The 144179-nt window shown below is 47.6% G+C and overlaps 1 protein-coding gene across 1 annotated transcript; it reads right to left on the minus strand.

Annotated features, from left to right (window-relative positions):
• Positions 1 to 27024: 27024 nt before the first annotated feature.
• LOC119443984 (monocarboxylate transporter 12-B-like) lies at positions 27025 to 117787 on the minus strand. The gene is made up of 5 exons (XM_037708530.2): positions 117761 to 117787; positions 56658 to 56891; positions 53234 to 53377; positions 29141 to 30016; positions 27025 to 27908 (listed from the first exon to the last, which is right to left on the minus strand). Exons 2-5 carry the CDS (start codon positions 56851 to 56853, stop codon positions 27715 to 27717), a joined length of 1410 nt encoding a protein of 469 aa, XP_037564458.2. The 5' UTR covers positions 56854 to 56891; positions 117761 to 117787; the 3' UTR covers positions 27025 to 27714.
• Positions 117788 to 144179: the final 26392 nt, after the last annotated feature.

Genomic DNA, 144179 nt, shown 5'->3' on the forward strand with positions numbered 1-144179 from the left:
AAGGTGTTTCATCGCCTTCTTCACCAGCTACGTTACCCCACGTCCCCAACATGATTTCTCCTGATCTCGCGCTTCAGCATGCCGACCAGTCACGTAGTTTGCTCGCCTCATTCAGTGACATTTTTTACTTGGATGGTGGAGCTTTAGGTCAGACTTCCATTGCGAAACACATCATTGACACTGGTACGGCCGCTGGATACAAAAAGGTCACATTTTTTGTATCGAGCGGCCGTGTATCCAGCGGCCGTGACACTGGTGACGCCCATCCGATTCAACGGAGCCCATATCGCAGGTCCTTGCATGAGGGACTAGTTATCCAAACTGAAGTCGAAAAGGTGCTGCCTCGGGGAATAATTGAGACGTCTTCGAGCCCGTGGGCGTACCCTGTAGTCCTAGTTATAAAGAAGGACAACGCCTGGCATTTCTGCGTGGACTACCGGCACTTGAACAATATAACTAAAAAAGATATTCATCCTCTCCCACGCATCGATGACGCGCTGGACGGCCTTCATGGTGCGAAATATTTTTCTTCCATCGACCGGCTACTGGCAGATTGCTGTAGACGACATGGACCACGAGAAGACCGCGTTTGTAACACCGGATGGCCTATACCAGTTCAGTCATGCCTTTCGGCTAGTGTAATGCCCCAGCCACGTTCGAACGTATGATGGACGCGCTTCTGCAAAGACTCAAGTGGTCCATCTGCCTTTGTTAGCTAGATGACGTTATCGTTTTTCCTCCTACATTTGCCACAAACCTCGAGCGCATTTCGTTAGTTATTTCTGTATTTCGAAATCCCGGCCTCCAGCTTAATTCGTCTAAGTGTCACTTCAGTAACCGCCAAATCACTATCCTTGGCCATCTTGTTGACTCACCTGGTGTACGCCCAGACCCAGATAAAGTGCGGGCTGTACAGAATTTTCCCGTACCAACCAGCGCCAAGGATGCACGGAGCTTTGTGGGCCTGTGTTCTTACTTCCGCTGCTTTGTTCACAACTTTGCGGAAGTCGCCCGACCTCTTACTGCTCTTCTGAAAGCTGATGCTTCATTTTCCTGGGGCCCTGAGCAAGTGACCGCCTTCTCGAAGCTCATCTCCCTGTTGACATCTGCACCTATTTTGGCGCACTTCGACTCGTCTGCGCCTACGGAAGTCCGCACTGACGCCAGTGGTCATGGAATCGGCACCATTTTATCTCAGCGTCAGCGAGGCAATGACCGTGTGATTGCATACGCAAGCTGTTTCCTTTCTGCTGCTGAACGCAACTATTCTATCACCTGCGCTGCCTGTCTTTTGTAATATCAGCTGTAAATAGATTGCACTCTTAGGCTTTAATCCCTGTGTCACAATATATATAATAGAAGGGGCACACCAAGCCTGCACCGGATGTAAATACATGTATATATATATATATTGTGGGCGTTTATTACGCACATCTTCCTCATCTGTATGTTATCATCATCATCCTCGCACTTTTACCTATCCTCCTCTTCGCCTGTATATGTGTTCATCATCATCGCCTGTGTGCTGCGCTGGTTCGCTGACGAGCTCCCGGGCCTAATAAACGTCGTTCCAACCGAGACGTCACAAGTGGTGGAGTGTGCTCTGCGGTCCTACGTCCTCTGGCCGTCCGGTCTGCCTCCTGGAGCTTCGTTCAGGTCGCCGCTTGCGCCCACCGTCAGCTAGCATGCCGCAGGACGTGCAGCCTGGCGCCCCTATTGCCTCCATTCCGACTTCGCAAGTGCCTCCTTCCTTTATCGTCAACAGCGCCCAGCGTGACCCCCATCTCTTCGCTGGTCTTCGCGGAGAGGATGTCGAAGACTGGCTGGACGATTATGAGCGAGTCAGTTCCGCCAATCACTGGGATGATGTTAATAAACTACGCCATGTCTCCTTCTATCTGTCTGGCGTGGCGAAGACGTGGTTCTTTAACCACGAGCCCGAATTGACAGACTGGACTCTCTTCAAGCACCAGCTTCGTGAAGTGTTCGGCACACCGGCTGTTCGGTCCACTCTAGCCAAGAAAAGCCTCGATGCTCGCAAACAACACCTGGGTGAGTCGTACACCTCCTACATCGAGGACGTCCTTGCACTCTGCCGACGTGTGAATTCTTCAATGTCGGAGTCGGACAGGGTACGCCACATTCTCAAAGGCATTGCAACTCTTGCCTTCAATGCACTCGCCACTAAGAATCCGGCTACCGTCGCTGACGTCGTAATCACTTGTCAGCGCCTCGATGAGCTCGAGTCTGTCCGCCTACAGCCCGACATTGACGATGCCCATTCTACGGGGGACCATGACCTACGTACACTGATACGCACGCTCATACGCGAAGAGTTACAATCGATGGGGTTAACCTCACCTTCGACGTATCCCAGCCAACCTTTTGGTGCGTCATTGCGTGACGTTATCAGGGAAGAACTGGCGTCCTTGACCTGCGCTGTGCCAGCACAAGCTCCTGTCCCTCAAGCGTTACCAACTACCGCACGACCGACTTACGCGCAAGTTGCTGCCAAGCCTGTCGGCCACGTCACTTCTCCGTTGCCACTACCAACTTACGCGTCGGTTGCTACTGCGCCCACGGTTCACTTCCCGTCATCACCGCCAGAGCCTTCATCGGCCCATCTGACCTCCCTGTCACACGGTACACCGAACACCCCCTACTACCCCCCTTGGCGTCCGTCTCGTCCTACGTGCTATTATTGTGGCTATCGCGGCCACATATCACGCTTTTGCCGCAAGCGCCAGCAAGACGAGCGTCGGGGCTACGATATGTGTGAGCGCGATTTTTACAGTGGGGCCTCTTACCAAGGGCGGCGTTACTCTTCACCTTCGCAGCGCTCTCCATCTCCGCCTGCATCACCTGATGCACGAGGCGCTTACCGTTCGGCCAGACGCCGTTCTCCATCACCCTACCGCCGCTCATCGTCACCACTTACACTCTAAAAACTAAGAGAGTTCCGGGAACTCTCTTTGAGGGAGTATCTGCTTGTCCCATATTTCACTCCCTTTTCAGGAGTAAAACGCCTCCATCTCGGAGAGAGTACAGCAACTCCCCCGGAAAGAGTATTAGTACTCCTCCTCCACAGAGTGCTAGAACTCCTTCCAGAGTACAAATACTCCACCCCACAAGAGTATTAGTACTCCCTCGAACCGAGTGCTTCTACTCCCCCAAACAGAGTGCTTGTACTCCTCCTAATAGAGTGTTTGTACTCCTTCAGACAGAGTGCTGGTACTCCTCCCAGTTGTGTGAAAGCACTCGCTATGCAGTGCCATGGTCACATCAGAGGCGATTCACAACACTTACATTCGGGGATATTTGATTCCTTCATAAGGAGCTCCTGCACTTATGCTTGGTGAATTGGATTTGATGTTTAGTCGCCGAGTCACTCGAATGAAACATATTTTTCTTAAAAGGTCAACATTTTTATTGATCAAACAGTCACAAGGCAAACAGTAAAATTTCGAAAAACAGATACACATCATGCCATTTAGTTACACGGTATACCCAGTATACCCACGTTTTAGGTTTCTCGTCCAAATTGCATGGCAACACATTTTGATGCTTTGGAGTGCGCTCCTCTGCACCATGTGGAGTCGTGCCGAGCTGGCTCCTTGACACCATTTTATCCTTGCAGCTGCCTTGAGTTTTATAAAACGGGTGCCTGAAAAACATTGTGCGCGCAAATGAACACGAGGAAATATTGTGAAACCATCTAAAACAGTCAAGGAAAGTCATGGCACTAAGAAGCCTTAGCACTAAGTATTTGTACTGTAATGCAAGTATTTGTACATCTAAATGACTGTAATAGTCCACTTCCAAACCAATTTACATTTTTTGACTTAAGGAAAGAAAAAATAAAACTGGCCATTAGGCCTCAGTCCAGAACCAGTGTTACAAGGTTTCTGAAAAATAAAATATTGGTCATTGTTGGCACACTTCGTAAACGCATCCCCTCCTCTAGGGGAGAGAGCAGTGGTGGTATTGTCTGCATCTTATTTCTGACATTATGAACAAATATAATTCCTGAAGAGAACTTGGGCTCTTTGGCTTATCTAAAACAAAAGAAATCAGCCGCCTAAGTAAAGGGAACATAGCTAGTGGAGTTAATAAAAGTAAATGCACAGGCATATCGAAAACACTAAACGTGGACACCGAGCCAATAGCAATAATGTAGAAAGTCCCTGTCACTGTAATCCTACAACAGTAGCCATTGTATTCGATTCCAGTGCATAACTCGCCGCTTGACCAGACACCGAGTCCATACACTGGTCACATTCGCACCGTGCTCGGAAACCGCAACACGAGACACAAAATCAGACATAAATTCAAATCAATTTATTACATTGGCAAAAAATGTGTCTTATTCAGCCCAAAACAACAATTCCCAATGCCTATTCGGGCAGTTTAACATTACGCGCCAAACTGACCTCACGCAGCGTGCAGCTGTATGCCTGCGGCAACTTTCTAACAGGCGCTAGCGCTGCACGTAACTTCACTGGCCGCAGATTACCCATGGGCGAAACACACTGTCAAGCGCGCGCCTTAATATAATGAAAGCATGCCGCCAACAAGCTGACGCCTTTTGTTATGTAACTCCTCAGTTAAACAGCACTCCGCACGCCTTAGACTGCGAAACTGAATAAATTCAAACACATAAAACACACGCTTACCACGCTCGGCATTGGCACGGAATCATGGGCTGGTGAAGAAACCTTTTTATGCGACGCCGCGCCTCACGTATTATTGAACACACCGTGCATCACTGAGCGTTTGCGATTTTGAAAGCTCTTACGGATTGCGGCAACTGATAAAATCACATGCAGTCATCGTGACGACTGCTTTTTCTATTGACATCGAATGACACAGCACGCATACATAGTCCGTTGGCAATCGCGGCGGCTTAACAGGCTTAACTCCGCGATCACTGCCTGACGATAACATATCATATACGCAGAATGTGCCACGTAAGTTAGAAATCACTTACCGTGGAGTATTTGTTGTTCAATCCAACGAACGATGAACGACTGTCCTCTTTTCGCGGCGTTGAAACGTGGCTGACACAAGAGTTTTCTTGGATGGCCTTGGCGCGCACCGCCTGCCCGGGCCTGCCCGCTGAACGCATCGCCTTTCTCCGGCGCTGTGCTCTTCCGCGATGTTGTGCGGGCGCGCGGTGGGGCGACTCCGAAACAAAAAGTAGTGCGCTGATCTCTGCACCAGTTTGCGCGCTGGCTGCTTCTCTTACAAGAAAAACGTTGCGCTCTTTGCTCTGCCTGCGTGAGCGATACATCGCCATGTTCCCGACCAGCCTCATGCAGTTTAAGATGCAGTATATGCCAGTGGCGCACCGACGGGGGGGGATTCGGGGGTTGGAACCCCCCCCCCTGAGGCCGACTTAACCCCGCCTTTTGTTTAACCCCTTTTCTTTCCTTACGCATTTGAGTACTGCAATTAAGATGTAAGACGCGCAATCGTCTGCACACTCGCAAGAAGCGCATTTTTTTGACAATTTCCCGTGAAGAAATCGAAATTAGTGCTGTTTAGATGGTATTGTCCAACTGTCAACCCCCCCCCCCCCCCCTGGCAGAGATCCTGGGTGCGCTACTGGTATATGCTACGTTTTGCTCTCAGTTGCCGCGAGAGTGGAACGGGCATTCTACTCTCTCTCAGATGGGTGGAGTAGAAATAACATTTCACTCTCTCGATGCGGATAGAGTGAACAATGCATTTCACTCTCCCCGAGATTTTGCGAGAGTAAAACAATGCCTTGAAGAGTGAATCGGCCCCTTCACTCCTGCGATACTCTCCCTAGTTTTTAGAGTGTAGGCCTGCCTCCCTTATCTCTACCGTTCGCGCGGAAAACTAAGCGATGCAGTTTCCGGAGGAAAAACTGCATACACACACAAGACTGAAATTCCTCCAGCGCGCCCATCCAATATGATTCGTGTGTACGTTGAAGGGGTGCCCGTGGATGCTTTAGTGGATACTGGTGCGGCTTTGTCTGTTATGAATGTTCATTTGTGTTCCCGTCTGAAGAAAGTTAGGACGCCTTACGATGGTCCCACGCTGGTTGCAGCCGAAGGGAACACTATTCGACCTGCTGCCTTCTGTACTGCGCTTGTACTTATCGATGACATTCTCCATCACATACAGTTTGCTGTGCTACACCCGTGCTCTCACCAGCTGATTTTGGGATGGGATTTTCTATCTTCTGCCTCTGCTGCTATTTGTTGTGGGCAGCGTGTGATACACCTTACCGACACCGAACACTTGCTTGGCGAAGAAACTCACACGCCACTTCACCTGACCGCTGCGGAAGATACGGAACTACTCCCAGGACAAATCCATCTAGTTACTCTCCTATCCGACAACATTGACCATGGTGACGTCTTGGTGTTCCCTTCTTCACGTTGCCTTACTAAAGGCATAACATTTACATCAGGAGTTGTTCGATTCCACAATGGATCTGCACTGGTCACTGCCACGAACGCAACTCCAGAAAAAATCCTCCTTCCGCAAGGCACAACCGTTGCATCCGTTGGCGATCTGGAGCCTGTCTGCGTCTTGCCACTTACATCAGTCTCTTCTGGGGACCCATCTTCTGGTGATTCTTCTTCGGCCGCCGCCCTTACAGCAGTCATCAGCAATGACTTGAAACCCGCGCAGACGCAACAGCTGCTGGCTTTGTTGAAAAAGCACGCCAATTCTTTCGACGTGTATTCGTCAACGTTGGGCCAAACAACCGTTGCAGAGCACCGCATTCTGACAGACAAAACATCTATCGTACGGCGCCGCCCATACCGTGTGTCTCTAGCCGAGCGGAAAATCATCGAAGACAACGTCGCAGACATGCTGGAACGCAAGGTAATTCGCCCCTCGGCTAGTTCTTGGTCGTCTCCTGTTGTCTTGGTCCGCAAAAAAGATGGCTCCGTGCGCTTTTGCGTCGATTACCGGGCGCTCAACAAGATAACTCGAAAAGACGTCTACCCTATGCCGCGCATTGATGACGCCCTTGATTGCCTCCAAGGTGCGGAATACTTTTCCAGCCTGGATCTGCGTTCCGGCTATTGGCAAATCCCCATGCACGAAGACGATAAAGAAAAAACGGCGTTCGCAACCCCCGATGGACTGTACGAGTTCAACGTAATGCCTTTCGGGCTCTGCAACGCGCCTGCGACTTTTGAGCGCATGATTGACACCGTGTTGCGTGGCCTGAAGTGGAAGACCTGCCTGTGTTATCTGGACGACATTGTCATTTTTTCATCCACATTTAATCAGCACCTACAACGCTTGGATGAAGTTTTGACGTGCCTCGCCCGCGCTGGTCTTCAGCTGAACACCAAGAAATGCCGTTTCGCCAGCAAAGCCATTAAGATCCTGGGTCATGTCGTGAGCAGGGATGGCATTCAGCCGGACCCTGATAAGACTGCTGCAGTTCTTCGCTTTCCTCGTCCTGACAGACCCAAAGACTTGCGCAGTTTCCTTGGCCTCGCCTCTTATTTCCGTCGCTTTATCCAGAACTTTGCCTCCATCGCAGCTCCATTACACAAGCTACTAGCTTCCGGTGTACCCTTTCTGTGGTCCCAGGAATGCGAATTGGCATTTGCACGCTTGAAGGACGCCCTCACCTCTGCACCTGTGCTTTGCCATTTTGATGAGGCCGCACCGACTCTCCTACACACAGACGCTAGCGGCCGCGGTATAGGTGCTGTTCTTCTGCAACGCGACAACTCTTCGCGAGAGAGAGTCATTGCATACGCCAGCCGTGTACTCAGCGCTTCCGAAAAGAACTATACGATCACTGAGCAAGAGTGCCTGGCTATTGTTTGGTCGATACAGAAGTTTCGCCCTTATCTCCACGGCTGCCATTTCACCATCGTTACGGACCACCACGCTTTATGCTGGCTTTCCACGCTCAAGAACTTGTCTGGACGCCTGGGTCGCTGGATTTTACGCCTCCAAGAGTATGATTTCGAAATCATATTCAAGTCCGGGAAGAAACACCAAGACGCCGACGCTCTTTCTCGCTGCCCGCTTCCTACGGCCCCGCTCGACGCCTCTGTAATCGCTTCGCACGTCACCAGTTCGACCGACACTGCTACGGTTTCCTCCCTGGCCTCTATGTACGAACTGCCTTTCGACGATGATCAGCCACTCGCCTCTCGTCAGCTGGCTGACCCGTACTGTCAACGCTTCATTGATCACCTCTCTGGGGCTTCTCGTCCACCTAACGCGCGCCTCCGTCGCCAGCTCGCGCACTTTAAGCTGGACGATGGCCTGCTGTATCGCCGTATTTACCATCCTGACGGGCAACGCTGGGTGCCAGTTCTACCACGCTCTCTCCGACTTCGTGTCCTCAACGCCTTTCACGATGATTTGACAGCTGGCCACCTTGGGTTCCATAAAACCTATGACCGCATTCGAAGTCGTTTCTATTGGCCTGGCCTTTCTGCTAGCGTCGCCAGATACGTCGGTTCCTGCTCTCCCTGCCAGCGTCGCAAGCTCCCAACATCTGCTCCTGTCGGCCAATTACAGCCGCTTCCGTGCCCTGCAGCCCCGTTCGAGGTTGTTGGGATCGACCTTTACGGGCCCCTTCCGGTCACTACTGCTGGCAATCGATGGATAGTGACTGCCGTCGACCATCTGACGCGCTACGCTGAGACAGCTTCTGTGCTTACTGGCTCTGCTTCGGAAGTTGCTCACTTCGTTCTTGAAGCCATTATTCTACGCCATGGTGCTCCTCGTGTACTGCTCAGTGACCGTGGAAAGGCGTTCCTTTCCCAACTGCTAAACGAAGTTCTTCAAGCCTCCGGCACAGCCCACAAGACAGCTTCTAGCTATCACCCCCAGACTAACGGCCTGACCGAGCGGTTTCATCGCACCCTTGCCGACATGATCGCCGCTTATATTCAACCAGACCACAAAAACTGAGATGTTCTTTTACCATTCGTCACTTTCGCCTATAACACGGCCGTGCAGCGCACAACTGGCTGCTCGCCATTTTACCTCGTTTATGGACGCTCCCCTACTTTCTTTCTGGACGTTTCATTCTTCAACTCCAAGCTAATACATCTCTATCATCGTGCGAAGAGTACATTTCCCGACTCGACCACTGTCGCCAGCTTGCTCGCCTGAACACAGAGGCCAGACAACAAGACCGGAAAAATATTTACGACGAATGCCATCGCGTTGTATCTTTTCGACCTGGTGACGAGGTCCTGCTCCTGACTCCTGTTCGCACCCCTGGTTTATGCGACAAATTCCAGCCACGGTTTATCGGGCCGTACATAGTCCTTGGACAGACTTCGCCTGTCAACTATCGCGTCACTCCTCTTGACGCCCCCGCAGACCGCCGTTGCCGTAATACCGAGGTTGTCCACGTCTCCCGCATGAAGCCCTTCACGCGGCGTGCCTCGACACCTTGACGGCCGGCCAGGATGGCCGCTTTCACGTCGGGGGGAAATTAGTGTGGGCGTTTATTACGCACATCTTCCTCATCTGTATGTTATCATCATCATCCTCGCACTTTTACCTATCCTCCTCTTCGCCTGTATATGTGTTCATCATCATCGCCTGTGTGCTGCGCTGGTTCGCTGACGAGCTCCCGGGCCTAATAAACGTCGTTCCAACCGAGACGTCACAATATATATATATATATACATAGTGCCATGAGTTGCCCAGGATGTAGCTGCACATTCTCTCTCTCTCTCTCTCTCTCTATATATATATATATATATATATATATATATACATATATGGATCTCCGGTGCAGGCTCAGTGTGCCAGTTCTGTATTTTGGCAGGGTATCATTCGAGACAACAATGAAAGTAAGTAAATAAGGCACTGCATCCATAGAAAAACGCACACAGAGACGTTTGGACAAGCACGTAGAGTTTGGACGTGCAAGCCTCTACATAATAATCTACTTTGACGGTAGTGAACAAGCGTAAATAGTCTTTACTCAGAATGGTGAAGTAGTAAACGAGTGCATTATTTAGCACATGCAGTCGGGGGCGAGCACTGTAGAACTCAAAGTTAGGCTCGAGTGCGCTTGATTAGTATCCCCTAATCAATAGGCAAAAGCTGCGGCGTATTTTTGAATGGTGTAGGTATAACTACGGTGCCTGAGGGGAGGGAACTGGACATAGCAACAAAGCAGGACATTGAGGGTAAGCAAGAAATTTAAAAATTCAGCCAGGAGCGACACCACGAAATGAAACACAATCGGTACAGCGAGAAAAGGGCGGGCAACAAACTATAAGCAGGAGCGCAAAACAAGAGTGGCTTACCAAGAGGAAGATTTTTAGATCGGATAGACGACGTAACGCGTAGAAAGGGAAACAGATATTGCTGCGAACTTCATGGCACAACAAAGTTTTGAAATATTCAAATGTTGGTTGGGTTCTGCTTCATTAGAATGTGGGGCATTTAACATGTGCGCAAAGGAAGTTGAAGTTTCCATGTATATTTGATTTTATACGTCGTTGGGTATTGTCATTTGTATTAGTTTGGTTCCCAGGGTTTTATCATTGTTTTACTGGCATTGTGCTGTGGAGCTTGAGGTGGCTGATTTAATCCCGGCAGCGGTGGTCGAATGAGGACGAAATGCAAAGACGCTAGTGTACAGATATTTAGGTGCAGAATTATAAAATGTAGGTGGCCAAACTTCTCCGGAGTCTACCACTATATGGCATGCGTCACAATCATATCGTGGTTCTCGCACGCAAGGCCCCAGAATTTAATTTTTATTTTGTTTTAAGGCTAGTTCGAGGATGCGGCTTCATTCCCACACTGTGTGCATAAAGTCTGTGTCCAGCGAGAGATGAAAGCGAGCAAACCCACCCGGTAAAATGCACAAGAATTCAAATGGAATTCACGAGCTCCGTCTATAGATACCGATCGCAGTGACCCGTTATATGGCGCCAGAAGTAGATGACTAATGCGGAACTTACTGACACGTGTAGTTTCTTGCTCACGTGTTTGTAGCATCGGGACGATGCTTTTTAAGAGGGGGGGGGGGGGGGGGAAGACATTGACACATGTACTTGTTTACCCTTTTCTCGGGGGCTGCATTTCGCCCGCTAACAACTTAAGGTTATTGCTCTGCGCAAGATTCGCCTGCATGTTTTCGAACTTACTCGAATAGTTGCCGCTGATTCCATCTGTAGTTTATGATGTTCTCGCCAAACCTTTTATAATCAGATTGCCAGCGCCACACGAATTGTGTCGTAGTTTCTGTTCGTAGGCACCCGCGATTGCTCTGTATCAGGAGCCTTCCATTCCGGCGTGCCTCATATCAGTGCTGGTTTTGGCACGTAAAACACCAGAAAGAAGAAGAAGGTTACTCTAACTTTCGACGATTTATGTATAAAATTTGACATGCCACTTGACCCGCAGATCAGATCTGGACGATCGCCGACTGTGTTCGCCGCTATCGTTGTGCTTTGAGTGTAACTTGTTTTTGTGGGCATATGTTCGCCAAATAAACAGTTAAGTTATTCACAGTTTTGCTGCTGCGTTCTTCCGTGTCACTACGGCGTGAAAATATGGCGCTGGTAGAACCACACTAGAACAACCGAGTCCATCGCATACAGCAAGGCAGTATCACCACAATGTCCCTGTTTTCTTTTATGTTGCCTCAGTTGGGCGTTAAGCAATTTCATTCTGTGGCCACAAGCCTTATGAACGTCAGAATGGGAAGTAAACTTTTTGGTGAACATATTATTAAGTGGGTGCGAGTATTAGAATTTTTCGAATAAAGAATTTGATATAGCCCTATGTGACTGTTTAGAATCGAACAGTCACAATTTGTGTGAACATTTTTGAATACTTCAAAGGGCCCAACTGTGTTCTAATTTTCTCCCCCACACGCAAAGACATAAAACACGGAGAACATGGTATATGTCACTCAAGGAACCGCACATTTTTCGCTAAACTATTATCATTCGCAATCACCAATAAGTCCTTATTATGCGAGCAATCTGCTTGTGGCTGATAAATTCTCCATTTATGGAACATTTCTTCGTAACCTGCAGTGCGATGACTTCATGACGTGCAGTGTGATGACAAAAAATTGCTATTGTCGTTCATATACTAGGATGTGAAGAAAAATGGCGAGGAAGGCTGTCCATTATTTGAGAGATATTCGATATTTATTCAATTGGATCGCTTGTGGCACTATTCAATTCGTATTCGATTCGGCTTCGAATGTTCCTATCCGCACATTCCTACATATTTTCCCCACCACTTGTAGAAAATAGCGCTGACAACAGCGCACTTCCGGTGTCGCGGCATTTGGTAGCAGTTGCACGAGAGAGATAGGGAAAAAAAACGAGAAATAAACGTATGAACTACGGAACTTAGATAGGAATAACTTTTATATCCCCTACCATCCCAAGATAACGCTTATTTCATTTCATTTCATTTTATTTGGGCCCATTTACAAGCAAATGGAGGGGGCCAAGGTAAAAGCTGCTTATCGGCAGCTTGAGTGGTCCCTGGCCCCCTTTACATATTGGCAGAACGGTGGCAAAGAACACTTTCAGAAATGAAAAAAACAAATAACAGTGGGTTACATCGATTAAAGGGAATAATTACATTTCTTTCACTGTGAGCACACGTGGTTTCACTGCAGCATGGTGATTTAAATTATAGTTTTCGCAAGACAGATGAGTTTATAGTTTAAAAGGGGTCACGTGTGTGAGTTATTTTTGACGATTTGGAATTCTTTATTAATGTACACCCCAAGCACGCCGCCCGAGTGTTTCGACACTCTGAGACATCGTCGTAAACAGTAGAAACCAACAGTTACTAAGCCACTTCGGCAGCTGGAACTGAGATAAGGTGTCCAAATCACACAGATCAACCCACCTTTTTTCTACAATTTAGTACACTATTTTCCAGACGCAGGAATCGCAGCTCGAAGTGGAGGGCCTGGCGACGGGTAGCGGAGGCCCCGACAATGCGTCGGTGAACTGGAACACTTACAGCCAGCTCCAAGATTCAACGAGCACCACGCTCGACTCGTCCACGGAAGTGAACTGCTCCTCCACAGTGGCCTCTCAATGAAACTGTCACTGTGATGACGTAATGACACTTCGTATGCGCTTTACAAGCTAATAACGATTACTGAAAAAAAATGTGACAAAAGAATAGGAGACTAACCTGACAAAATAAGGTATGAGTAAATGCGGGTATACAGTGAATAATAAGTGTTCTGGCGAACGCAAGTACCCAGTTTTTTTTGGTGCGCGGTTTGAAACGATACGAATAGACGAGCGTCTTCGTTAAATGTGGCATATCTTTGCTCGCCGTCGCGTTGAGCGTGCGTCATGTAAATCGCAGAATGCTCGTGCTGTCATTTTTCTTTGTGTTACATTACGAACGAAAACTGTCGTATGCAACGAAATCATTGTAGGCAGCATTTTGCCTTTCTATAACTTAAACTATTCAATAAATATTTACGGGTGTTCCGTAAAACAATACAATTTTGCTGAACGAGTGACATATGTTTGCTTTTATCAAACATAAGAGGAAATTGCATTCGCGTCTATGTAGGCAGCAGGGTCGATATCTGGCACTTTGTTTCATCACTGTGTTCGAAATGAATCTACGCTACAAAATGCTTTGCTGATAGGTGCCACCACTTTGAGAGAGAAAAATCGACTTTCTGATAAAAACAGCCCATGGTCCGATAGTAGCATATTAGGTGGTGTTTTGATGTAGGTAAATTGACTATTGTACAAACAGCTCATTGTCCGATAGTAGCACATTAGGTGGGCTTATCAGGTAGCGAAATTGGCTTAACTATACAAACAGCTCATTGTTCAATAGTAGCACATTATTTGGTGCTTTAAGGTAGGGAAATTGACTTTATTATAAATTGTGCACAGCTGGAGAAAAAGCGCAGCTGGTGATCACCTAACCCATAGCGAGCTCATAGGTGACCGAGCTCATAGTAGAGGTTGGTGTCGAACCAAAGCCGGTCACAAACGAGGCAGCTGTGGTAAAACTCGACGCCGAGGAATTCCCGCTGGAATTAAAGTTACTGTATATGCAGGAGCCACATATAGTAGCTCTAACTGGAATCGGCCATCGGCGCCACTTGTTGCTTGACGGACTCGACGCTGTAAATTCTCTATGACTCGGTAGCCTGAATCACTTGCCCGACGTCGCTGGTCGTTAAGTCGCCTACGCTCGCTTTCCCGGGCTCGGAACTCAGGATCCCCGGACCTTCGTCGCTGTTTAGCAGCAGCGGCTTCAGCGCGATACTCCGGATTAGCACGCAAGCGCCGCACTAGTTCTCGGCTTGCGGCATGACACGCTTCTAGTTGAGCGCGTTCTCATCCCGGAGTGTTGTACTTATTCGGACGTCCTATGTTACATTGTGCGAAGTATACGAGAGTTGTGTCTGTCACCGTCGCGGCGACATGATCTTTATAATCACTGTGTCGTCCTGGCCAAGCTTCGCAAAGTGTTGTCATGACTAAGCAAAGCAAGAATTACGGCACGAAGCAATGACATTGCTAGGCGAAGCTGGGCAAGTGATTGCTAGGCGACCGCATCGACGGAGCGGGTCTGCTGGAACGCGTTGTCGGCATTGCAACGCGATGGAACGCGGTGTCGGCATTCGAACGCGGTGTCGGTATTGCAAGCTGCGCTATGCAACGCGCAGTGAGGTCATCGCTGTAGCGGCGGTGGAGGAGCGCTGCCGGAGCTAGGAGAAGCGAGGCGCAGTTGTGGCAGGTGGTTGCTAGGCAACGCACAGTGACGTCTTCGCTAGGCGAGTTTTTGTGAACGCTACGCGGGGAAACGAAAAGCTTGAACAGCTCCGCTGTTAAAAAGCTCCATAAAGTCGGGGTAACTTGGCCTAGTGGCGCAACGCAAAAGACACAGTGGAGCTGATCGGTTCCTCGCTGGTCCTGGCTATACGAAGTGATGCTAAGTAATACAAAGTAATGCCAAGTGATGCTAAGTTATACGAAGTGTATAAGAATTTCCTCGTGGTCCGCGGCATCAGGGAACGCCTCGCGAAGCACTTGCAGTCCGAGCACAGCTAACGACATGCCGGGATGATGTCACGGCGCATGCGCAGTAGCATGCAGCTGGTGGGAGCTCGGCCGAGCCGCCGCCAGAGGTGCCTGCTGCAGTCACGGACACCGCGAACGTTCGGCACTATTTCGGGGAAACGGAGAAGCGCGGATGGCGTCGGCAGCACCTCTGCGCGTTGCCTCGTTGGTGCTGCTACAATTTGTTTCTCTCTCTCGCTGTCATTTTCTCTTTTTCACTCCCTAGCATAGCACGCGACGCTCCGCGAGGTGGTTGCTAGGCAACACAGTGGCAGGCGGCACACATTGTTTAACAGCGTCACACCGCTGATATAACAGTTCTTGTCCGATTGTAGCCCATTAGGTGGTGCATTTAGGTAGGGAATTATCTGAATGGGCAAGATGTGATGCAGCACGTGCCGCCAGAGTTTAGGCCAAGGTGTTCCGGTGGAGTGGTTCAGTTCACCAACGAGTGAGGAAGGTGAAAGAGGTAGAACAAATGAGTGGAGGAATTACGGCGACGGTTTAGTGCGAGGCATGTCCAGTAGGTGCGGTGGTCGTTCGGGTAGACCCACCCACCTGACAGGACAGGTGGTTCCGTCGGCGCTGTATTAGGGTTGTCACGGCATCGTAGGCCAGTGTGAGCGTTACACCGTGGCGGATGAGGGAAGCGTTGTGGTGGTTGAGGAGACAAGGGAAGGGTGGTTGAGTGTGGTTCGCCGCATGCGTTCAATCTAGGTTGACGCTGCTTTCTGTGTTCGGTGCAACAATTCCTTGGGCATCTAGTTTCCCAGCAACCCCTGGTGCCCCGATACCCGCTCCAGGATGACATGTAGCTCGGTGTGTAGCTTCACGTGTGATGCATGCATTGCTTGGACGTGATGTCGCGAAGGGCCGTGATGTCGCGAAGCGCGAAGGGCCGTTTGGATGTGTGAGAAAGAGAGAGATTAAACATTTTTATTAGGTAAATGCAGCTTTGGAGAGGCGTCCTCATTCCAGAATGCCTTGATCTCGGGCCGCGTCCTGGGCCCTCGCAATCAGCCGTTGCTGATCGTCGAAGTCGGAGCTGGCCAAGGCTCTCTCCCGAAGTTCGTTGGTGTGGTAAGGGTTCGGAGGATTGAGTGGTGCCTCTCTGCAGCCTCCTACTATGTGCCTGAGGGACCCGGGCTCTGCGCAGAAGCGGCATTGCGGAGAGAATTGTGTAGGGGCTATGAGGTGATTTTTGGTTGGGCGGGTGAATGTATTAACCTATAGAGCTCGGATGAATCGCTCCTGCTCTCTAGGTAGTGACTTGTGTGGGGGTGCATATGTTCTGCGGGTTAGCTTGTAGTGTTGCGTAATGGCTTGTTACGAGAGTAGAGGGTGAGTGTGGTATGCGAGGAGAAGGTGATGGCTTCCGAAATAGCCAGCATCTCCTCATTAGTAGGTTCAGGCACAGCCTCGTGTCTTCGGGCAATGCTTTCTTGAGAACCAATCACCGCTGTGGTGTGAGGCGTGTGAGCTGGCGTCGGTGTAGTAAGTGTCGGGCCGTGGAATAGGAAATTGCACGCCCATGCGTTTCCTGTCCTTAAGATGTGCCGACTCACTCAGCAACAAGTTCTGGTTTACTAAGTCATGAATCAGCCACTACAAGAGGCGTCAGTTATGACATAAAACACTCACCATGGTTTTGTTTCAAAGGAAAGAATTCAAATGTCCAATTTAATGAAGTTCTATGTTGTCCTTTCACGCTAAGTTGAATATCTGTGGTAATGGCAGCATTTGTCAAACATGAGAGTTTGACCCGCCGCGCTTGCTCATTGGCTATGTCGTTCTTCTTCTTTTTCTTCTTTCTCGGGTTTTACGTGCCAAAACCTGGTCTGATTATGATGCACGCCGTAGTGGGGGCTCCGGATTAATTGTGACCACGTGGGGTTCTTTAACGTGCACTACAACGCAAGCACACGGGGGTTTTTCATTTCGCCTCCATCGAAATGCGGCCGCCACTGCGGGATTCGATCCCGCGACCTCTGTCTCAGCAGCGCAACGCCTTAGCTAAGTGAGCCACCACTGCGTGTATTCGCTATGTCGTTGCGCTGCTAAGCACGAGGTCACGTTGTATATTTCCAGGCCATTGCGGTGATTTTTCGATGGGGCGAAATGCAGAAATTCCTGTTTTTAGATAGGTAAAGTAGCCCAGGTCGTCCAAAATTATTGGAGAGTCTCCCACCATGGCGTACTTTATAATCAGATCATGGTTTGATCATGACTCATAATCAGATCATGACTCCTGGGAGGACAGGTCGTCTACACCTGCACCTGTCTCGTCGGGCACCCAGACCCAGTACGTTGCCCTTCCACATCCGCATGACGCCGGCAGATTATCCGGCCTCGATGGTATGGACGTAGGAGAATCGCTCAGCATGTACGAACGTGTCAAAGAGGGGAACCAAGTAGACCCGATCATATTGCTAGCCAATATAATTTTCTACGTGGACGGAACTCCGCGCGTTTGGTTCCAAACCAATGAAGAACTCACTAGCTGGGCGCTGTTCAAGCAGAAGTTGCCCAACCTTTGTTTTTTTGGTAATCCATCTGGTTGGCAGCTAACCGCCAAAAATCGGCGTGCTACCCACGCCCGAAGTGCTACAGGAATCATATACGTCTCCTTCATTCAAGACATCCTCGCGGTTTGTCCCAAATTAATCCTGAGTCATACATTATCATGTGGTGTGCTTGGCGCCTAATATTTTTGAATTTATTTTTACAGATATGTTTATTTTTCATATAAGCCCATCTCTTGCTGGCAGGGACACGGTCTCGTGACTCAGTCATAAAACATTGCTCCGAGCTAGTAAATGAGAATCGTCACAGCTTTGTTATTGAAGGACGATCACAGCGCTCAGGCACAACATAATATTTGTTTTGACAAAGCTGCCATGTATTGGAATGCGAATTTCACATTTCGCTAGTAATTCCACTAACTTGGTGTTCCAAATGCAAAACTTTTTCTGACAACAAAAGTCTCGTTATTTTACTGAGAAGCGGTTTACCTTGAACATTAGTGCTGCATCACGCGCTATGTTTCCCAATTGCCAAGCATGCTTTGCACTATTTTCTTGCAAAAAAATCTAATTACCACTTTCTAATGCAGAAAAAAATTTTTTGGTTAGGTTAGCATAATACTATTGCCGTTCAACGCACTTTCCGACTACCGCAAGCCACTCGGAAAACATTATTTTATCAGCTTAATAATAAAATATGTTATAAAAATGCAGAAATGCTTGTAAACATTTCCCCTTTATTCGCCTGCCTTCCCCTCTTCCCTCCTGCTTTTTCCTTGTATGTTTAGAGCTCCAGCAACTTATTCGGTACAGTTCCCAGAAAACCTAAAGTTATCAATTTTCTTGTTTTACTTTCGAATGGATATGACCCGCTTAGAGGGCAAGATATTGTGACAGAGCGATGAAGAAGACGTTTTGAGAGAACTTGAAGAAGACGAAGCTCGGGACTTCATGTGCTTACTATGATCTTGTCAGCCGCTGCCAGTCTTGTAAATACACTGTAAATACATTTCTTATTCCTTTTCCCCGTAACATTTTTGGTGGAGTTTGCGGGCTCAAGTTCAAGACGGATTTACGCAGCGGGCGCTCCTTGGCTGCATCTACCATGCCAGCTCAAGGCGAGGATGCTTCGGGCTCGTCGGCCCCCACGCCAACCGTCATTCTGGCACAACCGCGCGACCCCGGCACCTTTTCCGGCACTGACAACACGGATGTTGAAGACTGGCTTCAACTATATGAGCGGGTGAGCAAGAGCAACCATTGGAACCAGACCGCCATGCTGGCTAATTTGATCTTCTATCTCGTGTGAGTGTCGCCGATCATCATACTTCTGTTTTATTCTATGTCCTAGAACACTGCCCTCACGACCTAATCCTGGGACTTGACTTTCTCTCAGCCCATTCCGCCTTGATAGACTGTTGTGCTGGTGTTGTGCAACTCGCTCTACCTGTTGCTATTGATCCCCCCGATAGTGCTCCGATCCGGCTATGTTCCACAGAGCATATTCGCCTCCCTCACCTTGCCGTTACCTACATAGGTGTTTCACCCGTTCCGCCCATTCCAGATGGTGACTACATCGTATCTCCTAATCCGGATGTCCTGCTCTCGCATAACGTCGCATTTCCTCACACCGTCATTACCATTACGGACAACACGTCCTGTCTTCCGCTAGTGAACTTTGGACTTAGTGCACAAGTTCTCCCGCGCGGCATATCACTTGCGCAAATCACGCCGGCCGAAGACTACCAGATTTCGGGTTTAAATGCTGACGACTCCTCGTGTGCAACTCTTGCTGTGCCTCCTGCCCCTTCAGACTTGAATGCCCTAACGAAAATGATCGCGCCCGACCTTCCGCCCCAGTGTGCCAATGAACTACGTTGCCTCCTTGCCTCGTTCTGGGACTTATTCGACCTTGGAGACCGTCCTCTCGGACAAACATCTGTTGTGAAACATCGCATTAACACCGGGGATGCGAGACCAATCCATCGGCGACCCTACCGCGTCTCTGCTACCGAGCGAGACATCATCCAACACGAAGTTGATAAGATGCTTTCTCGTAACATCATTGAACCTTCTTGTAGCCCATGGGCATCCCCTGTTGTCCTAGTTAAGAAAAAGGACAACAGTTGGCGATTTTGCGTAGATTATCGGCACCTAAACAAGGTAACCAAGAAGGACGTCTATCCGCTACCACGCATTGACGATGCCCTTGATTGCCTCCATGGAGCACAATATTTTTCGTCATAGACCTTCGCTCCGGGTACTGGCAAATTGCCGTCGATGACATGGACCGTGAGAAAACGGCTTTTATTACTCCCGACGGCCTCTATCAGTTCAAAGTCATGCCTTTCGGGTTATGTAATGCCCCAGCCGCATTTGAAAGAATGATGGACGCCATCCTACACGGTTTCAAGTGGTCCATCTGCCTCTGTTACTTGGACGATGTGATCGTTTTTTCTCCCACTTTTGCGACGCACCTCGACCGCCTATCGACGGTCCTATCTGTTTTTCGTCGGGCGGGGCTACAACTCAATTCGTCCAAATGCCACTTCGGTCGTCGGGAAATTTCTGTGCTCGGACATCTCGTCGATTCTTCGGGTGTCCGTCCTGATCAAGATAAAATCCGGGCAGTGAAAGACTTTCCCGTGCCCACGTGCGCCAAGGACGTTCGCAGCTTCTTGGGCCTCTGCTCCTACTTTCGTCGGTTTGTCCGCAATTTTGCGGACGTTGCACGCCCTCTTACTCAGCTCCTCAAGAAAGACGCTGCCTTCATTTGGGGCTGTGAGCAAGCTCGTGCTTTCACTGAGCTGATCCGGCTGCTTACTTCCCCTCCCATTCTCGCTCACTTTGACGCGTCAGCTCCAACAGAAGTCCGTACCGATGCCAGCGGCCATGGTATTGGAGCTATCCTGGCCCAGAAACAACAAGGAGAAGACCGTGTTATTGCTTACGCCAGCCGCCTTCTTTCCCCTGCTGAGCGCAACTATTCCATCACTGAGCGCGAGTGTCTGGCTCTCGTTTGGGCAGTGGGAAAATTCCGCCCCTATTTGTACGGCCGGCAATTCACAGTCATTACTGACCACCATGCTCTGTGTTGGCTTTCATCTCTGAAAGATCCTTCTGGGCGCCTTAGCCGATGGGCTCTGCGCCTTCAAGAATACAACTACTCAGTTGTATACAAGACAGGCCGGTTACACCAAGATGCGGACTGCTTGTCGCGCCATCCTGTCGACCCACCTGAGGTTTCTATGGCCGGCATTCCTGTCACTGTTCTCTCTTTGAGTGCTTTTGACGATATCGGAGCGGAACAACGCCGGGACGACTTCTTAAAAGACCTTATTCAACGGCTGACTTCAACGACGCCCGACCCTTCCCTTCGAATGTTTGAACTCCACGATGGCATCTTGTACCGCTGTAACATGCGCCCTGACGGCCCTGACCGACTCTTAGTTGTCCCTTCGCATCTGCGCCGGACTGTTCTCGCCCAGCTTCATGATGTGCCGACTGCCGGTCACCTTGGCGTGTCACGGACTTACGACCGCGTTCGTCGGCGCTTTTTTGGCCTGGTCTTTACCGTGACGTCTGCCGTTATGTCGCTGCGTGTGACCTTTGTCAACGACGAAAAAAGCCGACCTCACTCCCTGCTGGCCGCCTTCAACCACTTGACGTGCCTTCAGAACCATTCTTTCGTGTAGGCGTTGATCTTTTAGGCCATTTTCCTACGTCTGTTTCGGGAAATAAGTGGATTGCTGTAGCAACAGATTACGCAACCCGATACGCAATCACACGGGCTATTCCGACAAGCTGTGCAACCGATGTCGCCGATTTTCTACTAGAAAACGTCATCCTTCACCACGGTGCCCCTCGACAGCTCCTTACCGACCGAGGCCGCTACTTTCTTTCGAAAGTTGTTAATGGCATTCTACACTCGTGCGCGACTAAACACAAACTTGCTACTGCTTACCATCCACAAACGAATGGTCTAACCGAGCGTCTCAACCGGACCCTCACTGAGATGCTATCCATGTATGTCTCCGCTGACCATCGCGACTGGGACGTTGCATTACCATTCGTTACCTTTGCCTACAATTCTTCTCGCCACGATACCGCAGGCTTCTCTCCATTCTTCCTCTTGTTTGGCCGCGACCCTACGCTACCTTTCGACACCCTCCTGCCTGATAGCCTGTATTTCACATCAGAGTACGCCCGGGACGCCATAATCCAGGCACAAGAGGCACGCCATATTGCCCGACGTCGACTTGTGGACTCGCAGGAAAATCAGCGGCGCTTATATGACACCCGCCATCGTGACGCCCACTACACACCGGGCGCCCTGGTTCTCCTTTGGTCTCCGTCGCGACGCGTTGGCCTCTCGGAGAAGTTGCTTTCACGCTACTCTGGTCCTTACCGCGTCTTGCGTCAAGTAACCGACGTCACCTACGAAATCGCCCCTCTTGACCCCACCGTGGCTCAGCCTCGTTCCGACGTAGTCCACGTCGCGCGTCTTAAGCCGTATCACTCGAACGCCTCATAACCAGCACCGGGTCGGTGCTTCAGCCGCCGGGGGTCATGTGACAGAGCGATGAAGAAGACGTTTTGAGAGAACTTGAAGAAGACGAAGCTCGGGACTTCGTGTGCTTACTATGATCTTGTCAGCCGCTGCCAGTCTTGTAAATACACTGTAAATACATTTCTTATTCCTTTTCCCCGTAACAATATATTGGAAACGGTGATCTAGGAAAAGGTTGTCGCCTTTTTTGTCACGCGATAGCACTAATTAACATCGCTAAAGAAATCTAGCCCTGGGAATGTGCGCGCTACCTATGGTAGGAGCAACGAAAGGAAGGGTTACGCTGAGCCGGCTAATATGCAGTGCATGCATTAATGTACCGCAGTGATCACCTAGTTTCCTGAAAATGGCATCAAACGCGTTGGGCTGCAACAAAATCGGAACCTCTGTGGCAAATGGAGTAGGTGACCGAACACGCAGCACGCGCTGAACAGACAAACACGCTTTTACAGCGCAGGCACCGTAGCTGAAGGCCGAGTCCTGTAGTCCATTGTCAAGAAAGGACCGACAAATAGTTGTGAGAGCGTCATGAAAACGGAACAGTGATGGCAAGAAGCCAACGCCGTACACGCACGTACACACATGATGAATAGCAGACGACGCCAGAAGCAGTCCACGGCCGCGGCGGCCGCAATTTGATAGAGGCGAAATGCAAAAACACCCGTGTGCTTGCGTTTTAGACCACGTTAAAGAACCCCAGGTTACCAAATTAATCCACAGCCCTCTACCACGGCGTACCTAACAATCAGAACTGGTTTTGGCACCTAACCCCCCAGAAAGAAAGAAGGAGCAATCGACACTGAGCGTGGTGACGACTACTCGGCTAGATTTCGCAAGGAATAGTGTCCTCGAAGATTCCGTATATAAACATACTGGTCAAAAAACCTGCAGACTCGCTTCTCAAAAACTCGAGCAGAGCAGGACGGCCGGCAGCTTCGAGCTGCCTTCATGTAGCGGGCGCGCGCGCGGCGCAGCAGCGCCGTGAGGTTCCCTATAGATAAAATCTTCGCCGCGCGCCGTATGCCCGAGCGGAAGCGTGCGGGGACGCGCGCTATCACGGAGAGCGAACGCACTCAATCACCCACGCGCAAGCAAGAAAGCGGGAAGCCAGCGCCGGAGGGAGCGCGGGAGGGGGGGGGGGGGGGGGCGCAATTCTACTCTGCCAACAACCGCGCTCGTCGCTCGCTCGTCCGCACCGTCTCTTATCTCCCCACGGCTCTGACCTTTATGCGCCGTGCATTCGCCGCTCAGTTTCTGTTGAAGCGATAGGCCGCACGTACCTTCGCCCGCTGCGGCGTATATGCGCTTGCTGCCAGCGTTTTGACAGTCGTTGTCTGCAGTCATTCAGTGTGATCTGTTCATGTTTGTTTGTGCGCGCTCACACCACGCTTGTTCATTCAGTTAGTAATGGTCGGGCCACATTTTCCAACGCACGCTACACATGCAGTGCTGCCCGGATAGGCAGTGCAGCCCTACAGGTGTGTCCCTTCGCACGCGCTGCCCACGGGAAGCGCTTCTCATCAACACCACCGTTTCATACGCGCCTTCTCGTGGTCATCGAGTCTCTCTTCATGTCGGTCTACTTACGCCGCAGCACACCTGCTTACTTAATCAGCTCATGTTTACTACAATTCATATTGCTACCAAAGCCGGTCACCTTACTTCGTAAGACATTGCTGTGTTTGCTATCGCATTCATTGCTTCGCCCTTAGGGCGAAACTGTGACATTTTTTACAGCGTAAGCTGTTATGGGCTCATCAGCCGTTTTGGTTAGCGATAGTTTCCGCCGCCGACGGCGTCCGGCGAACGTAACCACTATCGCTCGAAATGCGAAAAAAGGTGCCTGGTTCCAGCTAGGATCGAGCCATCGCCCACTGCGTGGGAGCCAGATACTCTACCACTGAGCCACGAAAGCACGGGCTACCACGCGTCGGAAAAAACCCTTTAAAGCAGGCGCAGACGATCGGAGCCTCCGCCAGTATGGTGGCGCCATCTAGTTAAGGCGCCTGCAAATGCATTGAGAGCAGGCACAGACGACGAGATGCCATTCAGACGAGGTGAGCTATCAAAAAACAAAACGCGATCCCCACCCTACGCCAGTATGGTGGCGCCATCTAGTTAAGATGCCTGCAAACGCAGCGTGCCCGACATGTAAGTTGCAGTTGTAAGGCTTGATAGGGCTCAGCAGACTGCTGTGGAGAGAGCATTACTAGCCGCAGTTCGCCGTCGACGCTGGGCGGACAGTTCAGATCGCTCTAGTCAAATCGAGGCGAACAGACTGCCGCGAAGACCCTGTTATGCGTGGTGCCCAAATTGGAGCTACTCTTGAGCCGCTCCACCAGCTTACGCTGTGACTGTGCTACGTGTGCCGCACAGGCCTGTGACCTTTTATCAAGCGGCAGTAATAGAGTTAATATAGCCTACTCTAGAGGAAAAGCATCCCATAGTGTCAATGCCCTGAAATCGGCAACTGCAACTGAAAAAAGGCACGCAGGCCCAGACGAGAAGGTCGCATTCGGATGACACGCGCGATCAACGCGACTCCAAGTCTCCCTCGACATGGTGGCGCCATCTAGCTCAGGCGCAGACAAATGCATTTTCCATATGACGTTCTACGTTTAAATGCTTGTTATTGCGTAGAATTCTGAATATTTTTAGCATTACAAAAATGAGTCGTAGCAATATGGCGGCGCCTTTGCGATTCCCACTTCCTTCGCCCAGCTTTTTCTGTAGAGTTGGTATACTAACTCTATGCCCAGGGCCCACCCAGCCGGAAAGCTGTACGATGCAGTACCTAGAGGATCTGATGCAATGCCCTATCTGCTGCAAAATCCTCCACTGACGCTATCAACAACTCACAACCTTCTAGATATTTAAGTCGATGACACACCTGTCACATCACTCATTGATACCGGCGCGCACATTGCTGGTCGCCATACTGTCGTCCTTTTCACCGTGCTTCCCCACTACCCCTATGACCTGATACTTCGCGTGACGTTCTCTCTCATCATTCGGCGCTCATTAGCTGTTCCGCAAGTACTGTCTGCCTTGACCTGCATTTCCTCTCCGATTCTCCTGCTCCGCCCGAGATTCGCCGAAGCCCGGCTGATTGTGTTCATGTGCCACCGCAGGTCCTGGCGTTGTACAGCGAACTGTTGTCGCCTTCGGCACCAGTTCCAGATGGTGATTACATAGCTGTACCAATTACTGCCGTTGTTTTCACGCACAACGTCACCGTCCCTCATACAGCACTGACTCTCACCGACAAGCTTGCGTGCCTTCCCGTGGGGAATTTTGGCCTCACAGAGCAAGTGCTAGCACAGGGAATATCCATGGCCACAATCATGAGGGGGGGGGGGTGTATTCTGCAAGTGGCTACCTGGTGGACATGTTCATTTCATCTGCTGCTGACGTGTTGATTGGCTGGAGTGCCTGTTTCCTTCTGACGCGTACCCCGGGCCAGCCGGGGTACGCGTTAGAACTTCAGCAGCGGACGAAACGGACATGCCCACTAGGTGGGCACTCACAGAATACCCCCCTCCTGATTTTAACAGATCGCTGCGTTGAGACCTTTGCAGTCCGACGACTCCTGTGAACCTTTCAAGCCTGCCAGTTGTTCTGACGATGATATTGCAAAAATGATTGCCCCGGGCCTCTGCCTGGCGAAGCTGAAGCTCTCCGTAACTTATTGTTTTTAAACATATACTTTTGACCTTAATGACCACCCCTTCGGCCAGAAATCCCTTGTCAAACGCCGTATCCACACCAGAGATGCCCAGTCATCGACAACCCTGCCGAGTTTCAGCTTTGGAGCGCCAAGTCATCAAGGCAAAAGTGGACAAGAGGCTAGCAAAAGGCATCACTGAGCCATCGTCAAGTCCCTGGGAACCACCCTGTCGTGTGCTGGTGATAAAGAAAGACGGCATGTGGACATTCTCCATTAACTATCGCCACCTCAATCGCATCAAAAAGAAGAATGTCTACCCACTACCCGCATAGATGATGGCTTCATTGTCTCTATAGTGCCCAGTACTTTTCGTCCACTGGACCTTCGCTCCGGGTATTGGCAAATTGCTGTGGATGATCTCTACTAAGGAAAGACAGGCTTTATAGCGCTTATGTTACTACCCGCCGACTTGTCTTTGCTACCAGGATGACCGCATAGTGTTCTCGCTTACATTCGGCGCACGCCTTGAGTGATTCTCAGTCATTCTTGGTATTTTTCGCAAGGGTGGCCTGCAGCTCAACCCCAAAAAATACCATTTTGGCCACCGTCAATAACTGTGCTTGAACATCTGGTTGATGCTTCAAGAATCCGGCTTAACCCGGGAAAAATTCCCGCCGTCAATTATTTTCCTATGCCGCACTCAGCAAAAGATGTCCGCAGCTCCGTAGGCCTTTGCTCTTACTTCCGCCGCTTTGTTAAAGATTTTTCCGCTATAGCACGACCTCTCAAAGACTTCTTCAAAAAAGATGTGCCTCTTGAAATGGGGCTCCTCCCAAGCTGCCGCCTTCTGTTGTCTCGCGTCCTTACACAGCACCTCCACCAAATATAGGTCTGCCTGGAGTACAGGTAGACCCCCGACCTTGACTTGACCAGACGGTGACTCACAATAGGCTAAAAGGCCGCAATATAAGATTAGGGGCAACTTCAGGGTTTCTTTTCTTTTTCATGAAAATACATCGACCTCTATTGCGGCTTACACAGCACATTCATTGTGGTAGCTCGACCTCACTGAAACTCTTCCCACTTCTGAGCGCTCTTCGCCCCTTGTCAGCCAATTGGATAAAAAAAAAAACAGAGGAAGGTGGGCAATGCTATTTGCTTTGAAAACAAAGAAACATAAACTCATAGAAACGCTGAGAGCGTTTTATTGGGCTGTTGAAACAAGGGTGTAGGTCAACCTCCATTATTGCGTCGGTTGTCACAGAAATTGGACGTCAGAAGATTGAAATAAAATAATAAAGGGATAGTTTTACTTTAAAGGAGATATGAATACCGTCTCTAGAAACCAGAACTGTTTCAGGCTTGGTACACTTCTCCAAGCATACCAGTTGCCCACTATCTACCACAAGCTGACGTGCTAATGTTTTCAACCTTTGCATGAGTTCAGCATTTATGTTAGAGTGCAGGCGAAGATGCGTATACCTAGAAGCGCTAAATCATTGGATGTGGCCCAATGATTTAGGCCACAACGGAATTCAACAGACGGTCATGGGCGTTGAATTAAATTGGTTTGCTTTTCAAGTTTAATTTCACATTCTGGAAACATTGCGTCTGCAGTTTAGAGGACATCGCGCCGCTCAAATGCGATAGCGGTGAGAAGCAAGAGCGGTTGGTTGCCGAAAAAGAGTTGCTGTGAACGAACGCTCTTGTAAATTTGGTGCCTTGTTCGCATGACGTACTTTGTCTACGAGGCGCGACTTTCTCGCTTTGGTTCCTTTAAACAAGTTACCTGTCGCATTTTCATCAGCTTGCAATTTCTCTGGTGGCTGATCTGTCTTTCAATTACAAGCAGACACACAGACCAGCACAGCACTACGATCTTAACCATCAAACCGCGCAGAGTTCTTTTGTGGGCTGTAACTCTTGCGCGACACTGTCATAGAATCGCTGCTCCAGTTGCTGTCTTCTCTGCATTGCTTCGCGCCACGTCAGCAACCCCAAAAGTACAGCGTGTACCAGACACAAGATGGCTAGCATGACGTAAAGATAATCGTACGATCCGTTCTTTTCTCGGAAGAAACCTGCAAAGAAGAAAGAGGCATGAACTAGGCACTGCGAAAATCCGCATGATGGCACAAATTTGATTAGAAGAATATTACCGTCTACCTGTACTAGTTCATCAGAAAAAAAGCTTGACAGTTCAGGACTTTGTTTTCATCTGGGTATGGAGCCAAGGATCCCCCCGGGGTAGTTGTTCCGTCGTTTGAACTAATTCTATTTTTCTTTGTTGCCTGTTTAACTAAAAGTCAGCAAAAATGTAGGGATCACCAATCACACTCGTTTTGTATGTCTTGGAACATCATATAATGACAAAATCTTCGTCGCAATCAATTATCTTTTAAAAAACAGGCAGTTTGACAACATCCGAGCTAGCTGTAGGTTAAAGGACAACAGAAAAAGCTGAATTTATGAATAACTCAAAGAGTAAGAACACAAAATATAGCAAATACCTTGACAAGGTTTTCCGCGCGACATATTTCTTCGTGATTTAGTTTGCCCCTGTATCGAGTTGCCTACAAATTCCGCCTTTCGAAATCGTCTTCTAGGCCCTTCGTGAACAAAATTGGTGTATAACCATGACCTTGACATGGCGGTGATGCCTGGTTTTATGACCAGCCGTGGAGAAATTAGACAACCGGGAAGCTTTGTTTCTGAGAAGACCCGCCGCGGTGGCTAAGTCAGCTAACGCGTTGCGCTGCCGAGCACGAGGTCGCGGGATGGAATCCCGGCCGCGGCGGGCACATTTCGATGGAGGCGAAATGTAAAAATTCCCGTGTGCTTGCGTTGTAGCACACGTTAAAGAACCCCAGGTGGTCAAAATTAATTCGGAGCCCTTCACTACGGCATGCCGCATAATCATAACTGGTTTTGGCACGTAAAACCCCAGACAGAAGGAAGATGTTCCTGAGAAACTCGTTACATACTGTTGCAGGATTGCGCTACTATAGTACCAATGAGTGGGCACCAATATTTATGTTTCCTGAAGGAGTGAGATCATACCCTTTTTGTATACAGTATTTTACCAACACACAAGAAATTATGCGTGACAGTCGGTGCAATTAAGGGTTGGGATAACAAGCCACGTCATGCACTGAGTCACAAGCTCGTGGATGCTGACTAAAACAGAAGGTACACGCCGCTTTCAGGGCCTAGTAAGCAAGAGACATTCTGTGCGGAAACAGCTACCGCGCCCCTGAGTGCGAAATATCCTACTTTACAGAGACACTCGAGACTTTGGGATAAAATGACTCACCAATAATTGAAGGTCCCGAAAGCCACAGTGGTAATGACAACAGCCCTCCCACGCCGCAGCAGAAAGTGAAGCATTCCAAGCCCACATGGTCTGAGACGATCACGGACTTGATGCACAGCACGTAGCCCTGCGCGACTCCCAGGACGGAGGCCGCTAACACCAGGCCAGTGTACGTCGAGACGCATGTTATCAAGAAAAAGCATATGGCAGCTACTAAAAAGCTCCCCACGGCCGCAGGGGAACGAGATGAGCTAATTTTGTCAGTTGCGAATGGAATGATCACCCGGCCAACGAGAAGTCCCATGGAGTTGTAAACTACAACCTGTTTGCTGTCTTCGAGTGTGCAACCCTTGTCGACACCATACGCGACCACCGTCGCGTTAAAGGTCACGAACAAGTACTCACACATGGCATTGTAGAATACAGTCACGTAGAAAGACCAGGTTCGCATGCTGGCCATTGCACGTGCGAATGAACTGGTAGTTCCGCACAGGCGCTCAGGCGGAGGAAGCACCTGTGGTATATTATGTGATTGTGGTGATGGCATTTTCTTAGTTTTGCTTAATGAATTTTGCGCACATGGGTTGTATAGTTTTTCTCTTCGCCTTTTGGTACATCCACAGGAACTGATTCTAGTTGGGCTGGGCGACTTGATGAACATTGTGAATGGCACTACGTTCAACAGTAGGCCGCCGGTTATAAGAAGGCAGCCTTCAACTCCATACGTGTTCGCCAGGTGCCATAGTAGTTGTGTGCCTGCCATTCCGGAAAAAGCCCTTGTTGTCCACATTATTGCAAATGCAGTACCGCTATATTTCTTGAAGTAGAGAAGGATATACAGTGTGTAACCCAGCAGGGCTGTGCCAAGTCCAGCTCCTGCAATGAGACAGAAATCGGGCATTGGTCTGGGCGTCTACCAGAAATGGGTTTCTACAAATAATATATGCCTGCCAAACTAGGGTAATCGTTAAAAAGCTAACGTGTTAGGAGTTCCTATGATTACAGATGTTTGACAGTGCTGCTGTGCAAAATGAAAGACGATCACATCATACGAGTCTTTCCGGTGTCATACTGTGAACAGTAGAGCTTTACTGCTGAGCTACAGACCTTCGGCTAGTTAAAAAAAAAGAAAAAAAAAAGGTGAGATGCCTGTGGCTGGAGAAGCGAAAGCTATCGGGGCAGCTATCAATTCCAGCGGTAAGGTTATGCAACAGTGTTTATAAGTTACGCATGTGGTAAATGCATAGTGGACAGTAAGCAAAATGATAATCTAATTTATATTTTTTATTGCCCAGTAGCCTGCATTGAAGTGCGCTCCATAGAGTGTGCATTTTAATTTTGTTTCTTGGTATTAACCAATAGAACAAGCTAGTGTCCCCTAAGATCAACCTGTAGGTGGCAGCACTGTCGCCGCCTTAGTGTAAATATGCAGTCGGCGGCGTGCATGATTTCGGCTGCACAATGCGGTGCTTCTCTGAGTGCAATTTGGGTCCATTTTCTACTCATGAAACGCACTGATGGCCACTTCACTGATAACAGATACCGCTCCAGCACCAAAGTTTTTCACAAAACCGTCAGAACATTTCAATTATGCGTAAGATAATTCCAGGAGAACACATCTCACGATGACTGCGGACGTCATTACGATTAGCATTCAAGCAACGCAGCTACAGACCATATTGTCGAAGACACCTTTCGAACTCGCACCGTCTCCAAACGCCCCATGTTCGAGTAGGTTATCACGATTGGCGTGGATGCGCTGTTCAGCCTGTCGCTTCTGCTCTATAGGTTTTGTAGGCCATCAATTTGTTTGGCAACCTATCGATAGCGTTCTGCTTGAGTGCGTTGTTGTGCGATAGATTATCTTGCGTGACTCTTTTGCGCTTAAGGTATCGCATGTGTTGCACGCGTCGTTGCTTAGCTCGGCAGCTGATATGGCGCTCTTAGCTATTGGACATGTTATAACTGCAAGGACCCGCCGTGTATGCTCAGTGGCTATGGTGTTCGGCTGCTCAGCACGAGGTCGCGGGATCGAATCCCGGCCACGGCGGCCGCATTTCGATGGGGGCGAAATGCGAAAACACCCGTGTACTTGGATTTAGGTGCACGTTAAATAACCCTAGGTGGTCCAAGTTTCCGGAGTCCCCCACTACGGCGTGCCTCATTATTAGATCGTGGTTTTGGCACGTAAAGCCCCATATTTAAATTTTATAACTGCAAGGGCGGCTCCGTAACTGGTTATATACAGGGTGTTCAAAATGAAGCTTTACCAAATTTTTAGAAATCGCCTGTGGCAGGTAGCACAATTCTTATCGTTGAGCTGGTTTATTCGACGAGGCGGACATTAGCAGCACGAGAAATCGAAACACGTATTCAACTAATTAACAGAAATTGACTAATGAACTTCTTAGTTAATTACATTACGACACATATTGCATTGTACGAATTGTAGCCGGTGAGCTTGCAAGGCGTATCCACTTGAAATGAATTTCCAGGATGACACCACTTTGGAGATATTATTTCCCAAAGTGTGCGATGAAATTCATGGGCGTTCCAGTTACCTTCGTGCTTGAGTGTATAAAAGAGCATTTTGGTAAAAAAGTAAGTGGAACAACAATGCATTTTCACGGTGAGTTTGATGGCGAATATCTCCAAACTGGTGTCATTCTGGAAATTTATTCCAAGTGGATACGCCTGACAAGCTCACCGGCTACAATTCGTAAATTGCAATATGTGTCGTAAAGTAATTAACTAAGTTATTTGTCAATTTTTCGTAATTACTTCAATATGCGCTTCGATTTATCGTGCTACTAATGTCAGCCTCGTTCAATAAGCCAGTTAAATGATAAGGATTATTTTACCTACCACATGCGATTTACAAAAATTTCATACGGCTTAATTTTGAACAACCGGTATATAGTCGTAATTGACGTCACAGAGGCTGCAATGTTCACCTGTTTTTTATTGTAGTGGTTATTTTGAATTCAGTTTCTAGTGTGGTGTATTTTGTATTGAGCTAATGTTTTACGAGTGCAAGTGCTGTTTCAGAGGCTAATAACAAGCACCAGCTGCACATCACAGTTGGGGAAGTGGGCTTGCAATGCAAATGTAAACTTGCAATGAAAAGTGTAAACTGTGAATCAACGGGACAACACTCAGCGTACTCGTCTTGCGTACTTGTCTCAGAGTGCTCGTCTTGCGTTCTACTTACTGTGATGACATTGGCGTTGTGAAATTAAACTAACAAACACAGCTTTTTCCGGTAATCGTGCACTGGTTACAAAACAGGCCTGAATTACAAGCTCTAAATCAAGGTTAAAACAGCAGCCCCATGTGGGCTGTACTGCACCACTTGTACGCAAAAATATGTGCTCTTCTCTTTTTCAATTATCTGCCAAGTGTAACATAGGTGTTGAGTTGAGTTTAAAAAAATTGTGTAGCTTGCACTAGTGGCGCAAGGCTAAAGAAACAGTGGAACTGATCGGCACCTAGCTGGTCCGGGCCTTACGGGTTATGCTTTTCCAGAATTTATAGATTTTTTATTGATAATTGATTACCTAGTGATTGGCTATCGCAAGTTATTGACCACGTATTTGGGCTAGGCCAAGCACTATCAATTCATCCCCAGCATTTCTTCCGGAATTTATTTATAATTGATCGATTATCAATTAGCTATTGATTGGCTATTAATTACCTTTAGATAACTGACTAAGCTTAAGTAGTCCCAACCATACTTAGCTATATTTAGCCAGGCTCCGCTTCGCCAGTTCAAAGGAGTATGTACCATTGCGCTTGGACCCTTTCTGCACTGCCGCCAGGATCGGCCCACATTTTTGGATTCAGCAGACACATTAGGCTCGGCTTAAAGAGCTCCGCTGTTAAAGTGGGAGCCCTTTCACCCTGTGAAGAGGGACGTCCAGCGAAGCTAGCGCTCTGCTGGGATTTGCTATGTTGGGGTTTAGATATATTGGGGATTTGCTATGTTGAATTTGGCTACAAAATGGTAAACCGAACCCTTCGCTACGTACTCGGGAAAGAGGCTTCGGTACCGCCTCCGAGTAGCACAATGGGCTATTTTTTAACACTTGGCCGACGGCTATTCAATGCCCCGCTCTGAAAGAACTGGCTCGGCGTCCACGGGCAACAGCGTTCCTAGCGCATTCCTCGCGCTTTTGTACGACGTTTCCAGACAAGAGTCCTTGACCAAAGCTCCGTATAGGCTCAATCACACTAGGCCGACACGACACCGAGTTTGGTCTGCCGATGGTTGGCGACAGCGTTTGCCTTCCTTTAAACCGTTGGCCACAGCATTTGCCGTCCTGTAAACCGCTGTTGTCAACATTCGGAATACTAAAATGGTGCTGTGTCGGCCCTAGTGTCAATGACTCTTAAATACAACCAACGGAACTCCTCTCACACCTAACTCCTCCTTTGAACTACTTTTTTCGTAGACAGGCGGGAGCACGGAGAGAGCCGGCGGCACAGGCGGCTGAGGCCGGGAGGGCTGCGCGCATATGCCGCAGTCGGAGAGCGGGCACACACACGCACCACGCACAGTCATGCGTGGCAGCCGTGGTGCAAAGAGAGCAGGGGCTAGCACGGCTGGAAGGGAGGAGGGGCCGTGCACTCAAGAAGAGGACGACGCTCGAGCCAATGCTGATAATGATAGTTTTTTTCTACACGCGGACATGAGCCTCGGGGACCTAGGCCTTAAGAGCTTCGCTGTAAAAATTCGCGCAGAAACTCCACTGGGAGTTGTCTAAGTATGCCTAAGCATTCTGATACTTGCTCATGGTCATGCAGTCCTATATCAGAGTAACTAAACTTTATCCGATTAGCATAAATGACCGCGCTGCTGCTGCACGAACTGCTGTGGACGGCAGCGGAATGTGAATTGATCACGTAAGCAAAATACTGCATGGGGCGGCTCTGGGTGCCCTGATGAAGTTCCGATTATAAGCCGTTATCGCTCTTTAGCGCCTTATAAATCCGCGTCGAACCATTTTCAACCGTGATCGACAAAATTGGGAGGACGCTTAAGCTTAGCTTGTAAGAGTGGAACGCGATAGCATTCAAAGATCCCTCACTGCTACTCATGATTCCCGACGACTACAGCTTATGCAACCGTAATGGTTACCGAGAAGCAGTGGCGGCGAACGCTATATATATGCACGTAGGCGAGCTTTCTGGTGGAAACGCGGCCTCTTGTGTGGGCTGATTCCGGAGATAGTGCACAACCGCGCCAAAGAAATTACATCATTTTCAGGTTTCCGTATTTGTTCCGCACTTTTATTATTTCAGTCTCAGAATATTTAACGTGAAACGCATGCGCTGTGGGTGTTTTGTTTCATGACATTTGTTTGTGGATTGTCATTCTCAAACTTCCGAGGAGTACCTTTGCCAAGAATGCAAGACAAGGTATGAGCAACATTAATGACAGAATCGTGTGGCATACCTAAACGTGGTTGGGGATGATTTTCTCGGCCGCTGGCGCCAATGCCGACGCCGGATTTTCTGCGAGACGGGGGGCCCTAAACGCTATCGCGTTAATACTCCGGCGGCGGCTGCGTATGACCCTATCTGGAAAACTATTTGCGATGGGGACAGAGTGCGTCGAGTGCTGATAGCTCCATGTGCGCTGTGTACTCGCCACTGGGTCGCGTTGACGCGAGATGTAGCACTAAGGTCAATTCGCTCGCTACTCTGGGCCCTATCATGAAGCTGATCATCTTCCGTGAAGGATGGACGGACGGATGGATTGGTTCCTTCGTTGAGTAGACATAGAAGTGCTTACGCATCTAATAAAAGGCTGTGCACATTTATGAACTTGTATTTGTAGCTTTTAACTGGTACTGCTTCTTAGAATAAACGTTTCTCTTTCGTGTTATGACCAATTCCCCTGGAAAGGGGAGAAACCATTTTTTTATTTAAAATGCTGAGTGATCTTCACGCCACCTAGTTAATGTTTCGTGGTGTCACAAATAGAGCGGAATTATCAACACTTCGTCAGAAGGATTCGCTAAAGAGCTGTACTGACGTCTTGCTGCGAGAACTTCATATTTGTAAAACGACGCCAAACTCATTTATGCGCAAGCGTACATACTCCTTCGGTAAAATCAGCGAAATTAGGTTTATGGCCGCGAGGCAAGCGAGCGCCCGAGGAGGAAGGCGCCTGGAGGTGCAGAGAATCGCGCGCCGTTGAAAGTACGGAGGAGCGCGCTACAGTTACTGCATGTGCTCCCTACGGGAGCAGGGTTGCTCACAGGTTTGCCATCTTGCCGCCGACGCATCCGTGTTAAGCAGAAAATAGAGTTTACTAAATGCGGTGTAGTGGGACGAGCGGCTGCAGGGCGGTGCATGCTTTCCAGTGAGGCGCCCGACGTGGAACTGTGGCGGCGCTGCGATCGAAGTGGATTGGACCGCATCAAGGTCGCGCCGTTGGAAACTGCTGGGCCGCGTTTTTGTAGCGAGACATTGTGACCTATTCTACTCTAGTGTTATCATCCACCGCTCACGGCCGACTGATGCCGTTGATAACGCGAGCGGACGGTCGCTCTGACCATTGACAAAGCGCGATAAGCTCGAATAGACGTCAGACTCTGGCCTTTTGCAAGACGCGTAGCGCCACCTGCCGGTGCGAAGAGGTAATAATTGAGTAGTGCAAAGTCCGACTCCCTTGCTAAGTTTCCTAAGCAGCTAGCGAGTGCGAAACAACGATTTAACTTAATTTTGGTTCATATTGCGAATGTTTTGCCCCTTTAACACCCAGAATGAGAGCTATGAATTTCTCCGCTAGTCGGAGGCGCCGCCGAACTGCCATGCCGAACTACCGAACTGCCGCCGAACTGCGCCGCCGAACTGTTGACGATGGCGAGCACGACGGCAACCGCGACAGCTCCGCGCGCTACGAAGAAACGCCGCAATCGACGTTACTGTGGCGTTGTAAATTGCCATGAACGTGAAGGACTGAACAACAACGTTCAGTTTTACCGAATTCCATCCCGGTCGTATGAAGGAGAAAGGCGAGAGCGCTTGACACGGGCCGTTCACGTGTTGGGTAAGCGAATTACTCGCATTCTCCACAACACAGCCGCTCACATGAGAAAGTGTAATAATGTTGGTCTGATGTAATTGTGCTGCGTAGCCCTGACGAGGGACTATGGCAACCTAGCGAAAACTAAAGAATCTGCAGCCGCCCCTTCGTTGGCAACAGAATAAACAAAGTTGTGAACCATCCTGCGTATGTGTCATCGATATTTCTACCTGTTTACACACGTCCGCCTCCACTTGACTCAGCAAGTGGACGGAGAGATTTGGCAGGTCAGTTTAACCAAACATTTTGGTTCCTTTATGAATTCAAAATCGTGTTCTAGGGCATTGTGGTATCGCGAGCTCATTTCTAGTTTCGGCTTTTCCGATACAACACGCACGTTACGCAATGCACTGAGCCCTCTTGACTGCGTTTTTTTTAATCTGAGCAATAAAGTTGCTGTGGGAGCACTGGATGAGTAATTGCGAAGGAACGCACGTGTGTAGAAAAAAAATGTCGCGTTTATTTACATTCATTTGTGCGCGTGTGTTGTTTTAAGCGTCTGCTAAAAATTCAAGGGTACTGAGCAGTGCTGTAGCTCCCGCGAGACAGGAATATGCTTCGCGCATGCACTGTAGGAAGCTTACTTTCGTTATGTTCGCAGGCTGTTTGCTGCCTTGGAAAACTGAAATCTCCATTTGCAGTAAATACAAACGGAAGACAACCGTGAAGAAAACATTCGAAGATGCGCGATAACACTCTCAAACGCCCAGGAAGCGAAAGCTGAAGCGAGAACGCAACTGAAAAGGCGAAGGTCGCCAGGGCCGTTAGCCATTGATAAAGCGAGCTTTGTACGACTGACCGTAAGCTACATAGTTAACTGACTTAATCATGTATGTACTTCATCGCTTTGACATTATGTACGTACCCAAATTTAACACATTTAGGCGCTAGAGAACAGACATCGGAGTGCTTGCCTCGAACTCGACGTCGTACGATGCTCGCTGTACTTGCGAGTTGCAGCGCGCCGAAATAACACTAGAAACTTCTTTTACATTGTACACGTACTTCGCTCTGCTCCCATTTCGAAGCGTGGATGGGCGGAAGAAGCTTTCCAGGTCCTCGATTTTTAGGAAACCGTGGCTCAACACAAACGACAGACGGGGCTCCATTGTGGCCTATGCAGCTTCGTTTTGCGGACAGCTCTCTTTGCACTACTCAGTTTGCGCCAAAGCTGCGATCGGGGCGCTGGTGGCGGGTTTTTCCGCAGCGCCGCCTGGCCAGAGTCTGAAGTCTATAGGCATTATTACCGGAAAGGCATCACCACAAAATACCGGCCCTGGAGATACTGCTCGGCAGGGTCATTCGTACTACTTCGCGCGCTGGTATTTGCTTTCAGACCACTCAAATGCTGTTCATAATTGCATGTGACGTGTATTTATGCCGTAAGAATAACTTACTTTCTTTCTCTTTGTTTTACTTTTCAATGCCGCTCAGTGACCGGGCGTGCATTGCGCCCGCAGAGTCGGCTTTCATTCTACTATGTTATTGTACGGTTCCCTTTGGAAGAACGAATACTTTTCTCGTTCTTCAAGCAGCATGTATCTCTCCTGTGTATTGTTGCGCATATAGTTTTCTATCAGTAGGTCTTGCGAAACGCAGACGAAGCAACATATGTAACCTTCCTGCTTGCCGCTTCAAACAAGTAAAGCATCTCAGTACAAGGCCCCTTCCGGCGCCTTGTACTGAGATTTACGGGAAGCATTGGTATAGATTAAAAAAAAAAGAGTAAACTGCAGTGCAACACTCCATTCATGTTTCCGCCTTCCTCGCGTAACAGAATGCGGAGTAATTGGTACGAGTTCATTTATTGCGGTCGGACCTCGAGCACCGAAAACGGTTTTAGTTAGTCAGTCTATATGCTAATCTTTGGCCGTAAGCTGTACGTGCAAATATTTTTACAGTCGATACTTCAAAAAAGAAAAGAAAAGAAAAGAAAGAAAGCCAGCGCGGTAGCCTAATTAGTGGCTATATAGTGGATACGGCGTTGCGCTGCTTAACTGAAGCTCGCGCTTTCAATCTAGGTCGCGGAATTCGACGGGAGCGAAATGGAAAAACACTCGTGTACTTCTATTTAGGTGCACCTTAACGAACCCTAGGTGGTGAAAACTAAACAGGGTGCCTCATAATCATATCGTGGTTTTGCCACGTAAAACCGAAAAATTTGTTTACATTAAAAGAAAAAAAAGCAAGTGGCTGCGTTCTTCGGTTTTTTTCTAAGGGTGTAAACAAAATAAATTATTCTCGAGTCTGATTTCCCAGAAAAACATGTTACGCTTATCCTGCATTTCTTACATAAATGTAATGCCGTTCCGAAGTGTATGACCACTCAACTCAGCAGCTTGTATATATTATGAACGGCTGCTTTCAGTTGCCCGGTGTACTATCATAACGACCATAATAAAACGAGTAAAGGAACCGCAGGTCTCACATACATGTAGAGATATGTGCAGATCTGTTGCGTTTGTTAGCGAAGATAAGCGTGGTACCACATGGGGCACCCAGTTTTAATGGGTTGCAAACATGTTGAGACTCAAAAAAAGTTTTCCTTGTCGGAATCAAGTTATCAGATTTACAGGCTGCCCTAAAACGAGGCGTTTATATTGAATGACAGCTAGAAAATTGTTAAGCCGGACTTATTAACAACCGTGCGGTAATTCTATCAGGAACTGCGCCTCTGCGCAAAAGCCACGACTCTCCGGCAGCACAATCATTCGGAACAACAGTCCTCACTTGCATCGGTCACTCAGCTTCGAGACTTTAATGGTGCTGTTATGCATTACATTCGAACGGAAACGGCTATCCGGCGTCGTACAGTACAGCAGTACATCAACAGCACACACACACACACACACACACACACACACACACACACACACACACACACACACACACACACACACACACACACACACACACACACACACACACACACACACACACACACACACACACACACATATATATATATATATATATATAGATAAGACGGTTTTGCCTGCTATGAATATTATTTCTACGACTGACAGTTTAATGTGCAGTATTCACTAATAGTTGCGTTTGTTACTGCAAACACGTGCGCTTATTCCAGTCCGGAGTTCTCACTTTCATTTAGTGCATTTCGAATGTTTGGTATTTTCCCCCTTACATCATGAATATATATGTCTATGTACCCTTTGATTTATTTATCTAGAAATACATTTGGCATTCTTCGCGCCACGCACTTAATAAATCTGCTTTATTTCACTCTAATATTGTTTTCTTCGATCATTGTCCCTGATCAATATCCACCAACAAGAAGCGCGCATGAAATGACCCGATATCAATAATAAAATTTTCTTACGTAGCTTCATGTTGCAGAGAAAGCAGTTACTTTTAGAAGATAGTGGTGAACACAGCAGTTCACCTGGCTAAAACTACACTTGGTACTGGCTGTCAGGAGTCATGGGTGCACCAAAGCAACTAAAGCAAAAAAAAAAAATGTACTGCACAGACGTTCTGCGAGAAAAACTGGGCGTCCGCCAGCGTTCGCGTATCGAACGCGCGCTCGCTAGGAGACGACGCGCTTGACAACGACAGCAAAATTGAAGACGTCGAGTTGTATAATCCATGCCTGAAATATATATCTTTGACAAAATGGTGTAAACGTAAATTTGCGGTTGAAATAAAGCACTATTTTAAGAGAGTACTATGCGCAATGGGCCTCGGCACGCGCAGGGAAAGTACGTTGAATATGCTGCGGAGCGCGTCTCCGCCCCAATCCAGTTATCTCCCAGCGCCCTCGCGCAATTTTTCCACACGCGGCTCCTCAGCGGGAGAGCGCCGTTCGGCGGGTGCGACTGTTTTCACAACAAATCCGTGCAGGGGCGGGGCGGGGCGTCGACTGGATGACGTATGATCATTTTATTGCGATAGCAATTATATGGACACTCCAAAGCAGATTTCTGCCGTCGGCGTCGCCGTCGCCGTTGCCGTCGCCGTCGCCGTCGCCGTGAGGTTCCGTATGACGTCAATGGAGATGAAATCGGCGCCGCGCGCCGCCGAACGCTGTATGTGCGAGTGAAAGGGCGCGAGGGACGCGCGCTTTCACGGGGAGTGAACGCACGGCGGAGAACAAACGCGCGTTCTGTGCCGTGCTCCCTTAAGGGCTGCAGAAGTAGGCGTCTCTTTCCTCCTTTACAATCACCATATATGTAGAGCAAACGCGCCTTCTTCTGACGCACGAAAGGCCGTGGGGGGAGGGAAGGGAGGCGACGTTTAGCTGCGGCACCAGGTGCCTATTTATATGAGAGGCTCCGGCAACAGTCACCAACGCCGCACGCATTTTGTGCGAACGCGGGCAAAACGCCGACGGCGTCGACAACAGTGCTGTGTGTTGCCGGTGCTGCTGCATGTCAAAGTTTGTACAGCGGATAAAACTACTATCCTTACTCCGTATAAAAAATTATGGGGTTTTACGTGCCAAAACCAGTTCTGATTATGAGGCACGCCGTAGTGGGGGACTCCGGAAATTTGGACCACCTGGGGTTCTTTAACGTGCACCTAAATCTAAGTACACGGGTGTTTTCGCATTTCGCCCCCATCGAAATGCGGCCGCCGTGGCCGGGATTCGATCCCGCGACCTCGTGCTCAGCAGCCCAACACCATAGCCACTGAGCAACCACGGCGGGTTTACTCCGTATAGCTCTCTACTAAGTTGCTATCGCAATTGATGCTTCGCCTTTCGGGTGAAACTGCGACAACTTTTTCTTTTTTCTCGACGAAGACGACGACGCTCGAACGCAATCATGTGGCTCGCATGAATGCATACTCCGAAAGCGTGGCTTTAGGGCCTATTATTTTCATGCCATAAAAGAAAAAAAATAAGTGGCTGTGGTTACGACGCTCGCTTTGGGAGCGAGGGTACGCTGGCTCGAATCCCGCCTCGTCAAGAATTTCATCTTCCTTCTTAATATCACCATTTTCTGTATTTTCCTCTCTGTTTGGCGGCGCGGTCGGATCTGCCCCGGTGCCGCGGCTGAAGCCGCGGTGCCGGGCGCCGACGCGAAGCGGTGGTCGTAAAGAATACTGCTCCAGCCAGGAAGACTGCTCCCTCCCTGATAGTGAGATTATATATGGATCATCAAAACAGTGATGCGTTTATTAGGAATACCATCGAGCCCTTAACAGCTGCCACAGTTGTGCCTAGTCACCAACAGCCCAGCGTGTTCTTTTCTTCGTCCCACGCCGCCAAACACAGAGGAAGAAAAAAAAGTTGTCGCAATTTCACCTGAAAGGCGAAGCATTAATTGCGATAGCAAATTTGTAGAGAGCTATACGGAGTAATGATAGTAGCTTTATCAGCTGTATAAACTTGGACATGCAGCAGCACCGGCAACACGCAGAACTGTTGTCGACGCCGTCGGCGTTTTGCCCGCGTTCGCACAAAATGCGTGCGGCGTTGGTGACTGCTGCCGGAGCCTCTGATATAAATAGGCACTTGGTGCCGCAGCTAAACATCGCCTCCCTTCCCTCCCCCTCCCCCCACGGCCTTTCGTGCGTCAGAAGAAGGCGCGTTTGCTCTACATATATGGTGATGGTAAAGGAGGAAAGAGTCGCCTACTTCTGCAGCCCTTAAGGGAGCACGGCACAGAACGCGTGTTTGTTCTCCGCCGTGCGTTCACTCCCCGTGAAAGCGCGCGTCCCTCGCGCCCTTTCACTCGCACATACAGCGTTCGGCGGCGCGCGGCGACGATTTCATCTCCATTGACGTCATACGGAACCTCACGGCGACGGCGACGGCGATGGCGACGCCGACGGCAGAAATCTGCTTTGGAGTTTCCATATAATTGCTATCGCAATAAAAATAAAATGGTCAGACGTCATCGAGGTGAGACCCCACCCCTACACGGATTTGTTGTGAAAACAGTCGCACCCCCGTTGGGCCCACTCGACCATTGTCTAGTGCACTCTAGCAGAAAACCACTCCTTTTGAATGGAGGATACGGCGCGGCTCAGCTGCCGAGTACGCTCGCCCCATGGAGGAATGCCCTTCATTCCGCGAAGGCCAGGTGGTGCGGCGGGCGGCAGCGCAGAGAGGCTCGCTGCGACGGTGGCGCGGTGGGCGGCATTGCAGGCCATAGACAATCTATGGCATAGAGTTAATATACTGATTCTAGAGGAAACGTTGGGCGAAAGAAGCGGAAACCGCAAGGGCGTCACTATGTTGCTACGACTCATTTTTGTAGCACAAAAATATTCAAAATATTGTTACTAGCGTGAGTCTTGTGTTATTTGGGTTCTGCCATAAGCTGTAGTGGGACACAGATAAGGGGTGTGGAAGAAAAGGACGTTGGGCCAAGCGATCACGGAACCTAGGCTGATCCCCGTGAGTGGGTATGCGCCAAAGATGATATCGTCATCATCATAATCATCATCAACATAGGCTGGTGCTCAAGACCGTAGGTTACGTGATGTCCTAATAAACCTTCTCTTAACAGAATAACCCGTAACAAAGTGGTTGAGGTGCTGGGTACACGACGTCGACGTACCACGGAGTCCCAAGCGCTTGAATTTCGCCGGAGTCGCCGCCTTTCCGGTCTCTCGCCGACAACAGTCATCATGCCACAGCACGGAGGACCAGACCCAGCGCCAGTTACAACCGCGCGAGGGTCAACGGCAGTTGCACCCACACAACATTACATGGAACCACGCTCGTTCGCGGGAAGAGCGGCAGAAGACGTGGACGAGTGGCTTACGCACTACAATCGGGTGAGTCGATATAACAACTGGAACTCAGTCACCAAGCTTGACAACGTCGTCCTATTTATGAGAGAAACCACACTGATGTGGTTCGAGAATCACGAAGAGCCTTTAACAAAATGGGAACGGTTTGTTGAGGAAGTAGGAAAATGTTTTGGCGACTCTGATGCAAAAAGCAAACGTGCGGAGCAAACGCTTGCCCAAAGAGCTTAAAGTCTGTGAGAGACATGTACTACTTATATAGAAGAGGTGGTCAAGCTGTGCAAGATCGTAAAACCGCGGATGTATGAAGAAGACCGAGTCGGACATCTTTTGAAAGGTATCGCGGAAGACGTCTACAATTTCCTGATATGCAACGAAGACCTCACCTCCGCCTCAGATGTCTTGCGTCACTGCAGCACATTTTAGACGTTGAGGACCCGTCGTATCGCACCCAAATTTGGACGACTGGCAAACGTGACCACTGTCGCCAGCGTCGATACCAGCCCGTCCAGCGACCTTGACTCTACTATCCGGGAAATAGTACGCGAAGAACTGCGGCAACAAAATGAATTAATGTACAACACAGTTCAACCGCCAGCTACGTACACAATATCTCACTCAGCGCTCGCAGCACCATGCGCTACTTTTCCACCGTCTGTGTGTGTCACGGACGTCGATGTGGCGGTAACTACGTGGGCACATCCGGAGACGTGTCCGTCAGGACAGCGATATGGGCAACATTTTCAACCCAACCGTGGTGCACAGTGGCGTACAGCTCCTGTTCAGCGTACTGACATGATGTACCCAGTTTGACGACCTCTGCCGGCTGAGTGCTTTGAGCGACATTTTGTCGATCGCCCTCCTTCCTTGTGCTACAACTGTGGTGTCGAGGGTCACATTGCCAGGTACTGTAACGCGGCCCCACCACGCCGCAAGCCGCCGAGGTATGACCGATCAACAATACCTGGCCAGTAACGCGTTGGCCGTGCGTACACCTATCCAAGCCGTATCTCCAACGAGACCCCGGGAACACTGCGAAACCGTTCCCCTGCCTCCGATCGTAGCTTGACACCACCGCCTGCTCCTTGTGTACATCGGTCACCGTCTCCCCGGCGCCGCTACCCGTCGCCTTCGCCGGAAAACTAGTCAGTCTTCGATTTTGACAGAAATACCTCCGCCAATTGGCATGTTTAAAAATAAGGTGTGTGTGCGTGTAGACGGCGTGTGAACAATGGCCTTAGTGGACACAGGAGCGACCGTTTCAGTAATGAGTCTCGAATTCAAACGCCTGCTAGGATGAAAAGTGCTGTTTTCATGGGACCGTGCCGATATGTTTCGTGGACTGAGTGGAGAACTATTATACCCTGTAGGTCTGTGCAGTGTGAAAGTTAGCTTGGGCAGTGAAACATACAACGCGGAGTTCGTAGTTTTACCTCATGCTACGCAGGACGTAATTCTGGGCCTCGATTTTCTGAAGCTGTGTGGTGCCAATGTTGATTGCCGAACGGGTGAAATAACTGTAGATTCGAGCCTTCCGGCCGTATTTTTGGATCACCCGCCGTGTTACGAAAGTGAAAGTGCCCTTGTGTGTCTGCGGATACCGTCGTGCCGCCGTTGTCTGCCAAATGTGTCCCAGAAGCCTGTTCTCCTCCAACCGACAGAACATTTGATGCTACCGTAGAGCCCTTTCCCCTTAGTTGCATTAAGAAGAATGTTCTGGTCCCCTATTGCACGCTGTCGGTTATTAACGGGCGTACTGTTTTATGGACGATAAATTGCTCCAATGAACCCACAATACTACCAGAGGGTCTGAAACTTGCAGCTATTCGTGAACATCAAGTGTTGGCGCTCGCCATCCTCGCAGAAGGCCCCGATGCCACGGATGAGTCCCATTCAGCTGCATGCGCGACGGACACTTCCATAATGGCTATGGTAAACAAATGGCTCAATACTAACGAACGTCAGGAGCTCGCGAACATTGTATAAAGGCACTTCACGGTGTTCGACTTTTCCGAGCAAGAGGCTCCACCATCCTTTCTCTCTTCTCGTGTACAACACCGCATAGACACAGGATCTCACCAGCCTCTGAGACAAAAGCCATACCGGGTGTCCCCTTCGGAGCGCAAGGTGATCAATGACCAAGTCCGTGAGATGCTAAAGAAAAACGTTATCCAAGAGTCGAGTAGTCCGTGGGCAGCCCCAGTAATTCTAGTTAGAAAAAAGAGATGGAACATGGCGATTTTGCGTTGATTACCGCCGCCTCAACGCCGTTACCAAGAAAGACGTATACCCTTCGCCAGGGATTGATGATGCTATAGATTGCCTTTCTGCGGCCTGATACTTTTCGAGTGTAGCCTTGCGGTCCGGATACTGGCAGATTCCGATGCACAAGGCAGACAAGGAAAAAACAGCATTCGTTACACCAGACGGACTTTTCGAATTTAGTGTGATGCCCTTAGGACTGTGTAACGCGCCCGCAACTTTTGATCGATTCATGGACCACATTCTGCGTGGTTTGAAGTGGGAAGTCTGCATGTGTTAATTAGATGATGTCGTAATTTTGGGATGCACATTTTGCGAACACAACACACGCCTCAATCTTGCATGTGCTGGAGTGCCTAGGCAAAGCACACTTGATATTAAACTCCTAGAAATGTCGCTTTGGCGAACATCAAACGCTGGTTCTAGGCCACCTAGTGGACAAAGAGGGCATAAGACCTGATCCAGCGAAAACGGCTGTAGTTCAAGCCTTTCCACAACCTCGCTCAGCAAAAGAGCTGCGAAGCTTCTTGGGCCTTTGCTCAATACTTCCGTCGGTTTATTCCCGGATTTGCTCACATCGCGCATCCACTGACGTGTCTGCTTCTGAAAGGCGTTCAATTTGACTGGACCCCAGAACGTGAGTCTGCTTTTCGTGAACTGAAGTTCCCTTTGACGCCCCAGTGCACCCCGTTCTCAAACACTTCGACCCTGCGGCTCCAAGAGAACTACACACGGATGCTAGCAGTATTGGTGTTGGCGCTGTCCTTATTCAACGCTTCGACACCAAAGAACGCGTCATAGCGCACGCGAGTCGCTCTCTAAGCAAGCCCGAGTGCAATTACACCGACACGGAACAGGAATGTCTCGCAGTGATTTTCGCAGTACAGCGCTTTCAGTCACACCTGTACGGACGCCCTTTCACAACCATCACAGACCATCACTCTTTTTGATGGCTTGTCAATCTGCGTGATCCATCTGGTAGGCTTGCACGTTGGACCCTCCGTCTACAGGAGTACGACTTCACCATTTCCTATAAAAGCGGTCGACGGCATGGCGACGCAGACTGCCTCTCGCGGTTACCACTTCCCACTACGGACTGTGACGCTGACAACTTCGACCACTACATCGCATCCTTGGAGCCTGCATTTCCTAATCTAAATACGTTTAAGAAATTATGGGGTTTTACGTGCCAAAACCACGATCTGATTATGAGGCACGCCGTAGTGGGGGACTCTGGAAATTTCGACCACCTGGGGTTCTTAAACGTGCACCTAAATCTAAGTACACGGGTGCTTTCGCATTCTAAATACCTTTAAGACTGAGCAGCAAAATGACGACATTTTAAAGCAACTACTGGTTGCCAACAAGAAATCAACAGCCAATCGCTTTTGCACACGTGATGGGCTCCTATATAAGAAGAACTATTCTACCACAGGCTCACGATATCTCTTCGCGGTCCCAAATAGTCTTCGCACTTCCATCTTGCGGGCTATGCATCATGACCCAACCTCCGGTCATTTGGGAGCGGCTAGAACGCTTTACCGTCTTCAAGAAATACTTTACTGGCCTAATATGCATCAAATGACGTGGCAGTACGTGTCTAGCTGCCACGAATGCCAACGTCGCAAGCGTCCCACCAGCACTCCTTCTGGTAGACTACACCCTGTTCCACTCCCAAGGGCACCATTCGAACAAGTCGGCGTCGACCTTCTCGGCCCGTTTCCACGGTCCTCTAACGGAAATCGTTGGATCGTTGTGTGCACTGACCACCTGACACGCTACTGTAAGACGGCTGCAATACCATCGGCTACTGCAGCCGACGTGTGCCTTTTCTTGCTACGATTTATCATTCACCGACACGGGCCTCCTAAAGTCGTTATTAGCGATCGTGGGCGACAGTTCACTGCAGATGTCGTGGAAGAGATGCTTCGTCATGTTGTTCAAGTTTTCAACACTCTACGCCGTACCATCCCCAAACAAACGGCCTTACGGAACGCAGCAACAGAACTTTCACGTACATGTTGTCCATGTACATCTCAACAGATCACAAGAACTGGGACAGCGTTCTACCTTTCGTTACTTATGCCTTTAACACCGCCCAGCACGAAACTACCGGCTACAGCCCGTTCTTTCTCCTTTACGCCCGGCCGCCACGTTATACCCTTGATACGATTTTCCCATTTATGAACCACTATGATGCCTGTATATCTGAGACAATCTGTCGTGCAGAAGAAGCCCGACGCCTTGCTTATTTGCGCACTCTTGCTTCACAAGATCGCTCGAAGGCACGTTACGACCGCCGACGCCGACACGTCACATATGATCCAGGCGACTTAGTGTGGCTATGGAAGCCAACAAGAAAACGTTGGTTGTGCAAAAACCACTGGCCCACTATGTTCGAGCTTATGTTGTTCTAGAGCGTATAAGCGAATTGAATTACCGTATAGCGCGCCTCGATTCAAGTGGTCGACGCTCTTCAAAGACTGAAGTGACTCATGTTGCCCGCTTGAAGCCCTTTACCTCTCGAGATACTGTTTGACTTGCCCGGTGGGCTTCGTCTGCGCGGGGGGAGGTGTTACAAGCGTGAAAGTCTTGTGATATTTGGGTATGTTCCATAAGCTGCAGTGGGACACAGATAAGGGGTGTGGAAGAAAAGGACTTTGGCCAAGCGATCACGGAACCTACCCTCTCTTAACAGAATAACCCGTAACAATATTATCCAAAAGCAAGCACTTACACTTAGCACGTAGGCACGGACAACCTTTTAAGTTCATTCCGTATAGCTTTCAGAAAGATCGGATGGCTGTTTAAAAAATGCTTATGTAAAATTTACGGCGTCTAAAATGATGCGTTTGGAGGTGCCTTAACTTGATGGCGCTACCACACTGACAGAGGCTCGGGATAGCATCGAAACTGCCGCGCAACTGGCCGCATGTGGCAGTTTGCGTGTATTTGCGGGCATCTTTGACACTCGGAAAAACACTTTTGTGTAGCATGTATTGAGCCAGAGAAACTTGTATCGGGAGTTTTTCATGTTGCTGTACAATCTTCTTATTGACACTTTTAATCTAATTACAATAATTGAGAAATTGATTAATTAATAAGGAATAATGATCTAATTAGGCGTAATGCAAAAAAATAATCGGAGTATTTCTAAGCGACGCCAAACAACATTACCTTGTTTCTGTACAGCTACGTCACATTCGCATATTTTTAAAGTTTGGCTCAAGAGACGTGGGACACCCTATATATGCTTTTCATTCTAGCATTTTTTATATGTCTCCTTAACCCTTTTTCTCTTCGTGAAAACCCACCGTGGTGGCTCAGCGGCTATTGTGTTGCGCGACTAGCACGAGGGCGTGGGATCAAATGCCGACTGCGGCGGCCGCATTTCGAGGAGTGAAAATGCAAGAACGCTCATGTCCCGTGCATTAGGGGCAAACTAAAGATCCCGAGGTGGTCAAAATTATTCCGGCGTCCTATAACGTCTCTTGCATATCTCGACTGCTAACCGGTTGATGCTTCCGCCCACGTTAAATCTAAGCGCAAAGTCGAGTGGAGTCGCCAGGAGATAACTCCGCTTCATCTCGAGCTTAACATACACCAGGATTTTCAGCTGTTGTGGACGGCAGCTATATTTTACCGGGGACTGCGAGAATAGTCAGAACGAATGTCCGCGATAGCGCTCACCTAGTTCTCATCACAAGCTAGCCGTGAGTGCTCGCTCTTCATCAGTTGTTGCGTCATCTCACCGGCACAGCGTGCGTGGGGCGCGCCTACAGGTGGAGGATGGGGTGCGCTTCTTCTAAAAGTGTGTGCAAGAGTAAAAAAAAACATAAAAAACATTGTTTTCGTACATACGCTGTTGTGTACAGTACCGCGAGTGTCCATGCAAAATACCTTAAAATTGCACGGTAATAATATACACAAATGTAATCAAAGTATGTTGTTTATTTTCGTTATTAGTACAGTGGGTATGGCATCTACCACTTGGACGGCATCAGAACGGACATGGTTTCTGTCATTCCGAAAATGAACCAGCCGGATAAAAAGATGAATAAAAACTGTTTTCGCATACTATTCCGTCGTGGCAACTGAAGTTCAGAATGTGGAACGTAGTTCGTAGGAGAAGTGCAAATATAGAGGGGCTAAGTAGGTAGGTAAAAGGGTTTTTTGTCCAGCAAGTTAATAGCGCAAGTTAATAGTTAATAGGCTTCTCCCTGCCTTGTCGTCTAGACGCGTCCAGAGAGAACTTCTCCAGAGAGGGCGAAACATATTTATTTAACGTACATTTAGTTATGTAGGTGGGGATCCTCAAAACCACAAGCTAGTGATTCCTACTGTCATAAGCTCTGCATCCTGTCTATGACCTCGCTCTTAGTCACCATATTCCGCATCCCGGTGGCCTTGGCAGGTGTGAGTGGGCTCGTCTACACCGTATTCGGCGAAATTTCGTGAGTACAATATACTACTCATTTATTATTAAACGGCTAATATCCCTTCTGTACCTTGCGTGCCACGTACCGGAGGACTTAGCCCACTTAATGTGGTCTTGCAGCTTATTCACATCAGAAGACAACGCCATAATATTCGCTTTGTATATACAACACAAACACAAACCGGCTAAATACTTACGACCTGCGCAGCCTGGGCGTCCGGCACCGCGCAGGTACCCGTATCCTTACAAAAAGTATTCATAAACAATCGCTTTTCTAGCCAACCTCAAGTGTTATCAGGCGTAACTAATGGTTCTGTCGTTGATCGTCTCCTGTCGCTAATATACATTAATGACCTGCCCCCATATTGCTCCGCGAGCTCCACAACATCCTACAATGGTGCGATGACTGGCTAATGTTCCTTGAATGCTAATAAATGCAATTTTGTTTCCTTCACTCCGCGTATAAACCCGCTTAACATCTCTTAGAATATTGCTCATTTACCTTTTGAATCGCTTAGTAGTTATAAATACCACGCAGTGACTCTAACGAACAATTCTCTCTTGGAATGCACACGTTGCTAAAATCACGTCATCAGCTAATAAAAGATCGTAAAACGCAATTTGCTAACACACCGAAACATGTAAAATTACGGGCGTATAAATCATTAGTCAGAGCTGAGTTAGAGTACGCATCCCCGACCTTGAACCCACCCGAAGTATGTATCACAAACATCCGAAATCGTGCCGAAATTTAACAACCAGCCATCACTTGTGCTTTTGGTCAACCATACGAAGACATTCTCCAGTTTCCGAAGTGCTCCCCTCCTGCGTCTGCAGCGGAATGCCCGCCATCTACTTTGGCCGTGCCCTGAGGCAAAGACAGTTCGCGAAAATTTACCTAAATATATAGTCTGAGGAACTCCTGTATTCTCAAAGATTCCGCGCCAGGACGACAAAGTTGTGGCTCGGGGTCGTGATGATGATATGCACAGATGAGGCAGATGAGATGCGAATATTGTGCTCACAAAATTCGAAATTAAACAATGATCAAGCTGAATACTATGAAAGATGGATTATAGGCAAGAAATTTTATAAGTGACTATGTCAGCATCGCCATGAAATGGGCCTGCATGCTTAAATTTAGTTTCATATTGACCTTATGAAACGTGGCAAACCAAGCGAAAAAAAGCTTTTCCTTCATGGTTTGTATTCATATGACATCAGCGTTTGATTCCTGAAAGCCCGCTGCAACTTATCACCCCTACCTTTCCGTCGGCGCGTTGCAACACTGGTTCTATTTCATAAGTTTTTCACCAACCACTTAATCGCGCGCCTTACATCATTCCTGCAGCTCACATATCTCGTCACACTGGTCATGAACTACAAGTTTCTCGCCCACGCGCCTGTAATAAAACATTTCTGCTTCATTTTTTCTCAAAGGAGCCAAAGACTGGAACGGCCTTTCTCAATACGTTGCTGCTGTCACCTGCCCTTCAAGCGTCATGCAAAGCCTAGCAAATAACTTTACACTATAGATCATCGTGGCAATTATGCAATCTGCACAAACTCACCCCTTATGTAATAGCCCCGCGTGGGTTCTTAAGCAAAGAAAAATAAATGAATGTATTTTTATTATCTTGTATGCTGCATGTTCTGATGTGTTTTGTATATGCTGTGCATCTGTGACGTGGTTTTTGTGTGTCATTTCTTTTCTCGCCATTATTTCTCAGCTAGAGTAGCCTGCGAGGCGCGTATCCTGGCGTATACATCCAGGATGCATTAAAGACCTTCTTTTACAGCGGAGGTGGTTATGCGGACCCTGTGCCGTCGTTGTCAGAGTTCGCTAAAAAAGGGCCACGTGACCTAGCGGGAGAGGAGAGGAAAAGAGCTCAATAGGAGCAAATGGGTTGGAGTGATTCTCTTCCCCCTGTCAGAATGCTATCAGAGGGTGCAGAAAGGGGAGGGGGTTGACGTAAGTCGCACCGTCCAATACTCGCGTTAGAGGGGGAGAGCGCGAGGCGCGCCAACCAATGGCGTTGTAGGAAAAAAGTAGGTCAACGGAGGAATGGGGTGTGAGAGGAGTTGGCGTTAGCGTTGCTATCTATGGAACTTTGGATTAGTGGTTCCGGACATTCCATCCGAGCTACAACTATGAGAAGACCACGAGTAGGGCGTACTCCTGAGGAAGAAGTTGCCTAGCGCGAGCGTCAGCGAGAGTTGACTCATGATCCGGCTCGTCACTTGCTCTCATTACTGGCGCGCAAAAAAAGGGGCGGCGCAACTTGCACGCGAAAAAAAAAAAGCACTGGCAGAACGCACAGAGAAACCTCACGCGAAAAAGAAAACTGACTGAGAGAACCGCAGTCAGTTTTCTTTTTCGCGTGAGGTTTCTCTGTGCGTTCTGCCGTGCTTTTTTTTTAATGACACCAGATTTAGTGACATCACACAACACTACAAATTGCAAAGGTGCATTTTCCCACCGCCTCACCAAAAGCTCAGCAAAAAGCAGTCTGTCGAATGGCGGCAATTACAGACCAGAACTTATCCGAACCCGGCGATCTCACATCTCATTTACCCAGACATGTGCAAGACAGATAAATGCAAAAACTGTGGTTGTAGAGTCAATCTGGAACATATGCTATGGGAATGTCGAGGCATAAAAAACAATAATGGGGATGCAGCCTCTCGCGATCACCTCCGCGTGCGCTGGGAGACTGTGTTGCTCAGCTCTGCCCTTGACGATCAACTTTGGGCTGTCCAGCGGGCCGAGGAAGTCGCCAGGGCTCAAGAGCTCCTGGCCGTCACCTAGGCGGGACCATTTGCCCGTCCCACAAACGCAGGGCCTTTAAATAAAGCTATTTGACTGACTGACTGACGGAGAGAACCGCAAAAAAGCACTCCTAAAGGGTGGTCACCACGCGAGGCACACAAAAGCGGAAACGAGGTGAAATAATGGTGAAACAAAGGCCTACAATATAGACTGCTTGCGAAGCTTGACTTGCATGAAGTAACACACGGTGTAACGCAGCTTCGCAGTTCGACCATATTCATGGAGTGGAAGGGGCGGTGATTTTTTTTTCTTTGTTACACATGAGACAAGGCTATGACATGTCGTCGCGTGTCGCCTGGACTCCAACGTCACAGCTCCAACGAGATATCAGACATGTATAAGTACCTACTTTTGCACACATGTAAATATTCGCATACGCATAGAAATTCCTTCCTGGGTTACGGAGTTGGCAGATGGAGCCGCCACGGCCGCGAAGGTCTCGTGACCGCCTGACCAAAAGTGGACTCTCACAGACTGAACTTAAGCTCCGTGTATAGGTGCTAAATAAATGTTATTCCTCCTCGTCCTCCTTCCTGCGAATTATAGGAATAAAGATTTGGCGCTGAGCCGTGCTCCCTCAAGGGCTGCAGAAGATAGCGCCAACCTTTCCCTTTCCCTCAAGAACCACTTATCATCATCATATCCCGAGCTCCTTTCCCTCTCTTTTCACATATCCAAGCTTTAATGTAGGGTTCGGCAGTATTCGCTCTGCTATGTAGGAGCAGAGCGTACAAATGTGCGCATACATACCGTAGAGCACGCCGAATGTAAACGTCATCCATGAAATGTTTGGAGCGAAGGCGGAAGCCACGAGACCAAGTGAAGCCAGGAAGCCTCCCGCAAGGGTGATGTGGTAGACGGACACCTTATCTTGCAGCTGGCTGACCACTAAGCCTGCAAAGATACCGAACGACGACGTTAGCGCGAGGAGTTGCTATAGGGCTCGCATAACTTAGAAAAAAAAACAACATTCTGACTCACATTACAATTAGTCAACTTACTCAACAGGACACTTGTATTATGTCGACAACCCTGTGCTGAAGTCAGGCGACGCTGGCTTTCGGCCACCAGTGTTAGGCACAGACACGAGCGGGCCCCAGTAACCGGTTGCTTGTCCCTTCGCGTGCATTTTTTTTTCAATTGCAAAGCAGCATTCCTTCGCTGAAATTCCACACGCTAATCTTCATCTGCGTGTTGCCATGCAAGCAGTTTTTGTACGCAGACCCAGTTCTGACCATTAAGTACGGTGTTCAATGCACCATGTTCACCTGGGAAATCGGCCGCTTTGTGACTTTGCCAACCGTAACATTGGCAACAGTAAAATTCAATGTCACGCATTTAAACGCAGCAGCTTTGATTCATCTATCCTAAAGCTTGTTTAAACGAATATTTACCGCGTTTATCACACTAAAGAGCTACCGGTTCGTTGTCGTAATGAGCTGCGTCACTCGCCTAAATTCGTGTAGGCAAACAGTAATCTCATTTCTTGAGCCGAGGATGATATGACGGGACAACGGATGCCGCGGGAAGGTGAGTCGGTCAGTGTGGCCGAATACTCTAGCATTTGCGAGACCACTTTGGCCGTGGTGGAAAATGATCGCTCGGAATTGCTGCACCAGTGCACAAAATATCACAGCGTACCCCGCTTCATGATTTGCTTCCCTATTTTTCGTTTAGTTTGCTACGATGGAATCCAAAATGACGTAAACCTTGACAAAGCTTGTATCTCCTGTACAGTTTACGCCGTTGCCGCTTTCGCCTTGTAGCCATCAACGATGCCTCCGTGGGGCAGATGCCGGAACATGCCAAGGTTCTCTAGTCTGTTTTTTTAATGCGATAGTTCTCCTACTCCTGGTAAAAACCCAGAAAACGCCTGGGTCTTTAAATCTTACCTTCTAGCTCAGCCAAGGTAAAACCGGGACTTAACCTGCCACTACCGGTGGCTGCTGTACGCCGCGTGGGTGCCCATGTCTTCAAAGCGATCTGCGATGTGGACAAAGTGCGCGGTCGCGCGGGCCACATCTTCAAAGCGATCTACGATGTGCACCGAATATTGCTAGATTCGTATCTGTGCTTTCGACGCTTAGTTCGCGTTGAAGCGAGACGCAGCATGAAGCTCAATTCGCTCGCCGCTGCTGTCGCGCCGAGCAGCTCTGTGTTGCCTTGTGGTGCAATGGTAGATGTGGTAGTTGCTGACGGCGCCAAGCAGCGTCTGTTGGTTTAACCTTCTTTAACTTGCTTTAACTGCGTTGAACCAAGACAAATTAGTTTAACTCAGGTATGCCTCGTTCAGGTTGTTATTTAAAGAAAATTTTATTCTTACGTATCTGTGGAATAATGAATTCTGCCTCCCATATGTCCCTGCTCGATCACTGCAGTCCACTAGATGATGTCATTTTGCCCAGAGTGCCGACTAGATATGGTGAACGCCTTCGTGCTTTATATGTGCCAAGTGTTCTGAATGACCTCTGAACTCGTATTTTCTCTTTAGGCAGCCGAAAAGACGTTAAGTCTGTTACTCTTGTTTTGTATGCTTGATTTTTTTCTTTCTTGTGTTTTTCCTAGTCCAATTATTTTCATGATGTGAACCGACAGTGGCACATGCTCTGACATGTCCCTTGCTGCCGTGAACTGCCCCACAAGCCATTTGTTGGCTTCGGCAGGCCCATATTTGTGCCCTGTAAACTTGCAAATAAAGAATTTATTATTATTATAATAATTATTATTCCCCTTATATACAGTCGGGGGAAATCAGGACTGCGTTCGTAGTACCCTGGTATGGGGTGAACACGGTGTGTCTATTAGGGGTACCAGAGCAAACTCATTGCGGCCTGTAGCAGAGCGTGCGCGACCCAAGGAATTCTTACGCACATCCTGCACCCACCCACTTGACTACCCTTCTCAGTTGTGGCGGGAACCCAATGGGCACATGGCGTTGTCGACATTAGCAAAAATCTTGATTAAGAAAAAGTTCTTTCATAGGTTACAGACTAGCAAAAACTGATTACTTGGTGTGCTAACCCACCAGGCTTAACGATACATGTTGTAAACGTTGGGAAGACGCAAAGTGCTCCTTCGGAGGCAGCAAGACTTCGAAATTGGTGATTTTTTTTCATTCAGCAAAACAGTCTGATTTCAAGGTCAATAATAATTTGCAGCTAAAATGAAAGGTACTTCTCCCTGGCGGAAGACACTGAAAATGTATTGCAATTCGATTCTAAACAATTTATGGCAGTTGGGTTGGCTTCCGAAATTAATTGGTTCAGTCATTGAAAGTTCCTAAGCGATGAAACATTCCCAAGAATAAAGTCACTGCCACATAAGAAACCCAATTTTGGTTTACTGCTATGAGTGTTATATTTCAGATTAAGAAAAAGGGAAGAGAAATGCTGCGAGCTTCCCCGAATTAAGGCAGAGTCGGTTTCCTGGTCCATGTGAGATCGCTAAGGGCCTCACATAGAACGCATTCGTGGAAATAAATGTTGTAGGTTTTAGAAGGCATGTATATGGAAATGCAATCTACCCTTCTTTCAGCTGTATTGCTGTGTAAGGTTGAGAAATGTGCAAGTGCCTAAACAAGAACACGTGTGGTTGAATTGCCTACACAGAAATACCGAAAGATAAACAACAGGGCAAATTATAAAGTGAAAAATTAAGCAGTCGCTTAAAATTACCTAAGACAAAAATGACTTCGTGGGGGAGTTGGTTGTATGAGGATTTCGGGAACAGAACAGACTCACGCCTTGGGATGCTTCTGCGTTCCCGTGTTCTGCTTGTTTAGCCTGCACTATTTGCAGTAAGATGGTATTTAAGTAGGAATTTGTTATTGAATAAGTAATGCATGTCATGATGTATACAGTAACACCGACTCTATACAGAATGGTCTGCACTGAACATGCGCCGGTTTGAATCGTACTTTTCTGGGTTTTTTTCACCTATATTATTGCAAGAAGTTTCCATGCAAGTCTTATTACGGAAGAACGGAAGAAGCGATGTGGGGAAGATAGACAACCAATGCGCGTAGAACATACGAACGTGAGCCTTCACAAAAACCTTTTCGGGGTGAGGGAGCAGCAGTCACGTGATTTCAATATTTACTCACGAAGCACACGATCGTTACCGACATGCACGGATTGCTATGCGAATTTTTTCTACATTGCAACTGATGCCTTACACATAAGGGTTGCAGCGATGACCAAACCACTCGAAGGCCAGGCTGCCTGACCGTGTGTGATCCCGTACTTTTGCGTGAAGAGCACGTAGAAAAAGCCGTAGCATGAGCTGTTCATGCACCAATAAGAAGGCGGACAAGGACGAGGCGAACGGTACGCTCCAGCATCTGTCCAGCGGAACTCGCCGGCGCTGGACATCCGGTGACGGTCGTGGGGAGTCAAGCAAGGCCATTTCTCTGCACGGAAATGCAATAAAAACAAAAACAAAAGGAAGTTGTGATACAAAACATAACCTGAGTGAATGTTTCAATAATGGTTATTGTGAGCGACTGGCGAAAGCGCGCGAAGATTTGTAACGGCATCTGACCTTGGTAATAGTAATGAATTCTGTGGGCTGTCTCAAGAGCTGGCCGAGTAGTGTCATCGGCAGGCTCGTTGCCAATGACGCCGCAGTGACTAAGCAACCATTGACATGTGACGTGCACGATGCGCTCGTCCATAGCATGGATCAGCTCTCTTATGTCGAACACCAGTTGCTCGCTCGGATCGCGCCGCAGTGCTGATAGTAAAGACCGAACGTTATGCGTTCGAGTCGCTAAATATGGACCGTCTTCAAGGTTGTCATGCAGGGGCGAGACGACTAGCTACGCGAAGCTGTGCAATTTCCACAGCCTTCGATATCATCCAGTGCCACATCCGGGAATTGACGGTGGTGGACCTCGCTGGAAAACAGGATGGCTCTGGCCAATTCCTGCAGGGTCATTCAGCTATCAGTATTGATTTGACCTTGTTCGGTGCACTTACTTTGCAAAAGGAAAGGAACTGACATAGTTGTTTAGGAGCAGGAGATGGCAAATTTTTTTCTGATTTCTGCTACGATGAGGTACACTCCTGGTTGAACTTCGCACTAAGGAGGAATTCTTCGTTTAGTTGCATAAGTGAAATCTTAAGGAAGGATGGCGGAATAATACTGGATCATAGAACAAAAACAAGTATCACAATCTTCCTCAAGACGAGAATGAATATGCTTAACAGTTGAAAAGAAGAAACTCATAACTATCGAGTGGGCTATATGCGTGCCTCGTTTTTCTGAAAAAAAAAAACAGTTGATACTTTGCGCTCGCGTTTCGTGTGTTGTGTTCTCGCTTAATTCCTTTCTCTTCGTCGGTTTGAACAACAGTTTTCATTACATTTAACCAACTAGCCCACTGCGGAATTTTTCTTCGTTATAATTGTCTGGCAAGGTTCGGCTAAAAATACTGTCTCGTTGTCTGTTAAGTTTCTTCATATCTGTTCCTTTTGGAATAGTGATAGGTGTGCATCAAGGCAATTTGATCTTTTACTGACTGATCTTTTGCTGAAACCTTTACTGACGCATTCTGCCGGCAGATATTTGTTTGTTCAGGTCTGGCCTGGTGGTGTCCCCTGTTTATCATTTCAGCAATAAAGCTCAGTCTATAGCTGATTTTTGTTCTACAGGCGATTTTATACACAAAATAATGGTATAAACTTTTGTTTCCCCTGCTTGGTCTCTCTTAATATGGCTGGGAATTCAATCCCTTGGGGCGCTTTTATTGCCATATATAATCTTATCTCTGAAACAAAACGACAATCATAGTAATTTTAGTGAAAGTGTTCTTAAACTTATAATAGATCTAAATTGTTTATTTCAATATATTTCATTGTCATGCAACTTGTAATTGTGTTCAACCTACCATTTTTGTTAATAGTCTAATAAAATATTAGGCGATTACTCGCACCCATAACTTTCAATAGCACATTTAAATTTAAATATTCAATAAATATTTTTATAAACTTTATCCTAATGCCATTTGAGTACTGGCCAACAGCAATGTGCTTATGCTTCAATTCGGAACAGGACAAGCAATAATAGAGAGTGTCATTAGCTATCACGAAAATTTCCAAGGAGGTAGCAACACATATGCAAGTTAACTGCAGAAACTTGCAGGTCGGCTCTTACTCTATAAAAAAAGTGCTATTTACTTAAAGCCCTAATAGCAATAACACAACCAACATTTGGTTCAAGTTCAAATGGAAGTATCAGCGTTGCTAATGTATAGAAACCACGTGGACACATTCACGCAGGTAGCTGCTCGGTACATTGTTATCAATCTTATATGCCGTAAGAAGAGCACAAAAGGGTGTGGTTGATGCACCGAGTAGAAATGTACCAAAGTACGCTTTTTCGCTTTTTTTTATTTAGAAAGGGACAATGTCTGGGCAGGGAAAGGACTTGCACCCAATGTGCCAATTCCTCGGTGCAAGCACTAGAGCGACGAGCCTGCTTTTACTTATCGTGCTTAGCAGGAAACGCTGGAGTAGCTACGTGAGTAGTGCGGTCCTGGATGTCTCACTCCGCGCCTTTCGTTGTGCAACTGTATTTGATCCGCGACGCTTTCTTCAGCATATCCACTTACTGATTATATTGCAACCGCAACTTGTTGACGTTAGATTTTGTCAAATCACGCATTATTTGAGTGATTTGCGCTTCCAGTAGCCACGTATTTTGTTATGAACATGAACGCAAGTGGTGATCAGCTTGCGCGAGCCCAAGCTGGTCACATAATTGTGTTACTCCACTCGGTGTGTGATGAACAGCAGCTCTATGGTAAGTAGGCCATATTTGCGACGGCTTCAAGTACTATATATACAGGACGTCATATTTTGCGACATGAAAGTATGTGACTTGATGTGTCGTACTATAAGATCTAATAGTTGATACGTGAAAGTGACGTTAATGAACCCCAGGTGGGTTAACCCCAGGTTGGGTTACTGAACCGCAAAATTTATCCAGAGTCCCCCACTACGGAGTGCTTCATCATGATATCAAGGTTTTGGCACGTAAACTCCAGAATTTATTTTAATATCTGAAAGACCTAATTGCATGGCGGGTGCCCATGTCTCATATGTGACGGGTTAATTTTGGTTGCAAATGCGAGCAGTGAGGAAAGTCCCTCTGGCCTTCCTAGCGTTATCTGATGTGCGTGAAATGAAGTATAATTAAGCCTTCCACGTCATTGGACGAGCAGGAAAAAAAGAAGCTAGGCGTGAACCGCGTTTCTTAAGTCATGGGTGTTTGGCTGTGGGTATGAAGGAGACCATTCCTAATCCTGTGTTTGCTTTGTAAATGTTTCCGCGTTTCGGTCATTTGTATTCTTTCAACAATAGATGCTGAAGATGCGGCTTTACTTGAGGAGCCAAACACCACTGAGAACGTGAAAACTTTCGTGCTTTAGGTGAACACTATAGAGTTATTTCTCTAAAGCTGGCATGCTATCGGAATTCACCAAACATATCTACCACCTAGCCTTCAGCCCTCCGATTCTTTGTGCTGCATTCATGCCATGAACCCATTCACACGCCCTTGGCCCAACCGCTATAATAATTCACCAAAGCAAATACACACCACACAGAACACCACTCCTTTTTGGGTAACTGAAGAAAACCTGCATATTCAGCCTGATATGGCTCCTGTAACGTGCCTGACGACCGCACAAGCTTGGCAAATGAAAAAAAAATTATTGGCGCAACACCAAGACGAGCAAAGTCAGCACGGTGTATTGTGAATGAAACACGAGTAAACGATATTGAACAGCGTTAGCCTTCTCCTACGGAGGACGCTAGGCCTGTCGACGACATCATCCTCGGATAGTGCTTCGCTCACGGAATCGCCAGATGCCCTACCTTCCGCAAGTGAGCCCATTTTCTGGATTTCGCGAGTTTTTTGCCTGACCACGCCGCTACGCCTAACGCCGGAGCTGAGACGCAATCCTGGAACTTAGCCCCATTCCCATCGGCGCCGGCCTCTTGCCGCCGCGTGCGGCTGCCTGCCACGTGCTGCCACGTGCCGTATGCACCCACGTGCAGTCGGAGATGCCTCACTCACTGATAATGGACCTTGCCCCGCATGCCCCCAAAACAGAGGAAGCCAATATAATGGACACTCAGCAAAACGAGAATGCTGCTGAAGACGGCTGGACGTTAATTCCATACAAAAAGAAGAATCTTACCATCCCACTGCACACTACGGCGCTCCACACAGTTGTGATTCGACCGCAGAGAGACGTGCACCTCCCTCAACACAAATTTCATCACGTCTCACATGCCTTACGACAACAAGCCTGCCTCGCACCACACGAAGCCCTCGGTCTTTCGCTTCATATCAAGCCACGAAGCAATATAATCGTGATAAAGAACCCAGCTTCAATAGCAGCGGAGAAAATAGGTGCCTTGTCCTCACTCCTGCTTTGTGGCGACCACGCACATTGTCAAAGCATACATAACCGCACCGAGCAACTCTTGCAGGGGGGTTATCCACGGAGTGGGAGCCGGCGGACCTTCGGAGCACCTGATGCAGAACTTGGACACCTTTGGTCGCACCATACTAGCCGCCCAGATGATGGGTGGAACAGAGACTGCTATTATTACATTTTAAGGAAGCATCGTACCCAAGAAAGTCCTTTATCATCGAACTCTGTTCCAATGTTTGCCCCACCACCCCAAAGCCCAGTTCTGTTTGGCAGCAGCAGCGGCGGCAGCACGGACTGTCAATAACCCTGAGGCACCTTGCCATTTCCGCGCAGGTCTGTTGCTTTTTGCTTGCCACTCTTGTTTAGCGTATGTTAGTCTCTCTGCTGCTGCTCTACTGCTCATTGTATTGCTGAGAATGAGTCGAAATCAGAATGATTGCTGTTTTGATTGTGGTATTCCGGTTGTGGTTGATGATCGCGCCCTGTATCAGGAGTGTACATGTGTATACCATCTGGGAAGCGGCTCTGGCGTTTCGGAGAAAACATTTAGGTCTAGAGGCGAGTCTTCTCGTAAGCAATGGCGATGCCAGTTTTGCAGAGGCGTGAAACAAAAACTGACTGCAAGCAATGGCAATGGAGTTGCCATTGCGGAACTTCAGGTTCAAGTGGGAGATCTAGTCTGAATCGAAATGACAAAGAAATAAAGGACATTAAGTGCCGAATTGAGGAAGGTAGGGAATGCCAGTGCAATGAAGAGCTCACAGATTTTAAACGGGACATCGACGAACTTGAATGGCAGAATAGAAAACTTAACCTTGAATTTCATGGCATTCCGAAAACAGATCATGAGGTCTTGCTTGAAAAGGTGAATGCAGTTGCTTCGACTCTCGAGCTACTACCGTTAGCGGAGTGTCACGTCACTGCCATGCATCGTTTGCCGGCGAGGTCGGACAGGGTACCCGGCATCATTGTCCGTTTTTGCCGGCAATCAGTTCGGAATAAGTGGCTCGAGAGGCGCAGGCAACTGAGGTCACAGGACTCTACGGTTTACATTCAAGAAAACTTAACAAAGCAGGCAAGATGTCTTCTGTGGGAAACTAAGCAGTGGGCTCATGAGAGGAAATTTTCTTTTGTTTCTTTCAATAACGGCAAAGTACTTGTAAGGCGGAAAGAGGGTGACCGAGCTATCGCATTCCGGTCTAAGAACGACCTGGCATCTATTACTTAAGGTCGATCTCACCGCGGTTAAATAGTTGCTCCATCATCATGGCGATCACACCTGATGAACTACAAAACCATGTGAAGAATGAGTACCTATCCGGGCTAAAGTTTTTTCTTATGAACGCTCAATCCACAAATAATAAGCACGCATCTATCGAAATATTTTTTGCACAGCTTGGTTTCCGGTTTGATGCTATCATGATAACGGAAACGTGTTACACTGATGACAACGTATTCACGTTGACTGGCTACAATGTGTTTTCCTTAAATCACCCTTGTCGGCGGGGTGGCGGAATATCAATTTTGATAAATGAGACACTACACTGCGAACTACTTGATGACCTTACCTTCTCAGAAGCTGATTGCGAAGCATTGAGCATTTTAATGAACGACAAACTTATATCGTTGTTTATAGTCCACCCAACGGCTGTCCTTATACGTTCTTCAGCCATCTTGAAAAAATTTTTGATTACGGTAAGTCAAATAAGCTTAATACAGTATGCGGTGGCGATTTCAACATTCACTTGCTCACAAAGTGCTCAATGGCAAGTGAACTGGTTTGGCCATATGAAAGCTTTGGCCTAAGTAATGCAATTAATTCACCCACTACAATAACCACTCATTCTTGTCCGCTAATCGACTTCTTTCTTACGAGCTTTGAAGTGAACAATAAATATCTGGGACTATCTCATGTAATTTGAGTTATCACTTACCTATTTTTATGGCTATCAATGAACATGTAAAAAAAGTTGTCGCAGTTTCACCTGAAAGGCGAAGCATCAATTGCGATAGCAAATTTGTAGAGAGCTATACGGAGTAATGATATTAGCTTTATCAGCTGTATAAACTTGGACATGCAGCAGCATCGGCAACACGCAGAACTGTTGTCGACGCCATCGGCGTTTTGCCCGCGTTCGCTCAAAATGCGTGCGGCGTTGGTGACTGTTGCCGGAGCCTCTGATATAAATAGGCACTGCGTGCCGCAGCTAAACGTCGCCTCCCTTCCCTCCCCCTCCCCCACGGCCTCTCGCTCGTCGGAAGAAGGCGCGTTTGCTCTACATACATGGTGATTGTGAAGGAGAACAGAGACGCCTACTTCTGCAGCCCTTAAGCGAGCACGGCGCAGAACGCGCGTTTGTTCTCCGCCGTGCGTTCACTCCCCGTGAAAGACGCATCCTCGCGCCCTTTCACTCGCCCATACAGCGTTCGGCGCGCGGCGACGATTTCTTCTCCAAATGACGTCATACGGAACCTCACGGCGACGGCGACGGCGACGCCGACGGCAGAAATCTGCTTTTGAGTGTCCATATAATTGCTATCGCAATACAAAAAAGAGGGCATACATACTCATACAAAGCTTCACGTCTCGGAATCTAGATAACTTTCAGCGGAATCTATCAGTTATGTCCTGGGATGCGATTTTTGCAGCTGACAATGTTGATTCAGCCTTTCACATATTTCTACAGGAACTCAAGGAGGCTTACGATGTACATTTTCCATATAAAAAATTCCTACCATCTAGAAAAATTCGTAAACCATGGATCACGAAAGAATTGATAAGCAAAATTAAGGTTAAATATAAAATGTATGAGGTCTTTCTCGCCTCCTGTGACCCACAGTTATAAAAGAATTATAAAGCATACCGCAATAAGCTGAATAAAGAAATTAGGAATGCTAGGACTGCATATTTTAATAACACTTTTGCGCAAGCTGCAGACAACCCGTCACTCACCTGGAAAAAAGTAAATACAACATTTGGTAGCAATAAGGCTCTTAACGAACCTCTTGAGCTTAAGATTAATGGAAATTTAATAAACGGTAAAGAACTAGCAAATATTTGTAATGATTACTTTGTAGATATGAATCATCCCCCTATTGCCGATGCTAACACATGTCATCATAAAGAATCGTGCAAGCGTACAGTGTTCTTAAGCAGCATATCTGAGTGTGAGGTGTTCTCTCTAATCTCCGGTTTGAAAAATAGTACTGTCTGTGACTATTATAACATGCAGGTCCGTCCAATAAAATTTGTTGCAGATCTTATTGTGGGGCCACTCACACACATTCTTAATCTCTGCTTTGCCAGTGGTACTTTTCCAACGCAGTTACAAATCGCCAAGGTGGGGGTCCTTCACAAAAAAGGTGACCGGAATAATTTAAACAATTACAGGCCTATATCAATGTTGCCTGTGCTTTCAAAGGTTTAAGAAAAAGCTTTACTTTCTCGCTTGTCGTCTTTTAGAGATAAACATAACCTAATAACAAACGCACAATTTGGGTTTAGGCACTATCGGTCCACAGAGCTCTCCCTCCTCACACAGAAAGAGTTTATATTGAAGAACATTGAACGTAAAAATTTTAAATTACGTATCTTTATTGGTTTCATTAAAGCGTTTGATTCTTTGACCACAGTCTATATCTGCGCAAGCTACAATTATATGGCATACGTGGCTTAGCGCACAACATGATTCAGTCCTACATGAACAATCGTAGGCAGTGTGTGGCAATTCGTCATCACCTTTCGTCCGTGAAACCCATTTCTTGCGGCGTACCCCAAGGCAGTATTTTAGGACCTTACGTTTTCAATCTGTTCATTAATGATATCACACAGATTGATCCGGAATTAAAATTTGTAATATATGCGGACGATACAAGTTTATTCATTACGGATAGCAATTCCGTGGCACTATTCCGCCGAGGAAATTAAATTCTCTCCAAACTAGCGCTCTGGGCCTCAAGTAACGGACTAACTATAAATGTGAAGAAAACCAAGGCAATTGTATTCAGGTCAAAGGGCAAGCAACTTCCAGCAGATTTTTAACTCTTTTTAAATGACAACCTTATAGACATAGTCAGCAATTTCAAATCTTTAGGTGCGATATTCACGCAGACCGATTATACAATAACAAAGCTGTCACGAGTAACATGTTTACTTTATAGGAATAGAGATCTACTACCCATGAACATTAGGATGTTACTATATCACGTGCTTTTTCTTTCTACCATACAATACTGCTTTCTTGTATGGCGCAATACAACGTTATCGAATATAGGAAAACTCGCTCGTGCACAAAAAAGGATAATCAGAGTTACATGCAATGTGCCATGGTACACTGCAGCGACGTCTCTAATAAAAAAGTATGGTTTAGCCTCTATGGAAAACCTTTTATGATTATTGCCTCAGCAAAGCATTGTTAATTAAGAGAAAAACGGCATCACTTTTAACTTTCCTTGCTAAACTTACATTTCCAACTCACATATACAATACAAGAAATTGGGACTATACTGCAATGTGCCACTAAACTGTACTAATTATGGAGAGCAGATGCTCAGAAGTACAATCCCAAAAGTGTTAAATTACTTTAACGATCATGATATTGTGTTAGAAAATCAAAACGCACTAGAACTTAAGCGTCTTTTTTCATAGTTTGTTCCTTTGTCTCGTCTTTTTCCCTATATAATTGTTTTTATTCAGTTGAACAAAGCTCACAAATTTTCACTTTGCTTCAACATTGTATAAGCCAGCATGTAAGTTAACTTTTTTCTACTTTATACTTATATTGTACCTGTACTAGTTGCGCGAATCGCTTGTACATGCATTATTTCTTTGTTACTTTTTTGCGGAGCAAGAAGGCATGCGACCTTACGCACAGCTGTCACAGCCGACGACATCGGGAAAGGCTACACAGAGCCTGCAACGACCAGCCTCGAGCAAAAGCTCTGCGCGCAGCCCACAGACTGGGAAAATCGACGCACCCAAGGCGAATGGTAAGCCATGCACTCCTTTCATCCCACAACCCCCTTCGTTCAACACCCCAACCTCACAAGCACATTTTACTACTCCCATTTACGAAGCACCACAACACCAGCAACACATCGTACACACCCATTCCCACACGACACCTTCAACGCTAGAGTCTCGCTTGAACAAATCAAAGACCTTGTTAGCACGCTTTGAAAGCATAGAAAAGAAACCCGACCACCTCGCCGACATTGCCGAAAAACTTGCCTCAGCCTACGAACGTCAGGAAACGCGCCTGACCGTGTTAGAACAACGAGTAGACCTCATGCTTAAGCGCCTTCTCCCAGAAGAAGATATTAGCTGCGAAGACATGGACCACATATCTCAGTTGCAAAAGAGGCAACTTCCTCATGACACAATCGATACCTCCAGCACCCAGTATGAGACCGCAAATGCAAAGGTCGCTAAATCATGGCACAAGTAACTGACGGAAACTTTTGCGTTTGGTAGTGGAATTGCCGCGGTTTCAGTAACAAAAAAGCAATACTGACGCAATACTTCATAAAATCGAAATATCCCCCACATGTGTTACTTCTACAAGAGATATACAAAGAACACACCATCCCGGGACACAAAGATGCACACTCAGCGCTCAATGAACACCACTAGCCAATAATTTCAACGTACGTAAAACACATCATTAAACACTACACAGAAATACCACCAGACTGTTTAGAAAAGTATGCCCTAATATTACTACAGTATACCCGGAGAACTCACATTGACCTGTCAAGCTATACAATGTATACAATCCACAAAAATCCACGTACAACCTCTGTCACATCTTCAAGCACGCTAAACAAAAGATGAGAAGACACATGGCATTTACATCATAGAAGACTTTAATGCATCCAACACATCATGGGGATACAATCCGAATACGAAAACATACGAAAACGTGCACGTTGCTAGAAGACCACATAGACAAATTTCAGTACACAGTCCTCACACTCCGGGGGTAACAACTCTCACAGGGATGCACAATCAAGCTTCTACTACGCCGGACCTAGCTTTTCACAAAGGACAATTTGCTACGGGTTCTGAGAACAACCACGAAAACCTAACTAGCGGCAACGACATAATAAACATCACTGTACACATGACGCCTCGAAAACGCCACGCTACAGTCACCTTCACAAATTGGGACAAATTTCGCAAACTGAGGCAGAATATCACTCACGCTGGATCCCACTTATCCACGTGGGTTAAAGACCTCATAGAAACTGAGACCGTAGCTACAGACATGCACATAACTTCAGCGCCGGCAGACCGGCCGGACCCGCACCTCACACGCGGGTGGAAAAACACAAAAAGCGTTTGAGAAGCCTTATCCAAGCAACCGCATAACAATCAGCTTCGTAAAAGGGTAGTTGATATTGTTACGAAGAGTTTGAAGAAATAGATTTATTTACGGGAGATGGACGATCTTCAGAGCGTGATTGTTGTTGTTGTTGCCTCAATCCAGCCTCTCAAGCTCTTCGTTATCTTCGTCTTCTGTCTTTTTGTACCTGACTTTCGTATCCGTTACATTTCCCCGCAAGCCGACGAAGCCCGTGGGGCGAGTCAGGATGGACAAGCAGGGTACAAAGGCTTCAGGCGAGCAAAATGAGTCAGCGGAGTTCTGCTTGATCGCCGACCATTCCACAGGAGGCGAGCTATTAGGTAAGTGAGTTAGCTCAGGCGGTCCCCAACTACAAATGGGCCCGAATATTGGGACAAGCGCTTTTGGCACAATTCACGCTTGCGTTGCGGTGTCCAAAAAAAGGACCAAGTCACCTTTTTCGAATGATTCTTGCACGTGACGGTTGCCGTATCGCTCTTTCGAACGACTTTGCGAGGCCAGAGTACGAAGACGAGCTATTCGACGGGCTTCTTCGGTGAGACACAAAGTCTTAGATACAGAATCGTCATTGTGCAGAACGAAGGGTAAGAAAGTGTCCAGAGGGCTTCGTGATAACCTAGAATACATGACATAAAATTGGCTATACTTCGTGGTTTCGTGTTTCGCCGTGTTGTATGCGTAAGTGATAAAGGGCAGCACGTCTGCCCAGTTCTTATGATTGTAGAAGACGTACATGGCAAGCATGTTGGTCAGTGTTGTTTGGCCTTTCAACGAGACCATTGGTTTGTGGATGATACGGCGTGGAATGACGGAACTGTGAAGTACACAAACGAAGTAACTCTTCAATGGCATCAGCAGTGAACTGGCAACCACAGTCGCTGATGATGACAGGCGGTGGGCCATGACGAAGGACCACGGAGCGCAGCACGAAGACCGCCAGGCAAGCAGCGCTGAGAGAGGGTATGGCTGCAGTTTCTGCATACCGTGTAAGATGGTCCACGCAGACCAACTTGTTGGTTCCAACGGTTCTTGTTGTTGGATAACGGGAATGTACTCAAAAGGTCAATGCCTATTTGCTCGAACGGCGTAGTAGGCGGTGTCAATGTCCGAAGGGGACCGAGGGCTGTGGTGGTCGGTCGCTTGTGAAGCTTGCATGTTTCACAACTAGCTACAAAGCGCTTGATTGTTTCGTACATATTGGGCCAGTAAAAGCGCTCCTGCGTGCAGTATAGCGTTTGTACGCAGCCGAAATGGCCGGATGTAGCATCGTCATGCATGGCGCGTAGAACGTTGGAGCGGTCACTCTCGGGGACAACAAGCAGAAAACGCGCTCCATGCCTGTAGTAATTAGTTCTGTAGAGCAACTTATCACGCGCAGTAAAGTGAACACTGCCTTGAGAAGTACGGGCGGCGACAAAAAGCGGATCGAGGGTAAGATCATTCCGTTGTTCTCGCGGAAAGTCTGCCGCGTCAGGGAACGTACAAGTAACAGCAGCGAGACAATCGTCAAAATTCTCAGCATCGCAGTCGGTAGTTGCAAGAGAAATCCGAGCGAGGCAGTCTGCGTCAGCGTGACGCCGGCCACTCTTGTTCGATACCACAAAGTCGTATTCCTGGAGGCGCAGCGCCCAACGTGTGAGGCGACCAGAGGGATCACGCAAACCGACCAGCCAGCACAAAGAATGATGGTAGGTGATAATCTTGAATGGTCTACCTTAAAGATAACACCGAAACTTCTGTACGGTGAAAGAAGCTGCCAGGCATTCCTGTTCCGTAACCGTATAAATGCGTTCAGATTCGCTCAGGCAACGGTTGGCATATGCGACAACATGTTCTGAGCCGCTGTGACGTTGCACAAGCACCGTTCCTATCCCTATTCCACGAGCATCAGTGTGAACTTCAGTCGGGCAAGATGGATCGAAGTGACGCAAGAGGGATGCTGACGTCAGTATAAACTTCAATTGAGAGAATGATGCGTCACACTCTGGTGTCCAATTGAAGGTCGCATCTTGTCGCTAAATACTTGTCAATGGCAACCAGGGATGTCGGCAAACCGGGGAACAAAATGACGAAAATACGAACATAGGTCAATGAATGAGAGAAGTTCCCGTGCTGACTGCGGTGGCTTGAAAGAGCTCACCACTTCAATCTTACGAGGATCGGGTCTGACGCCATCCTTGTCGACGAAGTGGCCCAAGACTAGTGTTTGACGTTCAGCAAACCAACATTTTTCTTAGTTTAGAACCAGTCCAGCTTTTCCGATGCAGTCAAGAAAAGGCTGACGCGTAAGTTATGTTCTTCAAACGTGCGGCAAAAGATTACAACATCATCGAGGTGACACATGCATATCTCCTACTTTAGACCACGTAGTACTGTGTCCATGAATCCTTCGAAGGTGGCAGGACCATTGCTAAAGCCAAAAAAAAAAAACAAAACAGTAAATTCGAATAGGCCATCTGAAGTCACGAAAGCGGTGTTTTCCTTGTCGGCAGGGTCCATAGGTATTTGCCAATACCCCGATCGGAAATCAAGTGTTGAGAAGTAAGAAGCAGCGTGAAATCAATCAATGGCGTCATCGATTCGCGGTAGTGGATAGACATCCTTCTTTGTCACTGCGTTTAGACGTCTGTAATGCATGCACAAACTCCAGGAGCCATCTTCTTTTTTCGGACCAGGATTACTGGGGCTGCCCATGGACTAGACGATTCTTGAACGACACCTTTGTTCATCATCTCCTTGACTTGCTCTGCATAACTTTGCGCTCGGAGGATGACACTTGGTAGGGCTTCCGGAGGAGGGGGCGTGCTGAGCCGGTATCTATTGTGTGACGAGCACGGGACGACGGCTAATGAAGGGGTGTATCTCCATGCGTGAAGTCGAATGCAGCCTCATGCCTGGCAAGGACCTGTAACAGTGCTTGCCGTACAGGGAGCCTTGCTGATCATGCCAAGCATTAGCTCTTCAGAATGGCGATTATCGCAAGGAGAGCAAGCTGTAGAGACATCCGCAGTTAGTGCCGCTATTGAGCTACATGCGGCTTCATCGAAGAGAGCAATTATCATACCGCGAGGAAGGACAACCGGCATGGATGAGCAGTTCAGCGCCCACAATGTGGCGACTCCTTTCGTCATGCACACGACAGAGCAGAGCACAAGTATACTTTTTTAGCACAGTTTATGCGGAGAGGCCTAACTACAAGGTCAACACAATCAGCGTCAACAGTGGTTCCAGAAACACGAACGGGCGTCAGGCACCACGATGGTGCAATCACCTCATCAAGAACATTCAGTGTGTCTGTGTCCCTGTCTTCGCCACGCGAGCTTTGTTCGGGATGTGCTGATATAGATAGCTTGTTCAACGATTTTTCCCCACAACCACAGTTCATGGAAGCACCGCATTGTTTAAGAAAATCGATAACAACAATAACATCGTGCGAACAACGAGAAAGAACAAGAATTTCTGACAAAAAAACTTTCCCAGCGAACAAAAACTCACAGCACAAACACCAAGGGGATGAAGCCACTCGCCGCATAGTCCACGATATGTAATACTGTAGTTCCAAGAAAACATATTTTTGTGGTCTAGACGATTTTTGAAAGCGAGGCTCATCACAGACACAGTCGCCCCAGTATCAACTAATGCCGTGGTCGGTATTCCGTCAATCAACACATTTACTTTGTTTTTGTGCATCACAACACGCAGAGCTATTTCTTGCAAAGACCGTCCGGCGACCTCACCTCCATTGGCCGCGGATGCTAGTTTTCCAGAGGTGGTGAGGAAGAACGGCGCCCTGGGGACGGAGAGCAACGGGAACGGTTATCTGGTGGCGTCAAACTGCGCTCACATGCTGACGAATCGCTGCGTCTGGTCGCGTGCGAGCAGCGGTCCATTGGAAGCAAATTGGTCGTCCGCAAGTCATATGAAGTACAGGTTCCGGGTGGTGAGAACATCAGTGTTGCTCTTCGGGATTGACGGCCTTGGCGACAATACAGAAGTATATGGCCCGTGCAACCGCAGTTGTAGCCCACGGGAGGGTCGCGGTTGACAGCATCTTCCTCGAAGCGAGTGCTAAGCTGCTGCGGGCGGCGAGAAGGTTGGTTTTCATGTGGACAACGTGCCTTTGCTGCTCGCTGAAATCCGTTATATCGGTCATAAGTCCCGTCGTCGTAGTAGGGTCGGTGCTGTTCTTGTCGCGGCCTGACAGAAGTCACAGGGCCTCGGGGGTAAAAAGCGGCTATTCTCGTTGTGGCTGAGCGTCATAAGTAGGGCCTCTGTCGTAGAGACGTGGCTGCTGTCGGGGCGCGGGTTCATAATCCTCAATGCCCCTCGCCGCAGGATACGGGGAGAAGGATGGCACGTTTGGCTCGAAATCTGGTGGTAGGCGGACGCTATGAGTGCCTGGGTGTGTCACTTGCGCGTGCAGGCTGAGCTCTTCCCCAACTATTCGTCGGATCGTTGATGCAAGATCGTGGGGCTTGTTGCTCTCTGCGCTTGGATCTGTCGTGACATTGGCTAGCCTGCCAAACTTGGGCGTAATGCGCCTCGTTTTCAGTTGCTCGAAAGGGCGACAGTGACGAATGATGTCGGCGACGGAAGCCAGGGTGTCTTTTGCGATGAGGAAACTGTAAACATCCTCGGCAATACCATTTAGAATGGGGCCCACTTTGTCTTCCTCAGACATTACAGAATGTACCATCCTACACAGTTTTATTACTGCCTCAATGTTGGTCGTGCAGGTTTCGCCTGGCACTTGCGCGCGTTGCAGTAGCGTCTGTTCTGCCCTTTTCTGTTCTACCACACCAACGCAATATCCGTTAGAAAGAACACGATGTTCGAAAGCTGAGAATAGCTGTTCCACTTGTTGGAGGCACTCACCCGGTGATAATGGATGAGCCACTCCGCGACGTCTTCGTCCCGTCTTTTGGCGAAGCGACGCGCATCTCTCAGTGATTGAACGGAACTGGTCGGCGCAGCAATTGGGATGGACCGTTGTTCGTCCGCGTCGTAGGACATATTCAACTCTGGTGGATTCGGTGGGAGTCCAGCAAGGCGACGCCTCCGTCGAAGAACTTGTGGTTCAGCCTCCGTCTTCGGGTGTCTATTAGCCAACACCGTACACCATAACTGTTACGAAGAGTAGTGAAGAAATTATTTTATTTACAGGAAATGGACAATGATCGGAGCATGATCGTAGAGCAGTCCGGCCTCTCAAGCTCTTCGTTGTCGTGTTCTCTCTTTTTGTACCTGCCTTTCGTATCCGTTACAATATAACAATTCAAGCAATCAATCATGCCCGGGTGCTCTAATACACAAAATATAACCATATTTGCGGCAGCATCGCGAATATGTTAGACAAAAAACACGTAGCTTCGTTTGAGTGCCCTGCTCGGCACAAAGGAACACGTGATCCCTACCATAGAGAAACACGCCAGCACCCAAGGTATAAACAAATGTTTTGAGGAACTTCTGACCCTTTACATACCTGCCGCACATCAGTAAATGTGCACAGACTACATGGGCCCCCAAACGACAACATCGACGGCGACTTCACTATGACAGAACTAAACAAAACATTACTACAAAACAATAGGACCACGGCGTCGGGCCCTGACAGCATCACTTATACTCTTCTGCGCATTCTGCCTGTTTGAAGCAAAGAAACGCTGCTCTCGCACCTAAACGAGCAGTGGAGCCCGGGCGCCGTCCCAGACAACTGGTGAACATCACACATTACCATGATCCCAAAACAAGAGAAAAAAAAAGCTACGCTTTGCAACCTCCTCTCAATATCCTTAACATCATGTGTGGGCAAAACAATAGAACGGCTTGCATTGAGCAGACTAGAACAACATCTGGAGAACACGAAACATTTTCCGCACCAGCTCATAGGGTACCGCAAGAGCATTTCCATGCCGGACTTATTTATTATACTACAGAACACGCTTCTGCAGCCAAAGACCGTACATACCCAAGCACGTCTCGCAATAAATATAAAAAAGGCATTTCATAACGTTACGCACGTTCACATACTCAAATCGGTTCACGACACTGGATGCGGCGCCTACGTGTACAATTACATACGCAGTTCCCTCAAAGGTAGGACAGCACGCTTCAAGGCCGCGAAGTCTCTTTCCTTCCCCGTCAATATTAGCCGTGGAACACCTCAAGGATCGATTGTATCTCCTTCCTTCTCTAATATTTGCATGGCAGCACTGTCGAGGCAGCTATCCGCAATCTCCAACCTTCGTCATACTCTCTACGCCGACGACATTACCCTATGGTGCGAAACCGGATGTCCAGGGGACGTCGAAAGATCCCTCCAGGAAGGCGTAGACACCACAGTTGACCACTTAAACAAAGCCGGACTCCAGCCTTCATAAGAAAAGTCGGCGGAACTCTTCCTCATGAATCGAACACAATACCAAAAGAAAACAAAAGCCCTGATACAACTATTAGGCAAACAGTACCAAAGGTGTAATCGTGCCGAAACTCGGATTCATCATAAATCACAACAACAATGCAAACTCTAACGTTATACAATATCAAAGAGATTGACGAAACCTCGCGCAGATAATGCTATGGATCATTAGCATAAAACACGGACTTGGATAAAGAAAAGCAACACAGCTCGTGATGGTGCTGCTCGTGTATAGCAGGCTTCTGTATACACCGCCCCGTTGCTAAAGCTAACACAGACACAAGCTCGAAAACTTGAATCATCACTCAACACCCTTCACAAGTCCACCCGGGGTCTACCGATGTACACCTCGAATCAGAGCCATCAACACATGGGCCTCTTTCACGCTCTCGCCGAACTAACACAACACCGAGACTGACAAGCAGCACGTTAACTTTGTCTTGTACGGAGCAGGGATGCGACATCCTGAAACGAGCAGGCATCGCCCCTCTCGAGATTACACCAGTTATTCAAAGCCATCAGCTATCACGCAACATAGCATTTCAAAACATACCAAAAAATATGACGCACACCTACATGACGGTCGACGTCAAGCGCAAGCAAAACATCACCACAGGGACAGAAATTGCATCACCATATACACGGACGCAACACGTTCTAACATGGGGTCACACGCGTGTGGAACATGTTGACCGTTTTTGCGGCGTTCCCGTGGGCGCTGCAAAGGTTTCATCACAAGGTGGCGCCTCCATTTCTTGCCTCAAATGCCTCCGTGTTTACAATGGATGCACATGACACCCGATGCAGCAGGAAACCTCTGTTTCGGGAAATATCGTAGGCGCTGACTGGGTGGTCGACACAAGCTTTGGCCACAGCTTCAGAGGACGTGTAAAAGCGCTTTCAAAGCTCATTACGCTTTGTCCAAACGGCGCGAGCAGCGTATACGGTGGTTGTTCTATAAACGAGCCTAAAAATGTAGTCTAAGCTATCCAAGCTTTCCGCTTAGGCATTCAATCAGAATAACTGTGTTTTGCTCTTTAACATTATTTGGCAAATACTTAGAAGCAGCGGCTTGTCACGTTTCTGACTCTGAAGCTCGTCGGTGCGGTCATTATCGGATTATTTTCTGCCTAATCGGTCGTGGGTGGGCTCAGTTGTAATAGATTTATTCTTGCTGCATAGAATGCTTGGAACGTAGCTGTTCTGTTCTTTGTAGCGGATATGTAGTATCGCTAGTAACTCGCTCCTGTGGACCACCACGAAACATTCAGCTTCGACCATTCATGTGCTGTCGGTGTAGTCACTGTTACCCATGCTTTGGCGCATGGGTAACGGCGATCAAGTTTGCGTGCAAGTTGGGGTAGATGTGTGTAGATAACGTGCGCGAAACCTACCTTGCCAGGAAGCGGCGCTACTCCCTTTGTTATTTAAGTAGCGGTACTTACTCTTGTCGACGTTCCGGTGTTGAAGTATTTGGAGGTTAATGTACAACGCTGACATGAATGTTTGTGAATTTTTGCGAATATGATTTTTTTATTCACCAGGAAAATTGTATATTGAGAAGGGCCGCCAACAGATGCTGTCCGTATGTAGCAACAATCCGCGAACTTGGACACACATATTCACTCCATTCCTTAAAATGCCAGTCATTATTTTTGCAGTCAACTACTGCAGAGGTCTTCAATCAACCGCTCCGCGTTTTGCAGCATGAATGAAGAACAGTAGGAGAGTGAAAACCCAGTTGCATTTCCGACAGCTGATCGCACGGAAACAGGGCAGAAGCGGTACTGGTTTCGTACTCGTGCGCTTTCAATGAGGCAACCTATGGCGCGCCGCCGAAAGCGCCATCTTGTTTCTCGAGAACAAACTGTTCCGCGAAAAGAGTCAATACACCCGGACAGACAGCACCAATCACCCAAACAGCTGGGCCATTTTCCAACCCTCCCAACATAGCCACTCTAGAAGCTCAGGCGATAATATACGGCATACAAGAAGTCTCTCTACTCACTAAGCACCAGTCCAATACATCAACATTTATACCGACCCCAGCCAAGCCATTCGCACCATACAACGCCGACTACTGGAAACCCACCTACGTGACATTCTAATAGAAACCTGTAACCGTAGCCCGAACATTACAATCACCCTGCGTTGGGTACCTGGTCGATCGAGGGGATCAAGCGAAATGTGTTCGTTCATAAATGTGCCCGCGAAATTAGGCTGCGGGCGCCCTCGATTAGAGCACTGCACGGGCCGATTTTTTCAGCCCGGGCCCGACCCGGGCCCGTTTTTACGTTGGGCGGCCCGCCCGAGCCCGATCAAAACTTTTATGGCGAGACCCGGGCCCGGCCCGGGCCCGGCCCAGGCCCGTAAATAATCTACGTTACCCGCCCGGCCCTGCCCGCCACTCCTTTACCTTAGCCCGAGCCCGGCCCGAGCCCGACTCGAAACCGGCCCGAACCCGGCCCGAGACCAAAAAATAATGCTTTTCAGAGTTGAGACGCTCGAGAATAACTCGCTGCACGTTACATGCACACCACCAGAAAGCCTGTCAAAAAACCCGAGCCCGGCCCGGGCCCGGGTCAAAAAGCATATGCCGTGCCCGAGCCCGGCCCGAGCCCGTGTAAAAACTGTTATACCCGGCCCGGCCCGGCCGCCCGAGCCCGTGCAGTGCTCTACCCTCGATTCCCTGCCAAATCGAATGGCAGTGGAAGACGCCGCCACGTACAAAGAGAAAATAGCTGAACACTAGAAGAATATCAGAAAAACCACACTGATTTATCCCAACCTCATCCTTCACTAAAAACGGAACAAGCACATGTTGTTCGCGAAGTTCAGACTAACACTCTCATCACCCCACTAATGCTCTACAACTTCGGATGGCATAGCACAGCTCACTGCCCTAACTGTCCGGAGAGAAGGGCAGATACAGAACACATCCTGTACTCATGTAACAGCGCCATTAGCTCTCCTTATTTACCTACCCTCCCCCTCCTTCCTGGAGTGCTTGGCTTCACTCAACATCGGTGGATCATCAGCGGGCGTTAGCGGAGCAAGCGCTCTTATTTACTGGGCCTTCGTAGTCCTCTTCCTTCTCTCAGCAAACACTTTCTTTTTCTCTCTCAAATAAAATGCATATCCACTTAGAGCCTAATGTTGTGCTGTCAGCACTCTCGCGGCCTGTGTCGTCTTGCTCACACAGTGCTCACAAGTTGAAGACGTCTCGTGCATCTGGACCTTTCTTGAAGGATTCAGAAACAGAAAGAAAGGATAATTACAAAACAGCATAGAAGTTGGCCAGAGGTTGGCTTTTTAAGCTCGCTACTATGTGCCAGTCAGGAGAGAAATTGAAACAAACAATGTTTATAGAGGGTCAAGATAAGTACAGATGGCGTGACGAAACACAGTTGCAAAACGTTTAAAAGCCAGAACATAATTCGGCGTTCCGCCGAATTCATTGTATATATTTGACGTTCTTCAATTTGTTCCTATTTCCTTATAGTCACGGATGAAAGTGCTTACACTTAAATGTTTTTTGAACAGAATAAATAGGTATTGTGATGCAACTTGCAGCACATAGTATAGCTGAAACAGATATGTACAAGAAAATTCTTTCCAGGAGTGATGCATTTCGGTGTAGTGTGCATGAAGGCCATTGAGACTGTAAATTGGCTGCATTGGTTGCTTCATACGAATGTGCTTGCTATCTAGATGCATCATGTTTCAAGTGCAACAGGGCGCAAGAATAATTGCTGTAAACACAATGAGCACTTTCTAGAGCGTATTCGTTGCTGTTGTCTTTCCTTTGCTGTTCTACAGCGTTTATTTGCTGTTGGCAACGCATTCCAAGGTGCTGTGCGATGGCATGTCAAGAGCCAGAAAAATAATGAGATGTAAATTTGTTAAAAAGAATGTCTCTGAACGTAATAATGCGGTAAAGGCTCTGCAACAGTAATTTCATTTTAGGAAATTACACATTTTGGGAATATTTGAGTGGCAAAGCCAGAGACCTGGGAATCCGTTTTGCAATACAGTCGAACAAGAAAAACACTCTAGAAATGGTTCGCTATTTTTACTGCAGCTGCTCTGACGGGCACTTGATGGATTGTGGGTAGATGTTCGCGCTGAGCTATTTTATCTGGAAGGACAGGTGTGGCCTATTTACTTTCCCAAAGGCGCGTGAAGCTGTTATGCAGAAATGCAGCTGTTACAAAAACAATTTACACCTACATGCATAGTGGAAGCACGTTATATATTTGTCAGATGGCCGAATTTGGAGCTGCACTTTTTTGAAAGCGTGCGAGGCATAATTACACCTGCTATAGTGTTCTAAAACCATGCACCGAAATATTACACATGGTTACAACAACCTTTCCAGTATAATAATTTTCATACACTAGAATTCCACAATGCCTTCTTACAGTTTAGAATACTTGTTCTGTACTGTTGCTGTTAGCGTTTAGGTTACTGTACTCAGCCTGTGAATCATAATCACAATAATGCAATGAGCAGTGATACGATGGGTAATAGAAAATAAGAGCACAAATGAAATTATTAAGGATGTTGTTAAACGACTCTGGAAAGCAAAAGTTAGTACTAGCGGTAGTGAATAGCAACAACAGTAGCGGTAGTAAAAACAACATAACTGGGGCAGGTGAAATAAAGCGTTGTAGTTTGTGAAACTATAAAAAAAGTTACGTGACGTTTGGATATGCCCATGCGAAAGAAAGAAGACCGTGGGCTATATAGTGAAAATGCAAAAAAGGGCAGAAAGATAATGTGAGAAAAACACTGAACTTAATGAACGCCAGCATCGCTGTATTCTATGTCGCCTTTACCATAGAGTTAATATAACCAACTCTACAGGAAAAGCTCCCCATAGCGCCAATTCATTGAAATCGGTAACTACAAGGGCACCGCCATGTCGCTACTCTGAGCTAGAGCACTGCACGGGCCGATTTTTCCTGCCCGGGCCCGGCCCGGGCCCGTTTGTACATTGGGCTGCCCGCCCGAGCCCGATCAAAACTTTTATGGCAAGACTCGGGCCCGGCCCGGGCCCAGAAATAATCTACATTACCCGCCCAGCCCGGCCCGCCACCCCTTTACCTTAGGCCCGAGCCCGGCCCGAGCCCGGCCCAAGCCCGGCCCGAGCCCGGCCCAAGCCCGGCCCGAGCCCGGCCCGAAACCGGCCTGAACCCGGCCCGAGACCGAAAAATACATGTTTTTCACAGTTGAGACGCCCGAGAATAACTCGCTGCACGTTACATGCGCACCACCAGAAAGCCCGAGCCCGGCCCGGGCCCGCGTAAAAAAACCCTAGCCCGGCCCGGGCCCGGGTCAAAAAGCACACGCCGTGCCCGAGCCCGGGCCTAGCCCGTGAAAAAACTGCTCTACCCGGCCCGACCCGGCCCGTGGGCCGGGCCGGGCCGGGTAGAGCAGTTGCGCGCCTACTCAGAGTGCTCTACTCTGAGTAGGCGCGCAGACGCAGAGGTGCTATTTAGACGAGGCGCGGAATCACCGCGATCCTCCCTCAGTATGCATAGTGACGCCATCCAGCTCAGATGCCTGCAAACGCATCTTTTCCCGCACAGTAAATTTTACATCAGAAGTTGACAAAGAGCCACCGAATCCTTTCAAAAGTATACTGGGGACGTATTCTGAAGCGTTCCACTTCGGCGATAGTTCGCCTAGGGGACAATTTTGCCTTCAGGTGCGCTGATTGGCTGGTTGAGCTTTTGAAAACTGGATGAGCTGATTGGCCGGTTGAGCCCGACGTAATTCAATTTTGCTCAGCCAGCCCATCAGCGCGCGCCTGAAGGCGAAATTGTCGCCTAGGCAAACTATCGCCGAAGTGGAATGCTTCAGAACACGTTCCCTGAATAAGCTCTACAGATTCTTCTTACGTACAGTTAAGCATCAAATAATAGACGGAAACGGCTGCTCTCGGATGGATACCAGGGCCATACTGGTACTAGACCTAACCAAGGCCTTTGACAATGTGAAACATGAAGCAATATTGGAAAACCTGGAAAATGTTGGAGTGGGGCGTACGACGTACGAATATATCAGACTTTCTACCTGACAGAAGAGCAATCTTAACGATAGGAGGAGTGGCGTCGGACGAACTAGAGATGGGAAGCAGAGGTACACCGCAAGGCTCTGTCCTCTCGCCTTTTCTCTTAAATGTCGCCATGATAGGCTTCCCAGAAATACGTAATAACATTGAAGATCTAAATCATAGCCTATACGCCGATGATATTACGCTACGGATAGCGGGAGGCAGTGATGGTCATATTCAGGACACACTGCAAAAGGCGATTGATGCGGTAGAAGCATACATTGGGTCGAGAGGTCTGGGATGCTCCCCGCAGAAATCCGAGCTCCTTCTATACCAGCCAACGCCAAGAGGGAAAAAGAAAACTGAAGTCCCCAATATACAGCTCTTCGCAAATCAAGGACAACCCATACCGCTGGTTACAAGCATAAAGATCCTCGGTATGTTGATTCAGAACAACGGCTACAATATTGAAACCATCAGACAGTTACAAGGCACTACATATCTGACAACGCGTCTTATTTCGCGCATAGCAAATAAACACCACGGTAAGTAAAAGATAGCCTGATGAGACTTATTCAAACCTTTGTTTTCAGCCGGATCGTTTACGTAGCGCCATTCTTAGACCTTAAAACTAAAGAAAAGAAAATAATCAACGTCATGATCCGGAAGACCTACAAACAAGCTCTGAGGATCCCGGTCTCCACTTCGAATGAACGGTTCGAGGCACTGGGACTTCATAACACCATAGAAGAATTGATAGAAGCTCACAGAACTGCCCAGATGGAGTGGCTCTCCAAAAGTCAAACCGGAAGACATATTCTGGAATCGCTGCGCATAAACTATGAACCAAGAACTGATATCAAAACAGATATACCAGCGGACATTAGGAAACACCTATATATCCCTCCGTTACCCAAACACATGCATCCTTCGCACAACGAAGAACGAAGAAAAGAAAGAGCGAAAGCACTAGGAAGTAGGTTTGAAAATTCTAAATATGTGCTCTATGTAGACGCAGCCGACTATGAACATCAAGATGCCATGGCAGTGGCACTAGTCAATAATCAAGGACATGCAATTGCGTAAGCCACAGTCCTATCAACAACGCCAGAGGTAGGAGAAGAGGTCGCCATTGCACTAGCAATGACATCTTCTCCCAAATATGAAATTATAATAAGTGATTCCAAGACCGTCATATTAAATTACGCTAAAGGACGCATCTCGTCAAGGGCGCAAAAAATCTTCCAGGCTGGTTTCCACAGAGACCGTGTTAGGGGAATACAAATCATCTGGGCACCAGCCCACTCTGGCCTGCCAGGCAACGTGAATGCGCATGACGCGGCTCGAGGTTTCGCAGACCGAGACGACGTCACCAACACGGACGCATTCGCAATCCGCCGGTCGGGCAGAGATAGGCTGGTTTCCTTTAGGGATGGATGGATGGATGAATTACTTTATTAGTGTCCTTTAGGGCGCGTGCTAGCGCGCAGCAGGCCGCTCCCACGTCGGGACAGAAAGGCCGAGCCTCTCCGCCGCGTCGCGGGCCCGTTGGACAGCCCATAACTGTTCTTCGAGGTTGGGGCTGCGTAGAACCGCATCCCAACGTGATGAACTGTTTCTTTCATCGCCGCGTAACGCAGGACACCGCCAGAGCATGTGAGGTAAGCTCGCTAAGTCATTTCATAGTGCCCATGCATTTGTTGTCTGAATTTCGGGGCAGACTTTGTGAAGGAGTAGGGGGTTTGGGTATGCCCCCGTCTGTAGAAGCCTTAGTGTTAAAGCCTGAGGTCTATTGAGTTTAGAATGCAGGAGGGGGTAGATCCTACGAGCCAAGTAAAAATGCTTAGTAATTTCGTTGTACGAGAGAGGAGAGTCCCGATAGTCAGTACACCCAACGTCACGCTGCCCGGTGGTACTCGTAGCTTCGCGGTTGATAATCCCTCGCGCAGAATTGTGTGCCGACTCATTGAGGTTGGGCGGGGCACCCTCGATCTGTCCCATGTGGGCTGGAAACCAGATCACTGTGTGTGGCTTGATCTGCTTGCTTCCTAGTATCCCTAGGGCCAGCTCGGATATGGTTATTTTGGCAAATGCCCGAACGGCTGATCTCGAGTCACTGTAGATTGATGTCCTCTTATCGTCAAATAAGGCCATCGCTATTGCAGCCTGCTCTGCGGTCTCAGAGGACGTCGTCCGAATCGAGATTGCGTTCGTTACTTTACTTTCATGGTCTACGCTAACCGCAGCGAAGGCCTGTCCGTCGGCGTAGCGAGCTGCGTCTACAAAACTGTTCTCCGAAGCCCGTTCACGAGCCTTTTCCAGGAGGGCCTTCGCGCGCGCCCGACGTCTTCCCACGTTGTGTTCCGGATGGACGTTTCGTGGGATCGGGGCGACAGTGATGCGGTCCCGCTGCTCTCGCGGGATGCTGCAGAACTTTGTTTTGACTACTGTGGGGGGAACGCCCAGCTCCTGCAGGATGTGTCTTCCAGCTTGTGTGGTAGATAGCCTGACGAACTGGGCCCTCTCCTGCGCTTCCGCCAGTGGCGTAGCCAAGGGGGGGGGGGGGGGCGGGGGTTGGGGGGGTTCAAACCCCCCCCGAAATTTTTTGCACCCCCCCCCCCCCCTCTAACCCACCCTTTGCTCTCGTCGCTTCGCGCTGACATATTTCAAGAAACCGGTGCTACTTTCACACTTTCATTCCTGGGCGCTTCCGTTTGGGTTGGTAATTTACAGCGAATCATGTCTGCATATGAAAAAAAAAACTGTCACGGTGTTTGTCAAGGCCTTGACACTCTGTGAGGTTTTGGGCGCGAATGTGGCGGCCGCATTTTGAAACAACAAATGCGGCAGCCGCATTTTAGATGAAGGCGAAAATGCTCGAGGCCCGTTTACTTAGATTTAGGTGCACGTTAAAGTCCCCAGGTGGTCGAAATTTCCGGTATACATTTCCGCCGCTTCCCTTCAGGTGCCGGTTAGGCCGCGTAGTCTGCAGCGCAAAACGTCTCTCGTTTGCGATTGCGCCCCTACGGAAGGCTGGTAGTTACTGTTGTGTTGCTGAATCCCAAACCAGCAATTACGAAAGGCTGGTAGTTGCTGTTGTGTTGTGGAATCCCAAACCAGCAATGTACACACGAAAGGGTTGATGCCAGCAGTGAAATTCCACCGACTCGCAACAGAATGCACGAAACAGACAGCCGACAAGCATGGATTACTGCTGTGCGCAGTACAGCGTAAGTAAGCTCTTGTTGCAGGCGCTGACAGTTCTCGTCGGAGTTCACGCGTCCTGAGAAATTGATTATGTGCACTATGCACTGAACAACACCGGAGTTCATTCCTGCATCACTAGTACACCAATCAGTCGAGATTCTGTGAGGTACAAGGCCGCTTCCTGTTTGCACCGGCCTAAGTGAAGCAGAAATGACTCGCACGCACTACTTAAAATGCGTACACATGCCATAACTATGCAGTGCGGTGAAATATTCTGTACAATCTGAATCTGTTGACGTAAAGGCAAATGACGGCTGCACGCTCGCACACAGCGGAAGACACAGCGGCCCATGCACTTGCCGCAGGAAATGCAAGGCGACGAAAGCTTCGTAAAAAAAAGCATTACTCGTTGTTGCGCGTATTTAAGTTTTCTAGCGCAAAGACGCAGCGAACAAGCTATTGCTATGGGAGTAGGTATAGCCTGGTAACACGTGCATTTTCACATGTATAGCCGTCCTTGACCTGTGAAACGCACTTCGCCCCGACGAGGACGACGCCATCTACGCTTAACGGAGATTAACAATTAATGATGTCTTCTCCGATCGGGCGGGTCGTCTCAATGATGCGTTTTCGAAGACTGGTCCATTCAGTGGCGCGATGAGAGACGGTTGCTCCAAACGCCCACTGTACCTGTCGTACTTACCGTATTTTACTGAGCCTACATTACTTTTTACTTAATTTCTTCACAAGCACACACTAGAGCACTGCACGGGCCGATTTTTTCAGCCCGGGCCCAGCCCGGGCCCGTTATTGCGTTGGGTGGCCCGCCCGAGCCCGATCAAAACTTTTATGGCGAAACCCGGGCCCGGCCCGGGCCCGGAAATAACTTACGTTACCCGCCCGGCCCGCCACCCCTTTACCTTAGGCCCGAGCCCGGCCCGAGCCCGACTCGAAACCGGCCCGAACCCGGCCCGAGACCGAAAAATCATGTTTTTCAGACTTGAGTCGCCCGAGAATAACTCACTGCACGTTACATGCACACCACCAGGAAGCCAGAGCCCGTCCCGGGCCCGCGTCAAAAAACCCGAGCCCGGCCCGGGCCCGTGAAAAAACAGTTCTACCCGGCCCGGCCCGTGGGCCGGGCCGGGCCGGGCCCGGGCTTTCGGGTAAGCCCGAGCCCGTGCAGTGCTCTAGCACACACACACACGCGAGGGGGGGGGGGGGTCCCATGTCTTTGATATACATGCATAGAGTGTGCTTAAACTACCGATATTTATTATCGATCACGTCACTTAGAGGAAAACAGACGCTTGCCCCCCCCCCCCCGGTCGGGCCGATGAACCCCCCCCCCCGAAAAAAATTTCTGGCTACGCCCCTGTCTTCCGCCAATTCCTCGAGCGTGTTATGCATGCCGAGTTGAAGTAAGCTTTCCGTGTGTGTGTACATGGGGAGACCAAGGGCTCTCTTGATTGCCTTCCTGATTAATGCGTTTCAGCTTATCCCGCTCCGATCTTTGCCAGTTGTGCATGGCCACGACGTAAGTGAAATGACACATTACGAACGCATGCACCAATCTCACGAGGTTGTCTTCTCTGAGGCCTTGCTGCCGGTTGGCCACTCTTCTTATTAATCTGATGGCATTGTCCGTCTTCTTAGTGAGACGCAGCACTGTCTGGTTGTTAGAGCCACTCGACTCGACCATCATGCCGAGAATCCGGATGGCATCCACCCTCAGAATATAGCCTCCGTCGTTTTTAGGGAAGTCATAGATTATTACAGACTAGCCAGGGCTAGATATCAGGCAGCACATTGATTGGTAAGTAAGTGGCAATCGGTGGCTTGGCGGCTAATGCAAACCAACACATTCCCCAACGCCATTGCCTTCAGTCACTATCACCCAGACGTATACACGGACGTATGTAAGCATTGTAACAACCGAGCAGATCTTCCACACATAATTTCGGCATGCCCAAGGAAACAATATAATAACAATAACTGTCAAAAACACAACAACCAAGTTTAATAATAAGAGATGAGGAGCAATGGGAGACCGTGCTGCTCAGCTCAGACCCAGATGTTCAAGCAAGAGTAGTCCAAATGGCTGAAGACGCCGGCGCGGCTCAGGGGCTGCCGGCCGCCTTCTAAAGGGGGGACGGGGGAGGATTCTAGTCATTACCCCCTCCTCTAACCACATTTTGGGCAAAATAAAGTTATTTCTCTCTCTATCTCTTACGTAGATGTGACGCCCAAATGTTTGTTTTTGCCTTATACTTTGAATACCTTTACCGTTACAATAATGAAAGTTGGTGATCCACACGTACATTGAATCTCCGCGCTCAAGAATTGCTTTTTTTAGAAAGTAAGCTACGGAAGCACGAATCATGCTAAGAAAATTTCCCTCGACTGCTGAGTGGTTCCCGCTAAAGGCTCGCAGCAACGTTATCAAAGGCGCTGCGAACAGTCGTGCTGTGGCTTCAGCGGACCAAGGAGAATCGCCCCAGCCAAAGCATACTCCACTCTTCAAACCGAGTGGGGCCCGCGGTGACGTCGATCACATTATCCGAGCATGCGCGAAAGCCTCACTATAGTGCCTAGAATATGCTGGCTACTGTGCCGACCGCGGCCTCCAGGGTGACACCGTTTGCAATGAATGTCGGCGGCTGCCGCTAGGAGCGCTGCAGTGTGGATGGGTAACATGCAGGGTGGTCGCAAGCAGGAAAAATGGCTGGAAATTCAAACGCAGCTGAATGATGAAGCGATTAGCGTGTACGCCTTGACCGAAACGCATCTAAGAGATTTGGAGCAGCCGCCTGTTATTGACAATTTTGTATGGGAAGGGTGCAACAGAATGACCGGGTCAAGGAAAGGCGGAGGCGTAGGCATACTAATTAGGCGAGGTCTGAAGTGGCGAAGGGTAAACGAGACATGTAAAGAGCATTTATGGATTAGCGGCTCATGGCAAGGTAAAAAGACGTGGCTGCGAGTAGCTTACCTATTGAGAGGTAGTGATATACAGCAGAGAAAAAAATAATTAATTGGTTGTTTGCATTAGAAGCGATATTAATGAGTTCAGTAAATCGGGCCAGGTGATATTAGTGGGAGATATGAACGCACACATGGACGATTTAGACGGATATACGGATTACAACGGCTCTCTAGTGCTGGGTCTGTGTGATGAACAGACCTTATAGTAGTTAACAGGGAGAATAAGTGCCATAGACAGGTAACGTGGCAATGCGGTAACAGGCAGTCATGTATCGACTACGCCTTAGTCTCGGAAATGGTCTACGAACAACTAGACCAAATGATAATAGACGAAAATGGAAAAAATAGCCTGGGAAGCGATCATAGACGTTTAGCATTAAAGTTTGGGCGAGATACTAGTGCAGAACGTGAACCAATAACCTCAGAGTTTTAAAAAATTAATGACGAGCAAATAACAGAGATCGCAAGCAACATAGAGAAGAAAATTGAAGATTTTCCTACAGCAGTCTGGGAATATAAGGAACTGGTGGACGTTATGCAGCATTAAATAAGGCGGACACGGCAAAACAATTGTTGGATTGGCAAGAGGAAACCACGTAAGTGGTGGAACAAGGAAATAAAACAAGCAATAGGAGAGCGTAAAGAGGCATCTAGGCCTCATCGAGAAGCCAAAAAGTTGGGATTACAAGAAGAAGAGGTGCTCCTTAAATGGAATACATACAAAAAAAGGGGTTGCGAGTGAGCTCGTGCAAGAGAAAATTAAATGCGCAAGTGAACGTTGGGTGCATAACATTCACAAAAGAAACAATGGCGCTCCAAAAAGATTCTGGAACCATATAAAAGCACTCGGAGCTCCAACTAAAAACTCGCAAGCGGCTTTAAGGGATGAAGACGGTAACATCTACGAAGGAGATGATGCGATGCGGTACATCACAGACGTTATTAGGGATAACTTGGGCACGAGAGAAAGCGTAGTTCAGACAACAGATCCAGCAACAGCAGAGAGGCCAGAGAGATCAAAATTTAGCATAGAAAGCTTTTATTAGAAAAATGCAGCAGAAAATGTCCCTAACAACAAGGCAGCAGGACCCAAAGAAATCCCAATACAGCTAATCAAAAACCTCGGTCCAAAAAGCATAGCACTCCTGACTAATGCCATAGAGCAAGTGATTAGAACAAATAAAATTCCCGTTGGATTCCGTGAAAGCAAGATCAATCTCATCTACAAAGGCAAAGGAGATAAGGATAAGACGAGGTCGTACAGGCCAGTTACAGTAACGTCGGTAATATACAGAATGGCAATGCAAGCTTTAAAATTAGAACTGTCGAAGTGGGTGGAGAAAAACGATGTATTGCGGGAACTACAGAATGGGTTCAGGCCAGGCAGACGCTTAGAAGACAATATTTTTGAACTAACTCAGTGCATAGAGATTTCAGTAGCTCAGAAAAGACCATTATGGGTAGCATTTCTAGATATTAAAGGAGCTTATGACAACGTAGACAGGGAATTGTTGTGGGATATTCTTCAATCCGAAGGCATAGATGACGACTTCCTGGAGCTGCTGAGGGAGATATATAGAGACAAACAAGTACAAGTGGTATGGGAAGGTCGAAAAGGTAATGAAATGGTGGGAATTCACCAAGGATTGAAGCAAGGATGCCCTCTGTCACCATTGTTGTTCACGCTTTACGGCAAGGGTATAGAAAGACGACTGGAAAACAGCGAATTAGGCTTTGATTTATCCTACATGCGTAATGGACAAATGGTGCAACAGAAGGTCCCCGGACGGATGTACGCAGACGACATTGTGCTACTAGCAGACAATAAAAAAGATTTACAGATACTTGCGAATACCTGTGGGAATGCAGCGACAAATCTAGGCCTTAAGTTTAGCACAGAGAAATCAGGAATTATGATCTTTAATGAACACACGAGTAACTTCGTGGTGTCAATTCAAGAGCAAGTAATACCCATCGTGAAGCAGTATAAGTACCTCGGCGTACGCTTAAACGAAGGAAAGAATTACTCAAGCAACCACCAAGATAATCTGAAAATAAAGGGGAAGCGGAATGCAGCAATAATGAAACAGAGAGCACTGTGGGACCACAATAAGTATGAGGTGGTGCGTGGAATCTGGAAAGGAATAATGGTGCCAGCGCTAACATTCGCAAATGCCATTATATGCTTAAAATCAGATATATTGGCGGGTTTGGAAGTTAACCAAAGATCAGTAGGCCGGTTGGCTTTGGGAGCCGACGGTAATACCACAAATGAGGCAGTGCAGGGTGACATGGGTTGGGCCTCTTTTGAAGTCAGAGAAGCACAGAGCAAAATTAGTTTTGAAGAAAGGCTCAGGAACATGGATGAAAGTAAATGGGCGGCTAAAATGCACAAGTATCTCTACATGGAAAGCGTGGACACAGAATGGAGGAAGAGGTCAAGGAAGTTGGCAACCAAGTACAGGATAATCGAAACTGCAAATAGACAACCAGGAGTCATCAGAAAGAAAGTGAGAGAAATAGAGACCGTGAATTGGATGCAAAGAATGAAAACAAAAAGGACAATGGAGATTTACAAGAATGAGAAGAAAGAAATTATAAGGGAAAATCTGTACGATAACACAAAGGGCAGTGCCTTGCTATTTGAGGCTCGAGCCGGTTGCCTAAGGACGAAAACATATCGAAAGAAATATTAGGTACTAGATGAAACATGTGTCTGCTGCAGTAAAGATCCAGAAACCACTCAGCACATCCTGATGGAATGCGACGGGATCCACCCAGCGAGAACCGTAGGTAACGTTCAACTCCCAGAAGCGCTTGGGTTTAAAGTGGAAGGAAACATAAACAGATCAGCCGTAGAGATCAGCAAGAGACGATTAGAGTACTGGTGGAAAAAAGAAGGGAAAAATGGATACGACCTGATCTCTTAAAATCATAGGCAGCGGTACAAGGTAAATTTTTTAAAAAGAAAAATAATAATGAGAGGTATACAAAAATGCTAGATAAAGAGCATGTATAGTATACCTGATTAAATCAAGCAGGCTAGGTGACTATTCGTCGCCGCCCCGTTTCAAAGGGGATGCCAATAAATCATCATCATCATCATCATCATCATCGTGCCATGGCACCACCCGCTGTTCATAGACCGCCGTGTTTTCACATAGGCACTGCGGCGGTTTTTGTATTTATAAAGTAGTAGGAGCAATAAATTTCTCATCTAGGAAGGTGATTGCAAAATTAGGGTTTTTTTCACTATAAGAAGGCTTATTCACTGCGTGCTGCCTGAGTTTGAGCTTACGTACCAGCTAGCTTTGATTCGAGTGTCGAACCTCCGGTGGTTAAATTCAGGAAAAGGAAGCACTACATTCGTTTTCTACGACAGTCCAGCTCATTGCAACGTAGGATTTTGAAAATATACTTATTCGGTGACTTTTTAATAGTAGAGAATAAGAATGCCTAATTTATGAAGTTTCTTTTTTTGAGACAATACAGATTTTTATTTTTAAAAAGTAATGAACGAAGCGAACGTGGTGTTTTCGCAGACGCGTTCATAGTTAAGGCGGACATCGCCGCTAATAACGTGAGCTTCAGGAGGCTAATTAGCAAAAATTTAGTGATAAGATTTTTTATTCGTGCCTTGCGGACAGTTCTGTAAAGGGCAAATTAGGACTCTATGACATTTTCATCCACACTCATCTCTTAAAGACCGGGAGAATCGCACCTAATTCGACATATTCAGGAAGTGTGCGGCGAAGTTTGAATGACAGCATACCGCGACAAATCCTAACCCGACACACAGCCGCACAAGCTTGCCATGCAAAGCGTACCTGTGACGCAGCAGTAGCTGCTGCGACTACAGCCGAGACGTTCGGTTAGCTACTATCTCGCGCTTGTCGTCACTGCGTTTCGGTCTGATATGACAGTGCGCGGTCGCCTTTTCTGCGCTTCAGCGGATTGCCTGAATTTACCGTTGAAATTCGGCGATAAATATCTCGAATTAAATGCGACTTTCAAGGTAAAAGAAACATGAAAGTGTGTTAAAATGTGAGTGCCTTCATATTCGCCACTTCAATTCGAACTGTATAAAAAGGTAATGAATAATTTTTTTTGGTAATTGGTCTTCTGAACCTAACGTTATTAAGGGCAATGTATTTCGACCTCGCCTCGGAACTCAGCTGTAAAACAACGCATTGTTCGCTGCTCTTATATTGCCTCTTGATATATAAAAAAGTGGATTGACTAAAGCAACACCCTACATATGACTTTTTTTCGATGATGATCGTATATGTGCTTCGCAAGTTCATCATCGCACGTTTGACAAACTCACCATTGTATCGCATGCCGTGTGGCGACTTACGTCGTGCAACAAGAGCTGCTCTTCCAGGCCGAAATATTAACTCTTGCTTCACTTGTGAGAATGTTCATATATGAAATTACTCGTATTGATTGTTCGTTTTCCCAATACTTTCCTGCACTTTCGCTTGTTTTGCGATAGCAATTGTGTGGATAGACCAGGCGAATTTCCACCGTCACCGCGCGATGCTCCGCGTATGTAAAGTCAAAGTGCGATTTATGTAGGTGCGAGCGAAAGCTTGCGAAGGTGAGCCGAGAAGGATGGTAGCTTTATTGGTATATAAGAACTGTTTGGTAGATGTAGAAAACACGTACAATGTACCCCGTTCATTGTACTTGTTTTCATAAGATATAACGAACATTTTTTAGCGAGAACCATGTCTCTAAAGTACTGCTTCTTTGAAGCGTCGACCATAAATAAGCAGGAACTGTTAATTAAGGCAATTTTCTTGATCAAGGATTATACCTCAACACAAGTTGTGCGACCTGTTATGTGTTCTGTCTTCATCACTGCTTTCAGAACACTACCATTTTCTATAAATAAAAGTGATAAGTATATTATTTTAAGTTATGGATTTCACCTTCCCATTACGCATAGGCTAATTCCACTGGCCCAGATAGCACATTCATCCACGCGACTGGAATAGAGATCGAGATTTCATTTCAGGTATTTACCTTAAAGACCCCACGAGGGCGTATTGCACTACAGATGGCGACTTTCGCTGGTGGTTTGCGGCCGTTGTGCACCATCATTTTGCAATCCATCAGCGCTCGCGGCTTTGAAACTACAGATACAGAAGCTTTGCAGTGGACACCAGATCCTTCGAAGTTCTCCGAACCGCCGCTCTCAACGGCTGAGCACAACAAGGAGGCCACCGACTGGGTGCGCCTGTGCCACTTTGATGGAAGTTCTTTCGCACATAAATATATTTTGTCTCTTTTAATTTTCTGCTTTGAGATACAAGGTGTGTAGGATACTTATGGAATATCGTACATATCGCATCGATTTCAGATGCGATTTATTGCGACAAAGATCGTTGAAAACGCCGTTAACGATGATAGTGAACGTTGTGAAAGTTGATCAGCCCTCCATATTACGGAAACGTGTTCGTTTGCTAGCTCGTTCCGTCGTGCTATTAAACTCTACATGTTCACGCAAGCGCTTAGGGTTGCCAATAAGCGATCGCCCTGTTTTTAGTAGCGAACTGCCATATAGCTGAAGAGGCGCACTCGGCCGATCGCCGTCCTTCGCATTATAAACAAGAGGGCGGTATACTGTGCTTGTCGCTAACATTGTCGTTCTATAATAAATATATAAATAAATAAATTAATTAATAAAACGGCAAATAAATCAAACACGAATGATTACTACACGTGGAAGGCAATTACATAAGAATAACCCCGCTGTACGATGAGAGTAAGGACGAAATTTTATTTTGATGGCTATGCCTAATCGCACACCTGCCACGGAGCAAGCAGTCTGCCGTCGCATGTCGTTTTTCACAGAAGGGCGATGTTCAGATATTGCTGAGGAGATTTACGTTAGGCGACAAAGGCAGACAAAAAAGAAAGCAGAATGAAATGATTAATCATTTACTTTATTGAAAGATGAGCAAAACACTCGATTGCTTTCGACTGGACCCAGACGACCATTGCGGGCATTTGTGTCAACAGCGGTACTGAAAGGAAGAGAAAGAAGTGCTCAGGGCTCACCGGTGCTCTGGGCCTCTCGCTATTATGCAGTCTTTTACGGTTCTGCCAGTTTCGTCAACGTATTCTCATCAATAATGAGCAGGAAGACGCTCGCACGACCACCTGAGCAAGGTCAGCTGCCTACTTCATCGCTCATGTTTAGGCGACGTGACTTTGGCAGCTCGGACCAGCTCCATTCCTGGGAGAGCTCAACGCCCGAAGCCATGGACTCCGACAACGAATACACCGTAGTCATGGGCCGTCGTATGAAGAAGAGGATGCGCCAGATGTCAAGTGAGCAGACTTCATCTAACGAGAGGGAGCAGCAGTCTTTCATGGTCTCTTACGTGCCGCTTACGGCGTCACACAACCTGAACTCCTTAAGTAGGCAATTTTTATATGAATATTTTGAAAGTGTGGCCCCTGGTCAAGTCAATGAAATCCGGATCAACTCTCGAAAAAACATCCTGACGGTAGATGCCAAGAGTTCCACTGTAATAGAGAAGTTAAAGACTATTCCAACATTAAGCGGAATTCCCGTCCGTTCCTTTTTTACTTACGGGAAGGAGTCAACGACTGGTGTAATTTCTGATGTCGACCTTGACATCAAGAATGTTGACCTCAGGAAATTACTGAGTTCATCGGTGCAGATTCTTGAGATTCACTGCTTGGGGAACTCCCGGTGTATCAAACTAGTATTTGCTTTGTCAACTTTGCCAATGACTGTCAAAGTGGGGTACGTGATACACCACGTCCGACCATTTGTCCCGAGGCCTCTGCAGTGTCGGAAATGTCTCAAGATTGGTCACGTAAGCGCTGTGTGCAGAAATCAAGTGACCTGCCAGCGTTGCGGTGGGCAACATAATACCGCCGACTGTGATGCACCTTCATTGAAATGTCCCAACTGTCCTGGCTCTCACGAAGCAACGTCGAAGGATTGCCCGAAGATGCAGCAGGAAGTTCGTATTCTCCGGAAAATGGCAAAAAACAAGTCTTCCCATAGACAGGCTGCTCAATCTGTTCGCCGAGACAGACAACGCTCGCGTAAGAAGCACCATCCAATGATTCAGGAGAACCGGATTGTGGGGCGCTGGGGCCTCGACAACCTCTGCCTGTGCCGGCATCGAGGACGGTAACAGCGCCTACAGCAAATTCAGGATCTCCGAGAGCACAGGGCGCACATTCGTCGCCCCTGGGTGGCACAGACACGGAGTGGCCTTCGCTACCCAGTAGATCCACGTGAACGATACCATGCCGTAGTGTTTCTCTACGTCAAGAAGTGGATTCTAGGGCTAGTAAAGCCGATGACCTTACAGGCAAGCAAGGAGCTGAAAAGAATGACAAAGAAAGTGTTGAAAAAATGCTGAAACGCCTGCTAGAATCAATGCGCGTTATTCTCTGTGGTCTCCAGACACCGGCCGCTAAAAGCGCCGTGCATGTCCTCGCCGTACTGGAGCAGCTGATCGCTGCTCTTTACATAATTTAATTACCTTGCTTGGCACCTGTGCTGCTCACGCAGGAGAAGCCCATACACAAGCTTCTTCGCGGCGAGTTTTTGTGAACTTTAAATTGTATTCGTGACTCCGTCCATGCTCTGGAAGGTTGATGACACTTTTGAAGGACCTTTTTGGACTTTGTTGATAGCCATGAGGATGCTGAAGTTGCCTTTACCATTGTACATCCTTCTTCAATGTCATCATCACCCCTCATCCAGCCTTTATGTCCCCGTTCCCCCCTCCCCCTGTGCAGAGTAGCAGGCTAGAGCATGCTAGCTCAGGCCGACCTCTCTGCCTTCCTTCAAATAAATTATCTCTTATCTAACAGCGGTACATAAAACAACTATAGGGGAACAATTGATGCGTGAAGCAGTGAGAGAACATAAATCAAGCCATGAATGTCGGTCGAGCTTCCCCACTACATTTTAATTCTCATTTGAAGTGCAGTGACATTTATAGCACATCGACCTTGTCGTACCTATGAGAAATCAAAACAGTTTCTTTTTCATCCATTCGTAAACGACGCCGTTCGCGCCACGCATGCGATTTCAAGTTTTTTTTTTCCCCAGCAGATATCAGTACAAAAAATAATTTCACATTGTGACGTTTGTCAGGAAATTTCGCACGTGTAATTTTCCAAAAAAGAGCAATATTTGTATAGACTTTAGGCTCTCTCAGCAAAATTTTTATGTCGATAACTGATCCATACATCACCTGGGGAAATTACAGAAAAGGTTATGTACGTAGGTAGCAGGACAAGTGCACCGCTTACCGGCATGTTAGTATTTAGCGTGTGCTCTAAAGATATCCTATTGCAACACCACTTTTGTTTCACTGTTCTGATATTCAGAATTAACAAAAAGCAAGCAGCAAGAAACGAAAAAAAAGGAACTGCAGTGTGTGCGTCTCGTTCCTGTCTTTGTTTGAAGTTGAACTGTTTAGGACACAAAGAACCGCTTCATTTTAATGTTACTACGTGTTTCTCTGCAGAGAATGGGACGACGAAGAAGAAAGATCTGAAAAAAAATGGGGCACTAGATTGAAAAACGAAATTACGGCAGAACTCATCTTACGATGAATGTTGATGCTATTGCCACTTGCAGTAGTGGGCACAGCGCTAGAGAAGAGGCAGGCAAAGGCAAAAAGAAATAAGTGCGTACGCTACCCACCCCACTCTACAGCCAGTTCCCAAAAACGTGTTTTAGAGCGAAGCTATACAGAGTGTCCAAATTATCATGCACCAAGATTTTAAAATATGCAAATGTCACGTAGCTGGATAGAACCAAGATAATGTTGCTTGCCGTCACTTGGAGACAATCACGTTATTTCTTCCATTCCGCCTAATTGCATGATTAGTCTGGATGAATTAATCAACTTCTCAAATATTACAACCATATGAAAAGTGTCAATGAGAAAATTGTATAGCAGCATGAAAAACTCCCGATACAGGCTTTCTGTTGCTCAATAGGTGCTACATAAAAGTATTTTTACGAGAGTGAAGGTAGCCCACGAATACACGCAATATTGCCGCACGACTGGCCGCTCGAGGCACTTTGCGTGTATGCGTGGACTTCTTTCACGCTAGGAAAACACTTTCATGTAGCACATATTGAGCAACAGAAAGCTGTATCGCGAGCCAGTTTTATTCTTCTGTAAATTTTCAATATTTCAATTGTCAATATTAGGGGCCCATCTGAGTAATTTAGCGATATAAACGAACTCCTGCACAGACTCTTGTAGACTGATTGGAGATCATGACATCTTGTTTCTCTGGCCAGGCTATTGGACATTATTTTTGTCTCCTTCATGTTAACCTTCAACACTACTCTGACACTTTCTAGGTTAAGGTCCTTAATCATTTGTTGAAATTCGTCCCCAGTGTTGCTGAACAGGGAAATATCATCTGCACACCGAAGATTGTTGAGATATTCGCCGGAGGTCTTCACGCCTATTTTGTATACATTGTCGCGAAGCACTTTGGCGTTCGTCATGATCGCAGTCTACGTCATCTACATCATCTAAGTCATGCTCGTCAGTGCCATTGAATATGGGAGGATCCCGTTGGCGCGCCAGGACAGACGACCGGAGGCGGTGCCTGGGGTAGATCGGGAGGACTAGTCTCCTCAGGCATGGGAGATGTGACAGGCATCGTCCGGCTTCGAAGTTACAGTTTTGCAAAAGGACGAGAACCTTCCACAAAATGTCGCGAAACACTTTGGAAATAAGCGTTCGCGACTAGCACGATAGAGCAGCGAGAGGTAACATCGCATGATCGAGCACCGAAACAAGGTTTATCTCCCTCGTCATCGTTCTCCCTCTTATAGCCGCCGCCCCACTGCTCCTTATTTTACAGTACAGTTATCTCCCTCGCGGAAAAGGAAGCCGTCCCGGCGACCTATGGGTACGACAACACAGGCGGATCATAGTACGGCTTGAGACGTTGGACATGCACAATTTAGCGTCCTTGACGGCGATGATCCAAAGGTAGCTCGAGGGGTTCCACGATATAGATTGGTTGGCCGCGATATCCACGATCGTCTCCACGATATAGAGACGATTGGCTGATCACGCGGTATGGGCCCTGGTACTTTGATGCGAGTTTCGGTGAAAGCCCAGGGGTAGGGGCTGGAACTCAAAGCCACACTAGTGATCCAGGAGCATAGGATGCAGGAGCATGGGAAGTTTCTCGAAGGTGCTTCTGGCGTTGCTGCTCTTCTGACGTAAATAAACGGGATAGCTCGCGACACTCTTCTGCGTGAGCAGCAGCGTCAGACAAGGTCGTGGTTTCCATGGTGTCAGGGCGGTACGGAAGGATAGTATTCATTGTGGAAACAGGTTCGCGTCCGTACAGTTGAAAGAAGGGCGAAATCCCGTGGTAGTCTGCATGGCGGGATTGTAAGCGTAGGTCAGGAATGGTAGAACATGGTCTCATTTGCTTTTGTCGGATACAACGTACGTGGTCAGCATGTCACCAAGAGTGCCATTAAAGCGCTCGGTCATGCCATTAGTCTGAGGATGGTATGCAGTAGTGTTGCGATGAATGATGTGGCATTTTTTGAGGAGAGCCTCGATGACGTCAGAGAGGAAGACGTGGCCTCTGTCACTGAGTAATTCCCTGGCAGCTCCGTGGCGAAGGATGATGCGGCGCAGGAGAAACCAGGCGACGTCACGTGCAGAAGCGCTGGGTAAAGGGGATGTTTCCGCACAGCGCGTAAGATGGTCGATGGCCATGATGACCAAGCGCTGGCCGTCTGATGTGATTGGCAGAGGACTATAAATGTCGATGCCGACTTGATCAAAAGCACGTGCTGGGCAAGGCAACGGCTGTAATGGAGCGGTTGAATCACGAGGAAGATCTTTGCGGCGTTGGCAAACGAGACAGGAGCGGACATAATGACGGATGAATCTATACATCCCCTGCCAGTAGTAACTAACGCGTAGACGCGCGTATGTCTTAGGTACACCTGCATGCGCGCAGTGGGGGTCGTCGTGGAACGCTGCACAAATATCCGAACGTAGATGGCGAGGGATGACAAGCAACCGTTTTCGGCCGTCCGGGAGGTAGTTACGACGGTACAAGAGCCCTTCGCGAATAAAGAAGTGGTGTGCTTGGTGACGTATTGCAGGATTGGTAGTGGGTGACGATGGGATGGACAAGAAACTCAGCATGGACACAATCCATGGGTCTATCTTCTCCAGAAGAATGTCCGTGGCAGCAAGGGAAGACTCGGACAATGAGGCCTTCGGGGAGCTAACGTCGTCGGTTAGTGGCGAACGAGACAGGGCATCCGCATCCGAGTGTTTTCGGCCAGAACGGTACAGCACTCGAATGTCATACTCCTGCAGTCGAAGCGCCCATCGAGCCAGACGACCGGATGGTTTTTTAAGGACGACAGCTAGAACAGCCAATGGTGATCAGTTATCACGTGAAATGGGCTGCCATAGAGATGCGGACGGAATTTAGTTATGGCCCAAATTATAGCGACGCATTCTTTCTCTGTTACAGAATAGTTCCATTCAGGTTTAGTGAGTGCACGACTGGCGAAGGCGAAGACGTAATCATCGAAGCCAGCCTTTCTCGGAGCGAGAACGGCACCAAGGCCGACGCCACTGGCATCCGTGTGGATTTCAGTTGGAGCGCTTGGGTAAATATGACGCTGGATTGGTGGAGACGTCAAGAGACGACGCAGCTTTTTGAATGCGGCATCGCAATCCGGTATAAAGGTTGTGGCCACCACGGAGAAGCTGCGTTAAAGGTGCTTATGATGCTGGCGAAATTGCGGATGAAACGGCGGAAGTATGACGCTAACCCAATGAAGCTGCGCAGTTATTTAAAGGTCTGTGGTCGTGGAAACTGGGCAACAGCTTGTAGTTTCGCCGGATCAGAGTGTACACCTTCTTTCGACACGACATGGCCGAGAATGACCAGCTACCGAGCGGCAAAGCGACCTTTCTTCAAGTTAAGCTGGAGGCCAGCATCGGCGATGCATTTGAGGACGCGTTCAAGTCGAAGTAAGTGGGAAGGAAAGTCCGGTGAAAAGATAACGATGTCGTGCAGGTAACACAGGCATATCTGCCATTTGAGGCCGCGCAATATGTTGTCCATCATTCTTTCAAATGTGGCAGGCGCGTTACACAGACCAAGTGGCATCACGGTGAATTCAAATAAACCGACAGGTGTGATGAAGGCCGTTTTTGGACGGTCTGACTCAGCCACCTGCACTTGCCAGCACCTGTATCGTAAGTCTGAAGATGAGAAGAATTCGTTGCCTTGAAGACAGTCTAGCGCGTTGTCAATGCGGGGTAGTGGATAAACACCCTTGCGGGTGATCTTATTGAGGAGCCGGTAGTCCACGCAATAGCGAATTGTGCCATCTCTATTTTTGCCTAGCACTACAGGAGAAGCCCAGGGACCGTGAAAAGGTTGTATGACACCGCGTTGGAGCATGTCTCCAACGAGCTGCGCGCTGACGCTACGCTTGGTGGCGGATACACGATACGGCTTGTGGCGTAAGGGCGCATGATAGACGTTGTCGATGTGATGGACAACAGTGCAAGTACGGCCTAAGCGAGATTGTTGTAGGTCGAATGGCGTGAGAAATCGGCCAAGGAGATTGGCCAAATCGGCCAAATCGGCCAAATCGGCCAAGGAGCGTGCTGACCGGGAGTGAGGTTGGGATCAATACACCTGGAAAATGTCGGGTCACACAGCGGCGTTGAAGGATAAACTTGAAGGGCCATAGCGTCAGCCTGAGGCGAAGCCGGGTTGTCAGGCACATCATAAAGAAAGCTTGGTTCGATTTCGTCAGCATAACCAAGACACTCATCGTGGAGCAGGCTAGCAGGGCAAGGAAACAGGTTCGAGACATAAAGTGCTCTGGCATTTTGTCGAATGGCAAGAAGGGCAAAAGGAAGCAAGAAGGGGTGACGGCGAGCAACAAGCTTAGATGGCGTGAAAAGAGCTGCGGAGTCTGAAAACCCGACGCTGGAAACGGGTACAAGTGTGGCAGAGTATGGAGGAATTTTGGTGTCGGCGGTGATGAACACACGACTGGAAGCGTCGAGAGTATCTTCAAAAACGTCGTTGCCGAATGGCGACAGAGCGAGTTCCGCACGGGCATAATCAATAACGGCATGATGAGATGACCGAAAGTGCCATCATAAAATCATGGCACGGGAGCAGCGAAGCAGAAGAACGAACTCAACCCGCTGTAAAGTGCCACTTATAACAACACGCACGGTAGACTTGCCTAAGAGTTCAATCGGCGCAGCGCTTGCTGCACGTAATGAAACGGCAGAATATGGCGTCGCGACTTTTTTAGGTTGAAGACAAAGCTGGTCCGAAGTCACTGTTATTGCTGCCCCCGTGTCTACAAACGCATCAACGGCAATGTCTTCTGCATAAACTTCAAGGACGTTCGCAGAAAATAAATGAGGTCTTGAGGAGTTTGTTGAGATCACAGTTCTTGCCTCCGGAACTGCGTTCTTTAGTTTTCCTCTCGGATAGCTTCAGGGCGACAACAAGCGGTGACAGAGAACGCCGACGGGGCGACGGAGACCGACGGGTATTGAAGATTCGGGAAGCAGGAGGTGAGGTTTCGAAGTGCTGAGCGGCAGCAGCGGAACGGAATGGAGAGTCGAAACCGCTGATTCGTGCCCTCGGAGAATCCGAAGGATACCATCCGCGCCCGCGGCAAAACCGTGCTACATGCCCAGGCAGGCCGCACGAATAACAGATAGGGCGGTTGTCATGGGTGCGCCCTGGGTTGAGAACAGTGGGCTGAGACTGATGGAGATATTGTCGAGGTGCGCGCACGGGCTGCTGTGGCGGCCAGTAGCTGCTTGTAAGGGCATATGTTGCAGCTAAGTGCGGAGGTGAGGGAAAGGCGCTGGTAGGTCTGGATTGCACAGCTGCAGACGGGGGCCTTGGATTCGCGACAACGGCAGCGTACGTAAGTGGAACAGGCGTAGGAGGCAGTTGCTGAGCAAGTGGTACGGCGTTAGGGACTTGTTCTTGTATGACCTGATGGAGATCTGGAGACAAGGGCGACTCCGACGCTTGACTGGCTGGCAGAAGAGAGAGCTGGCGTGCCCCTTCTTCCCGTACAAATTGCTTCATTTGGTCGAAGATGGCTGAACTGCAAAGAGGAGCACTGACACAGTCACTCAGAGCTGAAAGCGCGACGTCCGGAGCCAGAGTTCGGCGGGTAGAAAGCCGTTGTTTGGGTAGCTCTTCATAACTCTGGCAAAGCGTTAGGAGGTCGTTGACCGTCTGAGGTTTCTTTGCCAAGAGCATTTGGAAGGCGTCATCTTCTATGCCTTTCAAGATGTTCTTGATCATGTCATCTTCAGTCATATCTGGGTTGATACACCGGCAAATGTCAGCTACAGCTTCAATGTAGCTGGTAAAGGTTTCGCCATTTTGTTGGGCACGACAGCGGAACTGTTGTTTATCCCGAAGTTTGCGCACAGCAGGGCGACCGAAGACCTCTTGAAGGGTCGTTCTGAAAGCTGTCCAGGTGGAAAAGTCAGCCTCATGGTTCCGGAACAAAAGATGGGTGACGCCGGAAAGGTAGAATGGTACGTAACCAAGATTGTCAGCTTCAGTTCATTTGTCAATTGTGGGCACTCACTCGGCTGTGCAATGACAGCCAGTCCTCTACGCCATGATCGTCAGTGCCATTGAATATGGGAGGATCCTGTTGGCGTGGCGCGCCAGGACAGACGACAGGAGGCGGTGCCTGAGGTGGATCGGGAGGACTAGTCTCCTCAGGCATGGGAGATGTGACAGGGATCGTTCGGCTTCGGAGTTCCAGCTTTGCAAAAGGTCCAGCACCTTCCACCAAATCTCGCAAAACACTTTGGAAGTAAGCGTTCGCGATTAGCACGATAGAGCAGCGACAGGTAACACAGCCTGTCGAGCACCGAAACAAGGTTGCTTGCTTGCTTGCTTGCCTTCAAAAGTGGCTCGTACCCACTATGGGGGATTGGCCAAGAATCGGGTGATTGAAGGAAAACAATTATCGGAGTCTAATAAGGATCACTTTTGAAAATTTTGAATGACTAAAGGAATTTATTCATATAAAATTTAAGAATTTAGCAAGGAAGTTGTCCTGATTGAATTATGAACCCCACAAAAGCTGCACCAACATCCCTATGACAATGTCCGAGAGAAGAGGCACCAAAAGATAGAATATTGAGTATCGCAATATTTAATCCAGCACTGTTAAATTTTGCTTCTAAAGCATGTTTTCTTAATGAGGAAAAATGGCGGCATGACAGGAAGAAGTGTTCTATTGTTTCGTCTTCACCACAGTATGAGGAAAAGGAGAAGGGCGCCAGACGAGATCGATGTAGATAAAAGTTTAATGTGGGAATGCGGCATCTGAATTTGGTAAAGAGCACTTCAAGTTTTCTATTATGGCAGAATTTTCTGTTCCAAGGAAATAGGAGGTGTCGATAATGAGTTAGATTTGTTAATGGCAGGTTCCAGCAGTCTTGCATGACTGCCCGTCTCCTGAACCTAGCCGCGGTTATGTAAGCTGATACAGGAAAAATCGGAAGGATTGGACAACTAAGGGCAGCTCTCGCTAAGCTGTCAGCTAATTCATTGATGACTAATCCCTTGTGACCAGGCACCCATACCAATCTAATTAGTTTTAAGTTAGAAGGAAGAAGACATTGGAATATACGCGAAACTTATGAGCCACTATTTGCAGTGAGAACTGAACATAATGACAAGAAATCCGTTACGATTACAACTTCCGAGATTGATAATTGCACTTTTGGTAGAGCCAATGTAACCGCCAGAAACTCAGCTAGAAACACTGGTATATAGTCTGGAATTCTTAAAGAGAACGACCAGTCGAAAGCGGAAGAGAAAATTCTAATTCCAGATTTTTCTTCTGATTGCGAGGCATCTGTCGCTATGACGGCTTTTATTTTTAACTCCAATAAGTGATTTTCTAATAGCCCATTTAATATATTGTAAGAAAGGAGTTTGGATATATATCGTCGAAAATAATTTGGAGATTCTCTCTCTCACTGCAAATTGGAGGGATCTCACAGAATCGTACATCTAAGGGACCAACAAGAGCCTGCACGAAAACGCCCTGAGGAGTGTGGAACCGGGGCCATGAAGATTGAAAAAATATTGCAGGCTGGGAAATGAAAATGATTTGTAATTTTATAGGGAATTCATACATCTTTAAGAATGTTTGGACCGTTAATAACCGAAATCTGCACAAAAGAGAAGGTAAATGTGTTTCAAGGTATAATAAATTGTTGGCAAGGAACTTTGGCAATCCAAGGCACAGGCGTAAAGCTTCCCGTTCCAGAAGAATAAGGGGATGTAATTTGTATGCCGGCGTACCTGAATATAGAACACATCCGAATCCCAAAATTGCCCCTATAAAATGTACATTTTATAAATCATCACAAGAGAGTCTCTCCGCATTCCTGATCGACTGTTGCAAAGCCTTCTTAGCATTCCAATCGCTCGCACTCCTTTTTTATTTATGTATTCAATGTGCGTGCGCCAATTTAGCCGGTCATCGTATATTACGCCCAGGTATTTTACCGAGTCCACCTGAGGTATGTTCTGTAGGCGGCAGGTTAGGTTTATATGTATTGGATCTATTAAAGGAAAAACTATTATTGCGCATTTACTGACATTTAGGGAGAGGCAAATATTCAGTAACCAGTTTTCTGTGGCGCAGAGGTATGTTTGCAATCGATTATATAAAGAGTGGATGTCAATGTCAGATGCAAAAAGCAATGTCATCTGCGTAGACATATGTGTATATGTCATTATGACAAGGTATAGAGCTTAGTAATATATTAAATAATAAAGGGGACATGACAGCTCCTTGTGGAACTCCACGCGATTGTCGACGTGTATACCTGAAGAACATCCTTCCAAAGAATTATAAAATTTTCGCTCAGTCAGAAACTCGCTAAACGATTTTGTTATGTATTTTGGGAAATCAAGGTTAATTTTTCGATTCAACAAAACTTCGTGTTCTCCACTATCGTAAGCTTTTGATATATCTAAAATTACTAGAGCTGCAATTTGTCTCTGGCGACGTGCTAGTTTTATACGGCCTTCCAGGTCCACATGAGCGTACCAAATGGAAGAGCCAGATCTAAAGCCAATTTGGAAAGGGCTGAGCGCTTCTTTGTCCTCTACTAATATTATAAGATGTAAATTTAGAATTCTTTCTAATAATTTCACTAAATTGGGGGTTAGAGCAATTGGTCGGATATTATCAAGCGTGTATCCGTCACCATTATTTTTAAGAATCGGAATAATTTTAGCGAGTTTCCAACTGGAAGGTATCCACGAAAATTGAATAGAATAATTCACTACGTCTAAAAGATCATCTGGAGACTCCTTGAATGAAATTTTTATCATTTTTGAGGTTATTCCGTCAACACCAGGGGCGGAATGTGGCATACTTCCCACTGCTGTGGACAGTTCTAACATAGTGATCTCCGTAAAATCATCGGACCCTATGTGTAACTTGGAAGGTGGTGATAACAAGGACGTGAACCGGATTTCTAAACCCTTTGCAATTTCTTCTACCATTTGAGTCATTTCTTCACTAGTGAAAACCATAGAGTCAATGTTACTCGGACGCGGAAGAATCTTTCTGCCAAGCAGAAAAGTGAAAAGGGCTCGCTTGTTTTTAGATTTAGACAGATATTCGAAATGTTTGCAATCATAGTCGTATTTTGCTTTAGAAACAAGGTTCATCTCCCTCGTCGTCGTTCTCCCTCTTATAGCCACAGCCCCACTGCTCCTTATTTTACCGTACAACATGTATTTTACAGGATATTTATTGTTTGAAGAGCAGAACATACCTAATGGCACATACCCATTGATCCAAGTAAGCGTCAAAAAGGTTTATTGAAGAGCCGCAAATGCATAGTGAAACAAACACAGTGACCCAAAGTTCCATGGAAGGAATTCGTTGAAGACCGGCACATGACCACGGTCACTTAGCTAATGGCATAAATTAGTCCGACGGCTGGTTAGGAACACTGTTCACTAAACACATCAGCCACCCATTGGACAATGGAATTCCTGCGCAGTGACACAAGTTTACGGGAAAACGGGTTGAACGGAATAATGCAGGACCCTCCCTAACCATCAGACTCAAGCACATTAGTCCTACGAGCACAGGCCGACTAAATACCTGTCATTAAAGTTCGCAAGTACATCTGACGGACAGCCTGCCGTCGAAAACCCTTCATCATTTCAACGGCTACGTTTACTTTCTCTTACCGTTCATGCCCTCTACTTCTGGATTATGCCTTGTCGCGTGGCTCCGTAGTTATAACACTCTGCTACCAAGAACGAGGTCGCGGGTTCCGTCCCGGGTCGCGAAGGCCACATTTCGATGTGGGCGCATTGTAAACAGCGCGTTGGTTCTTACATAAATGTGCAGGTTAACATTGCAACTTCCACAGGGTGAAAACTTCCTAGGAGCTCTTCACTCCAGCGCCTTTTCTAGCCCCGTAGCTTAGTTGCTTTCCGACGTCAAAATGATGCAAACGTATCATGATTCATAATGAAAAAAAAAAATCACGAACACACTTTACTCTTTTTCATAGTTACGATAAAGGCTTCGATCAGCACTGAGACGAAGCTCTATAGTTGAGAGCCTGCTTGCGACTGTTTTGGTAGGGTTGCTGTTTTTAAGCTATCTGAGCGATATGAAGGCAACCGAAGCACCTTGGGCTACCTAGCAGTCGATTTGCTCAATTGCAATTCAGGTTGGATGGCGGTAACTTCGTCACGAAAAATACAGTGCAGTAACATTTACAAGAACACATATTCTCACCGTGTGAAGCAAACCCGCCCCTCTTCGCCTTGAAAAATGTTAAGGTCGGCACTTGTTCGGTTGACCTGAGTTATCGCTAATGCTTGTAGACCTACTCCAGGCCATGACGTCGTAGAGATAGCTGCTCAGCGTTGGCTATACTGCTAACCAACTGCATGGTTCTGGCAAGCGCGTGCTTCGGTTGGTTCCGAGATTTTTGGCGTTATACAGGAAAACAAGCTAAGCCCCAGATTATTGCAGCCACGAATTGAAGACGCTCGACGAGACATAGCAAAAAATGTCTAATGTATTCTGCCCAGGCGCCTATGTGCTAGTGACGTCATAGATGTCTCCTTTACAAACATTAAACGTGCCTATAGCTGTCAGGAGCCGAGTGAAAATTTCCAGAATACCACCGTAGGTAACTTCGGAGCCTAATTTCGCGTAAAAGGATTTATAACACGAAGCGCTATATTTGTCTTTTAAAGTGTAATGATTAAATTGCAGCAATTTTTAAACGTAATGAGAACTTACCCTACATATCTAAACCAACGTAGTTTTTGCCATATTTAATATAAACAGCACCGCTTGCATATTTAAACTGAAAAAGTGCACATTTCTACCGTACGCCTCACTTAATTATGGTGTAGCCGCGCAGAAAGGCGATGTTAAATAAAGTTGTATATTATCGCAGTATTAGTTGTGACAATCCTTGCAGCCAGAAAAGCTTCGTTTGCATTTGTTTTATCTACGGAGAACATCAGGTGTGTGCAAGGAAACAGGCAGGTAATGTACGTTGGTTCATCATGCACTGTTTCAGGCAGGTCGCGTCGTAAAACACAAAAAATGTGCATATCCAGCGAGCTTGTTGAAATATATGCGAAGCGAAGTTTTAGTGAATGGTTCAATAAATAGCTTACAACTAAATGCGATGCGTACAATCCCATTCAACGTCAATGCATCGACGTGATGAGGACAAGGCGAATATTTGACTCTTGTCGAAGGGATTAAGTGGATTAGATCTTTATACACACACAGGTAGTATACACGTGTAAATAGTCTGAGACAACGTTTAGGCGGTCAATCTCTTCTTTATTCTCTAAAGCGAGAGCCCCATCACCAGGCCCATAATGGTGATGATGAGTATGTACCGATGAGAATATGAAGCGTATGAATAATGCTCACACTAATTTCTCCGCGCGCGCAGGCGGCCAGCCAGGCCGCGACTTAGCCAGGAGGGAAACGCCGAACGAATCGTTTGAGACGCGAAACGTGAAGGATATCCGAACCACGATAACGATGGTCCGAAGAAACCTCGACGAGAGTAACACGATAGTTCACTGGGGATGTTTGTTCATCAATATTGTAGGGGTCAAGGAAGCGCGATTCCAACTTTTCACACAAACCGGGTGTACGAATGGGCGTTCAAAGGAGTACTTCATCTCCAGGACGAAAGGAGACGTCTCGACGAGAGATATCGTAACGTTGCTTGCGGTCTAGTTGACTGACTTCTGTGTTGAAGCGAGCACAGTCACGACATTCATCAAGTCGCGAGACGAACTGTTCGGGTATACTGGCCGAGGTGTTAGTTGGGGCAGTTAAGAAAGTGGTGTAGATGGTGAATGTCGGCGAATGGCCGTAAACGAGGTAGAAGGGCGAGTATCCTGTAGTTCGCTGGATAGCAGTGTTGTGAGCAAACGTCACAAAAGGTAAAAGTTTGTCCCAGTTGTCGTGGCTTGGCCCGATATACATTGATATGATAACTGTTAGCGTGCGATGAAATCGCTCTGTTAAGCCATTTGTTTGAGGGTGGTATGCGGGTGTCGTCTTATGAACTGTGCCACAAGCTCTGAGTACTTCTTCGATCATTGTTGACATGAAAGTCTTGCCGCGATCACTCAACAGTACACGAGGTGCACCATGACGCAGCACAATGTCATCCAAAAAGAATTCGGCAACGTCTGAGGCCGAACTAGAGCATAGAGGCGCCGTCTCTGCGTACCGTGTGAGGTGGTTGACAGCTGTTACGATCCATCGATAATCTGCTGGCGTTATGGGAACGTCCGAGCAAGTCTAGTCCAACGATGGCAAAAGGTGTCTCGGGACATGGGATGGGCTATAAAAGGCCAGCAGGAGACGAAGTCGGTCGTTTTCGCCGTTGACACTGAACGCAAGAAGCGACGTACTTGGCCACAAAGGTAGGCATGCCCGGCCAAAAGGAACGGCTCCTAACTCGGCTGTATATTTTGTAGAAACCCAAGTGGCCAGCAGATGGATCGTCGTGAGAGGCTTCAAGGATTTGTGTGTGTATCGAACGTGGAAGGACAGGTACCCAGCGGTGGCCGTCGGTGTTGTAAATGTAGCGGTGCAGCACATCGTTGTCGAGGTTAAATAGTCGCAGTTGTCGACGTATTTGGGCATTTGGTGCAGAAATAGTACCGCGCAGGCGTTGAATGATGCTGCTGCAGTATAGATCAGAACGTTGACACGAGGCGAACTGAGTGTCGCGATTAGAGGAAGGCGTGTCAGGAACCGGTAGAGGTAATAACGCAAGTGGAGACTTAGTCTCATTATCAAGTAGCGAGCCATGGAGAGACGTGCTCGAAGATAATAGTGCTCGAAGATAATACAATAGTCGATAAAGATATGGTCGAAACTTTTGTATGGCCCAAACTACTGCGAGGCATTCCTGCTCTGTCAACGTGTAGTTCTTTTCGGCAGCCGTTAATGCTCGACTGGCATAAGCAACGACTCTCTCTCGTGTAGTGGTATCACACTGTAGTAGGACAGCACCGATCCCATGGCCACTAGCGTCGGTGTGCAAACAAGTTGGTGCGTTCTCATCGAAGTGTCACAGGACGGGGTCGGATGTCAAAGCTTGCGTGAGGGCTTGGAAAGAACGTTCGCAGTCGTCTGTCCAAGTGAGAGCAGTGCCCGACGTCAGCAACTTGCGCAGCGGTGACGCCATGGCAGCAAAATGACTGATGAAGCGGCGGAAATTGGAAACCAGGCCCATGAAACTTTTTAACTGTTTTTGATTTTCATAGCGAGGGAAGCGAATCACAGCAGGAACCTTTTCAGGATCCGGCAGCAATCTTGTCAGGATCTGGTCGAACACCATCTTTACTGTTAAGGTGGCCCAAATATTTTATGTTTTTTTCGGGCCAAATGACATTTCTTTGTGTTGAGTTGGAGTCCAGCGTTAGAAATGCATGTTAAAACGTCGTCAAAACACTCACCGTGCTGACGATAATTTTTAGAAAAAATAACGGAGTCATCTAAATAACAAATACAGGTCTTCCACTTAAGGCCGCGTAAAACTGTGCCGATCATGCGTTAAAGTGTTCCAAGATCATTACATAAACTGAAGGGCATCACAATGAACTCGTAAAGTCCATCTGGTGTTCTAAAGGCTGTCTTGTCCTTGTTCGCTTCGTGCATGGGTATTTGCCAGTACCCGGATCGAAGGTCTAGACTTGAGAAATATTCAGCGCCCTAGAGAGAGTCAATGGCATCGTCGATTCTTGGCATCAGATATACGTCTTTGCGCGTTATCTGATTAAGTGCTCGATTATCGACGCAAAATCGTAGAGAGCCGTCATTCTTGCGCACCAACGCAACAGGAGACTACAAAGAACTGGACGATGTCTCTTTTGATCATGTGATCAACGTTGTCTGCAGTGATTTTTCGTTCCACGCACGACACGCGATACGGGCGACGGCCTACAATCAAGCTGCCTTCGGTTTTGATACGATGCACAGCAACGGAAGTGCGGCCCAGATGCTTGGAGTGAACGTCAAATAAAGCGCTGCATTTTTGCAGTAGAGTCATAAGGTCTTCTTTCTGCGCAGCAGTCAGATCGGGATTTATCGCGGCCGTTAAAGCAGTCGTCGCCGCATGAACGTCAGTTGTGGTTGACAAAGGTGGTGATTCGGTCTGAAGGGGCACTAGCGAAAGAGGTGGGGTGTCAGTAAAACAAGTCACAGCGGTGCCTTGGGAGACCACAACTGGGGAAGAAGTGGGGTTACGTACAGTGATCAACACTCTACCATCCTGAAACCGCACCAGGCTAGGAGCAATGCTAAGCCCACCAGATATGCACCGACCACTCGGTGCAAGGAACACATCACCATTTACAATCGTGTCGCAAGTGAGTGTTAGAATACGCTCACTGCCCGGCGGAATGAAAGAGTCTGTACACGCGACGAAGCTCAGGATGTGAGAATCGACAGCGGACGAAGATTCAGTGTCCATCATATGAATAGTTCGCTGACGGCAAGAAATAAAAGCTGACACTGAGGACAGGAAGTCCCATCCCAAAGTAATTGCGTAGGTACACGAAGATAGCACGGCAAACTGAATGTGGTGAAGGATATCATCAATGAAAACACATGCAGTGCAAACACCGGAGGACTGAATAAGAACTGCAATAGCACAACGTAGGGGAGGACCATTATATGGGGTCTTCACTTTTCGCAAACGAGAACACAAGTCAGTACTAATAACGGAAAGCGATGCACCCGAGTCAACCAAGGCTTCAGTCCGTAAACCTTAAACAAACACCACAAGTACATTTGACGGGTGCTCCGGAGGAATTTCAAGTTGTCCAAAGGATGCAGCTTTCCCTCCTGAAGCTGCACTATTTAGTTTTCCGGGCGGTGATCGGAGGACGAAGTAGCCGGTCGAAGAGGGGAAGAGGAGCGCCGCATCGGTGATGGAGTGCGACGACGCGGGAAGCGCAATGAACCGGCAGCGTCGAATTCCTGCGGAGATGGGGAACGTCGAGGATAATAATTGTAGTACGAACGCCGACGTTGTGGTACAGTTCCAGAAAACTCATCCCTTTCAAAACCGTCATAGCCACGTCTTTCATCTTGCTGACGCCGTCGGCAAAACCTTGAAATGAGGCCACGGATGCCACAGTAGTAGCAAGCAGGTCGAGGGGGGCTCCATGCGTCGTCAGACTCAAGAGGTGGTGGTCGCGCAGTGCTAGGATTCAGGGACCCGTGCATTGCAGGTGGCCGCTGCAAGGGTGGCACCAGGGAGGCAACTTGAGCATAAGTTGGCGTAGGGATGGGGTGCGGGTTCGGGATTAGCGGTCACGTCACGGCAGCTATCTCTTCCCTCACGATATGGCGTAGGACGCCACCAGGAGGTGTCATATGAACTGCAGGAGGGGTTGACGAAGCTTGGGCGTGTAGTTCCTCACGGATTATGGAGCCAATCAGAGCACGTAGCTCGCTATCGTTGGACGCCCTGTAATCAGACGTGTCAGGGTATAAGCGGATCATACTAAGCTCATCCAGGCGCTGACAAGTACTGATGATGTCTGCTAGTGTAGTGGGATTCAGCACGACAAGAGCATTGAATGCCACAGTCGCAATACCCTTGAGCAGGTGGCGTACATGGTCACTCTCCGCCATCGAGCTCTTCACGCAGAGGCGGAGGGCGAGGACGTTCTCTATGTACGAAGACTGCGACTCTCCCGTGTGGCGAAAGCGGTCAGCAAGCTTCTTCTTGGCGATATCTGAGCGGACAGAAGAGTTCGTTAAAATCTGTCGTAGGTGAAGTTTAAACGTGCCACAATTTACGAGATCGAGCGCATGGTTGGAAAACCAAGTTTTGGCGACGCCGGTGAGATAGAACACGACGTGCCGCAGTTTTGCAGATTCGTCCCAGGGATTAAAGTCACTCACACGCTCGCATTGCTCCAACCTGTCTTCAACGTCGTCACCGCGAAGTCCAGCAAACACCGGTGGATCCTTTTGAGGGGTGGTGACTGTCCAAGAAGGGGTTGCCGGCGGAGCAGGCAAGGTAGATGTCGTGGTATTGGCCCGCTGTTCTTGGGACATGGTCGAGTGCAGTTGGAAGAGGCGGCGACCCGCGCGGAGCTCCAGAGATGTAGCGTAGGTGAAGCTGAAGCGAGACCGGGGCGAGAGAACCGAGGAACCGCACAGCACACTCCACCACTTGTGAGACAAGGTTCCCAGGCAGCACATCACATGGGGCCAACTAGGGCCAATGATGGTTTTCAGCCGGCACTGGCTGGGCCGCGAAGGCCCGCCGTTGCCTCCGTAATGCCAGTGCTGGCTAAGCCACTGTAACAGACATCCAGCGATGGCCCTGCTTTGCCGGTGAATGCCCGTTAATGGCTAGGCCGGGCGTCGCAACTGGCTATCCCGGGCCTGCTTTGCCGTAAGAATGCCGTCATTGGCTGTACATCTCTAAACATTGGTTAAGAACGTCCGTTCGATGCTATAGGCATAGCCACATTGTTTAGCAGTTCTGATAGACCCGTAAATATCGGCCTGTCAAACAGAACGGCATTTCAATATTTCCTTTCACGCAGCATTCGCTGGCCATTCCCGATTATATATGTGTACAGCATGCAATTTTTATTTGAATTTTTCACCACGCACGCCAACTGCAACGAGATCACTCTGGTATTTTTTTTTCTTACTAAGTTATTATGTAAGTTCTGCATATTTTTTTCGTTTTATTACAAAGGCTGTTAACTTTCGCGTAATTGTATTTATTGTGTTGAATCATTCGATCGGACATTGTTAACAAGTGGCACAAGGGCACTCCATTATAATGCGTCAACGTGGGAGCGGGCCACTTCGGGCTAGGAATCTAGCGCGACCCAATGGACCAAAATAAAGTTTTTCCATCCATCCATCCAATGCGCGCATGCCGTGTGAATTCTCGATAGGCGCAATAACAAATTCAAGGGGGTATATAATTAAAAAGCATGTGCGCTTACATGTGCGTCGTTTAAGTAGTGTTGCAGGTAGTGAATTGCAAAATACTGCATAACTTTATGGTGCAATCATCTGTACCGCTTGCCAGTAATACCGTCGCTAGCTCATTTTCTGTAGCGGCTGTAAATTTTATTGCCAGTAAAATACAAGGCATTTTAGATGACTGCTCGCTATATTATTTTTCTGCATAGAGAGCATATCGAACTGTGCAGTAGTGTCTGCTGTGGCCAGCTTCATTATAATCTTAGGTGCCTTTCCCGGAAAACTCTGTCTTACGTGTTTTTTTTTTTTTTTTTTTTGATGCCAGATGACTTTTTTCAGACCAACTGGTACAGTAAGCGCAAATTCCTCCCCGTAGAAAGAACCGGGGACAAAAAGAAATTGCGCCATGTTGAAAAAGAGGTTTCTGCTGGGCTATTGGTGCATATTTCTAAAAAAAAAAAAACAGCCAATAGAGGAGACAAGAATGTGAGACAAGCCCAACGCTAACTTACAATGAAATGCTCATTTTGCACGACGCCAAATATATCTACACTGAAAAGAAAAGGGAAGGCGGAGAACAGAGACAACGCCACAAGAGATATACGGGGGTGGGAGGGGGGGAGTGAAGAGAAAAGGTTTGGTCAGACGACCAAGACGACTACACAAGGCGCTCTCCGTTGGAAGGGAACAGAAAATAAAGAAAAATAAAAAAAGAACAGGGATGTTCGTGGCCCGCCGCGCCATTCCGAACCTTGACGGATGGCTGAAAGAGTTGAAGTTACCGACCTAGGACTGAGAACGAAGAAAGAGGCTAAGGTTAAGGAGAATACAGGAATATAGAATGAAAAAAAAAGAAGAACGCTACTGGATAAAAATGTAAGCTACTGAATAAAATTAATTTCTGATAAAAAGTGAAACTAGCATAAAGAAAAAAAAACTACTAAAATATATATATATATACATTTTTCAAGTAGGTGAACTTTTTTTGTGAGAGCAACACAGATTTGAATAAATTTTTTGCTGACGTTTGCATCTTATATGAGCTAATAAATAAATCTATCGTTGTTTTGACTTTGCAAGGAGGCATACATAAGCTTCCTTATTCCTTATTAAATTCAGGCTCCCACTTGCACCCTCAACGACACACCTCTGGTAACTTCTTCCTCTTGTAGATAAATATCTCGGTATACACATCACACACAACATTTTTGGAATATGTATATTGAGTTTTCAATTTACCAATGCCAACCACCATGTTTGGTTTCTCGCTCCAAAACTTTCTTCATGGGAAGCTTTTATTTTATAAATCTATGGTGGGGTCTCAGATCTTCGAGTACACCAGTTCTGTCTCGCAACTCTCGAAAGTGCCCAAAACCTTGCCGTCCTTGTTTTGTTACATACAATTACTCACGTGTAGCCAATGCGGCTTCTACAAAATCATCGCTTGGTTTACCTTGTCACCGTATGCGATCTCGCTTGTGTTTATTTATTACGATTTATTTTATTACTCCCGCTGCTTAAAGGACATATTTTTCAACCTCCCACCTACGTTTCTTCTCGCAGCGGCCACGTTTGAAGCTTTCTTGTTTATGAAAAGAAGAAAAAAAAACTACCCACTTTTTTTATGTAAAGCCTTCGGGCTTTGACACTATACTAACATAATTAATTAAGTTAATATGGCGAACTTGAACGAGATTCTTGTACTCGCTTTTTGAGCTTCACTTATATGTTATGCGCCGCGTAATGTATTGTCGCGATGTTTCTTAGATACGGCTGCCGCTCCTATGTGTCTATTCATTTTTTTTCCAAGGGGGAGGTTGTATTATTTAACTAGAAGCAAGAAATCCATGGGGGCATGTTAGCAAGTGATGCTGTGCGCCGGACTACCCCTTTGCGCACACGTTGTCTTGCTCTACCGTTCTCCTGGGATAAGCAGTGCCAAAAAATAACAATGAACACATTCATTGATCACTTTGAGTTGTTTTACAGGTTCATTTGTCATGTTTTACATTTCAGCTATAATATATAATAAAATCAGCACAACTGCTACGGCTCCTTCAGCCGCAGCAGCTTTTGTAAAAATAAAAATAAATAAATAAATAAAAGAATAAAAAAAAAAAACGTGCGCGTGTCGTTCTTCACTACTATCAGGCGAAGTGACGTCAAAGCCCCAAGAATGCGTTTCACTCTCACCACGTTTTCCCTGCGTTCCCTCGCTTTGCAGTGTCGAAGGTATGCACGGTCTATAATGCGCACAGCCGAGCCTGCGTTGCTAATCAGAACCGGATGGGCGCACAAAGAAGCGTGAATAATTGTCAAATATGTTGCTCCCTGCGGGGACCTCGCCCGCTTCCAAAGAAACGTGGTGACTCTCGGAGGACGAGGGACCCGTACACATTCTGCTTCTGCCTGTGAGCTGTCGTAGCCCATATTTCTTTCACCATGTTTTGCTTGCGAAGCATGCATCAACTTGTCCAGCAACGTGTTCAGTACCAGCGGCTTGACCTTCGCCACTACAAGCTTGGTTCCACAAACATGAACAACTAGCCAAACGTTGGAAAACTGCATTTACTGCGAAATAAGCTCAATTATCGCAAGGTAAGTACAATTGTCTTATTTTTATTCTCAAGTATAGTGTTTCAACTAAGTGCATTGCCTAATACGTGTATTTTCTTTTTTTACAGAGATAATGTACGGCCACTTCTTACTATGTACGTAGACGGTGCTGCACCGCTTCAGCGTCAGCTGAAACGCACTGTCTGTTTGAAAACACGCAGCACGGCACATTTCGGCTAGTACACTCAAGAAGACCAAAGTTGGATTGTCATAATTCCTTACTCAGGAAGTACATTCTGCGAGCTGACTGGTGTTCAGAACTTCCTGCAAGAGTATAATCTGTTGTATTGCAGCTTGCTTAGGTGTTTATCATGAAACAAAGCACCCTTTCTTTGCTACCTCTGTTCTAAAAGCTTACGCATTGCCAAAGGCTAAGTACAGCTACCCACAAGCACTTACGAGAAGTCTTGTGATGAAGGCATAATTCATCAAAATTGCCTAGTTAGAACAAAAATCGCATGTTTAGATGCAGCGGAATTTCCTACCTAATTTTTTCGTATTTCTGCTTCTTTTTTTCAGCTTCAATAATTTGTTTGAATGGAGAAATCATATCTGTGGGAGATTGCCTTCAATATATTGAACGCCATCATGGACCATGCAGTTCAACTGCCGTACAGCATGCATGGAAATAAAAGCAAGAGACTGTTTAACACGCGGCTATGCAGAGTGGGAACAGGTGATACGCATTTAATTTCTCAGTTTTGTACCTTTTGCTTATATTATGCACTGCTGACAGTGTTGTGATAATAAAAGTATATGTATTGTATGCAGATGGTGCCTGAGAGACGCAGACATCGACATCAACCAAGCGCAAGACTTCATAAGAATGTGGCTGCCAGGCGCCGTCGACTATTGCAGAAGGCGGCGTTACGCCGAAGCGGCTCAACCCCCCGTAGCGTCATAAACAAAGCTTTCGTAGGTGGCCTACAGGATTGGGGATACGAGCGACAATCTGTATCAACCTATTTTAAGACCAATAAATAAATTGTGTATAATATTTGGTGATTTTATAATAGAATATGGCATGTTGCATCGAGCTATCGTACAATATTTGCGTAATTTAAAATCGTAGGAAATAACGGCATCGCCCACATGCATCACAATCTGCCAATAGGGCCATGCCAGTGGTTAATGCGGGACAATAAATTAACTAAGAGCGGCAGAGCCGGCTATTGACCAATACCGGCGCTGCCAGTAGGCAAGGTGGGACACTAGAATGGCAATGAACGGCAGAGCCGGCTATCTGCCTGTATTGGCGCTGCCACACAATGGCAGAAATAGGCCCTTTAGTGGCATGGCCACGCTGGGCCATTCTTGACGCGGGTAGCGCTGCCGGTTTCGGGCCTATATTTGTGCCGGTGTTTGCCGGGATATTGCCGTGCTGGGGCCAGCCTGGTTGTGCTGCCTGGGTTTAGGCGGTCACTCTCTTCTTTATTCTCTAAAGCAAGCGCCCCAACACCAGGCCCACAATGGTGATGATGAGTATGCACAGATCAGAATATGAAGCATATGAATAATACTCACAATACTTTTAAACATTCCGCATCCTGCGTGTCATATAACCACACTGATGGATTGGCCAAAAACGTGGCCATACAGAAAAAGCGCAAATTGGGCAGCCCGAACTTAGGATGCGTAAGAAAACCAAAGAAGGCATTCAATAGAAGGCGCCATTTCATTAGGATGGCGGTGTGTTTTAGAGATACGTGCGAGGCAACACTATTCGCACAGGCGTTTTCTAATGATTTGTGATTTGATTTCACCGAAGAACGGCGCAATAATCGGCGCTATTTATCGGTGAGAATTCCATGATATATTAGCGAATTTATTCGGCGACGCAATACTGAGTGAAATGAAACACCAGTTAGTATAGGGAGAGAAATTTCGCTGTAATAAGATATTCTAGCTGATATACCTTGGATTGAACCAAGGATCTTCGCTTGCAGGCCGCACGTTGCAATCCATCATTGCCACATTGCAGAAGGCAGATGCAACATCGATGATGACCGTGTAATGAACACTGATTCATTGCTTAAGGTGTCGTACACCGAGCTTTATCTCTTTTGTGCTCCATGCTTTCTGATGAGTGGCCGCACGCGCCGGAAAATGATAGAATTTTGTTAAATTTGCTTTCACCAATACAAGGTAAAGTGAGATTCCTCGGCAAATGTTACAAACGGAACTGATGACGGCCACTTCATTCGCAAAACTTTTAACACGCGTCGAGTTGAGCGAACTGCCGAGAAGGCGCTATAGTATTTCACTACGTTATTACATTCAAAATGTTCAGTCCATTATATTCGTGAAATCAACTGCTCCGGAATATTTCAATGGTGGGTTTTCTAAGACTTCGAATTGTTCGCGTAAACATATTACTGAAATAACTCTGAACTGCAAGGCAAGCTATTGATACCCCTTGTTTTCTCAGTTATTATCACATAAACCCGACAGCTTACCGAGCCTTTGCAAAATATCGAAATTTCATTTCGTGCCCAATAAAAAGGCGTTTCATAGACATGTCATTTATAAATTGGGTATAGGAGTGCCTACCAAGGACGCGTTATTTAGAATCTCGACAACCGCGATTGTCCGTAAAATCTTCGTGCACTGAACGACCATTCCGGCCAGTGAGTACACTAGCTTGATATTCAGTGGTACATGTTTCTTAGCAGACGTACAAACTCTCGTTAATAGTGGTAGGCACAATTTCCAAAATCAAAAATTGCTTCTGAAATGTCAGCCCTATTGACTGGGATGAGGGCCCAAATGATACAACCATTGTTCAATTATTATCCTTTTTTTTCGTTTAGATGCGCTCTGCATGCTTGATCAACAGGATGTGCCTGTCGTTTTCGTTGGCTATAAAGAAACAATAGAATACAGCGAAATCAATCCATACGTTATACCAGCCCAGTATGAGCACCGTGCATGGAATATTTTCTAACGAAGCCGTAGTAATGATCGTAAGAGCGCGGGAAAATTTATTAGCATGCAGAAACAAGATCAGCCTGACTATTAAGAGAAAGGAGAGGAGGGTGATAACGCGGGATACACCGACAAACAGAAAACGTAGGAACGGCGAACGGTATGTACTTCCTACTATATAGTAACACGGTTTACTGAGCGCTCCAACTAGGAATGAGCAAAATGCTACGAATTCAATCTTGTTCACCATAATAGTGAACGAACGAGTTGCCGTGGTCTGCTGGACATGATTGAAAAGAGGAACGCTGAAATATGAAAAAAAAATCTACTAATCTACTATTACCCTGCCAGATGTCAATTTTACTATTTCGAGAGAAATGGCAAACTCAGCATGAGGGAAAACGTCTTACCATATGAGCCGAATACGTGGCGACCGTTTTGAATCTGGCGAACCTGGACAACTAAGCTGCGTGGCGTGAGATGTATTTCCACATGCGGAAGAAATAATTAGAGCAGGACAAGTTGATACTTCCTCGTTTTGGTACAAATATAACATGTCGCATGGTACGTTACATTACGTTAATTAAGCCTACAAATTTTGCTTGGTCACATCGAAATTTTAAATACACTAGAAAGGTGATTATCCCTTACCGTGGCAGAGCCGCAGACGGAACCAGAGTACAGTGAGAGCGTGACTGCACTGCTCTTTTTCTGCAGACAGCTGCGACACGTTCATTTAGCCACGCTGTGATATTTATGATTCAAGCCACAGTTGGAATGCCATGTGTCAACTGAACAATCGGAAAGCATTTAAACTTGGCACACGATTTAAAAGGAGAAGTAACGTTGACCTGAGTGAACAAGGCCATTGTAGATACAGCGTGAATAGAAAATAACTGCCTAATTAAGTGCAAGAAAAAAACAAATATCCACCACCCTGAAAAACTGAAACCCTGTAATGGCGCGGTTACTGACGTTTGATTGATCAAAAGGGTAGATTTGATATCGATGGTTGTAGAACAGACAGAGAGGCAGAGAACTTTATTTAGGTCCTCAGAAACGCGAACGGTCACGGCGGTAGAGCGGCGGGCCGGTTCCACATCGGGACCCCGAAGGGTAGGCCGAGCCTCACCATCGCGTCGCGGGCCCTGTTGACGGCCATGAATTGGTGTAGAAGACAAGGGTAGCGGTGGGGGCTTGTTGGTGATTCATGAGGAACACTTTTGATGGAGCAGATCTGAGCTCCTGAGCATGGAGCTCCATTCCTCTTCGGTTGTGCGTTGAGGACCCTGTTAGATGAGGGGTACTGCCAGAGCATGTGATCTAACGTACAAGCGGCGTCAAAATCTGGGCCTGCTAGATCAAGGGCATCAATGAACTGGCTGTGGGAATAAAGACGAGGGCATGGCCTGGTATGAAGCATGCGGAGGGTACATGCCTGTGCTCTAGAGAGTTTCACGTGAGGAAAGGGGAAGACCCTCCTGCCCAACTGATAACGTTTGATGATCTCATTAGAAGTGAGGAGAACGTCCCTAAAGACCGCTAGATTGGAGTCCGAAGATCCTCCAGGCTGCCCAGCGAGGTAAGTTGACGCGCTCGGGCGTGGGCGATCTCGTTTAAGTTGGCAATGGAGGCCAGATGAGCTCCGAGGTCAGCCGGACACAAGATGATTGTGTGAGGAGAAATATCCGCATGACCTAAAATGCGAGTTACTTCCGCTGATACCGATCCGGACGCCAAGGCCCTGACCACCGCTTGTGAGTCCGTGTAGATCTCGCTTAGAATCGTCAAGGAGAGCGAGGGCGATAGCTACCTGCTCAGAATTAGCGGGAGTGGCGTTCCTGATAGAAGCGGAGTGGAGAACTGAACCTGTGTGATCAACCATGACAGCCGAGAAGTGGGCCGATAGACCGTAATGAGCCGCGTCTACGAAGCATGCAGACTGTGGGTTGGCACGAATGCCTTTGGGCAGGGCTTCACCCCTGGCCCTTCGTCTCCCCGTATTGTACGTCGGGTGCACGTTGAGGGGAACAGGAAAGATCGTAATGTAAGCCCTTTGCTCCTTAGTGACATTATGTTTGCGTTCCTCTTCTAGAGCTGGACTACATGCTATGACGGCCAGGATGCTCCTGCTCGCGGCCGAGGGAGGACAGCCTAGCCGTTTGAGCCGTATGGTGTGCGTCGATTATCTCTTCCAACGTGTTGTGAATACCCAGTTGCATGAGGCGTTCTGTGCTAGTGCTCGAAGCGATTCCTGGCCCTCTCTTGATGCTCTTGCGGATCAGGAGATTGAGCTGAGTCTTTTCATTACCATGCCACCAGTGCATGGAAGCAACGTAGGTAGTTGCTCATCAAAAAAGTTTGGAACAACCTTTGTAAATTGTCCTCCCTTGGTCCGCGTTTCTTATCTGGTCTAGGTGGTACTCGTGCCCCGCTCGCAGCGCGTTAACAATGCGGCGAAACTTGATCATTTTGTCATCGTATACGCGTGGAAGAAGGCTGAGTTGTTGTCGCTTCATTAATCTCCGGAGCCACCCCTCGCTTGCCTTGAAATCCGTAGATGAAAGGTTCATGTGGCGTGCGATTGCAAGGGCCTTGACGCGGGGCATCTCGGTTGGCAACGCGTAGCCGTCTTTCCTGATGTCCGTGACGTACTAGGGGCGAATCACCAATTAAGGTCGAGGCTTGTCTGTCCGTCCACGTTGTCCGTGCTCACGGCCAACGTTGGCCGTGCCGTAGCCATAGCAACCAGGAGGGCAATGGAGGGCGGCGCAGGGCATGCGCACGCGGTCTCCTCCTCGCCAGCTCCTAGCTCACTTCCCGACCCCGGCTTCTCTTCTCCCCGCTGCACGCTCCCTCAATGTCCACGCACAAGATGTCGAACGAGATCCCATACTAACGAAAGCAGACGGCGTTGCTTTACCGAAACGTGGAACGCGAGACTGCACATCAATGGATTCTTCCCCATCGTCTGCACAGAAGAAGCAGAGCGTTCGGCGGGTGGTGTTAGGATATACGTGAAATTGCCAGAGACCACGGTGGATGTCGACCTACAAATAACGAGCCAATCTCACAACGCCGAACACGCTGCAATAAAACTATCCGACAGAACCATCGTCATGACAGTGTACTTGGCCCCGAATCTCTCCCGAGGCAATGTAGAAAAGTACATCGATTTAGTCATGCGCGAATTCGAAACAAAGTACAAGGACTTGCCAGAGACTTCAACGTAGACATCATGGACAGCGACTCGCTTGTGCAGTATGTGACGTCTCGATACGCTCTACGATGCATTTCGTATGACTGGCAACAACCAACAACCACCAGGGGAACATGCATAGACCTTGTCTTTTCCACCTTCAGGCTAGATCCGATCGAAGACCCATTGGGTCTACATTTCACGGACCACGAAGCATTGATGATTAAGGGAAAATGGAATCCAGAACTCAACACGATATACGAGTTATGACAAAACAAAATTATGGGGTTTTACGTGCCAAAACCAGTTCTGATTATGAGGCACGCCGTAATGGAGGACTCCGGAAATTTGGACCACCTGGGGTTCTTTAACGTGCACCTAAATCTAAGTACACGGGTGTTTTCGCATTTCGCCCCCATCGAAATGCGGCCGCCGTGGCCGGGATATACGAGTTATGACAAATAACACATTGTATATACTGTACACACGCGTTGTCACTCATTTACATGAGTGATTGAGCAATGTAACGGGTGATTTATGGTAAGAACGATCCCAAGTTCTTCGCCCAATCGTCATGATTCACTTCGTGGTGATGCGTGTTTTTTTTTTTTTTTCATGAGCTCCTTCTGGAGTGTTGGAAACTTGCAAGGCTTGCCGCGGAATTCTTTCCTAGTCTTGTAATTGTTGCGGCCAAGTCTTCCTTTTGGTCGTACTACCGACGAACGCACGTGTCGTCGACGTGGAAATTCCGGCCGGCGGCACGTTTTCCATTCTGTTCGGCGTATACGACAACTTGAAGTTTGAACGCAGCATCGTATGTGGTTAAGCGTTTTTTTTTTCCATCGCAAGCGGTTGTGCTATAGGCTGTCTTCTTCTTTCTGGGGTTTTACGTGCCAAAACTGTCGTCAAAAGGATCAATGGCTCCGGCGAGAAAAGCGACAAGATCTCTCAGAGGGTGCCGCGTGACGAATCCGCAGGACAGCTATTGCCGTCTGGTGGCTCCCGCGAAATGCGCCGTACTCGTACGCGATGGCGCTGGCGAGATATATATATATATATTTTTTTCACAATTTGGACTGCCAAGTTGGGGGGAGCGGCCTTTACACGAGCGCGGCGCTTAGTCGAGTGTATACGGTACTTCTAAGCACTGCTGATTATATGGGCCTAAATTTCAAAAAAAGAGTAATTGAGACCTTGTGAGATAATTAGAAGTCGCCCTCTAAACAATTATTTGAGTTGGAATATAAATACTACGAAACTGGTAGTGGGAATGTGCTTTCTATTATGCTTGAGCGTCTGTGAAATTTCACACAATACTTTAATAAAAGCTACAGGGAGTTGCTACGCGTGCGGCTGGACCACCTTACTGCTTTATGCGGCTCGTGATGATACGGTGCTCTGGGTTTTGTCGTTCCAGAACCGCTCTACAGCAAGCCGCCTGGCGATGCTGCAGGAACATCATAGCACGCGGTGCAGATGTTTGCGACGTGAGCATCGGCGGCAACTATAGTACCTACGCCGTGATTCCGCAAGGACCTCTCCAAGAAGATGCCAAAAGAAATGTAGCTGTCATTATTGGTCTGTGGCTGTGTATTGAGACACGTGGCATGCAGGTACTTGCATTTTGCAGTGGGACGCGACCACTGGGAGGGCATGCGCCAGCTTTCTGTGGTGGCGACCTTTGATCGGTCCGTCCGGATTGCGCGCTTTCTGGCGGCCAATGTTGCATAGGGACCGTAATCTAAAACGATCCACTTCGGCGATAGTATCTGCTCGGTGACAATATCGCCATCAGGCGTGCGCTGATTGGCTGGTTTAGCAAAATTGAATGACGTCGTGCTCAACCAGCCAATCAGCTCAACAAATTTTGCTAAAACAGCCAATCAGCGCACGTCATTGGCGAAAGAGGTAGTATCGGCAATTTGGATCGTTTCAGAATACGGCCCAGCTGTTCGCTGCAAATGTACTCGCCGTGTGTCATGTAAAGACAGGGACCAAATAATACGGGATCCGCAAGCGAGCGCGAAACTGCGTTTTTTTGGGCTCTTTAACGAAGCAAGCGCCTTCTGTCGATATATGGCTTTGCGCATGCGTGTCCTCCCATACGCGTGTGCCTTTAGCTACGCGCATTTTTTGCCAGCGTGCTGTCGGAATCGCGATGAGTGCAGAAAATTGCGCTATAAGAGAGCGGTGTCTTATTCGGCCGTTGTTCGTATTCAGCCTAGCGTTCCTCGATGCTGAGCCCGGATTTTAGGGTGGGGACACTGACTATGCCGGCGCCATATTAGTTCACGCCTCTACAGCGCCGTCTTCGAGCAGTGAGGCGCGAGCCGGAATTGGGAATTTGGTAAAAGGCATTGTTGGTTTTAGGAATATATTTGCAAGAAAGTCATAAAACAAAATTGAGCATTTAAATGAAAAGTTTATTGAGAACAATTTATTTAAAACACGTTAACGGAGAAATCGTTTGCGACAACGGCGAGCCAAGGAGGCGGCGTTGCGGGCAGAGAAGGCACGCGTGCTTCGGTACGACGTAGAGAACGAGGTCACTAACAGCGCTGCCAATAGTGCGCGAACTTGGGTGCGACGTAGAGAACGACGTAACTGAAGGCGCAACCAATGAATACGTTTAGCGAAACATGGGACGAACGGTTTTTCGTTTCGCCTAGCCATATGCAGCGTTCGCTGTAAAAAAGCTATGGTTATTTCTAACGCGATCATGGGAGCCTGTAATGTAAACATGCACTCCGCACATTGATAGAACGCACGTACGTGCGTCTTGCCGATCAACTTCAGACTAGACGTCTAGTTTCCAAAATAACTTTTTTTTTCTTTTTTTTACAGCGAAGCTGTCTATATCTAGAATCCGAGATGGTATGGCGTCCGCGCGGAAAAACTCCCCTAAAAAGCAAGAACCGGCAGATCCCACGCCCTGTGGGAATCGATGTTATGCGAAGCAGTATGTCGGGAGCATACCAAAAAAGAGAGATATAAATAAGATGAGAGGTTAACCTGAAGTTAGATAGCCAGTTTGCTACCCTGCACTAGGGAAGAGGTAAAAGGGAGACAGAAAGATAAAGAAAAATGCACACACATACCAAGGTAACGAAACGACGATGGGAGCACCGAGGCGTAGGCGGCTGTTTCACGACCTACATGACACGCATGACCTATCATTTGTGTCCGAACCCATTTCAGTGGTTTTTGAGCGTTAATCTATTTTCGCTGAGCCATTGTCACTTTTGCTGAGTCATGCTTATGACTATGACTTCTACCATCATCCTTTAGTTTTTATTTCACTTAGTGCCCACGTATGGACCACTTGCAGTGGCTTTTCAGTGTTAATCGTTTTGGCTGATTCATTGTCATTTTTGCTGAGTTTTGCTCATGTTTGTGACTTCCACCACCATTCTTTAGTGTTTCCTTCACTTAGCGCCCACGTCCGAACCCATTCACGTGGTTTTTTAGTGTTAATCTTGCAAAGAAGCTAACATCAATAACCTCCACCCGATCCCCCTCACGTCATGCGCGGGTAAGCTCATGGAGAAAGCAGCACAGATACGGCTATCCACCTACCTCAAGGACCGTGGACTCATCCCCGACACCATGTTCGGGTTCAGGGCTCATCTATCTACACAAGACGTTCTGCTGCAACTCAAGAGAGTAGGGATAGAACATAAGAGCAAATATAATTTCTATTCTCGGACTTCAAGGGGGCATTTGACCACGTCTAGCATTCGAAAATATTAGAAAATCTGCAGGGAACGGACTGTGGCAGAAGAACTTTCTACTACATCAGGAACTTCTTAACAGGCCGCAAGGCGGTCATCAAAATTGGAGACATTAAGTCCGCACTGATAAACCTGGGCACTAGAGGGACGCCCAAAGGAACCGTCCTCTCCCCGCTGCTCTTTAACATAGCACTCATGCTGCTCCCAGGAAAGCTCAATGCCATACCGCATATTCGACACGCACAATACGCAGAAGGCGTCACAATTTGGGCTACACGCGGAAATCTAAGACAAATCGATAACGCTCTCCAAATGGCGACCGACGAGGTACAAGACGAAGCTACGGTGGCTAGATGGGTAGGTGTGCCGACCGGGGCGTCTACAGCGTAGTTCACCGCTTCACGTTATGACGCAAAATTGGCGCTGCGGTCAGGTTCCGCAGCGCGCGTCTGCTACAGGCGGCTGGCGGCGTGCAAAAAAAATATAAAGCCCGTATAGGAGTGTTTGTATGTCGTCTGTTCGTGTGAGTTTCAAAGGTGAAGAGCTTCGCGTCTCTCGTGCTGTTTGCAAGTTCCTAAGCGATGTGGAATGTTCCAGGTCGGAAAAATGACCAGGTCGGCGAGATTAGCGGCAGCATTGCTCCAACAAAGAAGACCACCAAGGATACTTCCTACTTCGCTCCTATCTGCAAGTCGGGCTCTAAATTTGTCAAAAAGATAGCGGAAATGATGTGCTGTCTGACATCAGCAATGTTCGCCTGGGCTGCTCAGTAGCTTGATCAGTATCGGCGACGTTAATGAGCAGGCGGTACACCGAAAAACGTACGTCCATGAGATCCTCGACGTTGGAAATTTGTAAGCCGCACATCAGGTGCTCAGCGCCTGCGACATCCAGCACCGCTGCGCTGCTACAAGGAAAAGAAAAGTGACCCTAGGCTGATATTTTATATAGCAGCCTATGTAGCAAGGAAGTTCCTGCTAAGAACCAAGTGCTCCGATTACTCAGGAATATCACTGAATTCAACAGAATGAGTAGGTCAGGGATGTTGTTCTCTTCTGAAGCACTAGAAAAAACTGGTAGCATCGCTCGAAGACGCCTTAAAGCTGTGCTTCAGTTTAAATTAGTTACGAAGGAACAGTGTCGCCGACTTTGCATCCTTTCTGCAGCTGAATACTCCGAATTTGATAGGCTGTAAACGACACAAGAAAGAGCTCACAAACGATGTTGTGAAGTTCTATTGAATTACACACCTATACTTTCTTTTCAAGGGCAAGAACATGGCGCGCGAAAGCAACCGGGAGAAGAGGAATCACCTGAAGTGAAGGCGTGTGCTGTGAATAATGTCATGATGTGGTGGACCAACGTTGCGGCCTAGCTGGCGCTAGGCTATTTATGTTGGTGCGTCTGCTGCCTCAAGTTATTTATTGTATTTTAAATATATTCATGAATCTAGCCCAAGACGTATTGCTTTATTTTATTGCAACCAAACAGTGAACCATATGCACTTACCAACACAATTCGTCTTTTAACTATTTAAATACCGTAACTGGGGCAGCAATAACACAATAGCTGGATTTCTCGAAATTGAAACATTAGAACTCACTAAATATTGCCACCAGCAGTAGTGGGTACAGTGCTAAGAAGCAGGCACGGACTAGAAGAAAGAAGTGCGCGTGCTTCTCCGCCCGCTCGATAGCCAGCTCCCAGCGCCGTGCTTTTCAGGAGCCGCTACTCTCAATAAACGTCGCGCCGCTCGTTCTCTTACAAGGCATGTGACAAAGTGGTGGAGGTGCTGGGTATTCCTCACCCATGTCGCAGACCCCTTCTGGCAGTGGAACCACTAGCCCCGTGCCATTCGATACGCCGGTCCACCGGGCCAGCCGCAGGATCCGGGGACTGCCTCCTGAAGACCCCGCAGCGTTTCAGACCATCTCAACCGGTATGGAAAGCGCCGCAATGACGAACCGGTACGCACTTCAAGATCCACGGGTTCCAAAGTCGTTCCATGGCAAGGTCTTCGAAGACGTCGAAGACTGGATGGCCGACCTCGAGCGCGTGGCCGAATACAATGAATGGGACGACGAAACTAAACTTGGAAGTGTCTACTTTTGCCTGTAAGACGGCGCGATCGCATGGTTCTAAAACCGTGAGCGGCAACTGACGTCGTGGCGTGAGTTCCGCCGTGAGTTACTAGACACCTACGCCAATGCTCATCGCCGCGAACAAGCCGAAAGACCAATTTAGGTCCGGATTCAGCTTCCCAACGAAAGTGTTACCACATTCGTCGAAGATATGACGCGCCTCTTCAGACGAGCAGACTCGAGAATGACCGAGGACAAGAAGTTGCGTCACCGGATGCGAGGAGTGAAGGAGCAGCTCTTCCCTGATCTTGTTGTGGAGCCCTCCGAAGACTGTCGCCGAATTTTTATCTCAGGCTGTAAGTATGGAGAAGTTGCTTCAGCAACGATCGAATTTCTGTGAGCGGCGAGTGAACGTGACATCCACCACCGATATTTTCACGGCCACCAGAAGCAACGATGACCACCTCCGCGAACTTATCCGCACTGTGTTGCCTTTTCATACAAGTACAATTTTCTATTTTTTTATGACTGAATAAACGTATTTCTCTCTCTCTCTGTCGTGCGCGAAGAAATACACAAGGCTTTCGGCACGTGACAAGCGGCGGTGAGCTCTATTGAGAGTGTCGTAAAAGATGAAGTTCAACAAGCGCTCCGGCCCACCTGGCCTCTTGCTTACACCGCTTTTTGAGCATCGAGCCGATGCTCTTTCCGAGGAAGGGGGGAAATGCCACCAGCAGTAGTGGGTACAGTGCTAAGAGGCAGGCAAGGACAGGAAGAAAAAAGTGAGCGTGCTTCTCCGCACGCTCGATAGAAAGCTCCCAGCTCCGTGCTTTTGAGGAGCCGCTACCCTCAATAAACGTCGCGTCACCCGTTCTCTCACAAGGCACGTGACAATATCACGTAAACACGTTTCCATATACCGTATAAAACCACTGCAGTATTGTTTTACGCATGGCAAAGGTGCATCACCGCATTTAATGCAATGGGCTGTAGCGCCGCGTTTATACCAATAAATGTGACCAATCACCAAGGTAGAAAATTAACTTCAGAATATTGTGTCTTCTGACTAGACGACAGCAACAAATTCCCATTCTGGCTTTGCCTACACTGCTCAAAACGGCATTGTATAACGTGTACTTCAAAGCTAGAGCAAAGTCAGTGTTACTATCAAAGGCGCTTCTCGTCTACACAGCGCAATAGAGGTGATATTAACTCTATGCACAGCGCAGCCGACATTGCGCGCAGCTCAGCCGTTATACTGTCCGCAGCGCCACTTCTGCGTCATGATCCGGAGAAGTGGTGAACTACGCTCGGTCGGCGCACCTACCCATCTAGCCACCGTAACCAAGCAGAAGCATGCGGCCTCCGGTGCGCACCTGAGAAATCTGAACTGCTGCTGTTCCGGAGGAAGGGAGACACAGCAGCGGTTAACATTCAGGTACGCGGCACTCCCATTCCCGAGCGAGACAACATGCGGATTCTCGGAGTCACTTTCAGCCACAACGGGGCCAACGCGGCCACACTGACCAAGCTACAAGGCACGTGCGAGCAAACCACGCGTATGATCTCAAGAATCGCCAAGAGGAACCATGGCTTGCAGGAACACGACATCCTACGGCTTCGACAGGCTTTCGTCATATGCAGGATAACTTACAGCACCCCTTACCTTCACTTACGGAAATGCGACCTAAACAAATGAGATGTCCTTATCCGTAACGTCCACACGAAGGCACTAAATTTACTATCTGAAATATCCACCCCGCGGCTTCTTAAATTAGTTATACACAACACGGCTCCGGAGCTTATCGAGGCTCATCTCACAAACCAAATTATGCGCCGGAGCACTACTAAAACAGGCAAGAAGGTCCTGGATGATCTCCACATTGCTATTCCTCCTACAGCTTCAGGCAGGCAAGACATACCCCGTGAATGGCGGTGCTGTTTCCTCACATTGCCTTTACCCCGCAACCTGCACCCAAATTACCACCAAGCAAGAAGAGCAGCCCGAGCTAAAGCCCTGAATGAACGCTATAGCAGCGCAGAGTGAGCCTACTTCGTTGATGCTGCGGGCCCACTTAGTGGGACTTCCACAGCAGCAGTCATCCACCAAAATCAGGTAGTTGACGGTCTATCACTAAGAAGCTCGGATGCATCGACTGTAGAAGATAGCGCGATCGCACTTGCAGCAACACACTCTTCTGCGGACTATATACTTATCGACTCTAAGGTAGCATATAGGAACTACATGTGAGGACGAATTTCACATCTAGCTCGCGCCATCTTATGGCAGGCACGTACACGAGCCCTGAGAAAGCGACTCACCTGGGTGCGGGGTCACCAGGGGGTAGCGGGAAACGAGTTAGCACACAACTCGGCCCGAGCCTTCCTTCCCCGGGCTCTGTCTACCGACCCCTCAGACCGCGGCATTCAGTTACCAACACCCATTACAACATACGCAGATATACTGCAACTATATAGGCTGTGCAGACAAACTCTGCGCAGGCTCCAAACTATGTCGTACGGCAGCCCGGCCGTGCTGGCCAAAATAGATCCTGAACATTTTAACGCTACCTGTAAATTCTGTGGCGGCCGGGCCAAGCAAACAGCAGCATAGAGCGAGTTACGCAGCCGACGTGGGAGGGGTGGGAGGAGGCCTTGTCCAGCCCGGCTCTCGAGGACCAACGGAGCCTCGTGGAGGGTACGCGGGTGGCAGCCCTGTCCAATGGACTCCCGGAATAGGGACACGCCCGACCCTCTCCAACAATACCTAATGCAACATATAACTTTCAATAAATGTTTTATTCAATCACACATTCATTCAGTGTTAATCTTTTTTGCTGAGTCATTGTCATTTTCCCTGAGTCATGCTCATGACTATGAATTCCTACCACCTTCGTCGATCCGTCCATGTCATTCGTAGTTCGTCATTTTATCATTATCATGCAGTCTTTACTTAAACGTAATTTTGCAGGCTTTGTCATGCAATGGCCATCATTGCGTCGCCGTCGCACAGATTCTATCACGCATCCATTGTCAAACCGTCGTCGTCATGTCATAGTAATCTGATGTCGCCGTCGACACGTTGTTGTTATATCATCGACATAATGTGAGAATACACACCTCATTTTCGTCATACTGCCGTCGTTCTACACTTTTGCCGTTCGATTTCATCGTCACGGCGTCGACATAGGCTCGCTACACACTGTGGCTGCTTTTCACGGCGGCTATTCTCATTACCGTCGACAATGATCGTGAGATGAGTTCCGTAATTGTTTTTTTTAAGCGAAATGGATAAGAATCAATTTTCTTTCGCTCTTGTTCGTCCATTTCTCTATATAGGCACTCAACCGTCTTACGGTAATTGTGTCCTCACAAATAGCCGCCCGATTCTTTTTGTCCGATCCTATTCGGTTATTACTGCTCTACAGGGCAAAAAAGCAATGCCGAACACAAAGCTTACTTATAGCATGTTGGTTTACCAACCGCAATGATCACCACCTTGAGCAAGACCATTGATCTTATACTGGAGGCTAGCATAGACATAGCCTAGTAACTTCAAGTGTATTAGACTTGAAATGCATGAGAACGACACCGGTGGTTGACGCAAGTGTGTTATAGCGATTGGCGCTCAGACGTTTTCTGGGTTACATTTGGTTGGCTATAAACGAGAATGCATTCCTATGTTTTAGATCCCACGCCAACCTATTCAATCGCGAGAAGATTTTCCGGTTCTTGCTGTTAACTGACAGACGCCGGTTCTCTTCGTCGAGTGAAAACCGATACAGCCGAAATGGTTTACAATCGCCACAATAGTTAACACCGCGGCGGATGACGCGCGTTGCATGTTTGCGTAGCCAAGGCAAATTTCCGCATACTGCAGCTACTGCGGCACCTGAAGGCTACGCAGTGGTTCTTCGATGACCTCGTATGAACTGAAATCACGTAAATATCATGGCGAAGACGTCGAAAGTCACCACCCAAGCACACCGTGCAGATGGTTAAACAGCGAAGCTGAAACATGCGGCCCCGCTGTTTATCCCCGGGGTAATCCCAACGGTCCATTAAACGTCGGCTTGGTAGGCTGCCAGATCCTGTTTACACAGTAATTAATTCAGCGACCTCATTTTATTGTCTTCATGAAGTCGTGGTTTTACCGCCTTCGTCCGTCCCCTCGAAGGCAATTTTTAACGCGAACTATTTCTTGGCGAACATTTGCTACTTTGACAGTATCTATCTATCTATCTATCTATCTATCTATCTATCTATCTATCTATCTATCTATCTATTCCAGCCGCGTACGACTTTGTGCTCTCATGGTCGTTTCGTCAACTTGGTATGTACCAAAATTGGCATCCTATGATAACAGCATATGACGAACATAAAATGAATGTCATGACATGCCTGTCATTTAGGTCATGACAATGACTCAGCGAACAAATATTAAGACGCAAGAACCATTGGAATGGATTATGACGTGGATACTAAGCGAAGGAAACACTAAAGGATCCTGGTAGAAGTCATAGTCGTGAGCGTGACTCGGCAAAAATGACAATGACTCAGCAAAAAAGATTAACACTCAAAAACCACTGAAATGGGTTCGAACGTGGGTACTAAGGGAAGGAAACAATAAAGCATGATGGTAGAAGTCATAGTCATGAGCATGACTCAGCAAAAAAGTCAATGACTCAGCGAAAAAAGATTAACACTCAAAAACCCCTGAAATGGGTTCGGACGTGGGTACTAAGTGAAGGAAACACTAAAGGATGATAGCAGAAGTCATAGTCATGACCTTGACTCAGCCAAACTGACAATGACTTCGCGAAAAAATATTAACACTCAAAAGCCACTGAAATGGGTTCTGACGTAGGTACTAAGTGAAGGAAACGATAAAGGATGATGGTAGAAGTCGTAGTCATGAGCATGACACAGCAAAAACGTCAATGACTCAGCAAAAAGATTAACACTCAAAAACCACTGAAATGGGTTTGGACGTGGGTACTAAGGGAAGGAAACAATAAAGCATGATGGTAGAAGTCATAGTCATGAGCATGGCTTATTGTCGCCGTTTTTCCATCCTAGTGCTAAAAGCGCAATTTACACAGTCAAAACACTTGAATCTTTTTTCTCCTTACATTGTTATCATACTGCCGTCATTGAATCGTCATTATGCCGCCGGTCTCATGCCGTCGTTATGAGATAGTCGCTATCAAGCATCCGTTGTCAAACTGGCCTCGTCATGCAATCGTCGTCACATCATCACCGCCACACACATCGATGATTTGTCACGCCATGTCATCCTACGCTCGCCGTCATCCCATTGTTCTCATGCCATTGCCATGCGATCATCATCATCATAGGGTCGTCGTCACGCATTCGTGGACATACCATCCCCGCGATGGCGTCGCGGTCGTTCTATTGTCGTCATTATAACTTAGACATCCGACTTTCATTATGCCGTCGTCTTCAGCCGTCGTCGTGAAACAGTCGTCGTGCAAATGTCGTTATGTCGTTGACGTCACGCTGTTCTTTTACCATCGTGATCACTTTAGTAACGTCGTCCCATTGCCGCCATGTCATCGTCCTTATGCAGGTTTCGTCGATCCATTGACGTCATTCCTTGCTCATAATTTTTTATTAATTATGGTGTCTCATTCAATCGTGCTTATGCCGCCGTTGTCGAGCGGTGGTTATCATCTTTGTCATACACTCCTCGTCACCTCGTTGTCCTCATATCGTCGCGTCAAGCGCTCGTCGTTATCACAGCTTTGTATTTTAAGAATCGCCCTCTCATTGTCGTCATTGCATTGTCGTTATACTGTCTTTGTCGCTCCACCGACGTGATTCCATCTTCCTCACTGCTGTGACGTCATGGAGTCATTGTCCTGCCACCATATACTTCGGCGACCTTCACAAGCCAGTGCTGTTGATATCGGCCATTTACACAAAGCAATGAAAGTATTAGAAGGACCACTGCACAAGTTCGACAAACGTGACTTCAGCAGTGCGTTGTGTCGTTACATTTCTGGAATGCTAATCCTATAACCACCGACAGGCATCATGACTTAAGTTCTGTAGTAATTTTCTTTTAAATAAACAGCGCCGCTCCCTTATCTAAAGTCAAGAAATGCAAATATATACAATGCGGCTCACTTATAGTATAGCAACGAACACGATGCTTAAAAAAAATGTGGTTGATCCCTCTTATATAGGAATCGGTATAGAACACGAAAGTGAAACGTGTCTTCACAGAAGTAGTGTAATGTTTATTGCACATTGATATATAATGTCTATTGGTGTTTTGTGGCTAAAGCGCCCTTAGGCCTTGATGCACCCACGCTGACGCCTGGTGGCACGTCTCCTCCATCACGACTACCAACGTCGATGACCATGAGCAACCGTCGTGCATATGGAAGCTGCACTACGCTGCACACGCTAGCACAACGCGAAAGACGAAGCACGTAACTGACACACTAATACAACGCGCAAGACAAAGCACGTAACTGAATCGTCACCGAGTCAAATCAGCGCGTACAGCGCGTCGTAATTGCAGCCTCCGCGATCAACTTCAGAAACATTTTCAGAGCTAATTGCGGAGGCCACGCTCCGCTGTGCTGAGTACGGTGAACGCCACCTAGGTGGCGTTGGTAGTGCTTCTTGATGCCAGCGTCCCTTCGAATGCTGGCATCGAGGCGTCGTAGTGCTGAGACCACCGAAGCGTTCACTGTCGGTGCGCGTTAGTGTCATAATGCAGTACTTCTCTTTTCTGCTCGTAGGCGGCGGCACCGCCCCGAGCAAGAGCGCGGGTACACGGAGGAGTGTTAAGCCCAGACTACACGTACGCTTGCGGACGCGCGTAAGCTCGCGTCTACGCGCCTTGCAGTTGCCGCGCCTAGCGTGGAATGGCGGTTTGCATCCACAAATACGCGCGACAGCGCGCGCTCACTGGCCTCACGTGTTTACACCTTGACAGACGCCACTTCGTATTTCGTTGTTGGCAGTGATTCAAAATGCTTCGATATCTATAAACGCAATTGTTATCTTTTTGGAGCTGTTAGATCAGCACAAAAAGTGAAGAAGAAGCACTTTCTTGCATGGTATAATTCTGCTTAACTGAGAGTTGAATGTACCGCGCCGTCGCTGCGTAGCCAGGCACGCCGACGCGAGGCAGCCCAGGCGCGCGATAACTGAGAGGAGCTGATCACCGAGATCGCGCCGCGTTTCGACGCGTTCGAGCCGTGCCGCACCGTCTGCGCATGCGTGGGCGCGCGGACGCGAGCTTTTGCGCGCGTTTGCAAGCGTACGTGTGGTCTGGGCTTTAGATATATAAGGCGCGTCTGTGTAGCTCTCTGCAAATGCGTTTGTGGCGCAATGGGTTAAACGCTCGGCGATCTATCGTCGCGGACCGAGAGGTCGTGGGTTCGATTTCCAAATTTTGCATGTTTGTGGAACTTTTTCTTCTGGTTTCTTTCTTTGTATTATGTTCTATGACGTATTTCCGTGACGGAAATACGTCAGTGAAGTCTTGGTGGACCCCGGCATAAAACACTTTCGTGTTAAAATTGTATGTTATGGCAGCAATATGCCCGATGATCCTTGGAGCCCGACACGCTTCGTGTGCATGTCTTTTATCTGTTGATCACGTCAGGGGCGCTATAACGTAAAATGCTTCCAAACTGTTTTGATTCCAAACTCCTGACTCCACATTTACGTAACCATCATCGGGCGGTGACCGGCCGCGTTGTCTGAACAACCTAATCAAACACGCTTCTCGTTTATAGGAGGTCACCTTTGTTCGCTTTCAAAACCAATATATTTGTCTACACTCAGCGGTTTTCTTATCCAATTGGCTGACAAGAGGCGAGCAGCACGCTCGAGTGGAGATGGTTTCGATGGGGCCGAGCCAGCACCGTGAAAATAGATTGCCGCATGAAGAGGGTGGTACCGGCTTCTCTTACCTATATAGCTTGCGGGGCTGGTCGAAAATCGCGGCGGCGTGCATCGGAAGGATTAAAATGCCGCTAAAACGCATCCTCAGCAAGGAAGAGCTGGCAGAGCGATGTCGTATGCATGCCGAAAGGGCTCGATAACGTTTTATTGCCACGCAAAAAGGTTTATTATGGGCAAATAAATACATGCTCACCGGCAGGTGCGAGTAGCGAGGGCCTGAGCGATCGGCGGGCAGCCATCTTCTATTCCTTTCGGAACGGGGCAGTCTGTGGCTGTTCAGAAAATTTTTCAGTTTTGTTCGGCATATTAATGCATGTTTTTCTCGTACACGTCACTTTGACGTGGGGAGTTTTCGCGGTTTTGTGAGGCCGCATGACAGACAGGCGAAGTGGGCGTAGCCAGAAAACATTATACCAATAGCAGAGGGCTAACGGTGAAAACGCTTCGAATCAGGAATGACTATTTTTCTTTTGTGCGGTTTAATCAAGCATGAACAGTGTGTACACGTTATATCAGATGGGGAGCTATCGCGGTTTTCGTGACGTCGCGTGATAGGCAGGCGACTTTTGGAGTGGCCCGAAAATGTTTGAGTAATCGTGGAGGCTGAATGCAGAAATTGGAAGCAGAACAGTTTGGAATCATTTTGCCTCATAGCGCCCCAGGTGTGTGAAAGTAAACGGGCAGGTAGTGTACGTTGGTTCTTCATGCGCTGTTTCAGGTGCGTCATCACGTTGTAAAACTAATGCATATCCGGGAAGCATGTTGAAATATATGCGAAGCGAAGCTTTCGTGAAGTGGTTGAATAAATTATATGCAACTAAATGTCATGTATACTATCCTGTTCAATATCCACGCATACATGTGATGAGTACAAAGCCAACATTTTACGCTTGTCGAAGGAAGAAGCGTGATGAGATGTGAATACACACATACGTCGGATGCATGTGTAAATAATACGTTTTCGGTTTTTATACCCCATTTGTCACGTAACCATTCTGAAGGATTAGCCAAATATGGGCACATACAAAAGAGGCAGAGATTGGGTAGCCCCGATTCAAGATAATTATAAAAACAAAACAAGTCATTCAATATAACCCGCTATTCCATTGAGATCGCTGTGTGATTTATAGACATCTGTGAGCCAACACAACTTGCACAAATTGTTTATCATCATTTGTCGCTTGAATCGGCACAAGGGAGGTGTAATCCCTGGCTCTACTTGTCGGATGTGTTAGCGAATTTAATCAGCAAGGCAATACTGAGTGACGTGAAAAACGGGATAGTAGGTAGATAAACTTTGCTGTAAAAAGATGTCCTCGCTGATATTTCTGGAATTCAGCCAAGGATCTTCGCTTGCAGGCCGCACGTTGCAATCGCACCACGGCCAGATTATACAAGGCATACACAATACCGATGATGGCTTTGTCATGAATACTGATTCATTGATAAGGTTAGAAGCGTCATTTATGCCCCATGCTTTCCAGTGAGTGGCCACAATCACCGGAAAAATATACAGGGTGTCCCAACTATGATGCACCAATATATAAAAATATGCAGATGCCACGTAGCTGGACCGAACCAAGGTGATTATTTTTGCCGTCGCTTGAAGATACTCAGATTATTTTATTGCATTCCGCCTAGTGCCACAATTAGTTTTGATTATTTATCAACTGGTCAAACACTATAACTACATGAAAAGTGTCAACGAGAAAATTGTACAGCAACATGAAAAACTCCCGATACAGCTTTCCGTTCCTGAACACGTGATGCATAAAAGTGTTTTTCCGAGCGTGAAATAAGCCTGCGATACAAGCAAGGGGCCTCGAGTAGCCAGTAGCGCGGCAATTTTGTCATTTAATTAGTTTTCCTCGACAACAAGTAAATTAGATGTTCCGAACGTGCAAAAATGGGGTTGATGACGGCTATAGATTTTGTAAAAAAATTTGTCCGACGTAGATCAACTGGACAAACCCCAATAACGGAAAACACCATACTTGGATGGTGGCCTGCACAAACAATAGCGTGCGCCGCCTGAAGGTAATACTGCGTTACGTAAAAGACACTGAACTCAGTGACAAATTGTGACTCTACACTGTGTGACGTAAGATTTGAGTTTGACACTATGCAACACTAAAACGCATTCGGAGACTGCCTGACAGTGCCCACAGAAACAGTTCTTTCGTGTGTGTGTGTCTGATTTTCTTTTACTTCGTTCTCTTTCCCTTTTTATACTCATTTTTCTCTCTCTCTCCTGTCGCATCCCTTTACCCCTCCCCGGGTACAGGGTAGCCAACCGGAGACAATCTCTGGTTAACCTCCCTGTCTTTTCTTTACTCTTTTCTCTCTCTCTCTCTTGTCCGATGCTCGAGTAAACCTTAAGCGCAATGATGTGCATAGAAGGCGTCAGAGTAGTTGACTTCGTTATTATAGCCAAAATGCTCATTACATTATGTTCCTATAAAAAACTCCCACGGAATAATTCGACAGTGCGCTTGTTAAGGCTTCCAATTTCTTGCGTCAACATATTACTCAAATTAATTCCGAACTGCAACGCAAGTTATTGACACCATTCGTTTTTACAGTTATCTTTACATAAAGCCGACATCCACAGTAGCATACTCAAGAGATCGCATTTCATTTCGAGCCGATTAAAGAGGTGTTTCAGCAGCGTGTCATATGGACATGTTGTGTAGCCGTGCCTCCTGAAGAGGCGTAATTAAGTAACCGCGATTGTCCGTAAATTTTAAGTGCACCAAAAATAAATTCTTGCTATTGCGAGCGCAGCAGCTTGAAATATGAGATAAAACTTCCTTACCAAGCGTATAAAATCGCGTTGTTAGTGATAGGTACATTTCCCAAAATCGGATATGCTTCAGAAATCTTAGCCATATTCATTAGGGCGAGGACCAGGATGATGGTAGAAATGGTAATGGAAATCAGTTGTTTGGATATCCGCAAGGTGGAGTAATGTACAACAAACGGAGAAAATTGACATGCACCCAAATGGTGGCACGAAGCTATAAAAGAAATCCATGCGGATTTACTCGGAAAGAATACCTAGCAAATAAAGAATTCTTCCTTGTCCCCGGAACAAGACAAATATTTTTTCAACTGCGAGCCTTTCTTTTTGAGAAATCGGTATCGATTTCCTTTATAGCTTCGTGACAAATTTGTGTGCTTATGAACTCCTTCACTTTCTAGAAAAAATGCTAACGGCGGCATAAGAGAAAAAGTTGTACCATTATTGATTACCGTAAACCTATACGGCAAACTGTCCTGAAACTTGCGAACTGCATGGCGTGACTGATACTTGCAGATGCGGAAGTAATAATTTCGGCCGGCAAAGCTGCTACCTCCTTATTTTTTCGTACAAATCGAGCATGTTGTACGGTGCGTTGCGTTACGTTATTAGCGTACAAATCTGGCTTTGTCCCATTGAACTGTTAAGTAGTGTAGAAACGTTGTAAACCCTTACCGTGGCAGAGCCGCAGATGGAATCAGACTGCAGTGTGGGTGTTCCCGCACTGCTTTTTAGGCTGGCAGCTGCGACGCGTTTATTAACACACGCTGTGATTTTTACGAGGGCAAGCGTCCGACTGGAGCGGCATGTTGTCAATTGAACAAGCAGTACGCATTTAAACTCGGCGTAGTACTTAAATGAAGAAATGAAACTGACATCAACCGACGAGGCCATTGTAGATACAGAATGAGTACGAACAAAACTGCCGCATTATGTGCAAAAAAAAAAAAAATACGAGTGTCCACGAACCTCAAAAATTGGAAGGCTGTACGCGTGTAGTTACTGATGTTTGGCTGATGTAACGAATATCATCGATATTGTCGGTTCTAGAAGGAAGAAGAAACAATCTGGGCTTTTATAGACGTCAAAAATCAAAGCGAATGAAAGGATGTGTTGTAATCATTCTTTTCAAAAGGCAGAGGAACTCTCCGAAAGGTGCCTCAAAGGCGTACGTCTCACATTTATTCAGGTTGGCAGGAAGTCAACTTTGCAAATTATACGGTCCTATACAAAAAAAAGATCATTTACTCACACCGTATCCGATAATAGAGGTAGCCTCATAAAAAATAGTTTCAGAAGGAACAGAAATGGTACGATAAAGGTATGCGATAAAAGCAGTACCCCTTATGTAATGCCCCCCAAAAAGGGGCCTTTAAGGAATAAAATTGAACTGAACTGAACTGAATGGGAATGATCTTGCTATTGAGTTTGAGCGTCGCTCGAATTTCAGCTAATGCTTTAATGAAAGGAAGAGCGAGCTCTCATACGTGTGGCTGTACCACCTTACTATTTTATGCTGCTTGTAATGATGAGGTGCTCTCAATTCTGTCGTTCCAGAACCGCTCTCTATAGCTGGCCGCCTGGCCATGCTGCAATAACATCATATAGCACGCGGTGGCAGATGTTTACTATTATCTATGAACTGATATCTAAATAATTACTAGATGAACTAATATCTACGCCGTGACTTCGCAAATAGCTCTCCATCGCCTTTGGAACGAATTTCTAACACATAGTTCATGAAAATGCCCAAGAAAATTTCTGGCTTCTTCTAACAACGCATTTTTCAAACAACTCTACATAACCTGACATATCATTCTTGTCATTGCCTTTCCCCTTATTAATGTGCAACTACGCCTTCAATACTGTTTTATTATAGCCTAATTATGTCGTGCTTGCTCTGTAATTCTGTTGACTATGTTTTACTGTGTCACATTTCATTGTTACATGAGCTATTGCATCCAAAGCGTTTGGTTTGTTTCCTAGGACATATATTGTAACACTGTATTACTATATTAGCACATTTCTTACCCTATATTTTTGTATATGTATTCACATATGTATTCTAACTATTGCATAATTAATAATTTTTATTGTATCTCCCCCGTTACAGAATGTCTCTAGGGGCCTGTAAGGCATCTTTAATAAATAAATAAATAAATAAATAAATAAATAAATAAATAAATAAGTAAATAAATAAATAATAAATAAATAAATAAATAAATAATATTTTGCAAGCGATGTAGCAGTCAGTGATGGTGTCTGGCTGTGTATTGAGACACGTGAGATGCATGCATATGCAATTGGCCTCATTCTGTCGCGCCATCCGGCTTGCAAACTTTCCGGCGGCCAAGGCTATACAGCTGTTCCCGGCAGATGTGTGACCTCTCTGATATGGTTTAAAGCGAATGACTCTTGAAGCGAAGTGTGACTCTTTCATTCCCTTTTCCGCTGTTGGCTTGTGGCTGCTACTTGCACAAATGGCCGGAGCAGAATGTAGTGCAAAGCGGCACCAAAGCAGGTGGTGGTGGGAGGTAATATCTTTAACCGTGCACGTAAGCTCTAACATAAATGCGCCGCCGTCGTAATGCCGTTATTGTGATTTATTCACCGGCAATATTATCGTCTCCAGCACATTAACTATATATTTAAGAATTAATAATTTATTAATTATTTATTTTTTGCTGCGCTTGATATTGGGAATATAACCTATGTTGCCATAGGTTATATGTAGCATATTACTAAGTAAGAACAGTATATAGCAATCTCAAAAGAACTAAATAGCACAAAGAAAATGCATTTTAGTGTGACGTAAAAAAAGGAAAACAACAATCATTACGCTAAATGCGACACAAATAATGCTATTGTAAGTTGTAGGACTTGAATGTTTGTTGGGCCGTTCCAGTCACTGACAGTTGACGAAAAGAAATTATATCTGAAACAGTTGCTTTTAGTTCGAAAAGGGGTTGTGGTTATCTAGTTTGTTTGCCTTGTGGCATATCCGGAAGAAAAGGAGATTATTCTTGTGACTTGAGTTTTAATGCGCTTTAATTATTTGGTATACAAATTTTAGGGGGGACCTGCAATTTCTTTGCGTAAAGTGTTCAAGTTTAGATCATTGTACTAACTGTGTTATTGAGGTACATCCAAAATAATTGGAAATACAGTGAAGTCTCGTAAAGACGACCTCGGTTAAGCCAAATTCTCGCATATAAGGAACAACATGGGAAGGTTTGTTTGGTTTTCTATGAACTCAATGCAAAAAAAAAGTCCGCTTAACACATAGCGCCTCAGATGTACTTTTCGTTTAAGACGGACATTCGGAGAGACCGCCGCCGCTAACCGGTACAGGAGGTTAGTGTGCCGGAGCCTGCAACGATGACCGGTGAGGCGGCATTGCCTGATTGAAATCTCTATAGTGAACTTTTTCCAGCAGCACGAAGGCACAGAAGCATTCTTAAGGTCATTCTATGACGTGACGTCGTTTGTGGCTGCTCGCCGATTTGCAAAGAAGCGACAAACAACCATCACGGACTGAATGAAACCAAGCAATAGTATCACTTGAAGACAGTTTTCTATCACGTGCAGCTAAACAAAACCTGTTATGTCATTTTCTACTGTTGTGAGTCTATTTCATGTACCCTTGAAGTACTATTTTTCGATAATACAATCATTTTTTGTTGGTCCCTTCGAGTTCGTCTTAAAGAGTCTATTGTGAAGCGACAGCCATTCGGATCCTCCCTCCGTTGCCTTGCCCCAGGGAAATTGTTTCATGTAGTCGCAGCGGCGGGGTGGGGGGGGGGGGAGGAGGAGGGGGGGACATTAAACTTGTTCAATGCTGATATTCCAGTAGGCTGTAGGCTGTAGTCCCAAATTATCCCTGCGTAGGGTGCCTCAATACCAAGCCCCGCTTTCAAGGTGGGGACAGTGACTTCCGCCGGCGCCTTCTTGATTCACACCTCTGCCGCGCCACTTTCTAGCCTGGCAGTGACGAGGTAAGCCAGAACTTTGGAATTTCCTAAAAGGAATGATTGGGTTTTAGTAATATATTTAAAGCCAGTTGCAAAACTGAACTTCAGCATTTTAGAGGAAGGTTAACCAGAATCTCATATTTAAAGAACGTGAAAGGAGACATGGATTTTTCTCAGCAACTGCTGGGCCAATTTTTGACGAGCCTTTTCGCGTTTAAAAGTAACACAATAATAACGAAAATGCCGAATACTATTATTAATAATACGAAGAACAAGTTTTAGAGCGCAGTGCTTAGACCGCCCTTTCCTACAGCGAGCGTCGTCGGAATTGGCGGCGTAACCGAGAGAACGAGCACAGTGAAAGCTCAAACAGCGAAAGTGGAGCGAGAGATGAAAGTTACGAGCCACAAACGACGAACACCAATGAGAGCGGCCTCTTCAGTGACGCCCTCGTGGGAAACACGTGATATGCCGACCCGCCCGACCGCTCGATGTGTACTCGTATAGGCTCATTCACACGAGACGGACACGACACAAATTTTGGTCTGCCGACGGCTGGTGACGGCAGTTTACAGGACTCTTGCATCCTCGTGACCCCGGGACATTCAACGGCACAAGCGGCGTGGACGTCGATGAATGACTGGCAATGTATGAGCGCGTCAGCCGCACTAACAAGTGGGACCCGACGATAATGCTTGCGAATCTCATCTCCTATTTGCGGGGCACTGCGCTACTCTGGTTCGAGACGCATGAGGCAGATCTGACAAGTTGGGACGTCTGTAAGCAGAAATTACGCGATCTATTTGGGAGACCTATCGGACGACAACTAGCGGCCAAGCAGGAGCTCGCAATTCGTGCTCAGACGTCCACAGAGCCGTACATCTCGTATATCCAGGACGTGTTGTCTCTGTGCCACAACGTCCACAAGGACATGCCTGAGGCGGACAAAGTGGGCCACGTACTGAAAGGCATAGCTGATGACGCATTCAATCTGCTACTGTGTAAGAACTGCTCTACAGTGGAGTCGGTCATCGCTGAATGCCGTCGTTTTGAGCTGGCCAAAAGTCCACGTATCACTCACCCCTTCGACCAACTTCCGAATACGGCTGCCACGTCCTCTTGCGAAGGTTTAGCCACGCTTCGGCAAGCGCAAGCTCCAGAACACGTCACCAGGATCGTCCGTCGAGAACTCGAGGCCATGGCACCCGTTACCTCTCATGATGGTATGCAAAGCAACAACCTGGCTCCAATATCGCTAATTCAGGCCGTGGTTCGCCAAGAGGTCGCGAATATGGGCATTTTACCCTCCTTTGATAACGGTCATGTTGCTACCAACCCGGTCGCCCCTGTCGTCGCTGCTGCAAGACCGAACACGACCTTTACGACACGTTATCGAAATCCAGCCGATTGGCGCACACCTGATGACCGGCCCATCTGCTTCAGATGCTCTAGGATTGGACACATCGCCCACCATTGCCGCAGCCACTGGCCCACGTCCTATCGACCAAACCTTACAGTCGCCCAGACTGTGCACCATATGCCCCTGTCGTTCCGTCCTGAGGACTCAAGTGCTGAACGTCCTGCTAGGGAAAACCGGATCAGCCACTCACCATCGCTCCAGCGCCGTCAGTCCCGCTCGCTCCAACCTCGCCGCTCTCGGTCTCCCTTTGACCGCCTCTCGGAAAACTAGCCAGTGCAGCCCCCGGAAGTGACGCTGCATTTACGACCCGGCCTGAAAATCCTCTGATGGTCCCTCATACCCGATGCAACCTTCTTGAAGTTCTGGTTGATGGTGTGGCAGTTACCGCTCTTGTCGATACCGGCGCACAAATTTCTGTAGTGAGCTCGAGCCTCCGGCGCCGCCTCCAGAAAGTCCTGACGCCCGCGACTTCACCTACCGTCCGAGTAGCCGACGGGAGTACACCTTCCGTACTTGGAATGTGCACTGCACGCATCACCATTTCTGGTCGCCACACATCTGTTCTTTTTGCTGTTCTAGAACAGTGCCCCCATGCCCTCATCTTGGGAATCGACTTTCTGTCCACACATGCTGCCCTTATCGACTGCTCCGCGGGCCTTCTCTCGCTAGAACTTCCTTCGTGCTCCGACAACGTCGATGCCGGCCCACCCCGCCTACACTCCGTCGAGTTTATTTGCCTGCCTCCGCAAGCCGCAATATACGTCCAGCTTTCAGCCTTTCGGCCCCTACCCGACGGCGACTACGTTGCCTGCCCTATTCCTGAGGTCGCCATGACACGCAACGTCGCGCTCCCCTATACGGTGGTGACAGTTATAAACAACGGCACCTCCTTTCCCATCCTCAATTTTGGCTACTTGATGCAAGTTCTTCCTCGCGGCATATTACTCGCTCATCTGACCCCATTGGCTGGCCACACGGTTTCTGGCCTAACCACAGAACCTCCACCGGATTTTTCACAGCCGTCATCGCAGTCAGGCTCGTCCTGCGACTATTTCGGGTGCATGAAATCAGGAGACCTCGCTCCGGCACAGTTAGCTGCCCTTCGCCGCGTGCTGGTTTCCTACCATGATATCTTTGACTTTGGCGACCGTCCTTTGGGCCAGACTTCCGTTGTCACCCATCGCATTCACACCGGCGATGCGAGTCCTATTCATCGAATGCCTTACCGTGTGTCAGCTCCGGAGAGTGCTGTAACCAAGAGGAAGTGGAGAAAATGCTGGGCAAAGGCATAATTGAACCCTCATGCAGTCCTTGGGGCTCTCCCGTCGTACTTGTGAAAAAGAAGTACAATAGCTGGAGATTCTGTGTAGACTACCGCCACATCAACCAGATTACCAAGAAGGATGTCTATCCTCTCCCGCGTATTGACGACGCACTGGACTGCTTGCACGGCGCCAAATAATACTCTTCCATTGACCTGCGCTCAGGATACTGGAAAATCGCTGTGGACGATCAAGGCCGCGAGAAGACCGCCTTCGTGACTCCTGATGGCCTCTATTAATTTAAAGTGATGCCTTTTGGCCTATGTAACGCCCCTGCTACTTTCGAGGGCATGATGGACTAGCTCTCTTCTTCGAGGCATCAAGTGGTCCATATGCCTTTGCTACCTGGACGATGTTATCAGTTTTTTTCGACTACGTTTGAAAGCCATCTCACTCGCCTGTCCACCGTCCTTGATGTCTTTCGCCGTGCTCGTCTTCAGCTTAACTCGTCGAAATGTCGCTTTGGGCACCGTCAAATCTGCGTACTCGGCCACCTTGTTGACGCTACAGGCGTGCAGCCAGACCCTGATAAAGTCCGCGTGGTTAGTCAGTTCCCTACTCCACGGTTGGCCAAGGACGTCCGCAGTTTTCTTGGCCTG

The sequence above is a fragment of the Dermacentor silvarum genome, chromosome 3 (assembly GCF_013339745.2).
Source record: "Dermacentor silvarum isolate Dsil-2018 chromosome 3, BIME_Dsil_1.4, whole genome shotgun sequence".
Lineage (NCBI taxonomy): Eukaryota > Metazoa > Arthropoda > Arachnida > Ixodida > Ixodidae > Dermacentor > Dermacentor silvarum.

Bases quoted from the DNA above. Each gene is read 5' to 3' on its own strand.
- LOC119443984 (XM_037708530.2), bottom strand. From the start codon at position 56,853: ATGTCCAGCGCCGGCGAGTTCCGCTGGACAGATGCTGGAGCGTACCGT. The intron at 53,378-56,657 runs GTAAGGCATCAG...GTATCTTTGCAG, and splicing joins CATCGCTGCAACCCTTATGT to GCTTAGTGGTCAGCCAGCTG. The intron at 30,017-53,233 runs GTATGTATGCGC...GTCTCATTGCAG, and splicing joins TACATTCGGCGTGCTCTACG to GAGCTGGACTTGGCACAGCC.